Raw genomic sequence first — 117804 nt, 5'->3', positions numbered from 1 at the left:
ATACAGGAGCACCCAGATTCATAAAGCAAGTCCTTAGAGACTTACAAAGAGACTTAGACTCCTACATAATAATAATGGGAGACTTTAACACCCCACTGTCAATATTAGACAGATCCCCAAGACAGAAAGTTAGCAAGGATATCCAGGAATTGAACTCAGCTCTGCACCAAGCGGACCTAATAGACATCTGCAGAACTGTCCACCCCAAATCAACAGAATATACATTCTTCTCAGCACCACATCGCACTTATTCCAAAATTGACCACATAGTTGGAAGTAAAGCACTCTTCAGCAAATGTAAAAGAACAGAAATTATAACAAACTGTCTCTCAGATCACAGTGCAATCAAATTAGAACTCAGGATTAAGAAACTCACTCAAAACCACTCAACTACATGGGAACTGAACAACCTGCTCTTGAATGACTACTAGGTACATAACGAAATGAAGGCAGAAATAAAGATGTTCTTTGAAACAAATGAAAACAAAGACACAATGTATCAGAATCTCTGAGAAACACTTAAAACAGTATGTAGAGGGAAATTTATAGCACTAAATACCCACAAGAGAAAGCAGGAAAGATCTAAAATCGACACCCTAACATCACAAGTAAAATAACTAGAGAAGCAAGAGCAAACAAATTCAAAAGCTTGCAGAAGGCAAGAAATAACTAAGATCAGAGCAGATCTGAAGGGGATAGAGACACAAAAAACCCTTCCAAAAATCAGTGAATCCAGCAGCTGATTTTTTGAAAAGATCAACAAAATAGATAGACCACTGGCAAGACTAATAAAGAAGAAAAGAGAGAAGAATCAAATAGATGCAATAAAAAATGATAAAGGGGATATCACCACCAATCCCACAGAAATACAAACTACCATCAGAGAATACTATAAACATCTCTATGCAAATAAACTAGAAAATCTAGAAGAGATGGATAAATTCATGAACACATTCACCCTCCCAAGACTAAACCAGGAAAAAGTGGAATCCCTGAATAGACAAATAACAAGTTCTGAAATTGAGGCAATAATTAATAGCATACCAACAACAACAACAACAAAACCCCAGGACCAGAAAGATTCACAGCCAAATTGTACCAGAGGTACAAAAAGGAGCTGGTACCATTCCTTCTGAAACTATTCCAATCAATAGAAAAAGAGGGAATCTTCCCTAACTCACTTTATGAGGCTAGCTGCATCCTGATACCAAAGCATAGTATAGACACAATAAAAAAAAGAGACTTTTAGGCCAATATCTCTGATGAACATTGATGCAAAAATCCTCAATAAAGTGCTGGCAAGCCAAATCCAGCAGCACATCAAAAAGCTTGTCCACCACGATCAAGTGGGCATCATCCCTGGGATGCAAAGCTGGTTCAACATATGCAAATCAATAAATATAATCCATCACATAAACAGAACCAATGAAAAAAAACCACATGATTACCTCAATAGATGCAGAAAAAGGCCTTTGACAAAATTCAACAGCCCTTCTTGCTAAAAACTCTCAACAGACTAGGTATTGATGGAACGTATCTCAAAATAGTCAGAGCTATTTATGAGAAATCCACAGCAATATCACACTGAATGGGCAAAAACTGGAAGCAATCCCTTAGAAAACCAGCAGAAAACAAGGATGCTCTCTCTCACCGCTCGTATTCAACATAGTGTTGGAAGTTCTGGCTAGGGCAATCAGGTAAGAGAAAGAAATAAAGGGTATTCAATGAGGAAAAGAGGATGTCAAATTTTCTCTGTTTGCAGATGACATTATTGTATATTTAGAAAATCCCGTCATGTCCGGGTGGATCACGAGGTCAGGAGATCAAGACCATCCTGGCTAACACAGTGAAACCCCGTCTCTACTAAAAAATACAAAAAAACTAGCTGGGCGAGGTGGTGGGCACCTGTAGTCCCAGCTACTTGGGAGGCTGAGGCAGGAGAATGGTGTAAACCCGGGAGGCAGAGCTTGCAGTGAACCGAGATCCGGCCACCGCACTCCAGCCTGGGTGACAGAGCAAGACTCCGTCCCAAAAAAAAAAAAAAGAAACTCCCGTCATCTCAGCTGAACATCTCCTTAAGCTGATAAGCAACTTCAACAAAGTCTCAGGATACAAAATCAATGTGCAAAAATCACAAGCATTCTGATACACCAATAACAGACAAATAGACAAATCATGAGTGAACTCCCATTCACAATTACTACAAAGAGAATAAAATACCTGGGAATCCAACTTACAAGGGATGTGAAGGAGCTCTACAAGGAGAACTACAAACCACTGCTCAACGAAATAAAAGAGGACACAAACAATGGAAGAACATTCCATGCTCATGAATAGGAAGAATCAATATAATGAAAATGGCCATACTGCCCAAGGTAATTTATAGATTCAGTGCTTTCCCCATCAATCTTCTACTGACTTTCCTCACAGAATTGGAAAAAACTACTTTAAAGTTCATATGGAACCAAAATAATCTGCACAGCAAAGACAATCTTAAGCAAAAAGAACAAAGCTGGAGGTACCACACTACCTGACTTCAAACTATACTACAAGGCTACAGTAACCAAAACAGCGTGGTACTGCTACCAAAACAGATATATAGACTAATGGAACAGAACAGAACAGAGGCCTCACAAATAACACCACACATCTACAACCATCTTACCTTTGACTAACCTGACAAAAACAAGAAATGGGGAACGGATTCCCTATTTAACAAATGATAATGGGAAAACTGGCTAGCCATATGTAGAAAGCTGAAACTGGATCCCTTCCTTACACCTTATACAAAAATTAACTCAGGATGGATTAAAAACTTAAATGTAAGACCGAAAACCCTACCATAAAACCCACCATAAAAACCGTAGAAGAAAACCTAGGCAATACCATTCAGGAAATAGGCATGGGCAGAGGCTTCATGACTAAAATACCAAAAGCAATGGCAATAAAAGCCAAAATAGAGAAATGGGATCTAATTAAACTAAGGAGCTTCTGCACAGCAAAAGAAGCTATCATCAGAGTGAAGAGGCAACCTTCACTCTGGGAGAATAGGAGAAAATCTTTGCAATGTACCCATCTGACAAAGGGCTAATATCCAGACTCTACAAAGAACTTAAACAAATTCACAAGAAAAATACAAACAACCCCAGCAAAAAGCGGGCAAAGGATATGAACAAACACTTCTCAAAAGAAGACATTTACGCAGCCAGCAAACATGAAAAAATGCTCATCACCACTGGTCATCAGAGAAATGCAAATCAAAACCGTAATGAGATACCATCTCACAGCAGTTAGAATGGCGATCTTTAAAAAGTCAGGAAACAACAGGTGCTGGAGAGCATGTGGAGAAATAGGAATGCTTTTACACTGTTACTGGGAGTGTAAATTAGTTCAACCATTGTGGAAGACAGTGTGGCGATCCGCAAGGATCTGGAACTAGAAATACCATTTGACCCAGCAATCCCATTACTGCATATATACCCAAAGGATTATTAATCATGCTTCCATAGAGACACATGCACATGTATGTTTATTGCAGCACTATTCACAATAGCAAAGACTTGGAACCAACCCAAATGTCCATCAGTGATAGACTGGATTAAGAAAATGTGGCACATATACACCATGGAATACTATGCAGCCATAAAAAGATGAGTTCATGTTCTTTCTAGTGACATGGATGAAACTGGAAACCATCATTCTCACCAAACTATCACAAGGACAGAAAACTAAACACCACATGTTGTCACTCATAGGTGGGAGTTGAACAATGAGAACACATGGACACAGGGTGGGGAACATCACACACTGGGGCTTGTCAGGGGGTTGGGGGCTGGGGGAGGGATAGCGTTAGGAGAAATACCTAATGTAAATTACAAGTTGATGGGTGCAGCAAACCAACATGGCACATGTATGCCTATGTAATAAACCTGCACGTTGTGCACATGTACCCTGGAACTTAAAGTATAATAAAAAAGAAAAAAAAGAAAGAAAGAAAAGAAAAGCCAAAACCACAAGCAGATCAATGGTTCCTTGAGAATAGAGGAGGAAATATTCTGCAAAAGGGCACGGGTAACTTTTCTTGACCGTGAAAACATTCTTGATCGTGCTGGTTGTAGAATTTACCAAAATTCGTCAAACTGTACACCTAGAGTTGGCGAATATGTAAATTATACCTTGATGAAACAAAAACTTAAGTTAAAAACTTAAGAATTAAAATTAAAATGGTTACAAGATTGCTGACATTCAGCAAAGTTTATTATGTACTACTTATTTTTCTAAATACCTTACAAGTATGAACTCATTTTAATCTTCACAATGATCTGTGTGGTAATCACTTTTATCATTTGCATTTTACAGAGGTAAGAGACTGACACCTTGAGAGGTTAAGTAATTAGCCCAGAATCATACAACATTAATGCAGCCAGGATCCCAACTGAGGTCATTTGGCTCTGTTGCTCACACAGTTTAGCTTCACTGCGCATACAATTGGTTGCCATCACCCACACTCGCAGCCACTGCCATGTGTGGACCACTGTTTAGTCAGCCGTTCTAATTTTTCCTTCTTTGCTATTTCAATGCTTAATGAATATCTCTGTACGTGTACCTTTATTTGCTTGTGGTTTCCTTTCTGAGTAGTTATTTCCTAGAAGTGGGATTGCTGGGTCAAATAATAGGTGTATTTAAAATTTCAATTAAATTTCCTTTTTTAGTATCTCCTAGGTGTCAGACCTATATTCCTATTTACCATCATATTTAACTTTCATGGCTCCTCAAATATTATCCTAGAAATTAGTTTAACTAAAATTCCTACACATTTATATAGAGAGGATACTCCCGTGAGCATATGTATTGTGATCGTCCTCATAACCTGTGGAGGTTAAGGACCTGTCTTGAATCCCACAGCTAATCAGTACATAAAATCCCAACTCAGCCTGACTCCATGTCCTGTGTGAATTCTACTGCATGCTAGCTCTTAGTTCTGTAATCACAATGGGTTTTCTTTTGTGTGTTTTATTCTTGGGAGTCAGAATTAAGAGTAAACCACCAAGAAAGTCACCACCGTAGGGCTCTCTCTAATCAAAGAGGGATTTATGCTCCTAGGGAAAACAAAACAAAACAAAACCCGAGTATTCCTTGGAGCTCAGTGTTACTAGAATGTCTTGATCCTGAAAAATGATTTCCATAATTTTAATTATTTCTCATGTTTTAGCATGCTTTACGTTAAAGAATACAATCTATATCTTCTCATCAAGCATTTGCTTGGTGAATATTCTAAAAAAAGAATCATAGCCTTACTTAAATATAAACACAGTCTGGCCATGTAATAATAGAATAGACAAATGTATAGATTTCCCAGGTTTCTTCTTTCTTCCCTCCATTTTTTATGACATACTATTGCTCTGATACTTACTAATGGGTTAACCTTGGGCAAGACACTTTATCATTTTAAGCCAAATTTCCTCATCTGGAAAATGGGGATAATAAAAGTGTCCTATTCTGTGGAATTATTTTTAAAATTAAACCAAATAATTCATGCATGGCGTTTGATACTATACCTGGCACACAGGAGGCCTGGATACACATCAGCAGATAGTGTTGGCAGTGGCACAAGCCACCTTCAAGACTGGACATGTAGCTAGTGATCAAGCTGGGTCCAAGGTGTGGTCCATATGAAGATTTCCAAAGAGCATGGAGCAAGCTTCTAGTGAATAAAAGAAAGTTATTCAGCAGTTGGAGTGGATGGAGTGAGAAGAGTTTAAGATGAAATAAAACTGACCCCTAAGCAGGACACCACTGGCCAGCTCCTAAGTTGGCGTCCATTGTGAAAACCCCTCCATGTCTCCCATGGCTTCTCTGATCACTCCTTGTTTTCCTGAGCTGATTCCTTTACCCCTCCTGCCTTCAAGGTTCTATCTTCAACTTTTTCCGTTTCTCATCTACAGTTTCTCCCTGAAGATTTATGCTTAGGTAATTACAGAAACTTGCAGAATAATTAAGAATATAAGAGAAAGAAGAAATTTTATGTTTTGGTGAGGAAGATGGTTGAGGGTCTTCTCTACCTTTTAGATGGGGGTAGGGCAGGAAGGAATTAAGTTGAAAATATCAGCTTTGGATTTGATTTTCACCATTGGCTTTTTGAGTTCTTGGTTAATTAAATCTTCTTGCCAAAATTATAAAAATGCTCCCTTTTGCATTTGGTATGAGTTGATATTAATTCATTAGACTCTGTGAAGTGGGTTGAGGAGTGTATGACCCACATCCCTATCTGGGTATGTGTGGGAGCCATTTTGCCAGATGTGAAAGTCAAATTAGTCAGTGTTGTTGCTTGCTGCAGCTGGGGTAAAGGTTTATCTGGAAAAGAGTCTCAATCTCTTGGCTAAAACGAGACCTTAGGCTTGATCCATAATTTCCATATTCTGCATCTGCCAATAATTAAGAGTTGGCTCTATGCCAATAATGTGGGAGCCTCAGAATTAATATGTAGGAGTTTGGGTGAATAACATTTTGATGCTTAATATTACCTGGAGATAACTATTGGGTCACTAAGGATAGCCAGGATATTTCATGAAAAGAGTTCCTTTGCTGATATATTGGTTTCTGTTTGATTGTATTTGGTGCAGTGATCCAATGAAAATAATAATTTTTACTCTTCTGGTTTATTTGTGGGTTGGACCCAGAAGTAGAGAAACTCAATACTGAGTCCTTTTTCAAAAGGACTAGGAAAAAAATCATTTAATGAAAGCTCCTCCTTCCCTCTGCCTCAAGGTCTGAGTGAAGAATGTTATTGACCATCTGTGGTTTGGCCTGCCCATTGCCCTTCTGCATACAGAATCCCTGCCCCACCCTTTCTCTGTCTTGAAAATCACATCTCTCTGACATTGATATTATGGTTTGGATGAAGATGGCCTTACCCCTTGCCTTTAGTGGGGACTCAGCACCAATCAATGAGAACACCACATCATCACATCCCTCTGGCCGCAGTAACAAATTCTGGGGTGAGCCCATGACCAATGCCAGATCAAACAGAGACAGTCCTGGGGATTTTGCTCAAATTCTTCTGAGAGATCATTTCTTTCTGTTGGGATTGATAACCTGGCAGAATGTATATACAGGGCTGCTGGAGGCCATCTTGCCACCACAGGATAGCCTGCCAGAGAATAAAGCCAATATATAGGAAAAAAGAGCCAGGAGATGGATACTAACTCCTGGTGACTCCATATTAATATCTGGATGCAGCCACATCTGAAGCTAAATTGGATGTCTCTTTTATTAATAAATAAGCTCATTTTTTTTTTGTTCAAGCCAGTTTGAGCTTTTTAATCTCCAGTAATCTAAAATCTAAGTATTCTATACCCAGATGTGTCAGTCCATTCTTGCACTGCTTTAAAGAAATATCTGAGTCTGGGTCATTTATAAAGAAAAGAGGTTTAATTAGCTCATGGTTCTGCGGGGTGTACAGGAAGTGTGGTGCCAGTGTCTGCTTCCAGTGAGGCTCAGGAAGTTTAGATTCGTGGTGGAAGGCAAAGGGGAAGTCAGTGCATTGCATGGCAAGAGACAGAGCAAGAGAGAGAGAGAATGGGGATGTCCTAGACCCTTTCAAACAACCAGATCTAGCTTGAGCTAACCGAGTGAGAACTCACTTATCACCAAAGAGACAGAGCTAAACCATTCATGAGCAATCCACCCTTATGATCCAATCACCTCCCACCAGGCCCCACCTCCACCACTGGGAATCCCATTTCAACATGAGATTTGGAGGGGACAAAATTCAAACCATATCAGCAGAAAAGAAGACTCTATCAATACACAAATTTATAGCCTAGAGAAATAAAATGTTATAATATTTCATTAACTTTCATGGTGTTGAAATATCTCAGCAATGAGACTGTTTCCTTATTGACTGGTCTCCAGTATATGTTAGAAATTACATTATTCTTTCTCTTCCTTCCCAAATATATTTCTGACAACCACATGGTGTTCAGATAGCCAGCGTTTCTGTGCAAATCCTCTATCTGTCCAATCTTATTATGCACAGCTGTATCTCTGTTTTGTGAAGACTAGGGGTCCCTTCTGCCTCTTTTGTCGTCATACTACACATCCCGTTTCTTATCTGCAGCTCTATGGATGCCAAATTTCTCTTTTCAGAAACTAAAACATGACTCACACTGACTTTGCAGACAGTCTGTAACCCTCCAGGGACCCTCTAGGTCCTGAGGGAAAGAGAAAACTTGAAAGGCTTAGATATGCAGTGGTAATCTACACAGAGAGAAATGAGACTGCTGAGACAGTGCATGGCGAACAGAGGTTGAATTTAGCTCTATGTCAGACAGGTTATTTTCCCAGCGAGCAGAGCTAGTGCACACATCTGTCACTGGGAGCCATATCATAGACCTTGATGTGGGATTGTAAAATCTAAAGTTGGCCTAAAGCCAGGAGGGCATTAAAATTGGAATTCCCCAACTCCAGATGTCTAGCTTTACACTGTAGGAAACCCCTGCTCAACTGGCATAAATTTATTTCAAAATCTGCACCAGTTTGCAATGATCAGAGGAGATGCAGCACTGGTCTGAACATTTCTGGGACAGGGAGCAAAAACTCAAATGCCTGTGGGGGCCACTGGCACAGTTCGGTGAAGTGGACTGGTTGGGACCTGAGTGCCTGCATGTCTGAAATGGCCCCAGCTGAGGCAATTGTGCCTGCTGGTGCAGCATGGGCCCTGTGTGCCAGATCTTTAGCGCTTCGCAGAGAGGCTGTAAGCCCAGGAGTAGGAGTCATCAGTTTGCAACCTCTGATTTGATACAGCATCATGATTGTGCCAGGTGACTAAATATGGGGTTGTGTTTAGACCTAATTTAGTTCACTTTGAACAGAACCCAGAGTGTTGTGGTTTAGAGCATAGACTCTGGTGTCAGGTTTACCTGGATTTGTAGCCTAGCTTTGCCATTTACTAATGTCATGACCTTGGCCAAAAAACTTAATGTCTTTAAGTTGCAGTGTTCACATCTGTAAAACGGAGCTGTGGTTTCCATGTCTGCCTCTTGGGTGGGCTGGGAAGGGGTAGAATTTGAGATAAAATGACATAATGCTCTCAAAGCTGTTACACAGTGGCTGTGTAAAAGGTAATGCTTTAAAAAATGCTGGTAATTCTATGATTGAAATCACAGAAATTTATGTAAGGCATTATTTTCATATTCTCCAGAAACATAAAGTCAGAGAGACAATATTGTGCGGTGGTTAAGAGCACTCATCCTGGAGTCAAATCCTGCTTTGAGAAAACCTGTATAACTCAGTTAACATTCTTACAGCATTTAGAACAGAGCCTGGCACACAGTAAGGACTATGGGGGTGGGTGGAAGGTTATGATACTATTATTGCAATATGTTTTAATAGCTCTTATGACTTTGTCACTTGAGTAGGACTGTATCTAGTAGGGCATGATGACTCATGCTGGTAATCCCAACACTTTGGGAGGCTGAGGTGGGAGGATCACTTGAGGCCAGGAATTCAAGAATAGCTTGGGCAACATAGTGAGCAAGACCCCATCTCTACAAAAAATTAAAACAAGAACAACTGTATCCACGCCCTGAAACTTGTGGTTTACATTACCTTAACTTTAATAATATCTCATGCAATTAATTTTTACTTTAGAAAGTTGGAAACACTTACCTACTATTTAAAGAACTGCTTTAAATCCACGGTGAAAGGTCTAAAACATGTAGGATTAAAAAGAGAGATTGCAATTATGTCACATTCTTTAAAAACAGGCTGTACAAAACTGACCCAGGTTTACAAGAAAAAAAGCAACAATTTATTGAGAACCTCTTTTGTGCAATGCACATTGCTAGACCAAAAAAAAAAAAAAAAGCTAAAATAATAAATGGCAAAAGTAAGCCCTCTACCTAAGCCAACGTCCGTATTCATGTATGCTGCCATATGGTTGTCCTGCAGACACTTTGAGATCTTTTTTTTTTCCTACTCTCAGAAGTTACCCGGGGTGTGCGGGAAATAGAAATCAGCACTGGGTTCAAAAGTGATGCAGGTAAGGTGTGGAGCCCGAGGGCGGGCCCCAGATATGACACAGATGTCCGCCTGGGTCAAGGACGCAGTGGGGATAGGAAAGGAGATGGGAGGCGAGCGCACTGGCTGGTACTTCTCCCTCAACCAGGGAGTAGTGAATCTTCAGAAGAATGCAGTCTCAACTTCGCGGGCGTCTGAGAGAAAGCGAGACTGACATCTTCTGCCCCAGTTGGAGTGTATACTCCAGGAGCTCCAGGAGCGAGCGCAGACCAGACAGCAGATGGAGGCGGAGTAGCCCCGCCGGCGTGAGGTAGAGAGCCGGGAGCCATCCCAAGCTGGGGTGCAGGAGCGGAGGATCCCAGGCTGCAGGCTCGCTGGGCGTGCAGGAGCCGGGCGGGAGAGGCGCGCGTCCCGGCCTGCAGTGGGACGCTCCGCTGAGGCAAGAGGAGCCCGGGGGCGCTGCGCCTGGGACCTCTCTGTCGATACCTCCTCCAGGAGGTTACAGCCGCCCACAGCCCTGACAGTCCAGAGAAGGAGACCGCCACCTGACCGCGCGCCCCAACTCCAAACCCAGGGCCATCCCAGACTGCCTGTTCTAGGAAGGAAGGGAGCTAACTGAAATTAGATTTTATTAACCAAAAAGTAATGAGAAGTTACAGAATCAGGCTGAGAAGTGATTAAGTGGAGGCTCTTTCTGGATGGAAAGGTGGAGGGAGGCTGTCTACAAAGCAGTTGGTAGCAGTTATTTGAAGGACAAACGTTTCATGTATATGCACTGTGGATCCACTGAGATCCTTCACTCAACCATTACCCATGCAGAATGTGTGAAATCTAAGGGTTGCTTTTGTGACTCACTTAGCCAGAGTTCTTGGTAGTGTCATGACAGCTGGACTCAGTTGTTGGGTTACCTCAGATGAGTAGAGTTGTTTAATCTCTTTGGGACACAGTTTCTTCCTCTTTAAAGTGAAGATGCTTATAGAAGAGTACACAGAAAAAAAAAAAAAAAAAGAAGAAAAGAAAAAAAAAAATAAAGTAAGGATGACAATAACCCCTTAGCTACCTCCCAGAGGCTTGTTTAGAGGCAAATGAGGCAATTTTTTTTCTTTCCTTTTTTTTTTTTTTTGAGACAAGGTCTCACTCTGTCTCCCAGGCTGGAGTGCAATGGTGTGACCTTGGCTCACTGTAATCTCTACTTCCCAGGTTCAAGTGATTCTCCTGCCTCAACTTCCCAAATAGCTGGGATTACAGGTCTGCACCATCACACCCGGCTAATTTTTGTGTTTTTAGTAGAGATGGAATTTTGCCATATTGGCCAGGGTGGTCTCGAACTCCTGACCTCAGGTGATCCACCTACCTAAGCCTCCCAAAGTGTTGGGAATACAGGCGTGAGCCACCTCACCCGGCCAAATGAGGCAATTTTTATGAGTGAAAGTTCTTTATGTATGATCAAATGTGGTATAAACGTTAGCAATTATTAAATGAATTTCAAATTTATTCTTCCACCTGCTCATAATTTATAGTATATCCCAAATGGAGAGTTGAATAATTATTTAGTACAATTTCATTAATAATGTATTGAATGATTCCTATCACAAGGAGTTGTCTATCTGATGTAATCAGTGTAGACAACTGATCTGAATAACATGAACCTCCTATCTAATTTTATCAACAGCTTTGAGAGGTTTAGGGATATATTATTGACACATCTCCAGTGGTTCACTTCGTTTTCTTTGTGATTGCCTGTCAACCTTCCATTTTTTATGATGAAAAAGCCATCTGTGTTACGATGAATTGGCTTTGTTTCCATGTTATGTCCTACACCTAATTCATTATTATTTAGAACTGTAATTAAATATTATTAAACAGTTTAATAGGGTGTCTCATAGTTCAAGGTAAGACTAACTTTATTCAGCAGGGAAAATCTGATTTTATTATTTCTTTATTTGAGGTCAGATTATTTTCAAATAGTTAAAGTTAAATATATTCAATATGTACATAAACTTGAGAAGTCTAAAGAGAAAATTCCTCCCCAAACAACTACATCACAGAGCTAAGAGGAGGAAAAAGCCCAGAGTTGTATTTCCAAAAAAAACCAAAAAAGAAGTATTTAATCAGAGTAATTCATACATTTAAAGAACTGACCCTATAGCTTGAGTTCTACATTATAGTTCATCACAATGAAATTCAAAGAACATTTTCTCCCTTACTGGAAATCTAATTGCATGCATGGTCTCTGCATACTTGTAAAAGTGTAATCGTGTATTGCCTCATATTACTTGAATTTATTGCTTGTGTATTATTGTAACCAGAAAGACAGTCATAGAGGGGTGAGGTTGTGGGGCTTATTCTTACACTTCTCCACCCAGTGCCTTTCACAGAACTGAGCCCAAAGTTGTTCGTAATATGCTTTTGACTTGATGACTTGATTAATTGTTCCATTGCTTTCATTGTAATGTAATTTGCTGCATTTGGGTCAGATAACTAAGTTAGCTAAATACTCCACTGTGGAGTTGTACTTTCTGTGAATTTAAACTTCTTATAAATTACCTTGGGTTGCCAGGCTTCTGTAACAATTTCCAGGGGGTTATCACTTGCCTTTTTTAACCTATGTAAGAGTCAAAGAATAAAGTCTCTTTGAGATCATTCGGTGTGGCATTCATTGTGAGTGACTTTGAAGAAATAAAGATGGACAAATGCCTTGCAATTATGTCTAGCCAATGTATCCACTGTTGTTTGCTTTGGGTTTTGGCTTGAGGCTTCTAGGAAGCTGTATCCTCCAAGGGAGCCATCTTTTGATAATATTTAGCCTCCGATTTCAATCTATGGAAAGGGAGAAAAGTAAGACTGATGCTTCTTTCATCAAGAATCACTTTGGTAACATCAAAAGATTAAGGCAAGTGTTTTTTTTTCTGCGCCTTTCGCCTTCTTTTGTCCCTTCTTCTTCACTCTCCATAAAGCTTATCTTGGAAGCCAGGCACCATCTGCCATGTCACGGTAAGGTGTATGTAATGCATGTTCTGATAGGGTTTGTGTTTATAACACATATATATGGAGTTGTCACTGAGGCAGGAATTGCTTGCTATCAGGATTAACATCCTGAATAGGATTACCAAGGCTAGCCTGTGGTCAGATTGTCTTCCTGACATAACATTTCTCTCCCCCTTAATATCTATACCTTCATTTATGAGAGCCCCACATTTTTTTTGGTTGCTATTGTTGTTTGTTTTCTTTTATAATTTCAGTCTTTTGTACATAAACTTGTATTTCATTCTGAGAAAAAAACCTCTTCTAATTTCAAGGGGATAGAGGTGGAAACAAAATGAAACGGAAAGCTGTTCAGATAACCCAGGAGGATTTTAAGACCCCTTTGTTATAACAATCCTTTTATGTTTGAAATATTTATTGGGCTTCTTCCTGGTCACGATCGGAAGGGAAACCTGAATTGGTGCCCTCTAAGCTGCTTGGGCGGACAGAAGAGTACATGTTTACAAGTTAAGATGGTGCTTGATCTTGGAACGACAGGAAATGATTTTGCAAATCCAGATAAACTATTTTATCCTAGAAAGCATATGTGCCAAACACAGTTTAAAGAAAACACACAAGGATCCTTGTGTCGTACCCCATGGGTAGAGTGTGGGAAGAAGCTAACACTTTTCCAGATTAGGAGCAATCTGGTGAAATAGTTGCCTCTAAGTGGCTCATTTTGCCTGTGTGCCCTCTCACAGTGTAAACTTTTAGATTTTTGTAATGGAAGAGTGTACTAAGTTTGGCACTTGCTCCCTTTGGACAAGGTGGAGCTGATAATTTATTTCTCTTCCTCCGTCCAAAATTATTTTTCAGTTATTTAAAGTTTATATAGATAAATATTATGGGGTAAGATTATTTTAAAGCTTATATAGATGAGAAATTGCCAAGAAAGTTTTGAAAAAGGATTAGGGAGAGGGATTTCTACCCCTAGATTTTAAAGTGTGCTACAAAGCTAATAATAAAACAGTGTGGTATTCATATATACATCAATGGAACACAATAGAGTCTGGAACAGATCTAGGTATATATGCTAACTTTATATTACTAAAAGGGGCATTATTGATATAAACATTGTTTAATAAATGGTATCAGGATTGGGTTAGCTAATAGCTAGCATTTAATTAGCACTTACTACCTGCCAGGTACTATTCTAAGGGCTTTTCATGTATTCAATCTTCATAGCAGCCCTTTGAGATGGATACTATTATTATTCCTATTTACAAATGAGAACACTGAAACACAGGGAGATTTAGTAACTGGTCCAAAGTTACACAGCTATTAAATAGTAGAGCTAGGATTTGAATCAGGCAATAAAATTAGGTCTTTACCTAGTTTATATGGTATATAAACAAATTCTAGATGAATTAAAAAGTTGCATGCATAAAACAATGTTTTTATAACATCATTACAATATTGGAAGATAATCCAGAGGTACATTTATATAACTTTGAAATCAAAGAAAATTCCTTAAGCAAGACAAGAACCCCAGAAAAATGAAGGTAAATTATTGATCTGACAACATAAATATTCAAAAACTTCTGTTGAGAAGATACCATAACAAAAATAAAAACTTCAATGACCAAAAGGAAATATATTTGGAACTCATTTGTTAGAAGAAGGGTTTGTATCTGTAATGTACAAAAACCTTTTATAAAATGACATAAAAATCAGTCCAATTTAAAAGTGGGAAAAACATACGAACTGGCAATTCACAGGGGATGAAATGCAAATGATCAAGAAATATGTAACAGTGGCAATATGTGCAGTGTTAATAGCATGTAGAGGAACTCCAATTTTCCTCAAGACTTCCATCTAAGACCTCAAACTATGAGACTAATAAAAGAAAACACTGGGTAAAACTCTCCAGGACATTGGAATGGGCAAAGATCTCTTGAGCAATGCCCCATGGACACAGACAACCAAAGCAAAAATGAACAAATGGGATCACATCAAGTAAAAAAGCTTCTGCACAGCAAAGGAAACAATCAACAAAGTGATGAGACAACCCATAGAATGGGAGGAAGTATTTGTAAACTACCCATCTGACAAGGAATTAATAACCAGAATATATAAGGAGCTCAAACAACTCTATAGGAAAAAAGTCTAATAATCCAATTTAAAAATGGGCAAAATATCTGAGTAGACATTTCTCAAAAGAAGACATACAAATGGCAGACAGGTATATGAAAAAATGCTCAACATTACTGATCATCAGAGAAATGCAAAAGAAAACTACAATGAGATATCATCTCACCCCAATTAAAATGGCTTTTATCCAAAAGACAGGCAATAACAAATGCTGGTAAGGATATGGAGAAAAGGAAGTGCTCGTACACTGTTGGTGGGAATGTAAATTAGTACAACTGCTATGGAGAAAAGTTTGGAGGTTCCTCAAAAAAATAGAAAATATAGCTACCATATGATACACCAATTCTACTCCTAGGTATACACCCAAAAGAAAGGAAATCAGGGTATCAAAGAGGTACCTGCACTTCCATGATTATTGCAGTGGTATTCACAATAGCCAAACTTTGGAAGCAACCTAAGTGTCCATCAGCAGACAAATGAATAAAGGAAATGTGGTACATATACACAATAGAATACTAGTCAGCCATAAAAAAGAATGAGATCTTGTCATTTGCAACAACATGGGTTGATCTAGAGATCATTATGTTAAGTGAAATAAGCCAGGCACAGAAAGACAAACATTGCATGTTTCACTTATCTGTGGGAGCTAAAAATTAAAACAGTTGAAGTCATGGAGATAGAGAGTAGAATGATGATTACCAGAAGCTGGGAAGGGTAGTGTGGTGGGATGGGAGGGAAGGGGGAATGGTTAATGGGTACAAAAAATATTTAGAAAGAATAAATAATGCCCAGTATTTGCTAGCACAACAGGGAAAATATAGTAAAAAATAATTTAATTTTTCATTTAAAAATAACTAAAAGAGTATAATTGGATTGTTTGTAACATAAAAGATAAATGCTTGAAGTGATGGATACTCTACCCTGATATGATTATTATGCTTTGCATACCTGTACCAAAATATTTCATGTAACCCATAAATATATACACATACTGTGTACCCACAAAAATTAAAAAGAAAAAAGAAATAAGCTAGACACAGAAAAATAAGTAAATAAATCCCAGTGAACATTCTTCACAGAAATAGAATAAAAAATTCTAAAAATTATATGGAACCACACACACACACACAAACAAAATAAGAACAGCCAGCGCCAAAACAAAGCATATTAACACAAAACTGGAGGAATTACAATAGCTGACTTCAAATTATACTACAGAGCTATAGTAACCAAAACAGCAATGTATTGACAAATAAAGCAGATACATAGACCAATGGAAGACAATAAAGAACCCAGAAATAATTTCATATATCTATAGTGAACTCATTTTTGACAAATATGCCAAGAATATACAGAAGGGAAAGGACAGTCTCCTCAGTAAGTGGTGCTGGGAAAATTGGACATCCATAGGTAGAAGAATGAAGCCAAACACCTATCTCCTGCCATATACAAAAATGAAATCAAAATTGTTTGAGGACTTAAGTCTGAGACCAGAAACTATGAAACTACTAAAAACAAACAAACAAACAAACAAACAAACAAACACTGGGCAGACTCTCCAGGATATTGGCCTGGGCAAAGATTTCTTGAGGAATACCCCACAAGCATAGGCAACCAAAGCAAAAATGGACAAATGGGATCACATCAAGTTAAAAAAGCTCTTGCACAGGAAATGAAACAAACAACAAAGTGAAGAGACAACCCACAGAATGGGAGAAAATATTTGCAAACTACCCTTCTGACAAAGGATTAATAACCAGAAAATACAAGGACCTCAAACAACTTCATAGGGAAAAAACCTAATAATCTGATTTAAAAATGAGCAAAAGATCTGAATAGACATTTCACAAAAGAAGATGTGCAAAAGGCCAACGGTATGTAAAAAAGTGCTTAACATCCTTCATCAGAGTTAACATCCTTCATCAGTTTTGCACATCAAAACTGCAAAGAAATATCGTCTCACCCCAGTTAAAATGGCTTATATCAAAAAGACAGGCAATAAATGCTGGCAAGGATGTAGAGAAACGGGAACCCTCATACATTGTTGGTGGGAATGTAAATTAGTGTAACCACCATGAAGAACAGTTTGGAGGTTCCTCAAAAAGCTAAAAACAGAGCTGCCTTATAATCCAGCAATCCTGCTGCTAGGGATATACCCAAAAGAAAAGAAGTAAGTGTATAGAAGATGTATCTGCACTTCCATGTTTATTGCAACAGTATTCCAAATACCCAAGATTTGGAAGCAAACTAAGTATCCATCAGCAGATGAATGGATTAAAAGAATATTTTAACTCTACAGTCCCTTTTATTTTGTAAAACACAATATGAAGAGCTTCCTGTTAAATATACTTATATTATGTAAGTGGAAAAAAGTATGCAAAGTTATATACAACACTATTATAACATAAGCAAGCATCATAAGCTTCAACGACTGTGGAAACCGGGTAGATATAAATGAAGCAGAGTGGGCATTAATAAAATCTGTGGGAGTAAGAAACAATTATTGTTAGCATTAGGAATCTAAGAAATGGCAGAGAATGGGGCCCAAAGCACAGAAGAGGGGATTATTTTTGGGTCAGAAGAAACGAAAGTAGGACAGAAACAGATGTAGACAGGTTACATGATAGCCCACTGATGGTTGTTCTTTTTTTCCATTGCATTGGGGTACCAGGATAGAGGGAAGTGAAAAAGGCTTGGCGAGGGTTTCCTGGAGAATGGATGAGTGAGACATAGTGTGGTTTCCAGGGTCCAGTTAAGATTGGTGAGCATAAGTTTACAGTGAAAGCATTATATACTTTTTAGATTGGCATGTGCACCAGAAACTATGTCAAAAATGGGTAAAAATTCCTGATAAAGTTGAAGTTAGGATTTTTGCCTTTCGAAGGAGAAAAATTATTAAGTCAACAATTAGGAAAAAAAATCTCAAGAAATGGAAGGAGTTAGTTGTTCTTTCACATTAGAAAAATGGTTTTCACCCACAGAAGTTTTAAATAGTTTTATGGAGATATAATTCACATATCGTTCAATTCAGCCACCTAAAATGTACAGTTCAGTGGTTTTTAGTATTCACAGATATGTGCAACCATCACCACAATAAATTTTAGAACATTTTCATCTCCCTCAAAAGAAATTCTGTACCTCTTAGCCTCCACCTCATCCCCTAACCTCCTCATCCCTACTCTCGCCTGCCCCAGCCCTAGGCAAGGAACAATCTACTTACTTTATATATAGAGTTGCTTAACTTTGGACATTTCATATAAATGGCATCATCCAATTGGTGGTCCTTTGTGACTGGCTTCTTTTACTTAGTAAAATGTTTTCAAGGTTTCCTGTAGCATGGATCAGAACCTAGATTTTGATCTAGTTTAATTTTATCACATTTGTTTTTTTATTTCTTTAACTTTTTTGTATTAAGCATTTAAAATTTGACACATATACTTAATATATATGTTAGTGTCCATTAAACACGATTATAGGCCGGGTGTGGTGGCTCACACCTGTAATCCCAGCACTTTGGGAGGTGGAGGCAGGCAGATCACCTGAGGGCCGGAGCTCGAGACCAGCCTGACCAACATGAAGAAACCCTGTCTCTACTAAAAATACAAAATTAGCTGGGTGTGGTGGTGCATGCCTGTAATCCCAGCCACTCGGGAGGCTAAGGCAGGAGAATCGCTTGAACCCGGGAGGTAGAGGTTTCAGTGTGCAGAGATTGTGCCACTGCGCTCCAGCGTGGGAAACAAGAGCAATACTCCACCTCAAAAAAAAAAAAAAAAATATATATATATATGATTACAACTATGCTATTTTCAGTAAATAAACTTTTGGATTTTTCCCTTCCCTTTTTTTTTGCTTGTCTTTTTCCTGCTATATTACCTTTATTCCCTCCACAGGTGACTAACAACCTGACTAATATTTTCTCATATTTTCTGTATAATAAAGTCATACACACAAGCATGCACACACACAAAACTCCCTCCAAATCAACCAATAAACTTTTACTTCATTACCTTAAATCCCTGCATAATACTCAATGATGTGGATATTTGATAATTTCCTGGGCCTCCTGATGAGTATTCACTCATTGTTTTTGTTTTTTAATTTAATTTGTTAATGAACAATACCACAGTTAACATCCTTGCCAGTCAGGTGTGGTCCATGTACCAGCAGCATTACCATCACCTGGGAGCTTCTTCGATAAGCAGAATCTTAAGTTCTATCCCAGCCTACTGAATTGAATCCCCAGGAAATTCAAACTGACATTGAAGACTGAGTAGTGACCTAGTATATATGCCATTTCATATTAATGTTATCGTTTCTATAGTTAGATTTCAAGGAGTAAAATTCTGGAGCAAAGGGTATTTATACTTTTAATTTTAACAGATGCCTTAACAGGTTGCTTCCCCTAAAGACTGCAGCACAATGGATTTCTACCAGCAGGGTATCAGAATATCCCTTTCTTCATGTTCCCATTAGCACCGAGCGTTGATGATGAGATCGTTAAGGAAATTTGCCATGGTAAGAGCATTTGGATTTTGATTTTCCCCATGTAATTAAGCAAACTGTTCAAACGATAGTATTAAAATAGTTCCAATTTCAAATGTTGGATTTCCAAGTCAAACTATTGAAAGAATGCAAAAGAAATAAATAAAGAGAGTAATGATGTAACTTCTCTAATGGAAAACTTGTCTCTTTTTTTCCAATCTTCTTGGCTCTAACACAAGGAAGGAGATACCCTTCTTGGGCATTGTGCAGTGTCTTGTTCACATTTTTGGCAACATTTTCAGATAAATGTTTGGATTGGGGGAAGGAAAACACAGTAAATGTCTACAAAAAGCCTGGGTCAATTTCAATGAATAAATAAATAAATAAATAAATAAAGAATTATAAGTTAAAATAAAGTAGCACATTTTGCTCATAAAATTTACAGATTTTAAAATATCAACTGTATTCAATCAGAGTAAAAGTGTGGAAAAACAGACTCATAAATTGTCAATGGGAGTATATAAATGCATAATATCCTTTTAGGAGATAATAGGGCAGGATACATATAAGATATTTCAGTGCACATATGTTATAACTCAGCAAGATAGGAATCAATCTTATAGAAATAGTTACACAGGAGAAAAAAGACATATTAAAGGCTGTCCATTGAAAAATTTGGAGTACTTAACTGTTCATCAATAGAGGCATGAGGTAGTGTATTTTGGTGTATGAATAATGTCTATACATGACATACAAAGCTCCATACGGCATACTGCTAAGCAAAATAAAACAATCATCTCAGAACAACATATGATATATAACCCACTTTTGGGAACAGTAACACAAAAAGTGTAAGGGATGTGTGTTTGTGAGTGCATGAGTATGTGTATATATGTATGTATGTAAGAGAAAACACTAGCAGTGGTTACCTCTGGGTGTGTGTGTGGGGTCGGGGAGATTAGTGGTTGGAATGATGGTGAAGGGGAGACATATATACTATTTCCTAAATAATAATAATAACAATAATAATTAATATTTATGGAGTACTTAACTATACATCCAGCACTATACTGAAAGCTTTACATAAATAATCCTACTTAACCTTGACAACCACCTTATGAGGTAAATATTGTTATCTGAATTTTGTCATTTCCATTAAGGTAACTGAGTCACAAATAGGTGACATAATTTGCTTGAGATGATTCAGTCAGAAAGTTGTAGTACTGTGGTTTGAACTAAGGTAGTCTGACTCTAGAGACCATGCTTAGAAACTTGATTCTGTCTATCTATGTATTCATGCATCCATCCGTCTATTCATCTGTCTATTCATCCATCCATCCATCCATCCATCCATCCATCCATCCATCCATCATCTATTCATCTACCTACCTACTGTCATTTATGTATTGTCTATCATCCTCCTTCCTTCCTTCCTTCCTTCCTTCCTTCCTTCCTTCCTTCCTTCCTTCCTTCCTTCCTTCCTTCCTTCCTTCTTTCTTTTCCTTTCTCTTCTGCCACACTAAAGTTCTCAGGCTACCATGGGGAAAATTAACCATACAATATAATTTCTGAAAAAAAGCTAAGTCTCTCAGAGAGTAGCAAACATGACAAGTGATATAATCGGTTCTGATTATTTACTAGAATGAGGGAGTTTGCCTCATTCCAGGACACTTGTGACAGGTGACAAACTGACTGTAGATCTCCAGATGGAGCAGAAAATGCAACTGAGTGTGATTCCTGCCTCCGACTTGCTGCTGATTCACGGAAGCAAGCATTTCATAACAATAAGACAGCAATCCTCTCCATTATTTTGCTAATGAAGAAACAGGGTCCAGAGTATTTAGTGGCAGAACTGATATAAAAATCAGGTTTTCTAACCCTCAGCTCAGTGCTTTCTCCACTATATCATAATTTGGAGTTGTGTCATTTATGATATACATTTACTTCCTGTAGGGTGTAACCAGAAAAGTGGACACACAGAGTTGACCCATTTCTGTCACTAGAGCTCCAAAATTTGTATATATTTTTCTAAAAGGAAAGAAAAGACAGAACAGTTAGTGTTGAGCAGATGTTTTATCATCAGCCTAAAAGATTTGGCCATTATACCCTCCTTAACAGGAATCAGAAAAAAAAAAAGAAAAAAAAAGGCGGTTCAATTTATTTCTTAAGAGTTGTGTTTGTGTAAATTAGCTAGCTGGTTTTTACTGGGACTCCCTCCAACTTGCCCATTTCAAAGGTCTCCAATCTTGTTAAATAAGAAAACCATCTTGGCTGTATGGTTAGGTGATGTTTAGGTCAGACAATGGCTAGACGTGAAGTGAGTTGTCTGCAGAAGACATGGGCAGCCCAATGAACCACAAGGATGGGTACAGGACATAGAGATGGGCAGGATGTCATTGTCAGCTAAGCTCATGTGCAGGTGACTGCCCCTGCACAGAAAAAAAGGTTAAGGGTCAGGAAACATGTGGACCCTGAGGAGGGCAGAGAAAGTACTGAGTCTAAGCCACTTTTCCTGATTTTATTCAAGCCAAGCGGAAGGCAAAGGGCTGCGTCAACTAACTTTCCCTGAACTGGTGCATCAGCAGGATGCTCTGAGCCTCTCCCACTTATCTCCAGATCCCAAACACAGAGTTCATGGTCATCTGGCTGCCTTGCTCAGAGCTCTTCAGGCAAAGGAGAAGAAAGGTCATTTCAGCATCTAGCATTCTTCAATCTTGCTTGGGGCTGGCAGCTGTCACAGAATGCCATCAGCAAACAGATCATCTTAGCAATGTCTTTCCCACTTCTTAAACCATTAGCCTCTCACAATTTATGAGTAGTTCCATGAGCCCTGTTCAGTTTTGAAATTCAAGCTACTGAGGCTTTGAACTACTTATTAATATCAAAAGCCCAAAATATTTATCATCTATTGCTTGAAGAAAATTTGGTTTTCTGTGAGGCAATGACCCATACCCTTAAATTAAAAAAAACCTGTGCCTACTGGCCATTCCTCTGCTTAATGTTTGACTTTTCTGAACCGTTTGTTGAGTCTGCTTCACTTTGAGTCTCCAGGTCATTTGTTGGTTAAACAGAAGATCTGAAAATCAAAAATTTAAATATTACATATATATACATGTATATTAAAGTATTTTTAAAAATTATAAATGTGATATATATTTTAAAATCTTGACCAGCAAAGAAAAAATGAAGTAAAAAAACTAAATGCCAAATGCCAATCCCACAGATATTAGCATTATTAACAATTTCTCATATTGCATCCCAGAATTGGTTTGTGTGTGAGATACATGCACGGGGTGCAGGTATTCTTATTGGTTGTTGTTTTAACGAAATGGAATCATAGACATTGCTGCTTGGCAGCTTGCTTTTTCTCCATGAGCAATATATGTAACTCCTCCCTACTGATAGGTATTAAGATTGTTTCCATTTTTTTAACCTTTTAATCATCTAATTTTGCAACGAATATCCTCATTACAGGCAACTTGTAGACTTGTGCATGTATATATTCAAGTAATTACATTTGGGTGCATATTACTCAACGCTAGTAAAAGTTTTGAAAACTGGAAATGAAACCTGAAGGGTACTATCTATATCCCTAGATTTATTCTTGCCAGTCTCTATCCTCAACTGCAGATAAATTGAATGTTGACTATAGGAAAATAAGAGAAGCAGAAAATAAACATATTTAGCAAACATGGACACAGATTTTCTTGGGTGTTATGGGATTGGGGTCTTAGGACAGTTATGACTTGGTCATTTTCATCCTGGTAATCTTTTAAAAGAAAATGATTTCATTTATCATGACAATGAAATCAGTTACTTTTTTCAAGTTTCATCACCACTGAGGTTCTCCTATCACCCCAGTCCTTGGTTATCGCTCCTTCCAAGGAATGCCTATGATACTTACTGTTTGTCCTGTATATTGGATACACTATCTAGCTTTACATACTTATTTTCTAATGTACCAATTCTGAGTTCCTAATCTTATAAACCTCTTCAAGGCAAGTTTTATGCCTTTCTATATTCTTTGTACCCTCTGTGCAGCAATATGCAATGCCTTAGAAATGATAGCGAATGATTAATCTTTCTATGAATTGGTTTCCCTAGACTTCAAGGTCTAGAGTCCTACCTTATTTTCTAATGAACATGAACAGTTGAATAAGGAAAATATTTTTTTTCCCATAGCCCCTTCTTACGGCAGACCAGTGCTGGGCATTCCAACTGAGTTTCCCAATCTGAGTGGACCAAAACATGACATTTTGATAGACAATAGCCATGAACGTTTGTTTTGTTTCCCTTCACAGGTCAGGTGGCACTATCTGGCACATAAGAAGAAACAGATGTTGAGAAGAGCAAGGAGGTACGTGGTGCCAATGTCTCAGTTCTGGGAAAAGGAAACACTACACAGAAAATAGGTGCCACCTGTAGGGGGTTGCAGTCTGCCAAGTGAAACCAGTTTGGCTAAAGATAGCTAAAAATATTCCCCCAGGGTATAAGGTAATGTTTGTTTATGCATGAGACTGAATGAGGGTGTGTGTGTCTACGTGTGTGAATGCGTGTCTACCTTCTGCATCATCCACTCCAACGAAGCCTTTTGACCTATTCATGAATCCGATTGCGGAAAGAACAATTTTTGTTTAATATTTGACCTGTTAAGAAAACTAGAACTGTTAAATAAATTTTTAGTAAGTGCAGAAGAAAGAATTTTAAATTTCCTTATGTTTCAGCTACCTCACTGAGATTTGCTAAGCTACCCAAAAGAGATTTGGTGCTTTGAAGAACTGTACAAAACTCTACACAATGATTCAACATTACTTACACCTCCCTCCTAGCAGAATTTGGTTACATTTGGGGGATTAACTATACCCAAGAAAACTAAATGAAATTGAACTGAAAAGCCATGTCTCTTTGGGCAAATTACTAAACTTCTTGTGCTTCAGTTTCCTCATCTGTAAAATGGATATAATAATTGTACATACTTCAAGAGTTATTGAGAAGAATGAATATTCTAAGAAAGTCACACTATGTAACACATGGAAAGTTATTTATGACTACTATACTACTACTATTATGACTTCTACCACCCCCACCCCATCCCTTCATCTTTTCCCCCACCTTTTCTTCTTTAATTCACAAAGATCTTCAATAATTTAATTTAAATGTGAAATTCTACTGAAATTTGTAATATTTTCTAGATATGGGGATCCATAATTTTCTTTGATATTGGAATTTAAGTCATGAGGCCTGATGTCATGGAAAGAGCACAGCATTAGTGATCCTACAACTTGAATTTAGTTCTAGTTCTCTTACTTAGTAGCTCAGTGACCTGGAAAAGTTGCCTTTTCTGAGCCTCTCTTTCCTCAACTGTAAAACGGGAATAAGTGAATGAATGGGATGATTTCTCAGGTCCCTTCTGGGGGACACTTAGGAAGACCTGAATTATGTTATAGAGCAAGACGTAGAAAAAAATCGTAATGCTTTATACTATAAGCTGAAATCAATGGTTAATTTCTTTTAAAGAAGCAAAGTTAAAAATAATCCATTAGAAGTGAAACAGATTAGAATTGAACATAAATATTTTCTAAAATTACTAAACAAGACTGAAGATTAGAACATAAGACTATAAAATCTTTAATGGCAGGGACAGTGCATTAATATGTGGCCTTGAATCTATAGAGATTAACAAGAGCCTTGGTACATAGTCGATGTCCAAGCAAAGTTTGCTAAAATGAATCTAACAGAATTCAGAGTCAATGCAGCTTGTGAACTAAATGCTATTCTATTTGGATTGAAGCCAGAGTTTAAGTTGTGAGAAGGCTTCAAATTTCTGAGATCAGAAGCATTATACTAGAATAGAAGTTCTCAGTGGTTGATGGACCAACATCATAATTATTACCTGGGAACTCATTAGAAAGGCAGAATCGTACACTCCACCTCAAGCTTACTGAATCAGAAACTCTGAAGATGGAGTCCAACAATGTGGTTTTTGTTTTTGTTCTGCTGTTTTAAGTAGACTTTATATTTTAGAGCAGTTTCAGGTTCACAGCAAAATTGAGTGAAAAGTACAGAGTTGGCATACTCTCCTAGTTCCACACATGCATGGCTTCCCCACTGTCAATATCCTGCACCAAAATGGTGCATTTGTTACAGTCGATAAACCTACATTGACACATCATTATTATCCAAATTCCAAAATTTACACTAGGGTTCACTCTTGGTGTTGTATATGCTATAAGTTTTGATAAGTGTATAACGTGAATCCATTATTGTAATGTCATACAAAAGAGTTTTACTGTCCTAAGCAATGTGTATTTTATTTTATTTTATTTTATTTTATTTTATTTTATTTTTTGAGACAGTCTCGCTCTGTCACCCAGGCTGAAGTGCAGAGGTGCTACCTCAGCTCACTGCAACCTCTTTCTCCTGTGTTCAAGTGATTCTTCTGCCTCAGCCTCCTAAGTAGCTGGGATTGCAGGTGCCCACCACCACATCCAGGTAATTTTTGTATTTTTAATAGAGACAGGGTTTCACCATGTTGACCAGGCTGGTTTTGAACTCCTGACCTCAAGTGATCTGCCCTCCTCGGTCTCCCAATGTGCTGGAATTACAGACGTGAGCTACTGCACCCAGCCAGCAATGTGTAATTCAAAAAGCTCTCCCATGCACCTTAAAGTTTGACAACCATTGCATTATAGGATAGAGTTTTTCAAAACTGAGTTGAAGAAATAGCCAAGAAATTAAGATGGTCTTAAATCCTACTTCTGAATTGAAGTTGTACTCAGTGTATCCTACCCTCTTTTTAATACACATTTGGATGCTAATGTACAGTCATTAAAAGGATTAAGTACAGTCATTAAAAGGATTATGAACTCTGTCTAAATCTCTACTTCTCCCTTTGCTGAACTTTTGAGATGACCTCCTCTACTAGCATACTAATTGGAAAGTAGGATAGAGCTGTGGAAGGACACTGGTTTATTTTTAAAAGAAAATATTTGGCCAGCCATGGTGGCTTATGCCTGTGCTCCAAATACTTTGGGAGGCCGAGGAGGGTGGATCACTTGAAGTCAGGAGTTTGAGATGAGCCTGGATAACATGGTGAAACCCCATCTCTACTAAAAACATAAAAATTAGCTGAGATCATGCCCACTGTACTCCAGCCTGAGCGACGGGGCAATATTGTGTTTCAAAAAAGGAAAGAAAACATTTTGTTATTGAAAATGTCACATATATACAGAGGCACAGAGAAAAGTGTCATACATCCTTACATAATCATTACTAATCTTCAATAATTATAAACTCCTGGTCTATCCTGTATCATGTATATTCACATCCATCCCTCTCTTCATCCAAAATAATTTGAAGCAAGTCCGAGGGAATATCATTTTACCTGCAAATATATATGGTTCAACAAATAGAAGAGAATACTTAACTAATTTTACGATGCTATCATTGCCAAGATAACAAAACAGAAATAGAAAAAAAAAAACTGAAGACTAATATCCCTCATTAATATAAGTTCAAAAATTTTTAATGAAACATTAGCAAATTGAATCTAGCCATATATTAAAAAAAAGAAAGCACACTATATCTAAGTGGTTATTTTTCCAGGAATGCAAGTTTGGCTCAACATTCAAAAATCGATCAATGCAATTTGACATAGCAGCAGACTAAAAAAGTGCAACCATATTATTATTTCAATAGAGTCAGAAAAAGCATTTAACTAAATTCAACATCTATTCATCATAAATTCCAATAAATTAGAAATAGAAGGGAACTTCCTCAGCCTGATAAAAAGTATCTATGAAAAACCTATAGCATCATACTTAATGATGTAAAACTATATACTTTCTTCTCAAGCTTGGATATGAGACAAGGATGCACATTCTCATTACCTCTATTTAACATTATATTAGAGATCCTAGTCTATGCGACAAGCCAACAAATAAATAAAAGGCATACCGACTAGAAAGGAAGAACTAAGACTGTCTTTATTAATGGTAACATTATTATCTACATAGAAAATCCCCAAATCTATCAAAACCTACTAGAACTAATATGTGAGATTAGCAAGGGCACAGGTTACAAGGAGAATATAAAAATGAATTGTATTTCTATATAATAGCAAAAAACAATTGGAGATTAAAACTTAAAAATGGTACCATTTACAATGACATCAAAGAATATGAAAGACTTTGGAATACATCTATAAAAATATGGTCAGGATTTGGAGATTGAAAACTATAAAACACTAATGACAGAAATTGTAATAAACTCCAAGAGGGTCCCCAGTGACCCGTGCCCCTGGTATGAAAGTCCTGGAATTACTGTTCTCCCACACTGAAGAGAGCTGAACTGTGAACTAGTAGGTTACTGTGGACATAATGGTATATGTATGACTTCCAGGTCTGGGTCATAGAAGATGTGTGGCTTCCACCTTGCTACCTTGGGTCACTTGCTCTGTGGAAGGCAGCTTCCATGACATAAGGACACTCAAGCAGCCCTATAGAGAGTCCCAATATTCAGTGAAGACCTGAGTCCTCTTGCCAATAGTCGTGGGAGTGAGTTGCACCAGAAATGTATTCTTCAGCCCCAGCCAAGCTTTCATATGACCACATCCCTTACTGACATCTTGACCGCAAGCTCATGAGAGACCCAGAATCAGAACAACCCGGTTTGACTGCCCTCACTGACCTACAAAAACTGAGATAATAAATTCTCTTTATTTGAAGCCACTAGGTTTTGGAGTCATTTGTTATGCAGTAATGGAAAATGAACACAGGTTTTGGTACCTGGAAGTGAGATGTTGCCATAATAAATATTAAAAATGTGAGAGCACTTCTGTTCACGTTCTCTTACCCACCTGGGCAGATGAGATATTAATAAAGACACTTCCCAATTGGAAAGAATGAGTATGGTCTTTAATGGCTCTTTTAAAATTCAAATTTTTATCATATGTTTATTATTAAACTATCATTTTCAATTACAAATTATTAATAAAAATATTCAATAATATGAAAGAATATAGAGTAATAAATGAGATCCCTTCCATCATTACTACCCCATTCTGTTCCTCAGGAGTAATTAAGTTTCATATGAGCCCTTCAAGACTTTTCTTTTATGCATATACATATAAAAAGTATTATGTGATAGTTGAAGAAAATTTGAGTCTTTCATATTTTTCTCACTGAGGAATAATGGCTATTAAATTCTGATGGGTATGGTTTTAGTGTGTATTCTGTACACAAGCACACATATACAGATGTTTTAAAACTTTTTGAAACATAAGCTTATAAAGAATTTTTTTTTTTTTGGGGGGGACAAGTCTAGCTCTGTTGCCTAGGCTGGAGTGCAGTGGCGCGATCTCGGCTCACTGCAACCTCCACCTCCCGGGTTCAAGCAATTCTCTACCTCAGCCTCCTGAGTGGCTGGGATTACAGGCGCCTGCCACCATGCCTGGCAAATTTTTTTGTATTTTTAGTAGAGATGGGGTTTCACCATCTTGACCAGGCTGGTCTTGAACTCCTGACCTTGTGATCCACCCACCTCGGCCTCCCAAAATGCTGGGATTACAGGCATGAGCCATGCTCCCGGCCAAGAATTTTAAAGGTGGCTGTACTCTGGGGTCCTTATTCTAGACCCTAAAGAATTCTTTTAACTGGATATGAGTTAGCTCTATATATTTTATTAGCTCTATATATTTTATACTATATAGTTAGCTCTATATAGTTTACTAGAATTTAACTTTTGATTTTAGGAGTCAGGAAGGGCAAAAGATGACACCACGTACTCCATTATGTTCAGCAATGTTTGTAGATCAGATTAACTGATTTAGATGATCTATATTTCTTGAAACTTAATTTTGGTGTTTTCCTCCCACTCAATCCCCCTCAAGCAGTTCTTCTTTCATTCATAGTAGCATTTAACAAAAAGCATAACTCAGAAAAAAAAGAGACAGCTGCCTCAACAAACATAAAAAGCTTATCTTCTGTTTGAAGCTAAGACTTGGAAAGCTGTAATTCTTCCTATCAAAGTGAATTATTACTACCAGACTGTTGACTTCAGACTTTTTTACTTCTACTTTTTTTCCGAGTGGTAGATAGAAACATTTCATCTAGTCAAATGTTAAATAGCAATTTGAAATACTCAAGAATGCTTTAAGAACTTGTTACAAGTGCCCTTACATGTGGACGACTCACCCTGAATCATGCCAAACACCTTAACATTCATTCACATGAAACAGATATTGTGGGGTAAAATGTATTTAAAAGTATTCTTCATAAGTTTGAGTTTGTTAGGAATAAATTATTTTGCTCTTATGTGTTATGGTTTTCAAATCTCATGTATTTTTGGTGCTCTTTGGAAAGCTTACTGTGGCATTTGTACCCAATGGACGGAATCATCCTGAAGCTATAAAGTTTTTATTTCTAAATTTTGGAAAGATATTTCTGTTCTCATGAACAAGAGTTTAACATGATGTCTCTCTACTTTGGCTGCACAATGGAATCACAGTAGAAAACAAATAAACAACAACAAGAAAATCTACTGATCAAATCTTTCCTCCTAAAGATTTTGATTTATGATGTAGGAAGGTGCCAGGTACCAGGTTTTCAAAGCTCCGCAGACTCTGCAGATTCTAATGTGTAGCCAGGGTTGAGAACCACTGATTTAACACTAATAAATTTCAAATAAATAAATAAATAAACAATAAAGTTAAAACTTAAAAATAAAATGATACATATCCATAAATTCTCTAAGAAAAGGAACAACGTATCTAGTGCATGGGTAATACTTTTAAAACATCTAAAATGCTGGTGTTTGCATAGATACATCATAATTACCTTGCTATTAGAAAGCAAGGTAGTGAATTGGTAGAGACTGCTTGGCAATCTGTGATCTGTGCTCAAGGAGCAGGCCTCTGGCGCTGCCGCAGGCTACTGGGTACATAGCACTGGGTGAAACCTCATGTCACGCCCCTGTCACAGGCACATGCTAGGGGGAGAAGTTCTGTATTTCCAAGTATGGTTTTGTCTCCACAACCATACTTTTCAATGCCTCTTCAAGATGCTAATAATCAAGATTAATCTTTAATGGTTAATGGATTCCTGACTGAAGAGAAGGCACTGCATTGTATAATCTCTGAAGGGCTCTCACAGTTATATGGGTTCCATCTCAGAGTCAGGACAACATCAAAGAATCAATTACCATGCTGTCCCATAAGACTTGTTGTCACAAGCCACTTTAGATATTTAACTTCTGATGGTCTTATTCTCTTCTGATTATGAGATGAAAGATGTTCCACCTTTATATTGGGGATCAGGTCAGGAAGAAAAGTATTGAGGCTAAGCGTATAGTTTGGGTGGAAATATGAGATGGATTGATTCTTAAATATATTAGTCTAGAATTCTAGCCAAGAGATGGTCAGAATTTGAATGGTCAATTTAATGTAAGAACAAACCATAAAGGACAGATACATTAAAAAAGAATTGGCAAGATTGAGTAGTAGTCTAAATGGGTGGGCTGAAAGATAAATAGCTTTTTAGTGACTGTTTTGCCAACAGGTACATTTTATTGAGATTAATAAATATAACCAGCATAAGAGTCAGCTTCAGAGTGTAGACTTTGTATTCTCATTGCTTTGACTTAAGTCCTGGCTCCCCCATACATAAGCTGCTTAGGATTGGGCAAGTTACTTAACCTCCCTTAGCCATAATTTCTGCATCTATGAAATGTGTAACCTGATGGTGAGAATTAAGGGAGTCAACATACGTAAAATGCTTACAACAGGGCCTGACACATGGTAACTCAATACATGTTAGTCATTATTATGATGATACTGTTGGATGCAGAAAAAACTATTTCAGAAGAAGAATGAAAAGCTTGTCATCAATTATTTGGAAGTTTAGAGAAAACGATTATGTAAACCACATTAAACTTGTCCTTCATCTTACAATATAATGAGAAAGACAGACACACATATTCAAATAAACCTGTTATAAGGCATGATATCCTATATGCTACAACAGATATTCTTGGAGCATGGGGAATATAATGGTCATTGGTTAGTTATCTCTTTAACATGTATTTCCCCCTGCTTCCTAGAAAAATATTTAGATTTTTTTGAGGAACAGTCCCTTTTCGATTTCAGTTATGTAGTTTTGGTGTTATTGAGCCTATTCTTAATTGCAAAGGTGGACTCTGATTGACATAGCCTATTAGATCCTTCCTGCCTCTGGTAATTAGTTTAGGGATAAGGCAATGAGACTTAAGATGTGCTTAGGTCAAAGGATCAAAGGATCTTCCCCTTTATTTCTTAAGAGACACTGTCTTTCTGTGGACAATGTGGAGTGAGAATGTGTAGCCATTTTTTTTTTTCTATTATGAAGACAGCCTGAAGGCAGAATTGAGAAAATCACAGAGAAAAACAGTAGGATGACACAATGAGACTGGACAAAACTGTCTGAAGCCAGACCATAACTTACAACAACATGATCGTATACATTCAAGCCAAATTGAGTTGGTTTTCTTGTTTCTTACAACTTAAGGAATCCTTACTCTTGCAGGCATGGAAAGAGTAAGTCAGATGGGGAGATGAGGATGAGTAGGGATTGCGGAGACTTCTTGGGGCCTCTTTTCAAAGAGGGACCAACTGTGTATGGGCAGATATTAGAATAAAGCACATTCAAGGCATAGAGAACACAGTAAGCAAGAGACGAAATGTAACACATTTTCTGGAGGTGGCCAGTGAAATCTAGAAAGTTGGACTAATAGTATGTCCATGGTATACTTGGAGGTAAGTTGTATAAATAGGAAGCAGCAAAGAACAGAACCTTTAAACACAGGCTTGGGATGTGGGGCTTTATGCTGTGTACAGTCGTCAACTGTCCAAGGTGAAGGACAGATGAACTTTGTGTTTTAGGAAGATAACTTTGGCAGCAGAGTGATGAGTGGACTGGAATATTCCAAGAAAAAGGCAAACTGGTCATAAGTCAGGGCAGTCTGATGAATGAAAATAGGAGATGGATACAAGGGAAGTAAAGAATGTACACAAAATTGGATTTGAGAGGAAAATAAAAGGCAGGGGACAGCATGGAATGTAGTATAAGCATCTAGAGGGACTTCGAGCTTGAGAAGGCTTAAGGAGGCAGAATTCGGTTTTGGGCACTTTGAATTTAAGAAATTGGTGGAACATACACAGAGATGTCCAGGAAGAATTAGAGATTAGAAGCTGGAGCTAGGGTAGAAAATCAGAGTTGAAGAGAACAATTTTTCAAGTTTTCTCCATAAGGAAGACAGTCAAAGGCACAGAGGAAATAAAATTCCTGAGAAAGTTATGGAAGAGTACAAGGGATGGTGACCAAGAATGGATTTGGTGATCCTTATGTTTAGGGTTGAGCAAAGGAATGTCAGCCAGTGAAGGACATTGGCTGGTAGGCAGGAGTATACCTATGAGTATTTCAAGCTTCAGCAAAGACGGAGGTTCAAGAAGAGGGTGGACAATGGGATGGCTGTTGTGGAGATGCTGGGCAGAGTCAAGAGTAAGAAGTTATTGCACATGAGGAGAGAAGGTGAGGGATGTCATTTTATCTTTCAAGAACTCGTTTGAGGGAAAGGTCAAAGTACTAGACTACTAAGTAGCTTTAGGGAGCAGCAAGGTCAAGTTTTCTTAGGATAACGAAATATAGTGTTTTTGTATATATCCAAAGACCATTTTAATGTGGAATATTTTTGATGTGGTGCTTTGTTACTAGAATCATTTTCTCCACAGCTGGATCTTTTATTTATATTGTGTGATGAGATGCATGAAATGACTCCTTTACAGTCTTTCATCTGCCTATAACCAGCCTGACCAATTATTGGATCATTATCAATTAGATTTTAAGTTGTATTTTTCAGTTTATTTAAAAATTTCTCTCTTTGTGAGGCATTCCTTGGTGAGTTTTCTTTCTTTTTTTTTTTTATTAAGTGAAGCAAGGCAGTGATATATTACAAACGAACATTCAGAAACACTGCTCAAAGAAAAAATTTTTATTTGTGCCTCCAGGAACTTTTCACCAATGTTTTGGAAACTCTGGAGACTAAATTTATATACAAAGAACATAAAACTTTTCTGCTGTCGTTATCTTGCTCTCAACACTGGTGAAGTGGCATTACCGGGAAACATTATCTTTAGTCTATAAAAATGTGAACAGTATTGCAAACTAATACAATTAACCTGGAAGTGTACACATTCTTCTTGTAAGGGAATGGTAATCTGTAGCACTTCTCTGGGAACTAAAAGTGTTTTTTTGCACTATTCAGTTCTTTGAAAACTTGATAGGCTTTAAGGAGGAAGATGGTATTAATTCACTGGAAAATGATTACAAGTCTGCAAATGACACAGATGCAACATTTCAATCACACGTTTCTTGTAGAATACATGCAACTCTTATAAATGCTTTATTTCTTTTTCTTCATTGTACTCAAAATCAAAAACAAAAATCTTCAATCCCTACTGCTTAAAAAATTAAGAACTAACTCTTTCACTCCGTTGTGTCTATGTTGATATTGCATAGTTCTCTTTATTCCCACAAATTGCTCTCTGTAAATACATTTGAAATGGATACTCCAGAGGCATGTGATTCTGAAAAAATAAAAAGCAAAGGAGGAACAAAGAGCAGCATAAATGGAAATGACAAAAATAACTTGGACATCATTAATGTGTCGAGAGGTGAGTATGCACAGGGACTGTGTTAGGCACTGGGAATACAAAATCAATGTGACCTAATTCCTGATTTGAGGGAGAAACATTTGCATAAACATGTGATTATGTTATCAGACGTTGCATAAGTGCTATGTGTGTACAGGAAAAGGAAAATAATTTCTTAGTTCTGTGAATAACAAAATAGTCCACATTAATTTGTCAATGATAAAGTATAAATTCAGTATAACTCTGGATATATTTATTAAATGGATGACTATTATCTAAATGTGAATTTGAGAATAACCATATAAAGTACATTTTACATAGCTAGCACATATAATGTTAACCCCAAAGTATCTTTACAATAGCTTTGCTTAATTAGACATAACACAATAAGTCTATAGTACACAAAATAGATTTTATTAATAGGCACCATCATCGTGTCCTTAACCATTTTTATTAGATCTTACCAACTATCCTTCCAAACTTAACTACTTGCTCAAGTAAGATTTGTCTTTGCCTATTTCTCCTAGAAGCGTCTGAATTGAAGCAGACAGCTGAATAAAAAAACAAAACATATCACTTCGGACAGATATTTGCACTGGGTATGGAAGGTATGTCCGGGAGAACAAATGGCAAAAAATTATCGTAGAAAAGAAATGTCCCAAATGCGCAAGTGATTATTTGTATAGAAGCAACTACTCTTTTTTTTGGAAGAGAAGATCTGTGGTTTGGGGGTTGGGTGGAAGGTAAATATTCAATGTGGCTGGGATTCTGCAGGTGGGGAGGGCAAGATCTAATTACCTGCTTTGCATTCTTCCTTGGTCAGCCATCTCAGAGTGCCTCTTCTAAGTCACTTAGCTTTTCATGCATCTAGGAAAATGGAAGCTATTGTTATGGAGAGGCAGAGGAAGTTAGTGGCATCAATTCACTCAGCCTCATGCCTTGAATGAGATTAGTCCTCGAAAAAACAAAAAACCAAAAACAAAAAGCTATTTGTATGTGCTTGGAGGGGTCTGTTTTGGGTGCTTAATACCTCTCTGCTTTTAAGTCCTGATTCCACCACTTACAGTCATGGGACATTGCAAAAGTTACTTAAACTTTCTAAACCTCATTTTCCCATCTCCCTTAAATGGGAATAATTTTAGTATCTTTTCTATTGAGTTATTATGTGCATTAAATAAGATAATCCAAGGAAAATACCTGACACATAGTAAGTGCTCCAAAATCTACCCCTTCTTTTTACTGTTATTGAAAAAAGCAAAGAATGCCCTCCTTTTATCATATTCCTAATTAATGATGAAAAAGTTCATTGATTATTTACAAAGAAATATAACAACTTTTTTTTTGGTAAGACTTTTAGGAAGGCAAAGGGACACTTACTTAAATTGAGAATAAATATTTTTTCTCTTTACTTCTTTTCTTTCTAAGGAATACTAATAGTGCTTGCCACCTCATGGGATGTTATAAGGAAGAAATGAGAAATAAAGTATTCAGGACAGAGCCTGCTGAAATGATGTGCTCAAAAAGTGTTAGCTCTTATTAGTTTTTAGTACCCTTCTCTGGTGCTGTGTGGGCTTTCAGTTAATTATTTAAATTCTTTGCATCTTTAACACATTTAACAATTACTATATCTATTCTTATGTGACATATTCCAAGAAACTATACGGGAGAGTTTGGGACTGGAACATAGTTATACATATTTATAGTAACTGAGATTTTTTTTCCTTTGCAGGGAGCAAGTAATCAAGTTCTCTTTAATCTCTTTCTCAAAGAAGATGGAGAATTTGCTTTATATTTACTAGAATATAAGGCTTTATAAATAAAATCGAACACTGTTGGACACATTCGAGGCAGGCTTGGCTTTGTGGTGACATAGCCTTTTTTTTCTTGAACATACAAATATATCTTAAGTTAAATGTATAAATCACACAGGAAGTAAAATAAAGCTAGACGTTTAAAGAAGGCAGATAATGAGAAAAAAAGGGTATGCTTATGATCTCCCAAGGCACAATAGTTGTAAGTATGGATGGGCTATGAAACTGAGCCAGCATCTGGTGAGGTAGTCATAGGCTCTGGTAAGTTGAAAATAAATGAACATGGAAAGAAAAATATAGTAAACATGAGAAAGTGTCAATGCGAACATGTAATCAATAAATGGTCATATTTAAAAATACAAAAACCCCTAGAAAAGAGAGCTGATCTCTTTTATAGTATTTTTTATTTGTAAAAGTAATACTTTCTTGGTTTGAAAAAAATTATAGAAATATATGAAGCAAAAAGTACAAGTTCTCATCCCTCTGCCTCTGTGCCTCAACCATTTCCCCGAGGTAGGTATTTTTTTGGTGTGTACCCTTCTAGATATTTTCTGCAAAATTTTCTGTTAATCATGTATGTCTCCATGTATCTCTTCTCTATATTTATATCTTTATCTCAAAGAAATATGGGAAATACTATTTTTTTTTTTTTTTTTTTAGTCAGGGTCTCACTCTGTCACCCAGGGTGGAGTGCAGTGGTGCAATCATAGCTCACTGCAGCCTCAGTCTCCTGGCATCAAGCAGTCCTCCTGCCTCAGCCTCCTAAAGTGCTGGGATTACAGGCATGAGCCACCACACCTGGCCAGAAATATTTTTGAACCGTTGATATTCTTAGGTGATGAAGGTATACGTGGAAGACACCTAATTAAAGGCTTCGGTAACAAGTACTTTAATGAAAAAAAATTAAACATCTATTGAATCCTTATTACCATCATCAGCATTTTACAGTTTATAGAGCACTTTCATGAGATGATCTCATTTGAGTCTCATAGCAGTTCTTAAGGTAGGTAAGAATTATTATTTTCATTGACAAATGATGAAGCCTCTGACTGAAATGATTAAAAGATAATGCTCAAGGACATTCCAAATCCTTATTTTCACCATATCAAGGAAAAGACAATGGAAAATTAGAGGTATATTGGCCTGGGCATCCCTTTGATTACAGTCATTTAAAATCGATTTTTTTTTTTTAAACCATGGAAACGTTCAAACACATAAAAGTAGAGAGAACAGTCAAATGAATCTTTAAGTACCCACTGTTCAACTTCCACAGTTATTAACTTTTGACCAATCTTCATATAACTTGTTAAGACATGGAGTCCAAAATACTGTTGGTAATGTAACCAAATTTGGAGATCATGGAGAATAATTTATGCAGTGTGCTTTGAATATGAACAATGTATATTCTGTATGTACAAGCCCAGAAAAGTAGCTGGAGACAAGAAGTGCTTAAAGATTAAATTAAATTTGTCTTGGGTGAGGCTGTTACAATGATTTCTCATTTAAGCTCATCTTGCCATTATTTTCACCATCATAACCCCAGTTCCTGGTTCAGAGCCTAACATGTAGTAGGTGCTCAAAAACTGTTGAATGAATGAACCTTCTTTGCAGTTTAGATCTCAGCAGCATGAAGAAGCCCATGCATTGTAGTATAACTAACCTTTGCAGAATGTTTCTTAATGTGTATCTGGTACTTACTATGTCCAAGATCTTGTGCTTACTAGCTGTGTTGGGGCCTATTCCAAGTGCCTTACATGCAGTAACTCCTTTAATTCTTGTAAGAACCCTGTGAAAAAGGTACTATTATAATTTTTTTGTGTGTTTCATAGATAAGTTACTAGCAAGTTGGTAAAGACCACCCAGATAGTAAGTGGTAGATCTGGGAATAAAATCCAGGCAGTGGCCCCAGAGTCTGTGCACTTAGCTACTATTCTGCTGTCGCATCTGAATAGCATCTGTGGAACACTCAACACATTTGGGGCACTTTGCTAGGTGGTTGCAGTACTGTTGGGTTAACTCACAAAAGTCACTCCTTTGCAATGTTGGCTAATGAGACGATGCTGCACATGGAACAGACTTTTCTATCTTTCTTTTTCCTTTTTTTTTTTTTTTTTTAACAGACTTTGCCTTTTGTGTGTGTGTGTGAACCTAAGGCACTTCTAAGTGCTGTGTGGGAGGGAAAGTGGTAGACTGATTTCATTGAGACTCTGCCAAATTCTGGTCTTGCGGCCATCAAAGACGCATCATTTCCTCCAAGACTTCTAAAGGGGGCTATTACCACCAGCCTGCAGGTTCTGGTTTGCATTCAGAGGAGACGCTATCTTCTTAAATGAGACATGGAAGAGGAAGTGTCATGAATTGTAAATAAGGCTGATAGGGAATTGTTTGGTGATGGAGATGGATAAAAACTGCCCTCTCCTTACCAGGTTCCATCTCCCACCACTTTATCGAACACTGCCAGAGTCCATCCTATTTTATTTGCTAAGTTTACTAGCAGGAAGAGAGGAGTTTCTTTAAAGATTCTCTCCCCTCCCCAAATAAATACCTCCCAGATAAATATGAGTACATCTATACAGTAGAGCACCATGCCAACATTGAAAAGATGGAAAGATGAGCTTTGTTTGCAGCCAGCTTGGGCAACATAGTGAGACTCTGCCTCTTTAAAAATAAATAAATAAATAAATGATGGAGCTTTTAAGGTTGATGTAGAATGAATCTCCAATGTATATTATAAAGTGAAGGCTGGGCAGGGTGGCTCATGCCTGTAATCCCAGGACTTTGGGAGGCTGAGGCAGGAGGATGGACTGAGTCCAGGCGTTGGAGACCAGCCTGGGCAACATAATGAGACCTTGTCTCAAATAAATAAATAAAATTTAAAGGGAAAAAAGCAAGGCTCAAACAGCATTTATACCACGCAATTGTGGAAAGAGGACGGTGACATATCTACATACTTGTGTTTAAGAATCTGCTTGGGAAAAAAAGGAAACATAAAAATTCCTCTGCCGAAAGAAAGTCTTTTCGCTCTAAACCTTTTTGTGTTTTTCCAAAAAAATTTTTTTTTGCCATATACATTCATTATATTTCAGTGTTAAAACATTTCATCTGTCAACTTGGAAAGGTAGAAGGATGAATACAGTAAATATTTAAAAACAGATGAAGATAAGTAACGGGTTACATTAATTGTATACAGTCAATCCAGTTTGAATTAGGTGTAGATATAATAATTCTGTGTGTTTATCTTGATGAAGAATGGTCCTTTAGGTTGTCATTAAAAAGCTCCTCTGGGAGGTAAGAGACATAGGCATTTGCAAGATTCATATTTAATGAAGTAAAGGGACATTTGATGTCACTCCCCAGGTGTGGGGAGATATGGACAGCAAACAAGAAGGAACGAATGTGGTCAGGAAGGAATTGGAGTTCCCCTCCGAACAGCTGCCGCAAGAAGTCCACACACGTGGAGACAGTTGTGCAATTTGGTCACAGAGTGTCCTAGGTGCTTTTGCTTCATTGCTCCTCCACTGAAGCCCGCTGGCAGCTGGCCTCCTTCCCCTGGGCCTAAGGATATCTTGGTTGGAAGCTCTGTTCTGAAAAGGGGCCTGGCCAGTTTCACTAGGGCTCTTCGTTGGGGAACACGATGGACAAAACCCTCTCTTACGGAAAGCCTCATGCCAGGGACGGGCCCAGTATACTCCAGTTCCCTGGAGCCCTGCTATAGGTTTTCTGGCGAGAGCCAGGCAGGGGTCCCAAACCAAAATGCCTTCCTGGGGCTAGGCAGGTCACTTCAAACTTGGAGTCGCCAAATATTTTGGGAAATAGCGGGAATGCTGGCGAACAGGGCGAGTGCGTTTTCTGATTAAGAGCAACCAGATTCAGCTTTTTAAACTACAATTATGCTGGCCAAACAAAATACCCTAATATAAAAACCAAAACTACTGACTGGAGCCGCTGCCAGCTTGCGACCCGGCGTATTTGGCTCAGTATCCGCTTCTCCCTTGTGGCTCCAAACTGCTGCAGATTCTCGGCCACTTTAGACGCGAGCGATGGCGAAGAGGGTCCTGCACTTTGACGCGCCTGGTGAGGGCGCGGTGCCTCTCGCTGCGCTCCTGGTGATGCTCCCCAAATTTCCGGGACCCGCAAGCGATTAAGCCTCGGAGTGGCTCAGCGCCTGTTACCGACTACTTTTTATTTACACCAGAAACAAAGCTGTTGCTCCGGGATGTTCTCTCCTGGGCGACTTGAGGCCCGGCGCAGTCCGTGCGTGTGGGGAAATGGGGATATGTAAACAAGCTTGGGGAGCTCTAGATCGCCGCTGCGCACCCGGGCGAGGGGAGGGGCTGGCCGCATGGGAGAGCCCCGCCTCCGCCCCGGCCCCGCCCCGCATGGCGCCGCCCCCGTGCTCTAGAGTTTCGGCCCCAGCTCCCACCCCGCACTGAGTTCGGGGACCCCGGGAGAGCAGGCGGTGTGTGGTCACTGCGTTTCCTCTGCCTGCGCCGGGCATCACTTGCGCGCCGCAGAGAGCCAGTCTGGCAGCCGGGATATCCTCTCCTACTGGCATCCGCAGACGCCCCTGCAGCCGCGGTCGGCACCCGGGCTCCCAAGCCGTGTGCGCTCAACGGTCCTGCGCTGCGCGGTGGCGCGGGTTCCTTCTCCGCGCCTCCTTCTCTAGACAGGCGCTGGGAGAAAGAATCGGCTCCAGAGTTCTGAGCATTTTGCCCAGCTCGAGGTGCAGGATGGCGAGCAAGGTGCTGCTGGCCGTCGCCCTGTGGCTCTGCGTGGAGACCCGGGCCGCCTCTGTGGGTAAGGAGCCCACTCCCGAGGAGGAAGGAGGACAGGTCGGGTGAGGGCGGAGAGGACCTGAAAGCCCGATCTAACTCCAGAATCGTAGAGCTGGAGAGTTGGAGGGGACTTGACACTTTGCGATCTTTCATTGACCAGTAGGGAAACTGAGACTCAGAGACTGGCCCGATTATCCAGCGAGTCTGTGGTCTCCTGTGCTCTAGCCCAGTTCCTTTTCCAGGACTCTGGTCTGCGACAGGGACCTCGGCTGGAGCGTGTCCTGAGATGCCGACACACCGTCAGGCTCTTGGCAGGCAGAGGTGGGAAGGTGCCCGGGCTGGCAGGCAGGAGGTGCCTCCGCAGGCGAGAATAGCCGGTGAAAAGTTGTCTGGCTGCGCGCAACATCCTAGTCCGGGCCTAGGGAAGGAAACCTTGCAGGAATCTCAAGCCGGGTCTCCCGGATCGCACCATACACTCGGTTCTGCCTCTGCGAGTAGAGCCGCGACCTGGCCCGTTGTTATCTTTATGCTCGAACACATTTGCACACCCACTGTGTGAAGTGGGATCTGGAGAGGAGAGAAACCTTTTTTCCTTCTTTGGTGCAGGACGCCACTCTCCTTGCAGAGAGAAGAAGGAGGGGAATAGGGACTTGTCCTGGGGGCTGTGACAGCTTCCCTAAGGGTCTCCAAGTAACAGCCAACTGTCCTGCGTAAAGCATTGCACATCTTTCAAAGCGCCGTGGTCCTTGGAGTAAGCGCATAGTCAGAAGTTCAAGCTCCGAAAACCTTTCCTGTGGTACTTGGTACCTAGCTTTAGTGCCATTCCTTCCTCTCCCTGCCACCTAAAATTTCTGTCTCCTTCAATTAGGAACACACACGTTCTTGAGGCAATAGCTGTCTGTCTTTTCTTCCTCACTTCCCTTTCTCTCCCCACCTCTTAGATAATATTTCTTTCCTGCAGCCAGTTTGCTGATGTCCAGATTTCCACCCTTTCCAGGGTGAGAAAGGGGAAAGGGTCAGAGAAAGAAAAAAAAAAAGGTCTAATAATTCAGGGAAAAAAATTTCTTACTTCCTAAGACAAGAATCACATGTCTTAAAAGACACTCACACCCAAATACAGTACCAAGATCGTCTGTCCATGGTTATTGAATTTTCTTTATAATGACTTGGTTCAACGGGGCCAGTCCACCATGGACATTCATTTGTCCCTGACAAACCCTCTCTCTTCCCGTTTATGGAAAGAGAATGAAGGTCTGGAACATGTGGTTTCTCTGTATTCCACAAATAAGTTAGTTGCTTTTAAGCCTGGGGTGTTTCCTAGCGCAGTGGTAACGGCAGTCGGCAGTTGGGTCGCCCTGAATATAATGGTGAACTTGCCCTTTTGGAGTGCATTACTTGCTTAATTGGATTGGGCTGTAATTGGTGCCATCAAATTCTAGAGACAGAGGCACCGTTGTTTTTCCTTCCCGTCTTTGAGCTGGAAGGGAAACAGTGCACAAATTAATTAATATTGGTTATGGGATTTGAACATAGAAGGGCTTTTTATTGAGTAGTAGCATATGTACCTCTTACAGTTATTTCTTTAGAACTTTCTGAAGAGTCCAGCTCAAGCTTGCCAATGAAATGAATGAAGTTAAATGGAGCAAAAAACCCCAAAAAACCAAAACCAAAACCAAACCAAAACAAAACAAAAAAAAAAAACTGTTGGTCTACAAATATGAATGTGAAGTTATCGAGAGCCTTGTTGAATAGATTTTTGTCGTAGACTTGTCTCTAGAGTAGTATGGCATTGTCTCAGCTTTCTATGAATGAAGGACATACCTTTTCTTTTTTAAAATATTTGTTACATAGGAAAGTGTGTCTAGAATGTGATTTGTGGCAATAAATGATGAGGGACCTTCAAGAGTTTCTCATTTTGGTAGCCGAGTGGGCACAGCTTATTGAGTTATTTTTACTGCCATTTTTTTCTCACAAGAATGTGCCCAAATAATGGATTCTTTCTCATTTGGATTGTAGTGTGAATTGTACATCACGTTTTCAGCATCTTTCTCAACCTAGTGTTCCCCAGTCAAGTTTGAAATCTGTGTTATCCAAATGAATTGTTTTCATTTTCCTTTTCTTAGACAAAGTGGGATGGTTTCATTTTGCTTTTAAACACTTTGGTTTTTTGTTTGCCTGTTTTGGGGGCAGTCATTCCTTTCATATTAAAAAGTACTGTGCAGGCTGGGTGCAGTGGCTCATTCCTGTAATCCCAGTGCTTAGGGAGGCAGAGGCAGGAGGATCTCTTGAGCCCAGGAGTTCAAGAAGTGCTTGGGCAACATAGTGAGATCCCATTCTCTATTTAAAACATAAATATAACCCCCCTTCCACACACAAAGTACTGTGCAAATTAATTAAACATGACCACCCAGACCAGCAGCCGTCCAAGAGTGGCCCATAGACCATCTGTGCTAGGGTAACTTGAAATGCTTGTTAAAAATGCAGATTTGTAGACCCAGGGATATTCTGACACAGTCTAAAGTCTTAAGAACAAAACTGCCCTAAACATAAGTCAGTACCAACGCCAGTTAATTTCTGAGATATATTGATATAATTTAGTTTTCAGTTATTTTAAAACCACATTATCGATTTAAAGACCATGATATGGACCAGTTATGTCAGTAACTTATTTTGCACATCTGTGCAGTGTGTGAGAACATGTGCAGTCACTTATTCATTTTGCCTGCATTTGTTCACATTGGGGTTCTCAGATTCAATGCATTGGATGTTTGCACTGGATATTTACTTATACTCTCTCTATTTATACCGTCTCATACTTCCTCCTATTTGTTCATACTCTCTTATTTGCTCACCAAGGTCAATGCCAGTTTAGGCCTAGGGAGTCATTTTTTCTTAGTTGATATGACTTAGAAAGCTTGGGTGCCTGCCCAGCATCAATTACTTTTTTAAAGCTGGTATTTTCTAAGTCTTGATATTTGTTAAGACTCTAGCATAGTGGACAATTTTTCTTTCTCTCATGCTTTTTCAACACCTCATAGCTCTTCACATTTAGTTGACAGAGAATTCAATTATCTTGCTGTAGAGTGACCCGTGGTGAGGAATCTATGCCGTGGTACTTTTCTGGTTCTTATCCCTTTTAGGTAAAGACAAGTTTCTTATGTCTGAAGCTTGATGTCAGGATGAGTTCAGGGCTTTGATGAATAAGTTCAGATCTCTCAATTGTAATTCATTAGCATTACACTTAAAAAAATTTATATGCTTTTTTAAAAAAGGGTAATGCTAATGAATTACAATAGAGAGAAAAGTACATTAGTTTGCACTTATGTGTGAAATTGGGAAAATTTTTCACCAAAAAATTCATACGCTTTTTTAAAAAAGGGTAATGCCAATGAATTACAGTAGAGAGAAAAGTACATTAATTTGCATGTATGTGTGAAATTGGGAAAATTCCACACATATATAAAAGTATATTAACATGCATGTATGTGTGGAATTGGGGAATGTTTTCTCTTCCTCAATTTCTCTCTCATGCTTTTAATGTACAGTCTTTATTGAGCCATTATTTCAGCTGTGGTAGTTTGGTTACCAGAGGAAGCACACTAGAAAATCGATAAAGGAAAATGAGACAAGGTCATAGATTCTCTCACTCCCTTCAGGGTACATAGATGAACTATATAGAAATCCCTCTAAGTGGGATTCATTAATCAGCAATTTAGTCAAATGTGTACATCCTATGTTTTATAAGAAATGTCAGTGGGTCCTTTCCCAAGGGAGTGAGATCATCAGATGAAGGTTCATTTGGTTTCAATGTCCCATATCCTTTTGTAAGACCTTGAAGTTGGCAATGCAGGAAAACAGGAACTCCACCCTAGCTCCATGAATTGCAGAACTGTTGTGTTGGTTTATGACCATCTGCCCATTCTTCCTGTTATGACACAGCTTGTGAACTTTTACTGAGAATGGTAAAAGTAAATTCCCAGTTTTATACAATGAATTGCTGAAGAGGCCTTTTAAAGTATAGAGTATGCATTGTTTATGGAAGGTGTTTCCTATTAGGTCTACCTCAGTGGCAACTACATTCATTTATTTAATTTGTTTCTAGGTTTGCCTAGTGTTTCTCTTGATCTGCCCAGGCTCAGCGTACAAAAAGACATACTTACAATTAAGGCTAATACAACTCTTCAAATTACTTGCAGGTAAGGATTCATTCTAGATCTAGATTTCTTGTGTTAAGTAACTGATTGTTTATTGAGTGGAAATAATTTCCAGTAGAGTAGAATTGTAATAGAGCTTGTAGTAATTGTTCATAAGTGGTGAGGTTTCTAAGAACTGATGTAATAATGAAAAATGAGAAGAATTTTCTCTCAAAAATTCTGTACCATTTTGCTGGTGTTTTTATACTATTCTCTGCTAACATGCATACACACAGACACACATGCACATGAATACACACACACGCCCACATTTCAATAACCAGCACAGCCACCTGGCGTATGTTGGACATACACTCAATAAATGTAAATGAATAAATGAAGTTGAGGGCATACATTTAAGGAACAGAGCTGAAAAAATTGGGGACTATATTTATTATGCTCAGTATGACTCTTGAACATCTTATTATCCCTTTCCAAAAACTTTGCTTTATAATAAATTTATTACTCTAATTTTAATATTTAGGCAGTAATATTTAATAGTAATTTAATATCTAGTGGGTAATATTACTGAGTGCATGATCTGCATAAATAATGGAGCTCAGACTCTGCCTTGATATTCTGGAATACATCTTTCCCCATTTGCTAGCAAGAAGTCATGCTATTGATTTTTGATAACTGGAGGAATAGACTTCTTTGTCAAGAGGAAGAGGCCTTTACATTTTGCCTTTCAGCCCTTACCCCAGGATGAAAGACAGAAGACCCGTGGGTTTAACATAGTGATCACACATGAAAGGCATGGAGGCTTCTTAGAACCTGTGTGGTTTTGGTAGAGACTGTGAAAAGAGGAGGTGATGTTTCCCTCCTGGAAGAGTGCTGGGGGTCCACAAAGGACCTTGGGTAGCTTATTGCCATTGCTTCATGCTTGTTGAATACTAAGCATTAAACCGAATGACATACATCTATTTTAGACTGCAGTGTAAAGAATACCCTAGCCGCTTACCAATACCCAGCACTTGGGAAAAAATACAGTAGCAGGTGCTGTTTCTCTAGCTTTACTCGTTCAAGACACATTTCCCATTAGATTTTCCTTTTACCTACCCTTGATAACAAAGGCTATTTGAAATCCCCAAGGATTCCACGCTCCCTTTTTAAAACTCTGCATAAACATTTCTTATGTTCTGAAAAAAACCATGGAGTGTGTTAAAAGTAACTTCATTGATTTAGCTGCAACTTCCTGGAAATTTTAAATTCTTTGAATGAAGGGCCAATAATATTACATTCTTCTTGATATTGACTATTGTCTTATCTTCCTTGGGGCCTTGTAGAGAAATGCTGCAGTACAAGCCATCTATGTTTTAATGCGAGGCCCTGACAAGGTCCTGAGGGACTGTTACTTCCACCGCCTTCCTTCCTAACCTCACTTCTTACTCCACTTTGCCCACTCTTACCTGGCTGGCCTGGCTTCCTGGCTGTTCCCTTAATACTCCAGATATGCACCTGCTCCAGGGCCTTTCCATGTGCTATTTGTGCTCCTGTAATACTGCTCTTCGTGATGTTCCTATGGCTGGCTTTATCAAGACCACCTCCTGCAAAATTCTTTCCCCTTTTCTTTGCATCTTCTATATTTTTCTTCATAGTACTAAACACCATCTTTTATACAATAAATCTTACTTACTTTTTAATTGCCTGTTTTCTCCAGTTAGACTGAGGTTCCATAAAGGCATTGATTTTTGTCTGATTTGTTCACTGTTCTTTCTCTAGTCCTTAACAAGTTTGGTACATAGTAGATGCTTAACAAATATTTGTTGAATGAAAGAATGCATTAATTAGTGGAAAACTCAGGAATGCCAAAAGTGACTTCTGAAGCTGAGTTTATAACTTTTTATCATATGTCAATCTGACTTGTTGGTAGAAGACTTCTTTTTTTTTTTTTTTTTTTTTTTGAGACAGGGTTGCCCTGTTGCCCAGGCTGGAATGCAGTGGCGTGATTTTGGCTCACTGCAACCTCCACCTCCCAGGTTCAAGCAATTCTCATGCCTCAGCCTCCTGAGTAGCTGGGATTACAGGCATGCAACACCACACCGGGCTCATTTTTGTATTTTTAGTAGAGGCAGGGTTTTACTATGTTGTCCAGCCTGGTCTCGAACTCCTGGCCTCAGGTGATCCACCTGCCTCGGCCTCCCAAAGTGCTAGGATTACAGGCATGAGCCACCATGCCTGGCTGGTAGAAGACTTTGACTGTGTCTGTTAAAGAGTTTATTTAAGTTTCAAAACCAAATTTTCTCTTTTCTTAGAAATAGCCTCACAGTCTGGCACTTCATATTAATACCTCCCTGAAATTAATTTTTCAGGGGACAGAGGGACTTGGACTGGCTTTGGCCCAATAATCAGAGTGGCAGTGAGCAAAGGGTGGAGGTGACTGAGTGCAGCGATGGCCTATTCTGTAAGACACTCACAATTCCAAAAGTGATCGGAAATGACACTGGAGCCTACAAGTGCTTCTACCGGGAAACTGACTTGGCCTCGGTCATTTATGTCTATGTTCAAGGTAAGTGGTGGAATAAAATTCATTTCCCACGTCTCTTTACCAGTTATAAAAGACAATAGGCTCAAAGAAGAATTGAGTACTACAAAGGGCTTGGTCTAAAGGCTGTTTGCCAAGAGGAATACACAAAATTCTTCTCTCCTGAGGCTTCCTCTGAGAAATAAGACTGATTGATTCTGGAGCTTTGGCTGTGTTATCTCTCTTTTGCCCAATTAGTTTGGGTCTGATCTTTGTTTCTAAGGTACATCTGTGTTCACTATTGGCCATTGAGACTTATAAAAAGTCTTCTTATGTTTGAGAAGAAAACTGAAAATTCTTGAAATTGAGGAAGATTTGGGGGTGAATTCTGGAGAAATTTCTGTGGAGAGATAAGTTATCTGCAGCAGAGTAGGAGATTTTCCCAAGAATGCATAGGAAAGTATTTTTTGCCAAGGGCTCTGGAATTTTTTGCACACAGCAACTTTTTTCTTACTAATACTTCATAGAAAATAATTCCCATACTCATGTGCAAATAAAGACATTGCTTCAGACTCTTTTCAGGACAATGTTTCTTTCCTTTGCTTGTTTGGTCTGAGATCTTGGATGATATGCTGTATCTTTCTAGGATGTGCAATTTGGGATTGATATTATGAAGGCTGACTTAACGTCCATATAGTATAAAATAAATATCACACATATTCAGCATTTATAATGAGTTATGCATTCTTTTGTTTCAAAAATCTTACACTATCTTATTTTTTCTGTGAAAACCTGACTTAACTAATGAGATCCCTATGATATGAATTTGAGGAATGTAAGGGTTGCATCATAGTTTGCTTGCATGTACCAAATATTTTTCCTTTCAGTGAAGATAAACAGACATTTTATGTATTTATGTATATGCCTCTTTACGTCCCAGAGTATTTGAGACAGGTGAACATGACTTAGACTTTTTTCTCAGAAAAAAGCTTTTACAAGGCAAGAATTTCATCAGCTTTGGGAAACACACTTGCATATCTCTGCTTACATTTCAGTAGTGTAATATGGTCAGTGCAATGAAAAAGTGGAGACCATATGAAAATAAACTGTGCCACTGGATTCACGACGTTTGAGAAATATCTTTGCCCAGAGTAAGCATTGTCCAAGATAGAATTCTGTGCCCTCCTCCTTCCCTCCACAGGATTTGAAAGAGACAAGTCTCACATCTTGGAGAATTTCTGGCTCCTTTTGACCTGGCAGTCTTGAGAGATGCAGCTCGGTCAGAAGATTGCAAGGATTTCCTGCTTTCAGCCTGTCTAGAAATACTACAAGATGAACCTCCCCCATAATATCTCATTATTTACTTCTTCCTAAGTCAGGAAACTTGGAGACATGTGAAAATTCATTTCATGAGTTTCAGTAAATATTTTATTTTGAGAGGCTGAGTGGTTGTTTGGGTTTCTTTTGTTTATTTCCTTTTTTTGAGATACCGAAATAGAACTGATTTACTAAACAGGTTTAGTCTTACGTCAAAGGGTTAATTTAGCTTCCAAAGGCTTGCTCTGTAAGCAAGTTATGTAATATTTCCTAACATGTGGATGAAAGGTAGGCAACATTAAGAACTGGCAATCCCTAGCACTGTTTATTGGTATACTGCCTGTCTTTGGGTATACCATTAAATTCTGCTTCCTGTATAAGCCTAAAGTTCTAGGAGTTGGGCTGTCCAAGATTTTGGCCACGAAGTTAAACAATGGGAAAGGAAACACTGAAGTATTCTCTATGGATAGGTGTTTAATGTCCCCTCTGGTCCCCACCTTACTTCCCTAATCTTCTGACCCTATTCTCTTCAGCAGTGGATGGAGCCAGGAAGTGAGCCCTGGCCTCATAAGATAATGACTATGGCATGTGGTGGGCTAGATTGGCTGCTTTTCTGTGCTTTCCAGCTGGGAAGGAAATCAAACTTCTGCTGTTGCAGGGAATTAGTTGCCTTTGTCCCCTGTGGTTTAATTAACTCTTTCTTCACTTTGACTGACTATTATGAAGCGCTCTGAAAATGCTTGATCAGATGTGTTGGGCACAGCAATGTGAAATGTTATCTCTCTGAGATTTCAAGCATGACTCCATACCACATCATCTCTATCACTGGGGAATGGACTAAGTTTCCAACAGCATATTAACATTGTATGAGTAATGAATGGCTGTGAAATCTTTTTTTTTTTTTTTGAGATGGATTTTGCTCTTGTTGCCCAGGCTGAAGTGCAATGCTGCTATCTCAGCTCACTGCAACTTTTGTCCCCCAGGTTCAAACGAATCTCCTGCCTCAGACTCCAAAATAGCTGGGACTACAGGCGCATGCCACCATGCCCTGCTAGTTTTTTGTATTTTTAGTAGAGATGGGGTTTTGCCATGCTGGCCAGGCTGGTCTCAAACTCCTGACCTCAAGTGATCCGCCCGCCTCAGCCTCCCAAAGTGCTGGGATTACAGGCGTGAGCCACTGAATCCGGTCAGAATCTCTTCAGTTTTCTCAGTCTTTGGAACAGTAGCTTTTCAAATGTTTGTCACTGAAGATATCAATGACTGCTAAATGTTAAACTAAATGCAAAAACAATTAAACATGATTTTAGAAAGAATTATATCCCTAGTCTTCAGAATCTTAAAATGCTCCCATAAAAGGTCCTCTTGAATAACCAAATTCAAAAATGTTAGTTGTTTCCTGTTAATCTAAAGATCCTTTGGGATCCATTCATTGATTTTCATGGAATTTACATTATTTACCTAAAGAGAGAGCACATGAGTATTTTAAACATCAGTAAAACTTGTTGGTAAAGTGTATAGATTTAACTTTAAATTTTAAAGTAAATATTATCCTTCTTTTTGAAAAAAATATAATGATTAATCTTTTAAAATGTGAAATTTATAAAAATATATTCTACTTGTCAATAAACCTTGTGAAAGGAGTCAATCTCAACTGGGAGTTTTTAAAAAATTTTTTATACACACAAATATATACACGTGCATGTGTGCACACACACACGCACACACACACACCCATCCAAGTGTGGAGCCAGATGTCTATCAGTAGAATAAGCTATGGATGCCTTTGCTTGTGTGAGGTGTCACTTCCAGTCATTCACTTGTCTGGTTAGAGTTTAGGAACCTGAAAAATGACCAACTTTTCTAGTAAATACCATTAACTCATTAATAAAACTAAATTTTCTTCTAGATTACAGATCTCCATTTATTGCTTCTGTTAGTGACCAACATGGAGTCGTGTACATTACTGAGAACAAAAACAAAACTGTGGTGATTCCATGTCTCGGGTCCATTTCAAATCTCAACGTGTCACTTTGCGCAGTAAGTTGCATCTCCTCCAATCGTCTCTTAAGTTTTTGTATTTTTAAGCTAATAGTAAGACGGGTAGCCTGTTTATAATATTCACAATGAGTTTTCAGGATCCTTTACGAAGGGCGAAATACACTGAATAAAACTAATTAGTATTCTTAAAAATAAGATGAATTCTTCAGTGATCATTGTACATAGCTCTCATTTTTGGTACTGGATTAAATATTTGGTATTTCTTTTTATTACCCAGAGGTACCCAGAAAAGAGATTTGTTCCTGATGGTAACAGAATTTCCTGGGACAGCAAGAAGGGCTTTACTATTCCCAGCTATATGATCAGCTATGCTGGCATGGTCTTCTGTGAAGCAAAAATTAATGATGAAAGTTACCAGTCTATTATGTACATAGTTGTGGTTGTAGGTAAGAGGAAAGTTCCTTTCCATATCATTAATAACAGATAGTAGAGAGTAACTCCTTGTATTAAGATCTTGGAGATAACGATGTACAGTGAAGAAGGATATTGAAAAGTATAGGAACTCAGGATATGGTGTTGGGCAATTCATCTGCTCTTCTCTACCAAATAAACCCATGTGCAATTGAGGTTGTCTCTTTTCTTGCCAAGATCAAGGATGAAAAAGAAATTTTTTTTTTAAAAAGGATGAAAATGAATGGTATTACTGGAGCTCATTTATGCTCAATGTTCAGAGCATTGCTTGCTATCAATTATTTCAATTATACCTATTTTATGGAAACTTCAGCAGTTTGCTGAAGCTGGCCTACTGGCCTAGGGCTACTGACCACTGAAAGTTTGCTACTTTTCTATCCACTGGGTTACAACATCTTTGAGATCTGTGAAGGTAGTGCTTTGTAAATCTCCGTTGGCCATTTTCCTGGGAGCTACCAAGTATTGGTGAGGCCTGCAGGGAAAAACAATGTGGCGTGTTTTAAAGTTGCATTACTTTAAAAAATAAATTTGTGCAAAGTTATAGGCTTATTTTCTCTCTCATGTTCTGCTTTTTCAATTTACTTGCTCTAGGGTATAGGATTTATGATGTGGTTCTGAGTCCGTCTCATGGAGTTGAACTATCTGTTGGAGAGAAGCTTGTCTTAAATTGTACAGCAAGAACTGAACTAAATGTGGGGATTGACTTCAACTGGGAATACCCTTCTTCGAAGGTAACACTAATGATTCAAAGCCAGACCTCCAAATACTTAGATAATAAGCCCCAATGAAGTTTGCTTGAGAGATAGGGGCCTCTTTGGCCAGATAAAATTTAAAAGTCTTAGAACATACACACACACACACACACACACACACAAACACAAACACAAGTTAAGGGAATTGCAGAACAGATAGCACCCACAAAAAGGTGAAATACCAGGAATTTTGTCGTGTTCTGCAACAGCCAGTCTATGAATATTAGTTTTCTCTAGGTGATTACATCTTTCCACATTATGTCATTTCTCTTTTCTCCAAAGTTTTTGATCTACATTCCTTTTAAGGGAATTTCTCTTTAAGAGGTGGCAGGAGATACTCTGCTCCTTAAACAGCAGTCACATTTACTTGTGTTTCTGCAGTTTATATCCATCTCATTTTCGCCATGTGAGGTTTTAAAAATCCTAATTCAGTTGGTTCCATTTATTTCTCCTGAAACCAAATACATCGTTGGCTGCATGAGGTTAAAAGTTCTGGTGTCCCTGTTATTAGCATTAAATAATGTTTACCAAAGGCCAAGATTTAATTCTCTGTGTTATTAGAAGTTATTGGGTAATGTTATATGCTGTGCTTTGGAAGTTCAGTCAACTCTTTTTTCAGCATCAGCATAAGAAACTTGTAAACCGAGATCTAAAAACCCAGTCTGGGAGTGAGATGAAGAAATTTTTGAGCACCTTAACTATAGATGGTGTAACCCGGAGTGACCAAGGATTGTACACCTGTGCAGCGTCCAGTGGGCTGATGACCAAGAAGAACAGCACATTTGTCAGGGTCCATGGTAAGTTATGGTCTCCTTGGAAATTATTCTGTGCCTTGACAAGTGAGATAATTTAAATAAATTTAGGTCACTTAGTGATTCCTAGTTTGTTCATTCAGAAGATACTTCCTAGTTCTTCTTGTTAGGGAGGCCACATGACCTAGAGGTCAAGAGCGTAGCTTTGTAGTCAGGAACTTGGGTTCAAACTTCAACTTTAAAGATGAGATGTGCTGATATATAGTAAGAGCTCACTTAGTATTACTTATTATAGTTGTTGCTGCTATTAGGATTATTACTGTGATAAATAGTATTAGCTAGGGTAGTTTTTAAATTTTTGTTTTATTATAAGGCTGAGAGGCCTACCTGAATAAGCATGAGCTTTGCAAACTGGGGAAACATTTAGCAATATATAGTTGGACCTGTGAACAATTCAGGGGTTAGGGGAACTGTCCCTCCCTCTGCAGTCAAAAATCCATGTATAGGCCTGGCGTGGTGGCTCACGCCTGTAATCCCAGCACCTTGGGAGGTGGAGGTGGGTGGATCACCTGAGGTCAGGAGTTCGAAACCAGCCTGGTCAAAATGGTGAAACCCCATCTCTACTAAAAATCCAAAAAATTAGCCTGGCGTGGTGGTGGGAGCTTGTAATCCCAGCTACTCAGGAGGCTGAGGCAGAAGAATTGCTTGAACCCAGGAGGCGGAGGTTGCAGTGAGCCGAGATTGTGCCATTGCACCCCAGCCTGGGCAACAAGAGCAAAACGCCTTCTCAAAAAAAAAAAAAAAAAAAATTCAAGGTATAACTTTTGACTTCCACAAAATGTAAACAATGACCTACTATTGACTGGAAGCCTTACTGCTACATAAACAGTCAATTAACACATATTTCATATGTTATATGTATTATATACCATATTCTTATAATAAAGCTAGAGAAAAGAAAACGTTACTAAGAAGATCATAAGGAAGAGAAAATATATTTACTGCTCATTAAGTGTAAGTGGATCATCATAAAGGTCTCCATCCTTGTCTTCACATTGAGAAAGCTGAGGAAAAGTAGGAAGAGAAGGGGGTGGTTTTGCTGTCTCAGGGGTGACAGAGGTGGAAGAAAATCTGCTTATAAGTGGACTCATGTAGTTCAAATTTATGTTGTTTAAGGGTCAACTGTAACTGAACTGGAATTAAATTGAACTGGCTTTGAGTAAATCACCTTAATTTTTTGTTAATTCTCTTTCATTTACATAAATGTCTGAGTTTACATGGTAATTTGTGTGGCATCCTACTTATAAGCCTTGGAAAGGATTTTGGATTTTATATCATGAGAATGCATCAATAAAGTGGAATTGTAAAAATACCTTAGATAATACTATTTATTAGAGTTGTAATCATAAAAGTGGCAACAACTACAACAAGTCTGATTTAGTGAGCCCTTACTTTATTAGCTCATCTCATCTTAGTAGTTGAGATTGGAACTCAAGTTCCTGACTACAAAGCTATGCTCTTGACCTCTAGGTCATGTGGCATCCCTAGCAAGAACTTGAAAGTTTCTTCTGAATGAACAAAATAGAAATCGCTAAGTGTCCTAAATTTATTTAAATTATTTCACTTGCCAAGATGCACTTGCCAAAATACACAGAGAGAGACATGCTCTGGCTTATGTTTTGATAGAAGTACTCTTGTTCTCCAGGATACTTCAGGGAAATAAGGGCAGAAACAAGGAGGTCAGGCTAATTACGTTTATCCAGGTGAGAGTTGAGGAGTGGCTTGGACAAGGGTAGTTGAGGTAGAGATAGTGAGAAGTGATCTGCTTCTGGATATATTTCAAAGGGAGAGTCAACAGGGTCTGCTGATCAATTCACTGGTTGTGGAGTATAAGGGAAAAAGAGTGGAAGATGACCCAAGTGTTAGCATGAGCAACTGAGTAAATGGTGGTGGTATTTACTGAGATGGCAAAGATCGAGGAGGCAGTGAAATTTAGGGAACAGTGTTAGATATGTTTCTCTGGAGATGCCTATGAAACATCCAAGTGGAAATGTTTAATATATCAACCTGGAACCCAGAGGAGTCAGGGCAGAAGGCACATATTTAGGAGGTATGTGAATGATACTTTAAACTTGAGGCTAGAGGAAGGTGTAAATAAAGAGGAGGTCTGAGGACTGAGTCCTCGGGCCTATTAACACATGGTGGAAGAGGTGTGTGGAGTGTGTCTTGGGAGCAGAGGAGAAGGAGCACCCAAGCATCCCTGGGGGACTTAGAGAAAGCTGCACAGAGAAGCAAGTGTTTGAGTTGAGACTTGAGCAATCACTAGGCTTATGGGAGTGCACTAGTGGGGAGAGAAAAGCAAATGCAAGCACAGGAGGTGTGGGAGAAGCTGAAATGTGACCCACTAAAAGCTAGTACATGGAATCTTGGAACTGCAGCTACTCAGACCCTCAATGTTTTTGATGTTTCACTTGAAATGAAAAACTAAACCAAACGACCATTTACAATAAGCTGACATTTAAAAAAAAATTTCTTGCAGAAAAACCTTTTGTTGCTTTTGGAAGTGGCATGGAATCTCTGGTGGAAGCCACGGTGGGGGAGCGTGTCAGAATCCCTGTGAAGTACCTTGGTTACCCGCCCCCAGAAATAAAATGGTAACTACTAGAAATAAACACAAAGCATCATTTCATGTGAGAGCAAATCCTTCGACTGTACTAATTCCTGAGAATTCTTTTTCATAGGTATAAAAATGGAATACCCCTTGAATCCAATCACACAGTTAAAGTGGGGCATGTACTGACGATTATGGAAGTGAGTGAAAGAGACACAGGAAATTACACTGTCATCCTTACCAATCCCATTTCAAAGGAGAAGCAGAGCCACGTGGTCTCTCTGGTTGTGTATGGTGAGTCCATTCAATTTTCCTCTCTGCCCAAGATTTATTATGATACATTGTCTTCCTAATCAGCCAGGCCACCATTCCTCTGCCTCCAGCTGCTTCACTCACATCATGGCTGGGCCTATGTACAAAAGTCATCTGGGGTGGTGAAGCTGAAGTGAAATGTAGGACTGTGTGCTCTGGCCATGTTTGTTTAAGAGGCCATGTAAATGAGCTTCGTGGTGGTCAAATGCAAGATTAAAGTAGTGATACCCTCGATAGTTTAAATTTTGTGAAAAAATAATGCCCACAGGGACAGTTGTCAAGTTAAGTTATACTACAATGTTCCCCTCTCATGGAATTGCCCACCTGGCACACAGATGTGTGAGACCCTTCTCCTTAGATTGTGTGCAAAGCTTCTAGTTTGATATTATAGTTGATGTATCAGTGAGGTACAGGCAGATTCCAACTCTGAAGGCTTTTGAAGTTGGCATTGTTGGCTTGGTTGGGAGCTTTTTTTTTCCTTTTTGACAGGAGTTCAGGATCTGATTTTGAGTCGGTAAAGGCAAAATTGTACGTTTTTGATTTAAAGATGATTTGAACTTTGTTTTCTGAAACTGAAAGGTACAAATAAGTGTTTGGAATGTAGTGGTGAGAAGGGTGCCATGGTCAAGTGAGTGTGAGAGATGCTAAGGTGATGTGTAGATGTGTAACAGGTTTCTTTATTACAGGGACTTCTCAGAACCTTTTATATACTAATGTATATTGGTATTCTCTAGGGGGAGAGACAGAGTATTCAAGGTTTAACAAACCTATTTGACTGGAGCATCATTTTTCCCCTGAGCAAATTCATTAATCTCTCACTCCAAACAGTTTGAGAAATGCTTCTCTGTTGTAATTCTTTATTCCCCCTTCTGGTATGGCATATTAAAACTTCAGGATATTTTCCCATGACATTAAGGTGCTTCCCTATGTGTCCTAATACTCTTCTGTAGGCTGCTGAACTTGGCGTTATTTTTTTTTTCAGGGAATATTTTAAAGATAGGTTGGGCATGGTGGTTCGCATTCGTAATCCCAGCACTTTGGGAGGCCGAGGCGGATGGATCACCTGAGGTCAGAAGTTTGAGATCAGCCTGGCCAACATGATGAAATCCCGTCTCTACTAAAAATGCAAAAATTAGCCAGGCATGATGGTGGGTGCCTGTAATCCCAGCTACTTGGGAGGCTGAGGCAGGAGAATCACTTGAACCCAGGAGGTGGAGGTTGCAGTGAGCCGAGATTGTACTCCAGCCTGGGCGACAAGAGCAAAACTCCGTCTCAAAAACAAACAAACAAACAAACAAACAAGATAACAGGTTCCACAGAGGTTGTTCAGAAGCAGCATAGGTGTAGGGGACTGGGGAGAGGAGAAACTGGAAAGTGTATAAGTAGGATGGGAGGAGAAAATGAACGGGAAATAAAAACAAAACATGGACAGCAAGTAGCCCATTTCATCAGTTCATGAAGCCACTAAATATTCTATTCACTTTAGCATATACTCTGCTATGTGAAATAAACATAAAAAAGAAGTCAAGTCTTGAAAGCATAACCTGAGGCTTTAAGTTGACAGTAGTAACGAAATAGTTTTGACTTTGGAGTCAAAAAAGAAAGAAAGGAAAAAGGGAGAGAAGAAAGAAGGAAGTGAGAGAAGGGAGAAGGAAGAAAGGGGAAGAGGGAAAGGGAGTGGAGAGGGAGGGAGGGAGGAAGAGGGAGAGGGAATGAAAGACTCAGATGGTGGTGGCAGTAATACATTCTGTAAAGATTTATGCCTTCCTTTAACATGAGGTGGTTTACGTGTTTGGGTTCAGAAGTCAGAGTGTCTAGGTTTGTTCCAGGTTTTGCCGTTTGTTAACGGAGTGACCTTGGGCAAGTCATTTTTTTCTGTGTTTCATTTTTTCTCGTGTATAAAGCTGAGGATAGTAATAGTGGTTGTGAGGATTAAGTGAATGAATTCATGCAAAGCACTTCAAACAATGCTTGGCACATAATAAATGTATTTACTGTGCTATTTCAGCTATTTTCTGTACCCTTCCCTTGATCTCGTGAACTTGAGAGGACAGAGAGAACTATCTCTGTAATGCAGATGAGAGGCACAGGATTCCAACACTTGCATAAAGTCATTCAGCTTGTTAGTTTATTAGCTTATTGCCATTTTTATTTTATTTTGTTATTTTATTCAATTTCTTTTTTTTTTGGTAGAGGTGGAGTCTCATCACGTGGCCCAGGCTGGTCTTGATCTCCTGGGCTTAAGTGATCCACCTACCTTGGCCTCCCAAAATACTGAGATTACAGGCATGAGCCCCCATCCCTGGCTAGTTGTTATTTTTATGAGTATCACTAGAACTCAGGTCTCTTGTTTCCACATCTAAGTGTTCTTCAAAAAAGGAAGTGGAAGCAAAATCATATGCTTAAAGAAAGTCAGCTTTAGTTGCTGAAATCCTCTGTTTCCCATTCTTCAAAGCTGATTGACAATTCAAAGGTCGTTTTTCCTATCTTCAGTCCCACCCCAGATTGGTGAGAAATCTCTGATCTCTCCTGTGGATTCCTACCAGTACGGCACCACTCAAACGCTGACATGTACGGTCTACGCCATTCCTCCCCCGCATCACATCCACTGGTATTGGCAGTTGGAGGAAGAGTGCCCCAACGAGCCCAGGTGAGTAAGGCCACACGGTCTTTGCTTTCCTGCCGTCTTGCATTTCTTACAGCTGAGCTATGATATGACTCCATCCTAAATGGAGAAGCCTAAACCGAAGAAAGTTTTCTCTCAAGAGGTAGCCTGAATCTCCATCCATCTTTCTCTGTGTCTTACATTTTAAGGGATGTCTTTGCTTGGAGTATCCTACTTTGGGATTAGCTAAGCTCAGCCTTGTTAGGTTATCCCTGAGGTACACTTCTCCAAACACAGGCTATTTGCTCAGTTTGCTAATTGCCAGTCTTTGGTTTTTTTCCCAATACCAATCAACTGGTGAATATCACATCGCTCCTTCTTGTCTGTGTGAAGATCCATCTCTCAGAGGAAATGCTGGTAGATGAGAGGCAGTGATAGACCCAGCCCCAGTCCTCAGGGTCTCAGGCCTAGCTTATCATGCTCTGACACATGTCCAGACATCCTTAGGGAAAAACACAACAGCAGCAGCCAACCCACTACCACCCTAAGCAGTCCACTTCCTGTTGTTGTTTTTGAAATGGCCACTACGAGCTTCTTCCTCAGCTGCTGATCATTTCCTTCACAGAGACCATGGTCCCAGAGAAATTACTTTAAGGAGCCCAGTGGTTTCTAAGTTTCCTTGCCTTCCTTTGAACTAAATTAACTTGAATTGTCTTGTCGATCCAATTTATGAATGAAGGTTTGTTCCCAGAATAGCTGCTTCCCTCCCGTATCCTGAATGAATCTACCTAGAGCCTTTTCCTTCATAGTCAATGCCTATTTTTAATTGGCGCCAAGTCTTGTACCGTGGTAGGCTGCATTGGAAGTTATTTCTAAGAACAGAATAACCAAAGTCTGAATCTTTTCCTTACTCTTGACTAGAATTAAAGAAAAATTAAATCATAATATGCTCTGTTATCTCTTTCTTATAGCCAAGCTGTCTCAGTGACAAACCCATACCCTTGTGAAGAATGGAGAAGTGTGGAGGACTTCCAGGGAGGAAATAAAATTGAAGTCAATAAAAATCAATTTGCTCTAATTGAAGGAAAAAACAAAGTGAGTTTGAAGTTTTAAAATTTGAAAATCTCTCTTTAACGGAAGGATGCTACAATAATATGTGAGGCATATTGGAGATTAATAATCAAATAGTCTAGGCGATAAAATAGTAGCATATTAAGTCACTTTGAAAATACCATAGACTTTTAGCCATACCATTAACTTATTAATAGCTTATTAGAGAAAAATAAAAAGTCTATGACATTAAATCTATGCGTCTGTGTAGGGTGATTCTAATTTTATAAGCATGAGAATGAAAAAATGTGTATCATATATTAAAACACATCAATAGTTTCATGGTTTCCAAAGCCTTTTTATATAATGTGTAAGCTGCACAGCAGCATAATTATACAAATTGAGTAAGTATCCCAAACCTGAAAACCCCAAATCCAAAATGCTTCAAATTCTGAACCTTTTGAGTGCTGACCTGATGCTCAAAGGAAATGCTTGTTTGGATTTTGGATTTTGGATTTTCAGATTAGAGATGCTCAACTGGTAAGTATACAATGCAAATATTCCAAAATCAAGAAAAATCCAAAATCCAAAACCCTTTTGGTCCCAAGCATTTTGAATAAGGGATACTCAACCTGTAATTGCATAAATTCAAAAGTGTCCAATCACTGCGGAAGTGGGAATGGCATAGGCAGGTTGGAGTGATTGTGGAGACTGCTGGACTGAGTACTTGTGCACAAACAAGCTGCACTGTTTATGGCCTGAGATTTGTTTTTCCCCCTACAGACTGTAAGTACCCTTGTTATCCAAGCGGCAAATGTGTCAGCTTTGTACAAATGTGAAGCGGTCAACAAAGTCGGGAGAGGAGAGAGGGTGATCTCCTTCCACGTGACCAGTAAGTACTCTTCTCTGGAGGGTTGGGTTGGATCACTCACACAGTGGGTACTAAGCTGTGTAATTCCTGTTGTTTTTGCCATTCATGTGAGTGGCATGGCATTGAGGAAAGAGGATTTGGATTGATCATTGATGCTTTCATTCATAAATTAAAACTCCTCAGGTATCTCCTGGGCTTAAGTCAGTGCTTCTAACTTCACTGCAGAGAGAATGGTTTCACAGATGCTTTAAACCACAAGCTCTGTGTCATTATTTACATCTCAGTCTTCAGAGTCTAGCACAGTGCATGGCTTATTGAGCTTCAGTACATATTGGTGGGCTTGCTGTGGAGCAGTTGATAAGGGTGGGCTTTCTGGAGGCAATCAGAATGACATAGGAGCAGTGCCCTCCCAATGCTGCTGATTCTGCCTGTGCATCTTAGTTTGATGGATAAGCTTTAGCTGATTGTGCTGAATGGAATATTATAGTCAGGGCTAATTCATTGGCATAAATGTAGCTGTCATATCATTGAGTGTTAGTGTTAATGAAGACCTAATTTTAAAAATTCTGTTAGGATTAGAGATTTTGCTTTGGATTTTTAAAATATTAAACATTGCGTAGAGTTCACAGTGGAGATGTGGTAAATATCTGAGGAATTCATTTACATTTTCAAGTAATATGTTTTAGCCAAATAAGATATTTTGGAACCTGAATTGTCTAGTTTGTTTGTCAAGTTGTAGTACATCACCTGGAACTGATAGAGCTTCATTTCTTTTGGTACTTTGTAGTAGTCTGAAAGCAGCAAGATGATAGTGAGCTGTACCAAGTTAAATCACCATTCAGTAACAATGGTCTTTACATTTTAGGGGGTCCTGAAATTACTTTGCAACCTGACTTGCAGCCCACTGAACAGGAGAGCGTGTCTTTGTGGTGCACTGCAGACAAATCTACATTTGAGAACCTCACATGGTACAAGCTTGGCCCACAGCCTCTGCCAGTCCACGTGGGAGAGTTGCCCACACCTGTTTGCAAGAACTTGGATACTCTTTGGAAACTGAATGCCACTATATTCTCTAATAGCACAAATGACATTTTGATCATGGAGCTTAAGAATGCATCCTTGCAGGACCAAGGAGACTATGTCTGCGTTGCTCAAGACAGGAAGACCAAGAAAAGACATTGCGTGGTCAGGCAGCTCACAGTCCTCGGTAGGGAGACAATTCTGGATCATTGTGTAGGGGCAGTTGGAATGCCTTAAATGTAGTGCAATTCAGGTGCTATGCGAAGATTACTGTTCTCTAGGAGATTGTGTTGTAAACTGGTGCGCACTTCTTCACTGAAAGTCCCTGTGGCAGAAAGAAGCTACTAATAATGAAATGATGCATTGAAAAGAGAAAATAACAAAACCTGATGATGGAGTAATTCACTAGTATATGCAAGGGATTAGCTTGAACCAGGGAAACTTCTGCCTTATCTTGGGCATCTATTTATTTAAACAGATGCATATTTGTGGAATGCCTGTTATGAGCTAGGAGAGTGTCAGAAATTCACAGTGGTAAACATGAAGGAAAGGAGGGGAACATAGGCAATCACTGGGAAGTCACAGCACAGTGAGGTCTCTGTGTCCGTGAGGACAGGAATTGTTCTCTGTTTTGCTCCCTGCTGTAGCTCTAGTCATACAGCATAGCAGCATACACTAAGTGCTCAAAAAGGCACCTGCTTCATGAAGAGTGGGATGATGGGCTGAGTTTAAGACCTAGAAGATTCCATGGGAAGAAAGCTACATTCTGTCTGTACCTCTGGGTCTGTACCTCTGGGTCAACCTACATGGTCCAGCATAGTCCAAGGTCAATGGGACGATCACTTCAGTGAGCAGATAGCTCTGTAAATTCCTCCATAGGGGCACTCTCTACCCCTTGTCTAACCTCATGCCTTGTGGAAAAACTGGGCAGCCATGGCTCTGTCTGTGGGAAAATCAGGCAAATTTGGGGAGCGTCTCTTTGCGCCACTTCTCTCTATTTTCTCCTCTTTTGGTGTCCCTTTCAATTCCTAGGATATATGTGCCCTCTGTTTTTTTTTTTTTTTTTTTTACTGTTAGAAAGGAAATGGCCCAAGTAAATTCATCTATACCACTGTTTGAGGGTAATGTCTTCATCAGAGGCCTTGACGTATTTGAAGAGGCAGCTTCTGACAGACACTAGCATAAAGTTTGCTAGTTTTAAGACTCAGGTGTCATAAGAAGAGATACTTTGGGGTCAAGTCATCCCCAGGACCCTTCAAGTCACACCACATAGTTCACCATGGATTTTCTGTTGGCTGGTCTGGCTTCAAGGTTATGGAAGAATTGAGAAAGAGATGTGAAGTAGGCTCCTGGCCTAGCTTTGCCCAGAAAAATATGTGCTCACAGTTAGCTGGTTTGCTTCCTTAAGGACTCCTAACTTGTTTTCCTAAAATCTATTCTTAGAAGTAGGCTAGAATCCAGTACATTTGCTTAGACTTCAATGTAGTACGCTGTTGAGGTAATCTCATTTTGCTAAGCGTTGAAGTGGATTTTTTCAGCATGATTCCTTTTGATGTTCAGTTGGTTGGGACAAGATATTTCCACAGCACTTTGATGATCTGAAGAAAGAATAAATCTAAAGTTTTCTTGTACATTTAAACAAATACTCATGGGCTTCATTTTCTTTAAATCCATGACTTCCCTTAGGGTATTGTTGTTTTGCTTGTGTTTTAGTGGAAATAGCACTGAACTGGTCTTTTAGCCTCACCAGATTCAGTAAACAGTTCAAGTGTTTACTTAGTTGTAGGGACATGGACAAGTAGTTTAATGTCACTGAACATCATTTATTTCATCTGTGAGATAACGCTAACAGTCCTATTCTGCTCATTACGTAAGATCAATAGTGAGGAACACAAATTGTATAAACAAACTTTATAAGAATTGCCAAATAAATGTAAGGCATTATTTGTTGAATGATACTAAAATTTGGCACTTCCAAGAGAAATTTGAAGGGATTCTAGGGTGTCATTGACTAGAACCTTCACAGGAGGGAAGTTTTCAGCTGGGGAGGCTGTGCCTGATTACGGGAAAAATTCATAAAGGTGACCCTGAACCTTTCTTTTGTGATGGGATTACCAGCTAGTATCACTAATATGAATGTTAAAAGCCGTTAATCTGTTTGCAGTGTCCTGACTGACTTGTTTCATTTAACTTTACCCGGTGACCAATGGTGCCGTTATTAACGTCTGTGTATGTTCAACCTAATAAATCAACAAGTTTCTTTTTACTAAATTTAAACTGTTTAAAAGTTTGGTGATACTAGAGCCATTTCAAAAGTTATAATTCCATGTTCTGTGATTTTCTTTTTGTGTGTCTAGAGCGCGTGGCACCCATGATCACAGGAAACCTGGAGAATCAGACGACGAGTATTGGGGAAACCATTGAAGTCTCATGCACGGCATCTGGGAATCCCCCTCCACAGATTATGTGGTTTAAAGATAATGAGACCCTTGTAGAAGATTCAGGTAAATAGAACTTGGCTATTACTCTTGGGTTGCAGAACTTTCCCAGGGATATGACATAAAAAACTATGTTATTTCTTGATATAATGTAGAAAAAAAGCAGTATTGGTGTCCATGGCCTGGCTGATTTCATAGACTTGGAATTGGAGTATGGGGCCTTGCTGAATTTTCATGAAAGCCGTATAGGAGATTAGTCAGCAGTAGATCCCATGTGACTCTACGAAGTTAGACAATAGAACAAGATGAAGGGCAGCATTTACAGTTTCTAAATTTCCCTAAAAAACTTCACAGACCACATCATCATAAATGAGAATGATCATTTTCTTCCTCTCTTAGGCATTGTATTGAAGGATGGGAACCGGAACCTCACTATCCGCAGAGTGAGGAAGGAGGACGAAGGCCTCTACACCTGCCAGGCATGCAGTGTTCTTGGCTGTGCAAAAGTGGAGGCATTTTTCATAATAGAAGGTCAGTGGGATAAAAAAAAATGTGGTACATATACACCATGGAATGCTATGCAGCTGTAAAAAGGAATCTGATCATGTCCTTTGCAGCTGCATGGATGGAGCTGGAAGCCGTTATCCTCAGCAAACTAACACAGGAACAGAAAACCAAACACCACACATTCTCACTTATAAGTGGGAGCTGAACAATGTGAACACATAGACACAGGGAAGGGAATAACACACACTGAGGCCTATTGTGGGGTGGGGAGAAGGAGAGCATCAGGAAAAATAGCTAATGCATGCTGGGCTTAATACGTAGAAGATGGATTAATAGGTGCAGCAAATCATGATGGCACATGTTTACCTGTGTAACAAACCTGAGCATTTTGCACATGTATCCCGGAACTTAAAAGAAAAAAAGAAGGTCAGTGGGAAGTCATAGATACATCCTGTGGTTTTTTAAAAGATTAGATTGTATCTTATAGACACACATTCACTTTAAGTAGGGCAACTACAGATGATTTTTAATATTCTTTGAACTTTGTAAATTTTCTCAGTAAGTATGTGTTCTTTTAAACAGTGAACATAATTAATATTGTTATAATTCTGCTTGCATCACATTTCCTATTCCTGCAGTTCTTATTGTGGAAAAATTCTTAACCAGGCAGGATGAATAGCCTCCTCTCCCTGATTCTGTCTTTGTTTGAATGGCTTGATTAACTTATAGAAATGATGCCTTTATATTTATTTGGAAAAACTTTAGAATTGCTGCCTAATCATGGCAGTCAATGCTATCCAGATAGTCACAAGGATTCTGAGTTTTAATTGGACTAGAAATAATTAAGATTCCCTTCTGAACAATAGACCATTGCTCTTCTGAAATGGAAAATTTTTGGTTTTTATCTCAATATGTGTGTATGCAGGAGTGATGTGAAATCTGTCATTTTCTTAGCTAGGAAAAGTAATTTGTGGCAGAATATTTTATCTTAAGAAGTACATCCCTATGACTTTTTTTGTAGCCCACAGGGGAAGAATAAAACTGTGTTGTGTGGGTAAAAGTACAGTATGCAAGAGTAAGAAAGAAGTATGGTGATAGAAGGGATCGATAGATTTCTATGAACTCATCCTAACGTGTCTCTCAAAGTCTAGATTTTGGTCCCTTTACTCTGTCAAATCTATGATGCCAAGTATTGCATCGAGATAGGTTGACATATTTTCAAATGTATAAGCTTATTAGTGTTTCATAAACTACACTTGCAAATAAAGACTTCAAAGACCTTGGCAGTTTTGTCATTTCCAAAGTGATTCATGTTTTAGGGCAAATCCACAGAATGACTTCTGGATTGTCTCCGGTGCTCTGCATTACCTCTTGTTGGAGGCCCGCAGCTAGTTACAGATGCCTAACTAGGTAACACTGGCACAGAGATTATAGTTACTTCTTACCTGGAGTGAATGCTAAGAAAGGCAGAGCTAGATATTTAATACTCCTGCTAGTTTCCCAAATGTTATGTGAGAATATTAATATAAAAATACATAGAAAATAGACTCTCTGAACTTTTTATCCTCCATGTACAACTGGACTTTTAAATCTGTGTGTATAAATAGAGAATTACTTCCCTAGGACCACCAGAGAAACAAAATTTACTCCAAGCATAATTGTGCTTGTCTCTCAATGGTTAACTTAACTTTTATTTTGCAAACCAATGTATTACTTATTTTGCAAACCAGTTTATTACTTGTCTTCTGCTCTCTTGAGGCTGTAATGGGCCATCCGCACAGTTTGTGGCCCGGTTTGATTCTCCTTGCACTCTTCTGATGGGAAGCCCCAAGTGATGACTGCTTCCTTATCATCTCTTTGCTAATCACTCTTAGTGGAAAGCCTGCTTCTGCATTTTGTTTCTTCCACTCAGAGCTGTCCTCTGAAGCCCTGGTCATCTGCAGCTTTGCTTGCTGACCTCTAGTTTCCGCTTCTCTTTCCTTTCATGAGTGGTTTGAAACTCCCATTACCAGGCCATGCATGATGTGCTCATCTTGACTCTTCCTTTTCTCCTCACTCAGGCTTCTGCCACAAGGGACGGGGTAGTGCATGTAATGGTTAGTTCATGTTGGACAGGCCTCTTTATCTCTTGACTGAACCACTGACTAGCTATGTGCCCTCAGTCAAGTAGCTTAAGCTCTCTGATCATCTGTTTCTTCATTTGAAAACTGAGAGTTGTTGAGGAGATTAAGTGGAATGGCATGTTTAAAGTGATAACCACATAGTAGATATATGGTCATTAGTAGCTCTCAGGTCGAAAAACTTTATTTCCCTACTTGGTTTCTAATATGATCCTTTTGCAAACTCTGCACAGATGAATATATTGACTATCAGTTTAAAAGAAGACTTTTGTTTTCCTCAAATAGAAATTTTTTTTTTCTCTGTAGAGAATGATCTGTTTTCTTTCCATCAAAGACTGCTCTTCCTCTAAACACTTTCTATGTTTGACTTTTAAGGCATTACTATTTCTATGCTTAATTACTTTAGAATTTTATTGTTGGAAGTTTACATGAGCAGTGTTTTGCAAGCTTTACATTTTCCATTAACAATTCTGTAGGCCAGGTATGGTGGCTTATGCCTGTAATCCCTGCACTTTGGGAGGCCAAGGCCAGGGGATGGCTTGAGGCCAGGAGTTCGAGACTAGCCTGGGCAATGTAATGAGACCCTGTCTCCACAGAAAATAAAAGAAAAATTAGCTGGGCTTGGTGGTATGCACCTGTGGTCCCAGCTACTTGGGAGGCTGAGGTGGGAGAATTGCTTGAGCCTAGGAGTTGGAGGCTGCAAGGAGCTATGATTGTGTCATGGGACTCTAGCCTGGAGCATAGAAAGAAACCCTGTCTCTAAAAATAAATAAATAAATAAAAATTAAGTTAAAAGAAAGAATTCTGTAGACTCCATTCAAGTTAGGGGTGCGTGACTACTGTCCTCTAGGCTTTTTCCAAGTTGGTAAGCTTGGGATCTTGCTTTAGTGCTAAAATTTGTCATCTTACAAAAATATAAGTTTCCAACTGTTGTTACCATTTAATTGTGTCTTTCCAGGTGCCCAGGAAAAGACGAACTTGGAAATCATTATTCTAGTAGGCACGGCAGTGATTGCCATGTTCTTCTGGCTACTTCTTGTCATCATTCTACGGACCGTTAAGCGGGTAACAAAATAATTTCCCTTCTGCCCATGCACATTGGTTTTCATGATTAATGAAAACTGATTGGGGTTCTTTGAGTTGTTTCTTCCCATTGTTATTGGCTCAATGGGCACATTTTATTTCAATACAATAACATTCTTGCCCACTTTCTTTTGGCTGGATCTCAGGGATTTAATTGATAGAAGCCACTAGAGAGGAAAAGGGCTTGAACTGTCTAGTGTAATTAAACTTTAAAACCTTAATTCTGAGCTCCTTTGGGGGACAAGGGAAACTAGAAGCAGGGTTATAATAGGACCACTCTCAAACTCCATGAGTTTTGTTGGAAAATGAGACAGGAAAGAGGCTCCAATAAACAGCAATAACAAGCACACAAAACAACAGCCAAACGACAGTGTGTATATGACTGGAAGGATTGATGCTTTCCAGGCCAATGGAGGGGAACTGAAGACAGGCTACTTGTCCATCGTCATGGATCCTGATGAACTCCCATTGGACGAACACTGTGAACGACTGCCTTATGATGCCAGCAAATGGGAATTCCCCAGAGACCGGCTGAAGCTAGGTGCATTTTCAATTGCTATTAATTTGATATTGTATTTACCAGGCCGTCTCTTCCTCCATTAGAACGATGACAAATGTGGTGTATTCAGATGTTGGATTCTGGTTTAGAAATATTAATTCCATCTCTTGAATGTGGATAGTCATTCATTTAGCGACTTAGAGGTAGGGTCCCTATGTAATCATCCAAAGCAGGACATTTGGAGAGTGAAGGGGGAGTTATTAAATAATTAAGCCAGGACAAAGGAGTAAACTGGACTATCCATGTTAAATTGGGATGTGTGGTCACCCTATCTAGTTGACATCTCTGCATATCACTTTGGTTGTATAGTAATCCAAGTCCGTTTTCTTGTTGCTATTGTTGTTGACTCTAGGTAAGCCGCTTGGCCGTGGGGCCTTTGGCCAAGTGATTGAAGCAGATGCCTTTGGAATTGACAAGACAGCAACTTGCAGGACAGTAGCAGTCAAAATGTTGAAAGGTAAAAGCAAAATTATGTGGTGATCTTTCTGTTTTATCTAGTCTTTAAACATGTTGCAAGGCTTGTATCAGTAGCTTTATGCTTAGGTGGGCCTACTAGCCACACATGCAGCCAGCCTAAATAATGTCCTTGTGCAAATTGGAAAAAGGATCCTCCTTTGTAGCTTTATGCCAGGGTGCACGGTCTGGCAAGTAAAGTTGGGGATGGGTTTCACCTTCTTGTCTGGTTATCCTTGTGCAGGGCTCAGCCAACACAGTTGTACTTAGTGGTTCTGGTTACAGGAAAACAGGACTGTGGTTATATTAAAATTGTTTCTTAATATATTGTGGAATCAGATAATTATAGACCATCTACAGACATGGAAAGGAAAATAGTGGAATGCAAAAATAGCATGTTCTCTAGAATTGGAATATGTAAAAGATGTTCATATGTAAAAGATAATTTGCAAAACAAGAATGGTTGTGTTAGAATAAAATATAATGGGTTATATTTTTTAAATGAAAAGCTTTATAAATAATTGTTATTTCTAATAGTAATGGAATTCTGGTCTGGCCATTTTCATTTCAAGAGGATAGACAATAAAGCTTCTTTCTCCAATTGTGATGTTCTTTCATTGATGAAGGCAGTGCCACTGACCCTTTGCCAATAGGTTTTGTGCGTTTCAAAGCTATCTTTCTCCATTTACCTTTTTTCTCTGGTGGCCAAGGGAGTGTGTAATTTTGAGGTGGCTCATCAGGGCCTTAGATGTGGACCATGCCTGTGAATTAGAGGGAAATGTAGCCGTCCAAACGGGATCAAACACATAGTCTTAGTGCCATCAGCCTCATGTGTCAACTGGTCTTTCCAGCTGGCCTTAATTTGCCTGCACAGATTGGCACAGATTGGCTGGAACCTTCGGTATAGCCCCTAACACATGAAGATATTTAATACATGGTGTCGCTTCCTTATGAGGAAGCACTGAAATGATCAGACCCTCAGAATCGTAGTGAACCTGAAATGCAAAAATACAGTTTTGTAAAAGAAGAGAATCTGGGCATTATTCCATTGCAGATGTATTCTCCACTTTGCAAAAGATTTCACAGTGGATTCCTTAAAATATCAAACATTCTGGCTCAGTTAAAATATGAATTTTATTTCAAATTAGAAAATAGAATTTACACTTGACTTTTGGGGAAATGCATGTGATCTGTAAACTAGGTCACAGCTGTGTTACCCCTGGAGGGTAAGTTGTATAGTGGTATGCAGGGAAGGAGGGACCCCAGTTATCCGAAGGAAATGTCCACACCTAAGATTTCCCTCCTTGTACTGTATTTTTAGAAGGAGCAACACACAGTGAGCATCGAGCCCTCATGTCTGAACTCAAGATCCTCATTCATATTGGTCACCATCTCAATGTGGTCAACCTTCTAGGTGCCTGTACCAAGCCAGGAGGTGAGTAACTGTGGATGGTTTTGGTCACCCAATTTTAACATGCCCCTCTGATAGTGTTTGAGGGAAAGCAGTCAACTCCCATGGACTTGATTTTCTTAGCTTAAAATACTTTGCGGATTCCTAGGAATAAATATATTTCACGGCGGTTTAATTGGCACTAGAATTAAATTATTATAAAACTTTCTCAGAATTAAGAAATGTCATGCCACTATGATTCAGTTTGCTACTTGTGTAACAGATGTCCAGATGAGAAGAGTAAACTTCCCTAAAACTTGAAAGCTTAAGGGTAGTTACCCCCAAAATGGAATGATATCAAGTGATTGCATTGAAAAGCAAGTAGATGGGTGGGTTTTCTTTTGAAATTTTGGTTAATCTTGTGAAAATGTCTTCTGGAAAAAAGAAAAGCTATATATAATATAAACAAGTTTATATAAGGGGATTGGGACCAGCTGATTTCTACACTCCTGTCCCAATGAAAGGTTGTAGCCTTCTTCTAAGGTGTTTTTGGGTTCATCACTGTATTAAACACTTAGTGAGGAACACGAGTGAATACCCATTTTCCTTCCTGGACATGCTGCCTGCAGGGCCACTCATGGTGATTGTGGAATTCTGCAAGTTTGGAAACCTATCCACTTACCTGAGGAGCAAGAGAAATGAATTTGTCCCCTACAAGGTATGTCATTTCCTAATCCTGCTCTGGCCACATTATAAAATGAAGGGAAACTAGAAATGGTACAGGTTAATTTTTTAGTTGAAATTTTGTGAAGAACTTGTGAGGAGTCTTCTCATATTACCTATTGGCTGTTATAACTTCCTCTTTTACCTTCTGGGGGCCATATGTTTCTGTTCTATTTTTGTGATTTTAATCTACTGACCCATTATAGAGTGTGGACATGGGGGAGAAGGTAGGTATGATCGAGGAAAGGGGAGGGCGGAGGGTAGGACAGCTCTGGGTTATTCTGTCTCTCCCCTAGCCATATTTGGCCCCTGGAGTGTAAATCCCTCTGTGAAGAGCACCCTAATGCTGAGAGTGTGTCTGAATGCAACTCAAAGTGGCATTTGTCTCTTTAAGCTAAAGAAGGAGTTAGGCTTTGTGGAAGAAATCCTGTTATGCACAAAACTTGCCCCAAATTTCAGTTCAGAGATTGCATAATCCTGAAATTGATGTCCTCCTTGTCTGCTTTTTAGTAGTTTCTATTATCTCCACCGTTTTTCACATTTTAAAGGTTGTAAACTTTTAAAGACTCATTTTGTGTTCAAGGAGTTTGTTTTTTCCTTTGCTTTTTTATAGACAAAAGGGGCACGATTCCGTCAAGGGAAAGACTATGTTGGAGCAATCCCTGTGGATCTGAAACGGCGCTTGGACAGCATCACCAGTAGCCAGAGCTCAGCCAGCTCTGGATTTGTGGAGGAGAAGTCCCTCAGTGATGTAGAAGAAGAGGAAGGTACCAGCCAGTGCTTCCTGCAGGCTATGGCATACTCTCGTCGGAGCAGACAGGGTGATAGGGTGTTACAAGGAATTTGATCGTGGGAAAAGTCCAATACTACCTCATAATTTGAAAGAGACCTGAATTTCTATAATAGACTGCCTCCATTCTGTCTCCCCAAAAGTGAAGTGTGGAAGCCCTAGACCGGGAGGCAAAGCAAGGCTAGCCTGAGAAATCTAGGTGGTCCAAGTGGGATAAGCAGTCAGTTAAAACCACAGCAGTGTTCCTAAAATACTGGTTCGGCATTTATTAGCGGGAGAGGCTACAAGTTTTCTGGTAGTTGAGTAGCCTCTCCATTGCACTGGAGAGCCCCAGAGTGGTTCAGCTGCCCCACGTTGCATGATTTACCTGTGCAAAAGTCTTTCTTTTCATTATACCTAACCATCCCAAAGGCAGTTTAGGAGCCGTCTGTTGTTTCTACCCTAGGCCAAGTGGCTTATCAAGTCTTCCTTCCAACCATTATTCCTCAGGGGAGTCTTGATAAATATCCTGGCCTTTAAGTTATGTTTCCAGTGATATTTTATTTATTTGCTTTTATTTTTATTTTTTTGAGGTGGAGTCTCATGCTGTTGCCCAGGCTGGAGTGCAACGGTGCAATCTTGGCTCACTGCAACCTTTGCCTTTTGGGTTCAAGTGATTCTTGTGCCCCAGCCTTCTGAGTAGCTGGGATTACAGGTGCCTGCCACCACACCCAGCTAATTTTTTTTTTTTTTTGTATTTTTAGTAGAGATGGAGCGTCACCTTGTTGGCCAGGCTAGTCTCGAACTCCTGAACTCAGGTGATCTACCTGCCTCAGCCTCCCAAAGTGCTGGGATTATAGGCATGAGCCACCGCGCCCGGCCTCGGTGATATTTTAGTGCTCTTTATGGGTCGAGCTGTGGTCTCAAGCCTAACTTCCAGGACTTCAGCCGGCTCCAGGACACACTGTATTTCTACCTCCTTCAGAAGGAGCAGAGATAGCGTCGTGGATGTAGAGATGGGTGACAGGCTGGCTCCCCTTGAGGCATAAGTCTAGAGGAATAGTGAAAGAAGCCCACTCTGTTTCCCTTGACATGAGGCTACAGAGAGAATTTGCGTTTAACTCCTTTTCCTTAGTAGCTGAGAAGGTAGTGTGAAGCTGGGACTTGGTCTAGAAGCACATGGGGAGGTGATCTAGGCTTCATTTAGCTGGGCCCACATCGAGTGGTGCTGCCTCTACCCTGCTCTTTCTCTTTCAAGAAACAGTGGCCAGTGAGCCAGAAACCTAAGAGATTGAGTTGTTGAGAAAAAGGCTCACAGCCTTTTAAGTACTTATGAGGTTATTACTACAACTGAGTTTTGTTTACTCTGGTCTTTGTCTCCAGGAAAGAAGCCATAAATCTTATCTGACCAAAGAGATGATTTTGAAACACCCATTTAATATCTTAGTGTTTATTTGTACCAGTTGCACTGAAGTAAATACGCCAATTTACGTAAATGTGTCTTTCCATGTTTCTGTTATCTCTCAGGAAAAAACATCCTCCCAGGCCAGATTTAATGTATTTACAGCACTTTTAAAGTTTGAAAATGAATTAAATATATTTCTAGTATTTTTAGTTATCTATTGCAGATTATAGTTTGACTTTTGGCCTTTGTCCCAGGACAAATCCTGGAGAGAAGCAATTCAATGACCCTGAATATTGTTGTCTTATTTTTAGAGTTCTTGATATTAAACTATTGTTTATCCCTGTGGGTACATGACAAAAAACAGTGTAAGTGGCAAATTTGGAAATGTCCTCTTTCTTTCCCAGATTATCTAGGTCAATATTACCTTATTCTACCTCCTGGATTTACTGGTTCAATTTGGCTAAAACGGAAAAACCAGTATTGTTCCTAAAGGATGTGATAGAATCTAATGATATTGGGATTCACGAGATTTATAGAAGATAGAAGCATTGACTCTCTGTTTCTATTTCCTGAAAATTTAACTCCCAAGTCTTAAAAAGATTATTACTCTAGCAAACTTAGAAACAAATCACACCAATTCATGAAAATACTAATCTCCATCCTCCTGCCTCTTCGGACAGCTCCTGAAGACCTGTATAAGGACTTCCTGACCTTGGAGCATCTCATCTGTTACAGCTTCCAAGTGGCTAAGGGCATGGAGTTCTTGGCATCACGAAAGGTAAGACAGGTTGAGGGGAATTCAGCTATCTTTTCAGATCACAGGTTTGGAAATAGGATGTCCAGTGTCAGCCATTGGTGCTTTTTTGGGATTGTAATTCATTCACCACTTCTGCGGCTCTTAGAAGACCTCTACTGGGGAGGCTCTGTTTCTGCTAAGTAAGAGTGGTTAAGGAGTTCATGAAATTAAGCTGTATAATAAAGGCTTGTCAAGCATCTACTAAGTGTGAGGCAGTCTTCTGAGCACTGAGGATACTGGGGTGAACAATCAGGCAAAGCTCTTCACCTTCCTGGAGTTTATAGTTCTAGTGGGTAGAGCAAACAATAAGCAATATAAACAAGTAAAACATGTTGTAGGTTAGATGGGAGTAAATGTTATGGGGAAATAAAGCAAGAAAGGGTTATAGAATATACAGGAGCAATGCACTTGTGTATGTTTATGCTTCTCTCTGTGTGTGTACATCCATTTTGAACAAGGTAGACGAGGAAGGCTTTACTAAGAACTTGACATTTGAGCAATGACCTGGAAAGGGGAGGGGCTGAGCCCTACAGATATCTTGGCATGAGAATCATTTTTAATTTATTTTACATTCATCAACATCCATCAAAAAGTATTTGTTAGGAGTATAATTAGAAACGAGGAAGGACAGGCTTCAGATGAGAGCGATTAAAAGAGCTAAAATTAGAAAAGTAGGCCAAACAAAGGCTGAGGTGGGGACGTGACAAGTTACAACTATTCCAAAGGTTGTAAACACCAAGCGGAGAGCAAGGCTGGTGGCAGTGACTCCCCTGGAAAGGGTAAAATGTGTAATTTTTAATTAAGTAGCAGTACTTCAAATTAAAGATCAGGAAGAACTATCAGTTGACAGAGTGTATTCGTGCAGCCTAATGAAGAAAGAAAGACTTAAGTTGTATATATACATTTTGTGTTTCCTAAATTAGAATGAAATCTTCTGCCCATGTTTTCCCCTGAGGTTTAAAGCTTCTCATAGCATTCAAGGCCTCAGGCTCTTTGATGTTTCTGCTAGGTAGCTCTTGTGTTCTCTCTCCCAAGGGGAAGGAGGAGAACTGGGGCCTTATAGGGTTTTCCCAAAGAGAAAGGCCCTTTACACTGCTTGGAGATTATGATTTATTATTACTATTTTTTTATGGCTGGAATTTGCCACTTACTCAGGGTTCCTTTTGGGGACTAGGAAGAGAATGGACATGAATGTGGGAATCCTTTAACTTGTTTTATATCTACCAGATGACTTCTTGAATCTACTTGGTTGTTGGGTTAAAAAAGGAAACTTTTTGTTTGGGGGGAAAAGTCAAAAATACTGTCTGTTTTTCGGAATTCCCAGTGTTGCTCAATTGTGTTAGACAATGTGCTTCTGAATATGCCTTGTTCAGAGGAGACTGCCATACAGATTTGAGGTGTGGGAAGGTCAGCAATGCCTGGCTTACACGATCACTCCTCCAATGAGTTAAGAATTCTCCCCTTGGCCGGGAATGTTGGCTCATGCCTGTAATTCCAGCACTTTGGGAGGCCAAGGTGAGTGGATCACCTGAGGTCAGGAGTTTGAGACCAGCCTGGACACCATGGTGAAACCCTTTCTCTACTAAAAAACCAAAAATTAGCTGGGTGTGGTGGCACACCTGTGGTCCCAGCTACTTGGGAGGCAGAGGCAGGAGAATCACTTGAACCTGGGAGGTGGAGGTTGCTGTGAGCTGAGATTGCACCACCACACTCCAGTCTAGGCGACAGAGTGAGATTCCTTCTCAAAAAAAAAAAAAAAGAAAAAAGTTTTCTTCTAAGCCATTGATTCATTTCTTGTGCTCCCCAAGACTCATTTTCTCACAAAATATCACATGGAGCTAAAGCTGCCGAGTAGTAGGAAGTTAGGTGAAGTTTGGAGGATACAGAGAAAGGAGAAACTAAGAAGCTAAAAGGAAGAGAAAGTCAAGATTAATCTCATTGTATTATTAATGCACCAGAGAACTAACCTGACTTGTGATAGGCTGAAATTGCCTTAATAGACGTTTATGATAGCCCAGCACTTTGAAATCAGGGGAAGCCCCACTGGGAATTGTTTATCAGAGCCAGTCTGGCTTCAGCCTCATACGCAAGGGGGAAACCAACAAAGAGCACTAAACCAATGAGAGCCCCTTGTTTCTGATTTCCGTGCATTCATTCAAAAAACAAATCCCATTCTGGGACCTCCCTAGAATAACACGTTTTTAACCAAATATGGGGCCAGGCAAAAGGGATGTGTGGATGTGACCAGAAACACACTTTCAATTGTGTCCTACAGGAGCCTATTTATGATTCCATCATCATATTATAACTTAATTATTTAACTCCAAAGGCTGGGGCTGTTTATGGAATGAGCAGGTGTGTGTCTCAGCAAAGCTCACAGAGTTTTTTCCTGAAGTGTTGTTAAAAGATACTAACCCAGTCCTTATTAATCAGTTGGCTTTCTGATGTGGGATTTTTTTTGATGCATGAGGTCACAACAGATGTGAAAGAGATCAGCTGTGCCGAGACCTAATGCACACACGATTCTCTTTGCAGTGTATCCACAGGGACCTGGCGGCACGAAATATCCTCTTATCGGAGAAGAACGTGGTTAAAATCTGTGACTTTGGCTTGGCCCGGGATATTTATAAAGATCCAGATTATGTCAGAAAAGGAGATGTAAGTTTCAAACATGAATCCAGTGCTTGGTTAAGAAACAGAATTAAAACTCCTCATAGAGAGCTTCAGGACCTGTGTTCAGGAACAAAGGAAGTTTTTTTCTTCAGATATTTGCTAATTTGGGTTCTGAATCCTTGTCTTCTACCCATGTAGGCTCGCCTCCCTTTGAAATGGATGGCCCCAGAAACAATTTTTGACAGAGTGTACACAATCCAGAGTGACGTCTGGTCTTTTGGTGTGTTGCTGTGGGAAATATTTTCCTTGGGTAAGTCATTTCTCTTTGTCCTTCCATCCAGACTCCAAAGAGGAAGACAAAAGTTGTCTTTTCCTCTCTTGTACTTCACGTCTATCAGGCGAAACTTCTAGGAAGCTTTGAAAAAAAAAAAAAAAAGATACGTAGGTGATGAGGATACGCAAGATTCAGGCGCAGGGTTTTCTATAAGAGAAAATCAAATTATAGAATGTCTCTTCCCTGTTTTATTCTAGGTGCTTCTCCATATCCTGGGGTAAAGATTGATGAAGAATTTTGTAGGCGATTGAAAGAAGGAACTAGAATGAGGGCCCCCGATTATACTACACCAGAAATGTAAGACTTTAAGAAGTGTTCCTCTGTTCTCTTTCTTTGCTCGCAAATTCTCCTTGCCTGGAAGACTTTCCATTATATAGACTTTCTTCATTGCCCAGTTAGTGTCCTCTTTTACTTTGGGGCCTTTCTTGATAATTTCAAGCATGGAGTTATCACTTTTTGAAAAGATAGTACTTTATTATTCAAAGCAACCAGTTAGTTTTTATTAGATGTTGCTTTAAGTGTTCTGTTTTTTATACACATTGAGCCTCGGGAGTATGGGACTCTGTGTCTTACACAGTTTTGTATCCCTATTTAGCATCTCGACTCGTGGGCTCTTTATAAATGTGTACTCATTTAAGTGCTTATTTTCATCATTCAGGAAGAAAGAGGCATTTGATGAAATCAGTGCTTTGCTTCTCTAGGTACCAGACCATGCTGGACTGCTGGCACGGGGAGCCCAGTCAGAGACCCACGTTTTCAGAGTTGGTGGAACATTTGGGAAATCTCTTGCAAGCTAATGCTCAGCAGGTTTGTCACCTCCATCCAAGAAGCGCCTACAAAGAGGACTTAGATGTCAAGGACTTCCCTACTGCCTGAACTGTCTCATGGCTACCATGCCATCCTCTCAGCCATTGAATAATCTACTGTATTCTTCTACATCTGAGCAATAATGCTTTTCTAAAAGCTGCAATTACCCTTTTAGGCAGAGAAGATTCTAATTTATGACCTGGGAGCAGACCACTCTGATTTCTACCTACTTATCTTTTTGTTATATCTTCAAATGCTCTTCTAAAGCTAAAACAAACAAACAAACAATCTGGTTGATCCACAGAAGATCAACAATGGAAGAAATTTCAAGAAATTTTTAGTAAATTCTGCAGGCAAAAATACATCTAAGCTATGCAAAAGAGATGGTTTCTGTCTTGGTATCATCCCAGGTTCTTATAACTTCCACTGGAAGATTTTAGAGTTGTAGTCTTTACTGTTGGAATGTTATTTAATCTCCAGTCAATGCTTCTTACTACAATGGAAGCGAATTTCCTCTTTCTTTTCTTTTGAACAGCTGGGGGACAAAAGGTCAGCTCTATTTTTATCAATAAACCTTCCAAACATTTACAGATATCAAATAGTCATTTATTTCTTTTTCTTGATGCAATAATATTAAGTTGTGCAACCTTTTCTCAAAAGACCCATTTTCGTATCCATGTATTGCTTTTCTTTAGACTGTCATCAGTTTTTCCATTGCCTTGAAATGTGGTAGCTAAAACTGGATGCCATGCCCTTTGAAGGGCTTGGCTCGTGCGGTTAGGGCTCTGTGAAGGAGTGATTTTTTTTGTTCTATGTAGCTCTGTGTGTTCTGTTGTTACCTCTCTGACCACAGCCTGCTTTCTCTTCTTTGTAACTGCACTTCCCTGTGGTCTCCTTACCCATCTCGTTTTTAGTTCTCTCCTTTAATATACCTTCCATTTCAACGGCTTTTTGTTTCTGATACATGATTTGTAATGTTGTCTTAAAGTTCTGTGTTCAGATATGAAAGCCACATGCCCTATGTAGCCAAGAAGCCCCTGTGCCCTTTGTTTTTAATGAAAAGGCACTTGAAGAACTGAAGCCATAACAACAGTCTTCTGTGTTTATTGTTTCAGGACGGCAAAGACTATATTGTTCTTCCGATATCAGAGACTTTGAGCATGGAAGAGGATTCTGGACTCTCTCTGCCTACCTCACCTGTTTCCTGTATGGAGGAGGAGGAAGTATGTGACCCCAAATTCCATTATGACAACACAGCAGGAATCGGGTACAGTATATAGCCTAACATCCCCTGGGGGAGGGTAACTTCAAGGCCATCTCGGGGAGGGGGATTGGAAGCGGAAGGAAGACCATGTCTAAGGCTGCTGCATCCTACTTCCACATAACCTTAGCCCTGAGGTTAACATCATGGGGAATGCTCCTAGAAGAGGGCCTGGGTAGGTGTGCTTCCTCCCATCTGTAGCCCACGCTGCTGCCACAGCATTGCCTTTAAGAATTCCAAGCCCTGCAGCTGCAATAGCTGGAATGCCACAGTTTGCTAATCTCCGGAATAAAGAGACCAGTTTTACAAAGACATCTGCATTTAAATTATCCCCATGTATGCTTTTATTAATGTGAATTAAATGGCTTAGGAGAGACTCAGAAAGGAAGAGTTCTGTGCATGCATGAGAACACACTTATGGCTCTCTGGCAAGGATACAGAATGCCATGGGTCTGTGTCCTGAATTAGACTGGATGCTGCATCTCAGGAACCCCTCCCACGTCTGATTTTCAGTATTTTATTTGCATAGTGGGAAGTCTGGGCTTATTTAAAACACATGCACTGCAGTCCTTTCCTGGTTTGCAGAGGGGTTCTGAAGGCAGCTTTCTTTTTTCTCTCTCCCAGCACCTGTGCATAAGGAAAGAGTTGGTGTGGTTTTCTACAATATGATATTAGAATTGCCCTTTACTAAGGCTGGGACTACTTCACTTTGCTTTGTTTCTTTCCCAACCCCTTTGGATGTTTTCCTGCTTTAATGGAATCCCTGACAGCATGGGTCCAGCCTGCCAGCCAGAGTGTGCCCGGGCTGCAGGGAGGGGCAGGGAGCTCTCTCATGTCCAGAGCATGGCCAGGTTGCCACATGGCAGGGATGCTAAGGAGAAACTGGTGGACAGTTTGCCTCCTAGAGTTGTGCAGGGCAGCAGAAACACTGATTGGAAGGAAGTGAGCTGACTGTTCCACCGAAGTCAAAAGCGTTAGGCATATTTTTAAAGAACTTTGCCATATATTATCAGATGTTGCCAACATCATAACACTCAGAGTCAGGCAAGGTAGAAACAATGATCTTTTCTTTTTGATGTATGATTGAATGCAAGGCTCAGTTCTGCTACCTGAGGGCAGTACAAACTTGTGGTTAAAGATCAGGTATTAGAGTCAGATAAAACTGAGTAGGACCCCCAAGTCTGCCTTGTAGCAACTGTGAAACTTGGGGCAAATCATCTACCCTCTGCCTCAGTTTCTTTATCTGTGAAATGACACAAGGTCAGTGGTGCTGTTGGAAAATGGCTGTTTTGAGAGTTGTAAGATATAATCTATTTCCAAGCACCTGACCCTTGAAAGCTCTCAGTAAAAGATACCTATTAAGTGAGCTGCTTAAAATCACATCCTTGAGATGAATCCAGTTCCTCTGACACCTGAGTCCATGTTGTTTCCTCCCATGCCAAGGAGGGCCCTCAGAGAGAAACAGTAATGAAATGAGACTACAGTTCCACTCCTGTGTTTACACATTTCCAGTTCAAGTTCAGCCAGCCTTTTAGTGTGACAATTGTTCCCCACACACCATTATTGCCTCCCCCTTTATCGGAAAGCCATTTGATCATGAACTATATTCTCTGTGTTTTCTGTGACCAAGTAAAGTGATGATCCGAGTTAGCAGCCTCCTGGCTCGCCGGGTGCTTTGCATATGGTGCTGAGAAGGAGAAGAAATCATGTTTGTGTAATGGAAGCACCAAATACGATGTTGGATACATAAAAGGGCTGCTAACATTTATCCCCAGAAGCGTGGACCAATGTGACACCACTCTCCCAGCACAGGCCTGGCTCCTATTTTCTGTCTGTGATTTTTGAATTGGTTTTTCCAGTCCAGTTTCTCTTTTATCCTACCATAATTTAAAAAATAAAATGAAAATTGGAGTCTTTTGTCTGCATCTCCTCTCAACCTCCTCCACCTTTTTTCCTTTTTATAAAATAAAACTCATGGTCACATTTTAGTCATCTGGTTTCGAAGAGAAGCAGATAGAGGCATTTGCACATGGCATGCTTCATTCCGTTGCTCTCCTGGGGTTCTGTTTCTCTGGGGAGAATGAGTTGAGGCTGGGGTACTTCTCAGGGGGCTTGTTCCATCCTCTTATGCATTTCTGGCCAAGTACAAAAGCTGAGCAGTCTTTCTCCTTCTAATTTTCAATCCTATTGCATTATAAATAGCGCTGGACAGAGACATCACTGTGGGAGCTAGCCTCATGATTTGTGGCCCCTTTAAACCATTTGAAAAATATTTACTTAGCATTTATTTAGAGAGGGACCACTCATGTCTAGACTTAGCTTTGCCTCTAATTTCCCCTGTGGATCAGTTCTGGCCTGAAGTTTGCATGCTTCCTGCAAGAAAGCACATACTCACTGGACTCATCTTTCTTTGAGGGCAGTTTGGGGACCATCTGCAATCGCTGTCATTTTCTCTGGGAGTTTCACCTCCCACATCAAGCAGCTTATCAAAAATTTCTTTGTAGTACTTTCTTAGAGAAAGATTTTGGTGCATACCATTTTCTTCATTTTGGTTAATTGTTAGTGATGATTAAATGGCTCTTGTAGATTGATGCTTGGGATAGCCTGCTAGCTAGGTATTCCTGAATTTGGCTCTACCATTAGACTGCTTGAAGTGGGACTGTCCTTTCTGCACTTTTTGTCTGTTTCATATCCCATAGTTACACCCCTGACCCTGCTACTGCGTGATCAGTGCATGCATGACAAGAGAACAGCGCCGTTCACATACTGGGTGCTTAATAACGGCTTGAACAATTGTGTCTGCTGTTTTCTTCTTTCTTTTCCCTCCTGATACTCTTCCAAGGGAGTCTGTATGCAGTAGAGTAAAACAAAAACAAAAACTTCACATGGGCTTTGGTGTCTGAAGGCCTAAGTTTGAGTCCCAGTTCTACCCTTTATTAGCCATTTTCTCCCTAATCCTTGGCTCCCTCATCTCTAAAGGGGAAATAATTAAAAGACCTATTTCTCTGTTTTAGGAGGAACAGATGCATCATGATCTGTGGAAATGCTTTGTCAATCATGAAAGGATCATGCCATTTAAAAAATTACTGGATTAAGAATTTAAGGAGCTGTCCTTTCTAAGGCAGCTAAATTATTTTCCAAACTTGCCAACCTTAGTTGATTCTATCCCCTAGATATCTCTAGAATGAACCCATGTCTCCAAACCTCATGGGCATTCCGTTTTTCTAGTCAAGCTGCCTTTCTTTCTCCTGAGGAAGTGCAGTATTTTTCTCATGGGTCTTATGCCTCTAGTCTTATTCTTTTCAATCCACAGTCAATTCTCTAAAGGGCATATCTGATCTTGTCAATTCCATGCTTAAAATCCTTCAGTGGCTCCTCATTGCCCTCAAAATAATAATCCAAACATTCCAGTTATGTGATTTTGGATAAGTTCCTTGACCTTTCTATGCCTTGGTTTCCTCATCTGAAAAGCTGGGATAGTAATACTCACCCCCAGAGTGGTACCGTGGTGAACACGTCATGAAATGCTGCTTAGACAGCATCTGGCACAGTGCCAGGCATGTGGCAGATTATCAGTGAGGGCTTCCTGAACAAGTGAATGCAGGAATGATTGACTATGGTACCAGTAGTTTTTGACAACCATTACTTTTAGGGGTTGGACTTACAAGAAAGTAGCCTTCGATCGCACCCTGTGTATCATATCCTCTAACTTGTGGAGTTTCCTGAGTGAGGGTGTCACCTGTAAATCTCATTCTCTCCTCTCTGTACAGGGAGGAACCAGACTCTTGGGGTAGGGGAGAGAGATTTAATTTCCATTCTTCTCCTGTGGCCCAAGGTCTATGCAGCATGTTCCAGAAGGCTGCTTGTAGTGGGAAGTAGGCTGGTATAGGAATGAAGAGTGTATTTTCTGTCTCGTTGGGTCCTCCCAGTGAGTAGGACTTCCCTTCCCTCACTTGGGCTGTAAGTGATTTTGATAGCATCAACTAGACTCACCCAAAGCCACATGGCCGGGAAGGAGCCTTCCCAAGAAGGAGAGGATCTGTTGTTCGAAAAGTCTTATTATTTGGACTCCTGAAGGAAGCTTTGGAAGTCAAAGGAGAAAAATGAGCTTTGTTTGAGAGAGCATTATTCTTCCTAAGAACAATAAGCCCAACATTCTCCATGTCATTCATTTTTCCAACATCTCCGTGAGCTAGGGAGGGAGTGCTACTGCCAACACATCTTACAGATGGGAAAAGAGGGTCACGGAAATATTCACGACTTTCTCAAGTTTCTGCAGTCAGTGGTAGATTCTGAAATAGGCAAAATATCTTGTTACTCTCAAACCACTGCTCTTTCCTGAGACAGCAACTCTGGGGGCAAAAATGAGGGGACAGTGAGACTCAGTCCACCTTCCCTTTGCACACTAAGCCTCTGTTACACAGAAAAGGAAGAGGTTGTCTTCAAATCACTGCTGGGTTCAGTATCCTTTAAGGAGACCTTCAGATGATTCCTCTGCCTATCTTTCATTGAATGGTTGCTCTGTGAGCATTATCCAGAAAAAATTTCCAGGGCGATGGCCAGACAGATGTGAAACACTCGGTAATATATCCAGAGCTCGATGGAGGAATCCCATGCAATCAGGAAGCCAAGTAGAAGGCACTTGATAACTCCCTCTGCTATTGTTGTCTTTGGTCCAGGACTGGACCTCAGAAGTAGGGTTCAAAAGAACAGGCTCATCGAGACTCCTCAGTTATATTATACTTTTAAATGGACTTTCTCAGGAAATTAAGCCTTCCATGTGTGCTAGCAGAGAAAGATTTTTATTTTGTTTTGTTTTTCTAAAGGATGTTTTGAAGGTTGCTATTAAGTTTGTGGTTGAAAGATAATGAACTTAGGTATCACTTGTGGTATCTGCAGTCAAATATACCACCACTAAAATATAAATATTTGTTCTTTTGCAGTCAGTATCTGCAGAACAGTAAGCGAAAGAGCCGGCCTGTGAGTGTAAAAACATTTGAAGACATCCCATTAGAAGAACCAGAAGTAAAAGTAATCCCAGATGTAAGTACATCTTTTAAAAATAGTCTTAGAAATAATACAAAGGATGAAACACTAGTTAGATAAATATTAGCCTAAGCATTAAAGTCTTGGAGCCTCATTAGAAGGCTGCCCTCGAGTGTGTGTATCATGGGGTCATTATGGAGATGGAACTCTGTTTTTTACATAAGTAAAGTCCTTGGTCCAAGGTTCAAGACAATGTAGCTTTCTGACCAATTTCACTAAAGTGCAAATAGTGTCATGGTGAAGAAAGCGATGGTAACAGGCATTCTCAGCTGCTGATGTGAACATTTTCTCTTCTCCCTGGCCTGTGTCTACTCATAGGAAGCAGTTGCTTCCTTTTGTAGCTTGGACAATTTGTGGCTATTATACCTTTATGTTCTTCCACAGGACCTTATTTGATAGTCATGATAGATGGGTTGAGAAATCACCTTAATTAAATAGTTGGTCATTTTATATGCTCAATTAACTGTGCCATCTCATTGTCTCTGAAAAAGGACAACCAGACGGACAGTGGTATGGTTCTTGCCTCAGAAGAGCTGAAAACTTTGGAAGACAGAACCAAATTAGCTCCATCTTTTAGGTAAGACTCAGCCACATTAAAAAGACAAATTTCAATAGGAATTTTTGGAAGCAACTTAGGACTTTCAATATAAGTGCAGAATTTTCCCTATAGGGTCTTTGTTGTTTGGAGAAATTAACATCAATTTAACAAATAAAGGAGGAAACAAACCACATGATAAAATTAAGTGACAAATCTGAAAATAATCTGAAATAAATTAGAGAATTTGGTCAATTTTTATGAGAATTCATGAATACTAGGGAATTTCTGAGTATAGTTACTGTAGTCAGTAATGGCTAAATGAAAAAGGTGATTGGATGTGATCCCTAAAGCTGTCAATATGATTGCAATCTCTGTGGACTCTGAAGAATTTTTAAGTCTGTATACAAATGGGTGCCTCTGTGCTTAAGAAGTATGATATATAAATAAGCCAATATCTATTTGTTTGAGACATTTAAATATTATTGTCTGAATTCATAAGTATTTCGTTGTGGGAAAAGTATTAAAATGAGTTTTAAATATAATCTCCACTCTATGGTTCAGTAGGAATTTGTAGTTGTCTTGAATACGTGTATGTTCTCTTAACATAACAAATAAATGAAAATCTATATTTATAAGAATAATAGGATAAGTGTAGTTATGTATTTGCTGGAGTTTATTTGCTAGAGTGTTCTTACCTAAAGGTAAGAATAGAGGACGTTTTGATCTGCTTATTATCTAACTTTTATATAAAATGGGAATACTCATGGGTTTTTGAATAATGCTCATACCAAAAAGAAAACAAACAAAAGAAAACCCACCACATTAAAAGGTGCCATTGTGCTATTTTATTGTTTTCTTTAAGGTCCAAGGTAAAAAGCTGTGAAAGTCAATGGTATGTTTCATTCATTAATTAAAAAAATGTTTATTCGGCAAGTATCATGTGCAGCGCGCCATGCCATTGCTTAAGACACCTACATTAGTTTTGTTGGGGTTGAATTGAAAGAAAAAATTGTATTTCTCATTATTTGAAGTAACTTTTAAACTATGTATAAACACGAGTTACTAAAATTCCTTTTTGCAGTTTTAACATGAAGAAATTGGGTAAAACACCTATTACCGGGAAAAAACACCTTAGAATGGTTTGTGAAAATGTAAATCCTGAAATTTTAGATCAACACAGCCTACATTTCTAGGCTTTGACATGATTACCATCTGTCAGGATTCCATGCCATTGAAAACATTTTCTAGTTGCTGCTGAGTGACTGGGGTCCTCAGTCCTTCCAAGGAATGTGGTTTTGATGAGTAAAAAGCAGCGTTTGACATATCTGGCTTGACTGCACACACGCTTCAAGTTACTAAAGTTTAAAGTTGCTCAAGAACTTTATTACCACCATACACATGCCCCGTAGTTCCCAAATTGCCACAATGGAAAAAGCACAAGTGAAATTTCAGAACATCCCAGTTTCCTTGAATATCATGCAAGTGGCCCTTTGCGCCTGTCATTGTATACAAACTTGTCAATCTGCAAGGCCATAAACATGTTCCATCGGTTGGGGCCTTTGCATAACTCGGGAGAACTGCCTTTCATCTCATTTGAGGCTTGAAAGACTTGGACCTGAATAAGAGGATTTATCTGCAACTACTAATTCATGCGAGTACCTGAAAATAGACCTTGTCCCTGTAAACCTGATATGCTGATTAACAACTGGGAGAGACAGGGGGCTGGGGTCAGCAAAAGAACTGTCTTCTCTCCGCCAACTCATTTGCTTGCCATTTCTTCCACAGTGGAATGGTGCCCAGCAAAAGCAGGGAGTCTGTGGCATCTGAGGGCTCAAACCAGACAAGTGGCTACCAGTCCGGATATCACTCCGACGACACAGACACCACTGTGTACTCCAGTGAGGAAGCAGAACTTTTAAAGCTGATAGAGATCGGAGTGCAAACCGGCAGCACAGCCCAGATTCTCCAGCCTGACTCGGGGACCACATTGAGCTCCCCTCATGTTTAAAAGGAAGCACCCACGCCCCCAACTCCTGGACATCACATAAGAGGTGCTGCTCAGATTTTCAAGTGTTGTTCTTTCCACCAGCAGGAAGTAGCCGCATTTGATTTTCATTTCAACAACAAAAAAAGGACCTCGGACTGCAGGGAGCTAGTCTTCTAGGCATATCCTGGAAGAGGCTTGTGACCCAAGAATGTGTCTGTGTATTCTCCCAGTGTTAACCTGATCCTCTTTTTCATTCATTTAAAAAGCATTTATCATGCTGCCTACTGCGGGTCTCACCATGGGTTAGAACAAAGACGTTCAAGAAATGGCCCCATCCTCAAAGAAGTAGCAGTACCTGGGGAGTTGACACTTCTGTAAAACTAGAAGATAAACCAGGCAATGTAAGTGTTTGGGGTGTTGCAGATGGGAAGGATTCGCAGGGCTCAGTCTATCCAAGAGGCTTTGTTTAGGACGTCGGTCCCAAGCCAAGCCTTAAGTGTGGAATTCAGATTGACAGAAAGGAAGACTAACATTAGCTTGCTTTGAGAGAGTACTGGAGCCTGCAAATGCATTGTGTTGGCTCCGGTGGAGGTGGGCATGGGGTCTGTTCTGAAATGTAAAGGCTTCAGATGGGGTTTCTGGTTTTAGAAGGTTGCGTGTTCTTCGCAGTTGGGCTGAAGGAGAGTTCCTTGTGCTGTTTCCGACTCCTAATGAGAGTTCCTTCCAGACTCTTACGTGTCTCCTGGCCAAGCCCCAGGAAGGAAATTATGCAGCTCTGGCTCCTTGTCTCTCAGGCTGATCCTTTATTCAGAACACCACAAAGTAAGGACATTCAGCTCAAGGCTCCCTGCCGTGTTGAAGAGTTCTGACTGCACAAACCAGCTTCTGGTTTCTTCTGGATGAATACCCTCATATCTATCCTGATGTGATATGTCTGAGACTGAAGGCGGGAGGTTCAATGTCAAGCTGTGTGTAGTGTCAAAGCTTCAGGAAGGATTTTACCCTTTTGTTCTTCCCCCCGTCCCCAACCCACTCTCACCCCACAACCCATCAGGATTTTAGTTATTTGGCCTCTACACTCCAGTAAACCTCTACACTCCAGTAAACAAACTCCAGAGAGTTTGTTCACTCTCTGAATGATTATTAGCCCGACTTCAAAATTACTTTATAGCCCAAATTATAACATCTATTGTATTGTTTAGACTTTTAACATATAGAGCTATTTCTACTGATTTTTGCCCTTCTTCTGTCCTTTTTTTCAAAAAAGAAAATGTGTTTTTTGTTTGGTACCATAGTGTGAAATGCTGGGAACAATGACTATAAGACATGCTATGGCACATATATTTATAGTCTGTTTATGTAGAAACAAATGTAATATATTAAAGCCTTATATTATATATAATGAACTTTGTACTATTCACATTTTGTATCAGTATTATGTAGCATAACAAAGGTCATAATGCTTTCAGCAATCGATGTCATTTTATTAAAAAACATTGAAAAACTTGAAGGAATCCCTTTGCAAGGTTGCATTACCGTACCCATCATTTCTAAACTGGAGGAGGGGTGGCCGGGCACAGTGGCTCACACCTAAAAACCCAACACTTTGGGAGGCCAAGGTGGGAGGATCGCTTGAGCCCAGGAGTTCAAGACCAGTCTGGTCAACATGGTCAGATTCCATCTTAAAGAAAAAAGGTAAAAATAAAATAAAATGGAGAAGAAGCAATCAGACATATTTTCCATGCGGTTGTTTTACATTTTTACTGGTTTTCTTACTCTTCTTATAAGGGATATTTTCATAACCTGGTTATATATTTTACAAACCAGTAAATGTATTTGTAGTACAAAGTATGAGGGTATAATATCACCACAACTATTTTGAGGATAAGTATGTCTGGTTTAAAGTTTAACTGCTCCTTCCCTCTTCTTCATCACGAATAATTCACACACATGCACACACACACAGACACACCCACTGCCCAAGCATACATCCCCAACACCCACACCTCTCCCCAGGACCCTCACACACCCACACATCTAACTCCCCCATACTCACACTCACACTCCCCCTCACACTCACCCCCACCCCCACACACCTACACACCCACCAACACACACATACCCACACACACCAACACACACACCCACATACACCCTCCACACACATACCCATACACACCCACCCACACACACCCTCCACACACATACCCATACACACCCACCAACACACACCCACACCCACCCACATACACACACCCCCTACACACATACCCCCCCACATACCCACCCACCCACACCCTCCATACATACACCCACACATCCAACCCCCCACACTCACACCCACACCCCCCACACTCACACCCACACCCCACACACTCACACCCACACCCCACGCCCCACACACACACCCACACAATCCACCCTCCCACAGTCACACCCCCCCACATGCATTGCCACACACACACACCCCACACACCCACCCCACAGACATTCCCACACACATCCACCACACTCCACCCCCACACACTCACACACCACCCCCACACACCCCCACACCCACACTCCCACACACACCCCTACACACACACGCTCCCACACTTTTTCATTTTATATTCTGAGCACTTTTGAGATTGTTAAAACAGAGATATGTGCACTTCATATCTGTTAGAATAGCCAGTCATGAAACTCAGGGTGAAAGACCCAGAGACAGGTGATCAGACCCATGGCAGTGCAGGGAGGCATGGACCAGATTTACAGTCTCTAACAATATTCTACACTGCACTCACAGAGTTAGAACATAAGATCCATTATCGCCATTTTGAATGAATGACTATTACCCGAATTCAGTAGGAGGAGTTATTTAACAAATTATTGGCCCAAATAAGTGACCTTATTTTTGTGATTTTTTTTTTTTTTTTTTTTTTTTAGACGGAGTCTCACTCTGTCATCCAGGCTGGAGTGCAGTGGCGCTATCGCGGCTCATTGCAAGTTCCACCTCCCGATTCACGCCATTCTCCTGCCTCAGCCTCTGGAGTAGCTGGGACTACAGGCATTTGCCACCGTGCCCGGCTAATATTTTGTATTTTTAGTAGAGACGGGGTTTCCCTATATTGGCCAGGATAGTCTCGATCTCCTGACCTCGTGATCCGCCTGCCTTGGCCTCTCAAAGTGCTGGGATTACAGGCGTGAGCCACCGCGCCTGACCGAATTTTTGTGATTTTTTTAATACAAGATTTTGAAATGTTTGTCTAATCAAATATGCCTCTCTCTCTTTTTAAAAAATGGCTCCTAGGTTTAAAAAAATTTTATTAAGGAAGGTCTTCCCAATTCCAAAATAACCTCCAATTCTAAATTTTCTTCTTTTATTGCATTTAAATCCATTTGGGATTATTTTCATATATGGAGCAAAGGGAAATAGCAGTCTAACTTTATTCTTTTTTTCAAGCAGATTATCAATCATGGCAGCACCGTTTATTAAATATCTCTGTTTTCCCCATGGTTGGCAACAACCCTATTGTATTATGGTTCAAAACGATCATGTTACTGAGATGTTCTGCACAGCTATGTTATGAAGGGTGGGACTGCTGCTGTTGTGTGTTCTTGGGGATGGCACTTCCAGATCGAGGATGAGAACATTAGGGTCTCCTGAAGGACATCGGTAAACTGTGGGTCAGGCTGTCCTTGCAGAGAGTTCCTCATCTGTTACTGTTGTTACAGCCTCTTTCAGTAAATGAGTGGAAGAGTCTAGGTTATTTGGGATGGAGAAGATCTTGTACGAAAACCCAGGATTTTCTTCACTTTAAGAAAAAGAGAAGATTTTCTTTTTCATAAGTGGCTCCTGGCATTGCTTCCAATGCCAGAAATTTGGATTTAGCTGAAACTTCACACTTTATTAAGAAATGCTTTCAGCACCTCAGGCAGAATGATTAGGAGGTGAGGTTTGGCCTTCTTCCTCTCTTTTCTGTCTTCCATGCCTCTTGTTCTTAGTATTTTTTTTTTCTCCTCATTTGCCCCTGTATTGAAGAAAAAAATCTGTGGTTTCTAAAAGTGCTTCCTGCAGGGTCTTATTTTCAAAGCTTTCCCTGGAGGCTTTTGATGTGTTTTAGGTGAGGCTACTGTTTCTCCCTCTGGCTCCTGCCCTCTCTCCTTCGCTCCCTTGATCCACTTCTGTCCTCCTCCCTCCCTTCAAACCCTCTTGTCTCCTCACCTTCCATTTCTCTTTCCACTCACCTTCTTCTCTGCACCCCCAACCCCAGCAGGAGAGGTGAGAGCTATGGGAGGGTTTCAGTTCATTACCCCAGATTAGGTTTTCCTATCAATGAACATTCCTTTGCCCTCTTCAGTAAAAGGAAGGAAGAAAAGCAAAAAACCACAACCCACAACTTTCTAGTTGCTGACTTAACCCAATTTTCCTGTACCCCCAGCATGTCTTTCTTTCTACCTTTGACTCAGATATTTATTAGCAGATGATAAAATGCAGGCAAACCCAGAAAGCTAAAGTCTTTGGAAAAAATAGCTGTTCATATACATCTTTCCTCATTTGCATGGGCCTTTCCCTTAAGGGCACTGGGCGAGTCCATGTATTCTTGGGTATGCAGTGAACACAGCTCAGAGGGGGTTCTAACACATCTTTATAAGATTGCATTTTCTAAATGAATCTCTTCCATTTAAGGGTTTAGGCATAAGTAAAAATCTGTAGTGTTTTTGTCAAAGCAAATTTAAGTTTAACTCTCGGAAAAGTTACAGACTGCTCTTAGGTGTTAAAGAAATTAAAATGGTAAAATATGGTTTACTCTGTCTTTTGATTGAAATGGAGAAAAGTGGCAGAATCTGGGAGGAGTAACCCAGAGAGAAATTAACAGTCAAGTTGACCTGAAGTTCTGGTAGTAGAACACACTGGCCCCAGGAGAGGTCTAACTCAGAGATAAGGAGGGAATTATCTGAGTTAGGAAAAAGTATTCTAATGAAGACTACTGATAAGACAAGGTTTACAGTAAACTGTGGTTGATATCAAGTGAATGTTACTGAGAAGACATCAAATTGCACCGTAGATTTTATTTGCTTTATAACACACATATGACTTTCCTGTAATTACTTAATGCCTCCAAGATATTAAACTCAGCACTTTATTGAATTTTTGTTTAAAAATAAAAAAATGAAAAGAAAATATGTGGCTTAATTTTTTACTTTATACTCACCTGTTGTTCACGCCAAGCACTTTAGAACATATAATCAGTGTACTTACCAAAAACTGGTGATGGAGGACCCTCATACCTTAATTGTTTGAAGCTGTCAACTTTTAGACATTGCAGTAGAAAAACAATAAGAAAATGGTTTTTGCTCCAACTTTGTTTCCTTTATTGCTCTGTTTATCTTTTCCTTTCTTCACAAAATAATATTTTGAGGGAATAAATTCAGGAAAGACAGCGATTCAAAAAAAATTTCATTATATATTTACTGTTCAGTGTAAATGTATACAAAAGCTTTGATTATCTCTAAAGAAAATTAATGGGCAGGGACATGAACAGCTAGACACTTGTGGCCACATTTCCTTTTAGCTATATCTCTGGAAATCAACCCGTTATTTTCCTTTAGCACAATAAGAACAAAGAAATGCATGCCATCAAGGCTCACTGACTCATAAAATTATCCTTTCGTAATCACATGATGCAGGACCTATACTTGCAATAATGCCAAACTAGCTTGATTCCTACATTTTTCATGATTTCAGATTTTAGTTAGGAAACACATGTATTTGTGGAAAGATCATTTTGTGGGTTGAGTTCTTCCAGTTAAAGATACTTTCACAATGTCTGACTCTGGGTCTATGTGCAGCTCACAGGATCCAGGCATGGAATGACTCACCAGGAGCCCTCTGAACAAACGTTACCAGGAGAGGTTTAACGAGATTCTGGTGCTTTGCATGGGAGATCTCTTTAAGCTGAAATAACTTATCCTGACAAAGGGGATTGAAAACATTCCATTCATTGCCACAGAGAGAACATAACTGGAATGAAAACCCAGATAGAAGGCAGAGAACTCAAGCCAGACAGAAGTGAACAGCAATATCTCACAGTCACTCCCCAGGTTAACAAGAAAACTGGCAGACATCCCAAAACGCATAGTGGGGAAAAGCAAGGCCTTCCATAGAAACCAAGTGTCACGTCCAGATTCAGCCCTTAATACTAAACTTTAAGTGAGTAATATTTAATGTATATATATTTATTCGCTTATATTTAATTGCATCTATAACATGATTAAATGTGTCAGACATTCTTTTACAAAACTGGTTAATATGAACTCATTTAAGTAATTGAGACCCCAAGCAAGATGTAGGTATCACAGTGCAGACCAGGTGGGTAGGCCAGAGTAGGATGCACAAAAAGAGTCTCATTAATGATTTCCACAAGTGTTTGTTAAGGATTTACTATGTGCCAGACAACCTATTAGGCAGTGGTCAAACTTATTTCCTTAGGTTCATGGGTTAAGGGTTATCAGCAAAACCACAGAGAGGAGGAAGGCCACTCTTATTCCAGAACAGTCTACGTATCTTTATGGTCTTACTTTGATGAATCGAGCATAGTTCTCACTATTGGCTCAGTTATTCTTTATTTAGTCATTCTTACGTAAAGATCTGAGTTCAGGAACCTCTTTAGGTATTGGAATGCATAGATTTACCATGGAGGCACCTAAGCTGACTTTAGAGTCAGGGAGCTCATGGGAAAAACCCAGGTAAGGACCCTCTTACAGAAGGCTGAGGAAATTAAGCTTATTGTCTGGTTCACCTCATGTTGCAAAATTTGCATTTCACTTGTAAAGCAAGATGAGATTATGTTGTTGCTCTGGAAGAACTCTATGTTGGCAGGGACTGAATGGAAACATGGAAGGAATCTTTGGTGTAATCGTTAAGTAGTGCTGTATTGTCCTTTATACTACTGTTCTGCATTTTAATTTACTTTTTTTTTTTTCTCTGAGACAGGGTCTCACTGTGTTACCTGGGCTGGAGTGCAGCAGTGTGATCTCAGCTCACTGCAACCTCCGCCTCGCAGGTTCAAGCAATTCTCCTGCCTCAGCCTCCTGAGTAGTTGGGATTATAGGTGTGTGCCACTACACCCAGCTAATTTTTGTATTTTTAGTAGAAGCAGGGTTTCGTCAATTTGGCTAGGCTGGTCTTGAACTCCTGACCTCTAGTGATCCGTCCGCCTTGCCCTCCAAAGTGCTGGGATTACTGACTTGAGCCACTTTGCTCGTGCTGCATTTTACTTTTTCTAATGGATGAACATACAGAGTACAGAAAGAATACATTCTATCATCTCATTAGTTTTACCAGGAATTATTCAGTAGGGATTGTTTCATATAATGATTTTTTTCCTGGGGATTTCAAAAACATTATCAAGGAACACACAACACTTCACAAATACACCTGTTTCACCAAGCAAATTGTACTCCTGTATAAATCACCTTCAGAATCTTTTCAACAGCCTGTACTTGGGTCAACAGAAATGAATTTTCCCTCAATTCAATCATTGTGGATAGATAATGATGTATTGCTGTGCCATTCCCCTGTTTCTCTGTCTAATATGGTTGGCAAATTACCTTGAGGATCTGTCATGAAGAGAGAAAAAACCATCCTCATTCTTCTCTTATCATCTTATTCATCAGTGAATTTCAGAGTTTGGTCCAGCTTTTTTTTCCTGTGACCTTTTGTACTGGAGGAAGGCTTATTGCTTCTTTGACAAACGAGCAAGATGTTATGCCAGAATCCATTCCTAAGTTGGCTCTTACAAAATTAGTTAATTAGTTAATAATGCTCACTTAAAAAAATACCAGTGAGCATTAATTTTGGACAACAGATATGCTGGAGCAAGTTTAATTACAGCATAATAGAATTTAAAAACAAATATATATAATGAACTTAATTTGCATTATTTTTCTCTATTTCATGGTGATAGGCATCTAAGTAGCTCTGCAATCACTCAGGCGTGAGCAGCTGGAAGGGTGGAGAACTGCTATTGATCATCTGCCACACGCTAAGCATTGAGCCTCATATATTTTCTCATTAAATCCTTGCAAAGGCCCTTGCATTAGGTGCCGTTATCACCATGTTACAAGTGAAGATGGGCAGTTAAGGCTTGAAGCCTCAGTATGAAAGGTCACACATACCAGGATTGAATCCAGTCTACTGCAGACATGGGGCACATGTTCTTACTTGAGATAAAAGCCAGGATGAGATCTCTCTTGATGGCATGCAGTGAGCAGACGCATCCTGTAATAAATCAACCAGCCAAATGACAGGTACGTATTAAGGTGACCCGGACCTTAAACTGTCTTAGTCAATATGTCTTGGCTTCAATATTCCCATCTTTAGGGTAGCTTTACCTATGAGATAATTCCACTAAAAAATGACTGAACACAAAAGCTCAGCGTTGTAATAAACATCTAACTTCTAGAGGAAAAAGTGTGTTACTCACTAGCTGTGTGGTTTTGGGCAAGTTACTTAACCTATGTGTGCCTTATGTTCCTCATCTGGATGAAGATTAAATGAGATGCGTGTAAAGCAGGTAGTACACTACTTCATATGTGGCAAGCATTCAAGAAAGCTTAGCTACTTTTATATTCTTGTGATGATGCTAGCAGTAGCGAAGTGTGGTAGACATATCCTGTTGAACAACAGTTTTCAAAGATTGTCAGTTAACCTACCCTCAACAAACTGCATGGAGGCCTTCAAAGAAATATACTGCTCTTCTTGCTTCCTTTGGTTAAAAGACCTGCACAAAGACTTTCACAGCATGAAGAACAAATTGCTGGGTGACAGGTGCCAGGGGAGGCTGAAGTATAATAGTCAAGACTCAGAAAGAGCTCACTAGTCAAGATTCAAAGGCTGCATCAAATAAATTTATTTGATATTTCTGCAACAATTTTGGAGTGGGACACAAGGCATAGAAACAGATTTAAGTTGATTAGTTTGCTAATTAGTTATGTCAGTTTGCCAAAAATCAATTAGCCAATGATCAATTTACTAAAGATCAGGTTGTCAAATGAACAATTTGCCTAATGACTACCTCAACAAATTAAACTGATCAATAAACCAAAATTCTTCAAAATTATTTATAAAGTTTATAGCAACTTGAATTGAAGAGTTCTATGAAGTTTTTATGGACTGATTTTCACTCTGCCTTCATAGCAGGATTTATGGAAGTTTCAATTTTCCAAAAGTTGAGGAATGTAGGCTTAAACCTTTCATAAATATATTTTATCATTTTCAATGACTTATTCAAATTTATCAATTTTCATATAAAATTATGTTACATATTTTCCATTAATGGACTCAAACTGATCACATCAATTGAAGTGCTGAATTTTTCTCACCAATTGGTAGAGACGCAAAATTAAGTCTTATTTACCAGTTGAGGCATCATTGAAAGAACGGTAAAAACGTGCAAATATTGAAAAAATTTAAAATGATATTCCAAAGGAGTCAGAAAAACTCAAAAGTGGCTAGAGAAATTCTAGAAAGTTTTGTCTATTGTGTTGACTGCTTTATGCCCAGGACCTAGAACAGTGCCTAACAATAGTAGGCCCTCAATAAATAGCTGTGGAATGCAATGATAAAATTGGTCATTTGGTGAACTGAATTTTAGCTAGTTGACCCTCAGCAAATTGATTTTTAGTACCTTTAAGCTGCTCTCCTTGACACCAGCAAGAACAAAAATACTTATGGACTTTTGGTGAATGTGTTTTCAGAACATGATTGGGTTTCCAAAGAAGCAAAGGAAATTTTCAACTGTATAACTAGATAAACAAGTAGAGACAAGAAAGTGAATTATCCTATTTGTCTACAAGCTGGTCAGACCCCCTTGGATTCTGATACTCAATGCTCGCACTCACATTTAAGAAGTTAACTTGACAAGCTGCAGCATACCCAGTAGAGGTTGACCGAGGTGATCTTACAGAAAGAATGGTTGGGAAGCTGGAAGTAGAAAGGGGAAGATTTGAGGGCAAGGGCTCTCTTTCAATATATGAAGAGGTTTTCAAGGAAAGCATTCTGACTTTTTTTGGTCTTCCCAAAGGGCAAAGTTAGACAATGGATAGAAACCATGAGAATGGTAGACCCTGGATCATGTGATTCCCAATCACATGACCTTTCCTTTATGTCACTCAGGTTCTTCCCCTCCTGGAGTAAGAGGAGGTTGCTCTGTAAGGCTGCTGGAAAGGAGTTAAGAAGTTGCCAGGAGTTAAGGAGTCAGGGAGGCATTTGGACCAGGGGGCCTCCAAGTTCAAGTTCCCTTTTACATTAGCATATTGGACACCAAGCAACTGGGCTCTCAAGTGAGACAGACCTGTGTTTGAATCCACCATTTAGTGGCTGTGTGGTCATGTGCAACTTACTCAATCTCTCAGAGCATCAGTTTCCTCATTAATAAAGTGGAGATAATAATAGTACACACCTTATAAGGTTGTTGTGAGGATTCAATAAAATACTATATGTAAAGCACTTAGGACAGTGCCTGGCACATAACAAGCAATAAATGCCTTACCTTTTTTTTTTTTTTTTTGGTAGAGATGGGATCATGCTATGTTGCCCAGGCCTCAAGTGATCCTCCTTGGCCTCTCAAAGTGCTGGGATTATAGGCGTGAGCCACAGTGCCCAGCCAAAATCACTGTGGTGAAGATGTCAATTCTGCTATAATTCTATGAGGAAAATGTGTTTTCTCCACTTTGCTGATGAGAGAACTAGGGCACACAAGTAGGGAATCAAATCCAGGGCCATTTGGCTCTAGAGTGGAGCAATTATCCACCAGGCCAACCCGAGAGGCCGCCTTACCTATTATTACAGATCAATGAAAATGAATGCAGGGTGTCTACCTCTCTTTTTCCAATGAGTGATAACCAACGTTTCTGTCTCAAATGGTTAAATGAAACACTTCTAAGAGCTCACCAAATTCTTCTGAGGGCAGGAAAGTTATTTTTTGTTTTCAAAATAGCTGCTTCCACAGATGACGCCCAAATATATACACAACACTTCAGTCTTTGCTGTGGACTCCAGACTTCTGCTTTGTTCAGGGGTCTGGGCGGAATGGAGACAGGAAGAGGAGCTGAGACACAGTGGCCGAGGAGCCGAGTCCAGGATGGGGGAAGCAGGGAAGTGACTCTGTGAGTCACAGGCTGGAAAGCGACAGCCTGCCCCTCTGCTCCAGGCTCTTCACACAGGGAGACATTTCCTGCCCTTTGCACTCCGCATCACCTCCCTGCATGAGTTTCTTAAGACAAGGTCTTTAGCTGAATTGTTATAAGCCAAGGGAAGGAGTGTTTTTAGTGTCTGCCAAGCCTGGGAATCTCCCAAGCCTTGAGAAAATAGTATGTGAGGCAAATTTGCTTCCCTGTGGGGACCTCCCTTGCCATGATGGCAAAAGGAAGCCAGCAGCATTGACTTGTTTCCTTGGGGGTTGGAAGGGTTTAGCTAGCTTGTGTTAAAAAGCCAAAGACTTTTATCCTTTAAACACAAGTGTTACTATTGTAATAGTCCTCCCACAGCATTTTTGGGAAAGACAAATACTTCACTTTGACTTTGGCTAAAGATGTCCCATGATCCCCTGGGACTTGAGCACCCAAGCTCCACATTGCATGAAGGTTGACGTCGGACGTGCTGGTCACTTTGTGAGTAGAACTGACGTGTGGTCATCTGGGCCTGGACCCTCGACCTTTGACTGGTTTATGGAGGATAGAAGGCAGGAAGGAATCTTCCCCCTTGGCTTTGGCCTGCTGGTTTCTAGTTCAGGATAGGACCCTGTTCAGGCCTGTCCTTCGGCCTGTAGACTAATTAGACCCCAGAAGACGTTCCTGGGATCATTTGGAAACTGCACAGGCCCTCAAACATATGGCACTGATAAGGATCACAGCCTTAGAGATAAGGAACTATTTAAGGGAATCTGAGGAAGCCCAGGGTTTGTTTTCATAACGCTGGACAATGTAAAGTGTAATCCCTACACAGATGTAATTAGCTGTTAAGCGTATTAAGTCCATGAGGAGAGGGCACTCTGGCTGGTTCATAAATTACTGTGAGAACACCCCAGGGAAATCGAGTCAATGGCAGGTATCTTTTCCTGATAGATCATTAGAATGGCAGCTAGTGATGGATCAGGAGGGTGAACTTACGGGGTCCTAAGGAAACAGGACATGGAGGAGCCACAGACATGAATGACCAAAGGCCCTCAGGACTTTTATTTCCATAATAAAGTCAGCTTTGAAGAAGTCACAGTATGGCAGCCACTCAGTGTTTTCTGCTAATTCCAGGGTTTGGCACTGTGATGTTAGGTTGCATGGAAGTGCTAGGGGATCCTGGTGAAGGTTGCTTCCCCTGCAGAACAGCCAATGGATGCCGGGCAAGCCCATTAAAGCTGTAGCTTTGCATGGGGTTAACAGTCTGGAGGCTCGAGGTCTCATTTCTAGCCAAGCAGTTACTAAATGGCTTTCACTTCATGAGCCAATGTCATTTCCACTGATTTAATATTAATAATAATAACAAAAATGATAATAACCTAAGATTATTGAGCTAATTCCACTAGGCAGAGTAATACACAGTTACATACCTGTTATCTAATATATTTCTCACAACAACCCTATGAGCTAGCCACTGATATCATCACCACTTTTCAGATGAGGAAACTGAGGTTTAGACACGTTAACTTAATGTGTCCGAACTTACATAGTTAGTAAGTAGTAGATCTGGGTTTTAACTCTAGAAACTGATTTCAGAATTTATGATGGTAACAAATAATTTGGGGCTCATTAGTAACATTTCTCAGTGCCTTGTGGAAAAATCTGCCATTCTTCAGATTCCAAATGATATCAAGACTAACCAAAAATAAGTGACAAAGATGTATTGACAGAGCTTATAACAGTATGTTCTTTTATATATTCTCTCTTTGCCTGGTCTAGCCTGATCTTTGGAAATTCACTGGGGCTTTTACGTCATAATTAACTTTACATTGTTTGGGAAACTTTTTGAGATGGTGAAAGCACAGAGCAGTTGTGAAAAGCACTTGCTATCACATCTTTGGATTTCTTCAATATTTTATAGAAATGAGACTTCTCAAACAAATAACCAACAGTTGGGATGGGATGCTGGGGAGATTATCACAAGTTAAAATTTAGGATTTTAAAGTAAAATCTGGCTGGGATCGGTGGCTCACACCTGTAATCCCAGCACTTTGGGAGGCTGAGGCGGGCAGATCACGTGAGGTCAGTAGTTTGAGACCAGCCTGGCCAACATCATGAAACCCTATCTCTACTGATACAAATATTAGCCAGTTATGGTGGTGGGCACCTGCAATCCCAGCTGCTCAGGAGGTTGAGGCAGGAGAATCACTTGCAGCTGGGAGGCAGAGGTTGCAGTGAGCTGAGATCATGATATTACACTCCAGCCTGGGCGACAAGAGTGAAACTCCATCTCAGAAAAAATAAAAGAAAGAAAGAAAAAGAAAAAAGTAAAATCTTGAGAAAGGTTCTTTCCTTTGAATTGGCCAGTTAGCCCTCCAGTAGAAGGCTCTCTGGAGAGTGTGGGAGCCTGAGCAGCAGCAGTTGCTTCTGGGGAGATGGTTGTTACACAGATAAGACCTTTTCGCAAGTTGACATTCTCTTTCTCTTCTGGTCTTCTCCATGCATCTTTCATTCAGAAATATTTGACTACTGAAAATATCTGCTTTGCAAATACAATTTACATTCACGAGAGGCAAACTGTGATGTCACTGCTTTCTTTAAGATGCTATCTGAATTTTCAATCCACTGACATGTGATGAAAAAAAATGCCTAGGGGCAGAATCACTTTAAGTGGAAGCTTAAATGATTTCTCTTACACAACAAAAGATTCTCCCACCAGACACTCAATTAAAAGTTAGTCCCAGGCTACTCCTGGCCTCTACAACCTGCTGGGTTCTTAGTCTGCAAGAACTAAGCTCTGTATTGTAAAACACTGAGTCCATACGTGGAGACAGTATGACAGTCCTGAACATTTTACACACCAGGTGAGCGATACACATAGGATGGCAAAACAGTAAGTGGCCTTTGCGGCTAAGCAAGGACCAGGTAGGTCTGGAGCAGGGAGTGCCCAGGTCAGCCAGGCTCTGCTGGGAAGAAAATATAGCTTACACTATATCTTATCAATTGCCATTTTCTGTGATTTAAGACAGCACCGTATTCAATTTTTTAAAAGTGTGTTGGGGGTGGGGTGGGGCAGGCATGGATGGAAGTCTTCTAAATGCCATGGTGCTCATTTCCAGAGCCTTCAGGAGATAACATCCCACCAGGAGCTGTGTAGGGACACTTAAGGATAGCTTTGCCCTAAGGCAAAATAATAATCACAAAGCAATCTTTACTTTTTCTGATAAAGCTCTCCCTCTTGCCTACTGGCAGAAGCTGGTGAACGTTACATTTGAGTTAAGCACTAAAAGCAGCAGGGAGCATTGAGATAAATTGCTGCAATTATTAACTTACTTGCTGTTTAATGGCACAAACACCATCCGTAGTGTGGTGGGCTTAACCGGGTTCCCACAGTAATTGTGAGGTTTTTGGATCTGGCTTATTACGTTTTATTGGTAGCACACAGCTTGTGCTGATGGTACAGCCGTGACTGGGAAGTGTTAGTGCCTGAAAGGTGCATGGTTGTCTCCTCAGGCAAGTGTACTCCCGGGGCCAGGGCAGAGAGAGTGGCGGACCAGTTTGGAGTTGTCATTCTCATTTGGGATTCTCTGCTTTTTTTCACTATTTATCTCAAGAGACAGCTTTGTTACGCCGTTGCACCCACCAACTGTTTAGATATGGTACTTTCAATGGTGTGTAATAAGAAGTGATGCTGCAGTAGATATCCGAGAGCTTGTTGAACCCTCTTTTAAACAGGTACTATTTATAATAGCCTTCTGCTAAACATGATTTTAAGGATGTACTTGCATAAAAAAACTTTTTGAAGCTTGTTGGAAATTTATAGAAACCCAAGGTATGAAGATTGTAAAGGCCTGTACTTTTCACAATGTACCAACCAAAACCATGAGATATTTAAATACTGTATTCATTTGACAGTCCTACCCAAACTCAATATTTGCTAAAAATACAGTAAAAAGGTAACTCTTTACAAAGTATTTCTGGAAAACATAAAATATATACTTTTATTAAATGACTGAGCAGGTTCTTTCACATCTTTAATCCTTAACGTGTTACAACTATCCAAAGTCACTTGGAATTGGCTTTGGATGGGTTTTGTTATAAAGGCCCGGGAAACAGAAGAAATCAATAATGCTGCACTTTAGAAGCCAAGGTCTCAGTTCCAGGAGGAACCTAGGTGTGAAAATCTCAAAGCAAATCTCTGCTTTGAAGGTTTAAAAAAAAAAAAAAACCCAAAACAACAATAATAACAACAACAAAAATGGTGGAGATATCCTCAAAGGTGTCTATATCAGTCAAGATGCTTTCTGATGTCACTAACAGAAAACCCTGATTCAGAGTGCTTGGCCTCTGAAGACCCTGACTTTACATTAGGAAAACTTAGGGATCAGTGTTATTTAAATCCTCGTAGGGATTCTGAGTCATAGCAAAAGTTGGGAAACACTGGTTTTAACAATAAGAAAACTTATCACCTCACAAAGCAGGAAGTCTGGAGGTAGAGCGGGCTTCAGTCTTACTGAAATCAGCAGCTCTGTGAAACCTTCAAGGACCCAGGCTTTCTGATCTCTTGTTTTTCTGCCTTCAGTGGCAGTTTCAGCATCACACAGGGAGCAAAATGGCTGCATTTGGTCAAAACACATAAATTTGGAGGAAGAAGAGATACCATCTCATCCTGAGCTTTCTCTCAGAAGCAAGCAAATGATCCCCAGAAGCTCTCACCCCTACCTCAGACCTCACCTCACAGTTCACTGGTCAGAGGTGGTCGATTGCTAACTCTGCCACTAGCAAGGAGAATGGGATTATCCTTAGACCAATCAGGGTTTCTCTTGGAACTTGGGGTGGGATGGCCAAAGCCTAAAGCTTCACCATGAAGCCCTTGACTGTGTGCCTAAACAAATTGGGGTTCCTTGTGAAGGAAAAGGAAGTACAGATGAGACTAGGCAACCCAGTGCTCACCAGGGTATCGTTTCTATGAGGATGAGTTGAACTAGAGTGAAATGTTTGGTTTCATTTTTCTTTTCACTGCTTTGTTTTCGGGCCACAAAAGTACTATATGTTCTTTGCGAGAAAGAAAAAATTCAAGATATTATAATCGCTTACTGCTTTTTACCTTGAGATAACATTATTAATATTTGGCATCTAACCATATATATCATTATACTATACATATAGCTATTTAATATTTATATGTTTATATATGATTATATATATCTTTATATAAATACACACGTAGATATACATATACACACATACATACATATATACACATATATGTATAAATATCATGAGATAATAATATATATGATGTTTTATAAATCTACTTTCTCACTAAAGATACAATGCAAACATTAAATACTCTTCTAAATTCTGATTTTTTTTTAAAGAGATGGGGGTCTCACTATGCTGCCCAGGCTGGAGTGCAGTGGCTATTCACAGGTGTGATCCTACTACTGATCAGCATGAGAATTTTGACCTGCTTGGTTTGTGACCTGGGTTGGTTCACCCCTTCTTAGGCAACCTGGTGGTCCTTGTTCCATATTAATGCTGAACTTGGTGTAGATAGATGATCATACGGTGTATTACAGCCCAGAGCTCCTGGGCTCAAGTAACCCTCCCAGCTCAAGTCTGCCTCACCAGTAGCTGGGACTACAGGCACATGCCACTGTGCAATGGTCACACAGGATTCCATTGTGAAACGTGCAGTAATAACCTATCTTTTGTTGTTTGACATTTATTTCTTGTCTATGTTTTCTTTATTATAAATAGTGATTAGATAAACATTCACTGTGTCAATTTATTTTCTTTTGGAGATCTATTCCTGGAGGCAGAATTAAGGTTAAGAACATTTCTAAATCCTTAACAACTATTGCTAATTTATCAGCAAGTGGTACAATACCTTAGGAAAGCCCCTTAGGTAGAGCATGGATTTGTCCAGCTGTATTGAAAACCTTAAAAATATTTATGTGTATGAATTCCTATTCCTAGGAATTTATACTGAAGAATTAAACTGAATTAAACAAAAGTAGGGAGAAGGCTATCTGTAAGAAAATTTTATTAGTAGCATTATTAAAATAGTAAACTTTTGGAAACAATCTAAATGTATTTCTCTCTCTCTCTCTCTTTTTTTTTTTTTTTTTTTTGAGGCAGGGTCCTGCTCTGTCACCCAGGCTGGAGTGCAGTAGCATTATCATAGCTCACTGTAGCCTCAAACTCCTGGGCTCAAGCAATCCTCCTGCCCTCCTGCCTCAGGCTTCCAAGTAACTGGGACCATAGGTGCATGCCACCATGCTTGGCTAATTTTTAAATTACATTTTGTAGACATGGGGTCTTGCTGTGTTGCCTGGGCTGGCCTTGAACTCCTGGCCTCAAGCAATTCTCCCTCGTTGGCCTCCCAAAGTACTGGGGTTACAGACATGAGCCACTGTGCCTGGCCCCAGAATAAGTTAACATTAAACTATCTCCTTATCCATTTTCCATGTGTATTAGTCCATTCTCACACTGCCGGTAAAGACATACCCAAGACTGGGTAATTTATAAAGGAAAAAGGTTTAATTGACTCACAGCTCAGCATGGCTGAGGAGGCCTCAGGAAACTTACTATCATAGTGGAAGGGGAAACAAACCTGTCTTTCTTCACATGGGGGCAGGAAGGAGAAATACCAAGCAAAACGGGGAAAAGCCCTTTATAAAACCATCAGATGCCATGAGAACTTACTACTATCACGAGAACAGCATGAAGGTAACCAACTCCACGATTCAATTACTCCCCACCAGGTCCCTCCCATGACATATGAGAATTATGGGAACTACAATTCGAGATAAGATTTGGATGGAAACACAGCCAAACCATATCCCCTTTTTAACTAGAATTTAAATTATCTAGGCTGGGCATGGTGGCTCATGCTTGTAAGTGCTGTGGGTGGCTCCCACAGCACTTTGGGAGGCAAAGGTGGGTGGATCACTTGAGGTCAGGAGTTTGAGACCAGCCTGGCCAACGTCGTGAAACCCCTGGTCTACTAAAAATACAAAAATTAGCTGGGTGTGGTGGCATGTGCCTGCAGTCCTAGCTACTCAGAAGGTTGAGGCAGGAGAATTACTTGAACCTGAAAGACAGAGGTTTCAGTGAGCCGAGATCAAGCCAGTGCACTCCAGACTGGTCAACAGAGTGAGACTCTGTCTCAAAAAAAAAAAAAAAAAAATTGGGAGGCCGAGGCAGGCAGATCACGAGGTCAGGAGTTCTCAAGACCAGCCTGACCAACGACTCTAAATCAAAAAAAAAAAAAAAAAAAAAAATCTAAAATTAGTTTTGTGTTTGAAAAATTAATTTTTATTTAAACTTAACAACATTTACCATGTTTTCTTTGTTCCCCATTACTTATACATTACATTTCTTCTGGTTTCAATTTCTTTTTGGATACATTCTTTTCTATGAGGATTTACACATAAAAAAATTCCTTAACCTTTGTTAATCTAATAATGTTTTTATTTCACTTTTACTCTTAAGTAATAGCTTAGCCTGTTACACAATTCTTTGTTAAAAATGTTCTTTCATAATGTAAACTATCATTCCATTGTCTTCTGGTACCTATTATTGCTAATGAAGAGTTTGCTGCCTATCTAATTGCTATTTCTTTGCAGATAGTTGGTTTTCCTTTAACTGTTAACTGCAACTTCATGATTTTCCTTTTTGAGTTTAATATTTATAATTCTACTGCAATGAACCTAGTTGTAAATTTGTTTTTATTTATGTTATTTAGGACATAGTGTTCTCCTTCAACCTGAGGTCTTATTTCTTTATTTTCAGAAAAAATTTTGCCTGTAATCTCTTTGAATATTGCCTCTCTTCTATTCTCTCTGGAATTTCTATTAGATGTATGGGATGCTGGAGATTTTCATTTTATTTTTGAGGTTTTCTTGATTTAATTTCCTCATCTGTGACTTGTAGATCAAATAGTTCTCACATACCAAGGGTTTATGGAAAAGTTAAATGGGTTGTGGTAGGCAGCCTACAAGATGGCCTCCAGTAACCTACCTCTTGGTGTTCATACCCTTGTGTAATCCCCTTCCCTTGAGTGTGGTCTGGACCTAGTGACTTGCTTCTGATAAATAGAATATGATAGGAGGGATGGGATGTCACTTCTTAAATTAGGTTACAAATTGACTGTGATTTCCATTTTGCTTGCTGTCCTTAATTCTCTTGCTTACTTGCTCTGAGGGAGGCCTGCTGTTATGTTGTGAGCTGCCCTATGGATGGGCCCAAAATGTGTTAAGGAACTGAGAAAATCCTCTGGCCAATATCTAGCAAGATACTGAGGCTCTCTGTCCAATAGCCCACAAGAGACTGAATCTGCCAATAACCATGAGTGAGCCTGGAAATGTATTCTTTCCCAGTTGAGCCTTTAGATGAGACTGCAGCCCCAGCCAACATCTTAATTGTAGACTTGTGAGAGACTTGAAGCAGAGGCACCCAGTTAAGCCACACTGAATTTCTGACTCAAAGAAACTGTGGGATAATAATAGTTGTTGCTTTAAGTATTTAAGTTATGAGGTGATTTTTTTATGCAGCAATAGGTAACTAATACTTGAATTGTCGTACATAAATCACTTAGAATAATGACTGAATCTTCCAAAAAGCTAGTTATTAATATTCTTACTAGTAGTAATTCTAATGCTATTACATTCTACTTTGATATATCTTCTAAATCATAAATTCTGTCTTCAGCTGATTGCTACCTAACCCAATCATTAAGCTTTTGACTATGTTTCTAGAATTCCTATCTCATTCCTATTCAAATCTGTTATTTTTCCTTAGCAGTCTCCTTATACTTATCTTGTTGTATAATATAGATAAGTAGATATCAATGTATTTATTTTGGAAGGGGTCTCTGTCTTAGCCTGTTTGGGCTGCTGTAACTACTATAGACTGTGTGACTTACAAACAACAAAACTTTATTTCTTATAGTTACAGAGGCTGGGAATTTCAAGATCGAGATGAGCAGATTCAGTGTCTGGCGAGGGCTCTCTTCTTGATTCAGAGATGGCACTTTCTCATTGGCCTCTTTTATAAGGGCACTAAAACTATTCATGAGGTCTCCACCCCATGACCTAATTACCTTCCAAAGGCCCCACCTCCTGATATCATCACCTTAGGGGTTAGGATTTCAACATATGAATTTAGGGAGATCACATCAGACTGTGGCAGTCTTATTCAGATTATTCTTCAGATTATTCCATTATTTTTTTTCTGTTTTTTAGGTGTGATTTCTCCCATTTGCTCCATTTGCTGAATTATTCTTATATAAGTAATTTTATTTTCTGTGAACCTATCTTCACTAGTGGTTTGTTTGTCTTGTGGTTTTTGTTCAAGTCTAAGATTGCTGTAGAGGAGTCTTATATGATGGTTTCACATATGCCTCTGACAGCTTTTTATAGATATTCTAGACCAGGACCATTTTTATCAGTTTCTTAGCTTGAAATTCCTGTAGTACTCATAGCAGATTTAGGCTCTAATTTCTCACAAGTGATTTCTTTCTTTTCACTCCTTTTCACTCATAACTAGATGACCAGCTTACTCTATTGGTGTTCCTAAGCACCAAGATAACCTTTCCTGTCCCCTAACTTCATGAGGGAACCCAGGTCTTCCTCCTTGACATGTGAGTACTTTATCTCCTATCCTTGTTAGGCATTCACATTCCAGGCTCTAAAGACCTTCAGGTCAGAAATACCTGTGATCTATTAAGCTTTAGTTACTTGTCAGGGTACTGGCACCTAAAGATTTTCTTGCTTTCTTTGAGATATCTTCTGTGGATCCCATATTTTCTAACTCATCATTTCCATGTGTTTGAGAGGTGGAGGAGGCTATCTATATCTACGTGGCATATTACATTGACCTACAACTGTGTCTTATTGCAGAAAAATGTTTCCATCTTTGAGGGAAACTTGAATGTTAAATAGAAAGGATTGTTTTAAGATTACATATTTTTCACTATGGAAAAGACTGAAACTGAAATACCTGTGATAGGTTTCAGGTGAGGTGTATCCAGTCAATCCCCAAACCTCTTGATGGCTGCCTGAGAGTGGAAATCAAATAACTATTGTAAGTCTGTTGGCATTAAATTAATGCAGTCAACAGAGATGAGAATGCATGGCCTTGTCTGTGAGATGTACAACTTTGATTGTTTCTATGCATGATCACAACAGTGAATTCAAACACTTTCATACTAAGAGAAGATTAAGTAAAGGTATTATTTCTCTTTTACCAGTGGCAAAGTATCAAAGGAAGAAGTTATCATCCTGAGCAAAATGCGTTAAGGAACTGACACATGTGGTTTGATAAGTTCAGGGAGGCAAACTTAGGCATTGTATAGTCTGCTTGGGCCACCATAACAGAAACTTATTATTTTCACTGCTCTGGAGGATAGAAGTCCAAGATTAAGGTTCTGGACACTTCAATTGCTTGTGAGGGCTCTCTTCTTAGCTTGTAGATGTCTGTCTTCTTGTTGTATCTTCACACAGAATTTCCTCATTGCATTCATGAGCAAAGATGGAGAGAGAGAGAGAGAGCTCTGATGTCTCTTCTTACAAGGACACTAGTCCCATTGAATCAGAATCTCACTCTTATGACCTCATTTAACCTCAATTACTTCCTTACTCCAAGTACAGCCACACTGGAGGTTAAGGCTTTAATATATAGTTCTTTTTTTGAGATAGAGTCTCACTTTGTCATCCAGGCTGGATAAAATAAAAATAAAATAAAATAAAATAAAATGAACCAAGAGTGTCTACTTGTAATAGCTTGGCATTTTGACAGTGGCCTCATAATGCTTGTCCTAATTCAGGCCCATGTATTAATAGACTCTAGCTGGATAGGAAAGTTTCCAACATGGAGAAGAGGGGCACTAGTGAAAGAGTGGTAGATTGCACTGAAGACATATTTTAAGTACTTCTCAATTCTGTGCAGGATGAGTTTCTTCCCCAGGTCTATGGTCTCTTGTCCCCACATGGGTGCTATTCTTGTGCTCTTGTTTAAGAATGGTCATGATCAGGACAGGAGCATTCATACACATTCAGTGCTTAGATAGAGTTTCTGTGAGAAGGGGAACTGTGTTCTGGGGTGTCCATTAAGGGCACAGAGAAACAACAAACCCCAGGAGGAGTCCTCTCCTGAGAACAAGTATCCAAAAAATACACAACTGTGCTGGGTGGAGAATAATAACTCTGGAGCCACTAATTCTACTAGAGGCAGAAAGAGCTTTCTGGTTTAGATGGGCTTGTGTTGACCAGGGAGTGAGGAAGAGAGAGGCTAAAGGCCAGGGAGGATGTGCTTCCTTCCTCCTTCTAATTGTTTAGGCAGTTACTACACACACACACACCATGGTCTACAGTAGGTGTTTGCCAAGAGTGAACTGTCCACATATGCACATGGGCAAAAGCAATGTAGATATAGTAGCCTTTCTACATTTGTTTATTATATTGTACAGAACACGCATACCATATGCTATGCTAGATGTTTGTAGCAAAAAGATTTAGAGATAGGCAGCTTATATTTGAATGCTTTGAGTCTTACTAGCAGTATATCATTCGGTGAATTAATATCTTGGCTAAGCGCTGCTTTTCTCATCTCATATGTACCTTTCAGCATTATTGTAAGAACTGGCAACAAGGTAAGCAGCTTAACACAGTTACTAGTTTTAGAGTACTTGCTCAATAAATGGTAATAGCAGTAAGAATTGTTGTTTTGGTTGTTCTCTCATTGGGAAGACATACTAACCATTTAGACAAAGATATAAAATTCTGTATTTGATCAAGACCCTGCTGGCTGGGAAGTTGTTTCTACTGGTTCAGAGTAGAGAACAGTTGAAATGTGATCACTTATTTTAAAAGTTTCCACAAGATTTCCAATAGGAGGGATCATCATTCATTTATTTTTTTGGCAAATATTTAATAGTTTTCTTTGTGCTAGACACTGTACTAAGTATGGGGATAAAATGGTGAGCAAGGTAGATATGTTTCTGCCTTCATGGAGTTTATATTACAGGAGACTTCCCCCACCCCACATCTTGTATCCTTTTTAGGGCTATATAGGAAACATTCTTTGGATTATATTAGAACAACAAGATCCTTTGAGATGTCCATTTATAGACCTTATACTCCAAACAGGTCTCTCGATCTGAGTGTTTTTGGAAGCAAATGTTTGTTGCATTTGGGAATTCTAGTTAATCCCAAACAGACCACAGGCCATGAACACACCATGGCAAATTCAGGCAAGGAAATCTCCTACAACTTCAGGAACCTGGGCATTTCCGACATATTCTGGAAGGATTTGAAAACCACTTAATATAGATATCCTGTAAAATTCCACTCTACTGGGTTCTTTGTTAACTCAGTTTTTATAGAAGCATTTTCTTCTATCTATAAAGCAAGAGTTACAGCCAAGAAAAAGGAGCAACTCCCTAGCTACTCACCCCCTGTCCTCTACTCCTTTCCTAAATAACTTTTGGCTTTTTTTTTTTTAAGTTTTTAGCATTTTACTATGAAAAAGCTGAAGCTACAGCATAGGTGAAAGAATTGTAAACACCTGTATACCCTCCCCCTCAAGTCTACTAACATTGAACTGTGTTTGCTTTATCATTAATCTATCTATCTATTTATCCCTCTATTAATTCATCTTTTGTTTATTGTATTGCAAAGTAAATTGCAGACATCAGTATGCTTTCTTTTAAATATTTCAGCATGCATAACATTGAGTTTTGTATTTACTGTAGTTTCTTCTTTTAATGTAAAATTTAGTAACAAGAAAATGCATAAATCTTAAGTGTATATTTGCTGATTTTGACAACTCATTCAGCCTTATAACCCAATCCACTTTAAGAGTATAAGATAGTACCATCAAGACTAGCAAGTTATTTTATGCCCTTCACAATCAGTCACTGCCAATTCCCTCCCTCACCGAAGGCAACCACAGTTCTGATTTTTTTCTACCTTATATTAGCTTTCCCAGTTTTTGAACTGTGTATAAATGAAACCATACAGCATATACTGTTTGTATGTGAGGCTTTAAAAAACTCAGCATAATGTTTTTAAGATTCATCTGTACTGTATATGTCAATAATTTGTTTTTATTACTGAGTAGTATTCCACCTTACAAATATGCCACAGTTTGTTTCTCTGTTTTCTTCTTGGTTGATAGTGTTAGTCAAATATCCTGTATCTTTACTTATATTGATTTGTTCTATCAAGTACTAAGGAATAACTGTTAAAATTTCCACCTATAATTGTGATTTTATTTCTTCCTTTAATTTTACCAATTTTTGCTGTATTGTAAAACTGTTACTAGACACATAGGCATTTAAAATTTCTCTTGTCTTCTTGATGGAGTGACCATTTTATTGTTACGAAGTATCTTTCTTTACATCTAATAATACTCCTTATCTTGAAGTGTACTTTGCCTCATATTAATATATTCACACTATCTTTATGATTAATGTTTATACATTTTTCTTTTTCATTAACTTATGAATATTATTTTATTCAAAGAGTTTCTCTTGTAAAGAGTATATAGTTGGGCCTAATTTAAATCCATCTAATAGTCTCTGCCTTTATTTGAAGGGTTTAGTTAATTCATGTTTAATATAATTATTGATATGGTTAGTGTTCTGGTTATCTATTTCTTCATAAAAAATTATTCCAAAGGCTAATGGTGTATCAGGAATAGATCAGGAATTCAGACAGGGCACAGTGGCAATGGCTGCTCTTTGCTCCATGGTTGCTTCCAAGTGTTGGCATTCTGAAAAAAATTAGGTAAATATCTGTGTGCAGACTTTTGTGTGGATATAAAATTTCAATACATTTGGATAAATACAAATAAATGCAATTGCTGGATCATATGGTTAGAGTATGTTTACCTATGTAAGAAAGTGCCAAACTGTCTTCCAAAGTGTCTGTACCATTTTACATTTCCACCAGCAATAAATGAGAGTTCCTGTTGCTCTACATTCTCACTAGTATTTGGTGGTGTTAGTAGATTTTGGCCAGTCTCATAGGTATGTAATAATATCTCATTGGTGTTCCTAGTGACATATGATGTTGAACATCTTTTTATTTGCCTTCTTGCCATCTGTATATCTTCTTTGGTGAGGTGTTTGTTCGGGCCTTTTGCCCATTTTAAAATAGGTTTCTTTTTCTTTTCGTTAAGTCTTAAGAGTTCTTTGTGTATTTTGGATAACAATCCTTTATCCGATGTGTCTTTTGCAAAGATTTTCTTCCATTCTATGGATTGTCTGTTCACTTTCTTAACAGTGTCTTTTGTAGAACAAAAGCTTTACATTTTATAGAAGTCCAACTTATCAATTATTTCTTTCATAGATAATGCCTTTGGTGTTGAATTTAAAAAGTCATCACTGTACCCAAGGACATACAGATTTTCTCTTGTGTAATCTTCTAGGAGTTTTATAGTTTTGCATTTTATATTTAAGTCTGTGATCCATTTTGAATTTTTTTATGATAAAGGTTATCTTTGCTCCATTTGCCTTTGTTCCTTTGTCAAAGATCAGTTGACTATATTTATGTGGATCTCTTTATGAGCTTTCTATTCTGTTCCATTGTTCTACTTGTCTATTCTTTCACCGATACCACACTGCCTTGACTATTGCAGCTTTATCGTAAATCTTGATGTCAGGTAATGTCAGTCCTCCAACATAGTTTTCTCCTGTAACATTGAGTTGGTTTTTCTGGGTCTTCTGCTCCTCCACATACACTTTACAATCAGTTTGTCAATATCTACAAAATAACTTGCTGGGATTTTGATTGTGACTATATTCGATTTACAGATCAAGTTGGAAATAACTGACATCGTGGTAATATTGAGTATTCCTATTCATTTGCATGGAATAGCTCTCCATTTATTTAGTTTTTTGATATATTTCATTAGAGTTTTCCTCATATAAATATTGAACACATTTTATAATATTTATACCTAAGTATATTTTTTAATGATAATGTAAATGGTGATGTGTTCTTAATTTCAAATTCCACGTGTTTATTGCTGATATATATTGAATTTTTGTATATTAGCTTTGTATCCTACAACTTCTTCTAATTGCCTACTAATTCTAAGATTTTGCTGATTCTTCTGGATTTTGTGTATACACAATCATGTCATTTGTGAATAAAGACAATTTTATTTCTTCCTTCCCACGCTATATAAGTTTTATTTTCTTTTCTTGTTTTATTGCATTAGCTAGGAGTTCCAGTATAATGTTGAAAAGCAGAGATGGAGGGGAGAGGACATCCTTGGCTTGTTCCTGATCTTAGCAGGAAAGCTACAAGTTTCTTACCATTAAGTATAATGTTAGCTGTAGGTTTTTTTAGATGTTCTTTATCAAGTTAAGAAAAGAAAATTTTCCTCCATTATTGGTTTGCTGAGAATGCTTTATCATGAATGGGAATTGGATTTTTCAAATGCTTTTTTTCTGTATCTATTTATATGATCAATCATGCGACTTTTCTTCTTTGGCTGGTTGATGTGATGGATTACATTAATTAATTTTCAAATGTTGAGCCAGCCTTGCATTCCTGGGACAAATCCCACTTGATCATGATGTGTACTTCTTTTTATACCTGATTGGATTTGACTTGCTAATATTTTGTTGAGGATTTTTGCATTTATGTTCATGAGCAATATTGGTCTGGAGGGTTTTTTTTTCTTATAATGTCTTTGTCTGGTTTTGGTATTACGGTAATGATAAAACCTCAGCAAGTTAGTCTCTGGTAAAATAATTTCTCCTGAGGGCAAGCCTTGTTATGAAGAATAGAATGTTCTGACATATTACAAAATAACTCCTTTTCCCCTCCCTGCTGCCAGAGCACAGGGGATTTTTTTCCCCAATATTCATTGTTTTTCCCCAATATTCAATATTCACTTGTATGAGTTTGACTTCCAGTTGATCTACTTAGGAGGAGTTCAAACTCACAAAAGTGTGGGAGCCTTCCTGTGACTGGTTTTTAACTCTCAGAGTTGTTTTGCATTGAGTGTCCAGCAATTGATCGATTACAGTTTAGGTTTTTCTACTTCAGTACTTGTACCCAAGGTGGTTTCTGCTCAAGAATTTTTGCTTTAATAAGCTGTGGTTCTCTGTATTTGCCTGTTTCTTCAATTTTGAGGGCATTGATTTGCCTTGTGACTTCATTTCTCTGATGGATCTAAGAAAGGTTGTTTACTTAACAGTTTGTCCAGCTTTTTACTTGTTAGGACAGAATGGTGACGTCAAAGTTCCTCACATAATTCAGAGGAAACTGGAAGTTCATTAATCATTTTTCTCTTTTTTTTTTTCTTTCTGTATGCCCAAGTTTCTATCTGGTATTATTTATCTTTAGTCTAAACATTTTTCTTAAACATTTGTGGCAGTGTAGGTCAGTTCGTAGTAAATTCTCTCAGCCTTTCATTTGAAAATGTTTTTATTTTACCTCGATTTTTGAAGAATTTTTCTTAGGTGGATATAGAATTTTATGGCAACAGTTTTATTTCCTTTAAATACTATTCCATTGTCTTCTGATATGTTTTCTGTCTTGCATGGATTCTAATAAGAAATTAGCTATCACTGGACTGGGATTGGTGGTTCATGCCTATAATCTCAGCACTTCGGGAGGCCAAGGCAGGTGGGTCATTTGAAGTCAGGAGCTTCAGACCAGACTGACCAACATGGTGAAACCCCATCTCTACTAAAAATACACAAAATTAGCAGGGTGTGGTGGTGCAGGACTGTAATCTCAGCTACTCTGGAGGTTTAGCAAGAGAATCGCTTGAACCCATGATTGCACCATTGCACTCCAGCCTGGGTGACAGAGTGGGACTCCAAAAAAAAAAAAAAAAAAAAGAAAGAAAGAAAAAGAAATTAGCCACCATTCGTATCATTGTTCCTGCTATATATGTTTTTATTTTTTTGGCTGCTTTTAAGATGTTCTCTTTCTGTTTATGTTTGATCAATTTGGCTGTCATTTGTCTAGGAGTGGCTTTCTCTGTATTTATCTTGCATGAGACTTGTTGAACTTCTTAGAGCCATGTGTTCATGTTTTCATCCAATTTGTAAAGTTCCAGTCATTATTTTTTGAAGCATTGTTTTTGCCCGATTCTCTCTCTCTCTTTCCCTTCTAAGACTGTAATTACATGTATGTTACAAACTTGATATTAAAAGAAAGAAGAAAACTATATTGTAGTAAGGTTGGTTTCTTTCAGCTGGATCCAATCTGCTTTGCAAAATTCCTGCAAGCAAGAACAGCATCTTGCTCACACTGATCTATAGGACACCTCAAGGTATACTCCTTGTGAAAGAAAACTGCTTTCTGGAGGTGTCCTCTATACTGGTGGAGGGTAGAGCCTGGGAAACATGGAAAAAGCAAAGAAGTTGACAACGTCAAGGATAAAACAGTGCCTCAGACATTTTCTCAGGTCAGTAGCAGCCACTTTCCATATTCAGCCTAGAAGAGCGGCTATGTGAGGAAGGTGAATTTGGAATATAAATGCAAAGAAGTTATATATATATACACACACACACACACACAAGATATATATATATACACACACACACACACAAGTTATATATATATATACACACACACATACATTTTTTTCAGAGGGTCACACGAAAATTCAAGAACGACATTGTTCTTCTGAAAGTGATTTCAGGGTTCCATGCATCTTATTGGCATTTGGATACGCAGTTAAGCAGTAGTGTGCTGGTAAGAGGGTCCTTTGGGGGAAAATTTGTGGCACTTGCTGACTTTCATGATGCAAATAGTGCCGCCATGGCCAATTACAAGCTCCACCATGACATCACTGAGCATGGCTGGAAAGAGCCATGAAGAGTCAGTTCTCTTGAGCCAGTGCAAGCTGACTGCAGCACACACTGAGCTGCAGGATTGTGTTTAGGGCTAATAGCTATTGGCAAATTCAACACTTGTTGAAAATAGACATCATCAAGTTCTAGAATCCACTGCCTGTTGCTCTATGGCCTTCATTTTGGTCATTGTTTCTCCAGCTTTTTGAAGCGGCTCAGTACATCTCACCACTGTGGACCCCAGACCCTTTGACTTAATGAAGATTGATGTCTTCATTAGATTTTGAAAAGGAATGCTTGAACATTTTATTACCTGGTTGCTGGTGTCTAGTACTCTCTGTTCCATTGCCTATCTCCCCCACCTCCTGTGACACATTCCTGAAAGTGCTCCAGGAAAAAAAATGTTACAGACTTGGCAGATCAGCCTTTTTCTGATTGTGCAATGTCCTTCCTGAGAAACCCCATTCTCCAAAGACAGTCATTCTGAAACTACAGCTAGAAATGGGGGTCCAGGCCACCCCCTGGGATGGCAGAATAAGAGGCCAGGTGGTAGTGGACTGGGACAGACCAAATCTATAGGAAATGGCATCCATGTGTGTCTCACCAGTTTTATGGATGTAGAATAACTGTCAAAGAGTTCATTGAAAGGAAGAAAGGGACAAAATACTTCACTTTCATTTAGATTATATTTTGCCCCTTACAAAGCGACTTCATAAACATTATCTTATTTGCTCATCACAAGATACTGATGAGACACACTAATATTGTGAATATAATAAATCTAATAATGTAACATATGATTATTGTGTATTAAGAATTATAATATAAGTATTTAATATATTGTATAAAATAATATATATTAATATGTGATTATACATGTGACTATATATATGTAAATATATGTGATATATAGTATATGTAAGATAACACAATAAATGTTAATAATATAATAAATATTAATATTTATTTTCTGTCTACAGATGAAGACACTGAGACTGGGGAAAATAAGTGATTCGGTTAGGGTAACATGTGTTAATGGCAGGGGAGGAACTTGAAGTCTATCTGATTCTAGTCTAAAGCCCCCTCCATATCAGACTGATGCATGTGTGGGTGTATGTGGGGATTCAAGAGGGTTTCAATCAGTCCTGATTATTCAATTACACTAGGTGGATTACAAACTACCAAAACTTTCAAACAAGGTGGAAATTATGCTACTCTTAAGAAGCTTCAGGGGGGTGTGCCCAAATTGACCGAATAGGAACAGCACCAGCCTCCAGCTCCCAGTGTGAGTGACACAGAAATTGGGTGCTTTCTGCATTTTCAACTGAGGTACTGGGTTCATCTCACTGGGGCATGTCAGACAGTTGATGCTGGTCCGCAGGTGCAGCCCAACCAGCGAGAGTTGAAGTAGGGCGAGGCATCACCTCACCTGCAAAGTGAAAGGGGGAAGGGAATTCCTTTTCCTAGCCAAAGGAAATTGAGACACACAACACCTGGAAAATAAGGTAACTCCCACCCTAATACTGTGCTTTACCAAGGGTCTTAGCAAACAGCACGTATTCCACACCTGGCCCAGAGGGTCCCATGCCCATGGAGCCTCCTTCATTGCTAGCACAGCAGTCTGAGATCTAACTGCAAGGCGGCAGTGAGGCTTGGGGAGGGGTGCCCACCATTGCTGAGGCTTGAGTAGGTAAACAAAGCTGCCTGGAAGCTTGAATTGGGTGGATCCCACCACAGCTCAAGGAGGCTGGCCTGCCTCTGTAGACTGCTCCTCTGAGGACAGGGCATAGCTAAACAAAAAGCAGCAGAAACCTCGGCAGAGGTAAATGCCCCCATCTGACAGCTTTGAAGAGAGCAGTGGATCTCCCAGCACAGAGGTTGAGATCTGAGAGCGGACAGACTGCCTGCTCAGTGGGTCCCTGACCCCTGAGAAGCCTAACTGGGAGACATCTCCCACTAGGTGTAGACCGACACCTCCCACCTCACATGGCAGGGTACACCCCTGAGATGACGCTTCCAGAGCAAGAATCAGACAGCAATACTCGCTGTGCAGCAATATTCTATCTTCTGCAGCCTCCGTTGCTGATAGCCAGGCAAACAGGGTCTGGAGTGGAGCTCAAGAAAACTCCAACAGACCTACAGCTGAGGGTCCTGACTGTTAGAAGGAAAACTAACAAACAGAAAGGACACCCACACCAAAACCCCATCAGTATGTCACCATCATCAAAGATCAAAAGTAGATAAAACCACAAAGATGGGGAAAAAGCAGTGCAGAAAATCTGGAAATTAAAAAAATCAGAGCGCATCTCACCCTCCAAAGGAACGCAGCTCAAGGCCAGAAACGGAACAAAGCTGGACAGAGAATGACTTTGATGAGTTGAGAGAAGAAGGCATCAGTCAATCAAACTTCTCAGAGCTAAAGGAGGAACTACGTACCCAGCGCAAAGAAACTAAAAACCTTGAAAAAAAGAATAGATGAATGGATAATTAGAATAATCAATGCAGAGAAGACCTTAAAAGAACTGATAGAGATGAAAACCATAACACAAGAACTATGTGACAAATGCACAAGCTTCAGTAACCAACTCAATCAACTGGAAGAAAGAGTATCAGCGATTGAAGATCAAATGAATGAAAAGAAGTGAGAAGAGAAGTGTAGAGAAAAAAGAGTGAAAAGAAATGA

The 117804-nt window shown here is 39.4% G+C and overlaps 1 protein-coding gene across 1 annotated transcript; it reads left to right on the top strand.

Annotated features, from left to right (window-relative positions):
- Nucleotides 1-40545: 40545 nt before the first annotated feature.
- KDR (kinase insert domain receptor) lies at nucleotides 40546-87862 on the top strand. The gene is made up of 30 exons (XM_011992499.1): nucleotides 40546-40908; nucleotides 44989-45082; nucleotides 47392-47588; nucleotides 50767-50897; nucleotides 51136-51304; nucleotides 51921-52060; nucleotides 52701-52878; nucleotides 55373-55487; nucleotides 55575-55738; nucleotides 58250-58406; nucleotides 59333-59456; nucleotides 60195-60303; nucleotides 61148-61489; nucleotides 63660-63806; nucleotides 64140-64271; nucleotides 67326-67432; nucleotides 67856-67991; nucleotides 68362-68466; nucleotides 69784-69897; nucleotides 70482-70570; nucleotides 71189-71342; nucleotides 73430-73527; nucleotides 76081-76203; nucleotides 76357-76468; nucleotides 76690-76789; nucleotides 77194-77299; nucleotides 78415-78566; nucleotides 83504-83603; nucleotides 84098-84183; nucleotides 85930-87862. The coding sequence occupies exons 1-30, from the start codon at nucleotides 40842-40844 to the stop codon at nucleotides 86150-86152; spliced, it is 4071 nt and encodes a 1356-aa protein (XP_011847889.1). The 5' UTR covers nucleotides 40546-40841; the 3' UTR covers nucleotides 86153-87862.
- Nucleotides 87863-117804: the final 29942 nt, after the last annotated feature.

This window comes from Mandrillus leucophaeus, unplaced genomic scaffold (genome assembly GCF_000951045.1).
Source record: "Mandrillus leucophaeus isolate KB7577 unplaced genomic scaffold, Mleu.le_1.0 Scaffold412, whole genome shotgun sequence".
Classification (NCBI taxonomy): domain Eukaryota; kingdom Metazoa; phylum Chordata; class Mammalia; order Primates; family Cercopithecidae; genus Mandrillus; species Mandrillus leucophaeus.
The sequence above is the reverse complement of the archived record's forward strand: the minus strand, read 5'-3'. Positions and strand labels throughout refer to the sequence as shown.

What these genes read in the sequence shown, in the direction of transcription:
- KDR (XM_011992499.1), top strand. Translation starts at nt 40,842, where the DNA reads ATGGCGAGCAAGGTGCTGCTGGCCGTCGCCCTGTGGCTCTGCGTGGAG. An exon ending in GACCCTTGTAGAAGATTCAG is followed by an intron (nt 63,807 to 64,139) that starts GTAAATAGAACT and finishes TTCCTCTCTTAG; the next exon opens with GCATTGTATTGAAGGATGGG. An exon ending in GATTATACTACACCAGAAAT is followed by an intron (nt 76,790 to 77,193) that starts GTAAGACTTTAA and finishes TTGCTTCTCTAG; the next exon opens with GTACCAGACCATGCTGGACT.